At 38.0% G+C, this 140,063-nt stretch overlaps 13 protein-coding genes and 2 non-coding genes across 18 annotated transcripts in view; 11 read left to right on the top strand and 4 right to left on the bottom strand.

The window, feature by feature from the left end:
• The window catches only part of ncapd2 (non-SMC condensin I complex, subunit D2), an 18,889-nt gene extending 3,161 nt beyond the window's left edge, over window positions 1–15,728 (top strand). The window contains exons 9-32 of the mRNA XM_030157774.1: window positions 69–216; window positions 1,812–2,009; window positions 2,085–2,219; window positions 2,301–2,388; window positions 3,513–3,729; window positions 3,958–4,076; window positions 4,703–4,903; window positions 5,048–5,222; window positions 5,481–5,565; window positions 5,742–5,878; window positions 6,827–6,959; window positions 7,985–8,060; window positions 8,148–8,363; window positions 8,500–8,660; window positions 9,783–9,894; window positions 10,004–10,127; window positions 10,666–10,821; window positions 12,663–12,840; window positions 12,928–13,022; window positions 13,605–13,685; window positions 14,240–14,423; window positions 14,517–14,682; window positions 14,780–14,905; window positions 15,465–15,728. Of these exons, the coding sequence (XP_030013634.1) occupies window positions 69–216; window positions 1,812–2,009; window positions 2,085–2,219; window positions 2,301–2,388; window positions 3,513–3,729; window positions 3,958–4,076; window positions 4,703–4,903; window positions 5,048–5,222; window positions 5,481–5,565; window positions 5,742–5,878; window positions 6,827–6,959; window positions 7,985–8,060; window positions 8,148–8,363; window positions 8,500–8,660; window positions 9,783–9,894; window positions 10,004–10,127; window positions 10,666–10,821; window positions 12,663–12,840; window positions 12,928–13,022; window positions 13,605–13,685; window positions 14,240–14,423; window positions 14,517–14,682; window positions 14,780–14,905; window positions 15,465–15,547 (3,394 nt within the window). The 3' untranslated portion in view covers window positions 15,548–15,728. The remainder of the gene's footprint in view (window positions 1–68; window positions 217–1,811; window positions 2,010–2,084; window positions 2,220–2,300; window positions 2,389–3,512; window positions 3,730–3,957; window positions 4,077–4,702; window positions 4,904–5,047; window positions 5,223–5,480; window positions 5,566–5,741; window positions 5,879–6,826; window positions 6,960–7,984; window positions 8,061–8,147; window positions 8,364–8,499; window positions 8,661–9,782; window positions 9,895–10,003; window positions 10,128–10,665; window positions 10,822–12,662; window positions 12,841–12,927; window positions 13,023–13,604; window positions 13,686–14,239; window positions 14,424–14,516; window positions 14,683–14,779; window positions 14,906–15,464) is intronic.
• Window positions 1,374–1,663, top strand: LOC115436494 (small nucleolar RNA U85). Its single transcript, XR_003937843.1, has one exon. It is a non-coding gene; the product is annotated as a small nucleolar RNA U85 (small nucleolar RNA).
• On the top strand, window positions 2,615–2,949 carry LOC115436493 (small nucleolar RNA U85). The gene has a single exon (XR_003937842.1). It is a non-coding gene; the product is annotated as a small nucleolar RNA U85 (small nucleolar RNA).
• A 1,406-nt stretch (window positions 15,729–17,134) lies between the features above and the next one.
• nppcl (natriuretic peptide C-like) lies at window positions 17,135–19,098 on the top strand. Of its 2 annotated transcripts, XM_030157778.1 has the most exons (4): window positions 17,135–17,173; window positions 17,348–17,499; window positions 17,957–18,111; window positions 18,364–19,098. In XM_030157778.1, exons 3-4 carry the CDS (start codon window positions 18,013–18,015, stop codon window positions 18,655–18,657), a joined length of 393 nt encoding a protein of 130 aa, XP_030013638.1. In that variant the 5' UTR covers window positions 17,135–17,173; window positions 17,348–17,499; window positions 17,957–18,012; the 3' UTR covers window positions 18,658–19,098. The 2 variants fall into 2 exon arrangements, with proteins under 2 accessions (XP_030013638.1, XP_030013637.1); XM_030157777.1 differs by lacking the exon at window positions 17,135–17,173 and having other exon boundaries at window positions 17,252–17,499.
• Window positions 19,099–21,598: 2,500 nt separating this feature from the next.
• gapdh (glyceraldehyde-3-phosphate dehydrogenase) lies at window positions 21,599–25,948 on the top strand. The gene is made up of 12 exons (XM_030157775.1): window positions 21,599–21,674; window positions 22,124–22,169; window positions 23,310–23,409; window positions 23,874–23,980; window positions 24,089–24,179; window positions 24,275–24,390; window positions 24,536–24,617; window positions 24,773–24,924; window positions 25,028–25,106; window positions 25,214–25,297; window positions 25,388–25,485; window positions 25,575–25,948. Exons 2-12 carry the CDS (start codon window positions 22,147–22,149, stop codon window positions 25,642–25,644), a joined length of 1,002 nt encoding a protein of 333 aa, XP_030013635.1. The 5' UTR covers window positions 21,599–21,674; window positions 22,124–22,146; the 3' UTR covers window positions 25,645–25,948.
• An 11,474-nt stretch (window positions 25,949–37,422) lies between these two features.
• On the top strand, window positions 37,423–54,063 carry iffo1b (intermediate filament family orphan 1b). 2 transcript variants are annotated; one of them, XM_030158502.1, is made up of 9 exons: window positions 37,423–38,393; window positions 42,896–42,956; window positions 43,747–43,842; window positions 46,609–46,749; window positions 46,860–47,044; window positions 47,144–47,270; window positions 50,396–50,485; window positions 51,928–52,058; window positions 52,690–54,063. In XM_030158502.1, exons 1-9 carry the CDS (start codon window positions 37,423–37,425, stop codon window positions 52,790–52,792), a joined length of 1,905 nt encoding a protein of 634 aa, XP_030014362.1. In that variant the 3' UTR covers window positions 52,793–54,063. The 2 variants fall into 2 exon arrangements, with proteins under 2 accessions (XP_030014362.1, XP_030014364.1); XM_030158504.1 differs by having other exon boundaries at window positions 52,674–54,063.
• A 3,232-nt stretch (window positions 54,064–57,295) lies between these two features.
• On the top strand, window positions 57,296–62,087 carry LOC115436439 (tumor necrosis factor receptor superfamily member 14). 2 transcript variants are annotated; one of them, XM_030159318.1, is made up of 11 exons: window positions 57,296–57,507; window positions 57,640–57,709; window positions 57,877–57,925; window positions 59,296–59,406; window positions 59,524–59,670; window positions 60,467–60,539; window positions 60,735–60,787; window positions 60,881–61,000; window positions 61,178–61,200; window positions 61,301–61,406; window positions 61,574–62,087. In XM_030159318.1, exons 2-11 carry the CDS (start codon window positions 57,641–57,643, stop codon window positions 61,846–61,848), a joined length of 1,026 nt encoding a protein of 341 aa, XP_030015178.1. In that variant the 5' UTR covers window positions 57,296–57,507; window position 57,640; the 3' UTR covers window positions 61,849–62,087. The 2 variants fall into 2 exon arrangements, with proteins under 2 accessions (XP_030015178.1, XP_030015177.1); XM_030159317.1 differs by having other exon boundaries at window positions 57,874–57,925.
• A 502-nt stretch (window positions 62,088–62,589) lies between these two features.
• On the bottom strand, window positions 62,590–69,189 carry LOC115436441 (tumor necrosis factor receptor superfamily member 4). The gene is made up of 8 exons (XM_030159319.1): window positions 68,967–69,189; window positions 68,425–68,569; window positions 68,216–68,341; window positions 67,818–67,961; window positions 65,577–65,696; window positions 63,071–63,118; window positions 62,861–62,965; window positions 62,590–62,747 (listed from the first exon to the last, which is right to left on the bottom strand). The coding sequence occupies exons 1-8, from the start codon at window positions 69,024–69,026 to the stop codon at window positions 62,623–62,625; spliced, it is 873 nt and encodes a 290-aa protein (XP_030015179.1). The 5' UTR covers window positions 69,027–69,189; the 3' UTR covers window positions 62,590–62,622.
• Window positions 69,190–73,811: 4,622 nt separating this feature from the next.
• tnfrsf1a (tumor necrosis factor receptor superfamily, member 1a) lies at window positions 73,812–81,225 on the top strand. The gene is made up of 10 exons (XM_030159248.1): window positions 73,812–73,978; window positions 75,889–75,993; window positions 76,144–76,237; window positions 76,386–76,511; window positions 76,615–76,770; window positions 76,863–76,941; window positions 78,102–78,148; window positions 78,259–78,434; window positions 79,774–79,900; window positions 80,040–81,225. Exons 2-10 carry the CDS (start codon window positions 75,925–75,927, stop codon window positions 80,336–80,338), a joined length of 1,173 nt encoding a protein of 390 aa, XP_030015108.1. The 5' UTR covers window positions 73,812–73,978; window positions 75,889–75,924; the 3' UTR covers window positions 80,339–81,225.
• Window positions 81,226–81,779: 554 nt separating this feature from the next.
• Window positions 81,780–97,768, top strand: plekhg6 (pleckstrin homology domain containing, family G (with RhoGef domain) member 6). Its single transcript, XM_030158961.1, has 15 exons — window positions 81,780–81,883; window positions 83,820–84,039; window positions 84,269–84,403; window positions 84,982–85,119; window positions 85,229–85,324; window positions 85,427–85,477; window positions 85,765–85,914; window positions 87,565–87,675; window positions 89,255–89,404; window positions 89,497–89,631; window positions 90,621–90,740; window positions 90,836–90,968; window positions 92,749–92,864; window positions 92,958–94,510; window positions 97,436–97,768. The coding sequence occupies exons 1-15, from the start codon at window positions 81,864–81,866 to the stop codon at window positions 97,614–97,616; spliced, it is 3,309 nt and encodes a 1,102-aa protein (XP_030014821.1). The 5' UTR covers window positions 81,780–81,863; the 3' UTR covers window positions 97,617–97,768.
• A 580-nt stretch (window positions 97,769–98,348) lies between these two features.
• On the bottom strand, window positions 98,349–101,084 carry lag3 (lymphocyte activating 3). The gene is made up of 8 exons (XM_030158962.1): window positions 100,952–101,084; window positions 100,729–100,849; window positions 100,337–100,557; window positions 99,945–100,193; window positions 99,535–99,852; window positions 99,194–99,451; window positions 98,957–99,078; window positions 98,349–98,742 (listed from the first exon to the last, which is right to left on the bottom strand). The coding sequence occupies exons 1-8, from the start codon at window positions 100,995–100,997 to the stop codon at window positions 98,647–98,649; spliced, it is 1,431 nt and encodes a 476-aa protein (XP_030014822.1). The 5' UTR covers window positions 100,998–101,084; the 3' UTR covers window positions 98,349–98,646.
• A 5,174-nt stretch (window positions 101,085–106,258) lies between these two features.
• On the top strand, window positions 106,259–110,575 carry mrpl51 (mitochondrial ribosomal protein L51). Its single transcript, XM_030158963.1, has 4 exons — window positions 106,259–106,425; window positions 106,630–106,732; window positions 109,851–109,958; window positions 110,158–110,575. Exons 2-4 carry the CDS (start codon window positions 106,642–106,644, stop codon window positions 110,352–110,354), a joined length of 396 nt encoding a protein of 131 aa, XP_030014823.1. The 5' UTR covers window positions 106,259–106,425; window positions 106,630–106,641; the 3' UTR covers window positions 110,355–110,575.
• A 2,005-nt stretch (window positions 110,576–112,580) lies between these two features.
• LOC115435759 (synaptobrevin-like) lies at window positions 112,581–117,512 on the top strand. Its single transcript, XM_030158370.1, has 5 exons — window positions 112,581–113,339; window positions 114,201–114,348; window positions 114,611–114,769; window positions 115,187–115,238; window positions 115,658–117,512. Coding segments are annotated over exons 1-5 (378 nt in total). The 5' UTR covers window positions 112,581–113,337; the 3' UTR covers window positions 115,675–117,512.
• Window positions 117,513–120,276: 2,764 nt separating this feature from the next.
• Window positions 120,277–126,347, bottom strand: tapbpl (TAP binding protein like). The gene is made up of 8 exons (XM_030157167.1): window positions 126,055–126,347; window positions 124,692–124,895; window positions 124,036–124,305; window positions 123,723–123,923; window positions 122,955–123,122; window positions 122,723–122,826; window positions 122,233–122,458; window positions 120,277–121,028 (listed from the first exon to the last, which is right to left on the bottom strand). The coding sequence occupies exons 1-8, from the start codon at window positions 126,101–126,103 to the stop codon at window positions 120,961–120,963; spliced, it is 1,290 nt and encodes a 429-aa protein (XP_030013027.1). The 5' UTR covers window positions 126,104–126,347; the 3' UTR covers window positions 120,277–120,960.
• Window positions 126,348–135,298: 8,951 nt separating this feature from the next.
• On the bottom strand, window positions 135,299–139,339 carry LOC115435003 (myelin-associated glycoprotein-like). The gene is made up of 11 exons (XM_030157168.1): window positions 139,264–139,339; window positions 138,658–138,729; window positions 138,152–138,547; window positions 137,773–138,066; window positions 137,401–137,500; window positions 137,258–137,293; window positions 136,668–136,700; window positions 136,524–136,565; window positions 136,065–136,121; window positions 135,936–135,963; window positions 135,299–135,841 (listed from the first exon to the last, which is right to left on the bottom strand). Exons 2-11 carry the CDS (start codon window positions 138,704–138,706, stop codon window positions 135,782–135,784), a joined length of 1,095 nt encoding a protein of 364 aa, XP_030013028.1. The 5' UTR covers window positions 138,707–138,729; window positions 139,264–139,339; the 3' UTR covers window positions 135,299–135,781.
• Between the last annotated feature and the right edge of the window lie 724 nt (window positions 139,340–140,063).

Below are 140,063 nucleotides of genomic sequence, written 5' to 3'. Positions count from 1 at the left end.
AGTTCTGTTATGGCAGTGTACATTTTTGCTAATTTAATTCTGGATATTTCTTCTTCCTCATCCTTTAGGGAGATTGGCCAGAAGTCAAGTGAGGAGCTTGCAAGAGAGGGGTCAGGGGTCAAAGCCTTTGCTACTTTCCTTTCTGAACTTGGTTCCCTGGTGCCTGAATTAATGATCCCCAACATCAGTGTGCTGATCACACACCTGGAAGGAGAGGTACCTGTCGATCCTCATATCAAAGAAATGGCATTTTTGTGGTATAAAATGAAATAAATGGCCAGGTTGTACAAGCCCAAGAGTGAGTTCAAATGGAGAAATAACTCTTTAAAGTGGAAGATTAACGACAGTGGTCTTCTATTATAAACCACATTTGCATGAAATGCAGCAGGGCAGCTCAGTTGTTAAACTGTCTTTAATTCCCTCAATCTCTGCTTCTTGTGTCCAAGTGTTTTAATAGCATGCATCTTTGTTAGGCAGGGATGGACTTGTTACACAGTCCTAAGGTCCATGAAATTAATGTACTGCTGCCAAACCTGTATGGATTATGGGTTGTGATTAGAAAGTTCTATTTCACATCATATTTCACTCTAGGCTTGGTGCTTACACACCTGAATCACTTCCCTCAAGGTGAACAGTTTCGAAGATGACTCCATCATAAACACAGTCTGCTTGTTTACATAACAAACTGAAACATCACTTGGGCCTTCTCAGAAATTTTGTCATTAAGTGCATTGTGGGAATGGGAATTCCAAGCAGCAGCAATTTTGGTGACTCTTTGAGTGCTGAACTCAAATGTTGTCTTTACCTTCATCCACCAACTACACTCATTCTTTAAAACAACCCTTGTGGACTGCATGATTTTATGTTGTAGCGATCTGGCTCGTTTTCTTGCCGAATCTGTGTGAATTCACTCCCACATTGCACTTGGTGACAAAATTTCTGAAAAGGCCCAAGTGACGTTTAGATTTGTTATGTAAACAAGGAGACTGTGTTTATGATGGAGTCTTCTTTGAAGTTGTTCACCGTGAGGGAAGTGATTCAGGTGCGTAAGTACAGAAAGACTAATGGATTAGTGATAATTAAGCTCACTGGGGTTTACGACTTTGAAAAAAAAGTTATGATGGAAGTCACACACTGCTTTAAGCCAAAAAAAAAGTAATGTTTGTGTCCATATACATTTAAGTCCACTATCTAACATATTTCCAGAGACATTTCTATGACGATGCTAAAATATATCACAACCTAAAGAGAATTGTCTTATTTAGTGTATCACCTTCCAAACATAAGAAATTAGAAAGTGAGGAAAGACCCTTCCCTTGATTCTCCAAAAAAATTACTGGTAATTTTTTTTTTGTATGTTTAAGTCACATTCAGTCCAGTGATGAGACCAAGGCGAATATGAGCTTACTGAATGAGAGTTGGGTTCTTCTTGCCTCGATTGGCAGGTAATCTTGGCAGTGTAGGGGAGGATTCCTGCTCTGCTGTAAGGGCCTGCCCACAGTGATTTGGCTCAACCCCAAATTATTCCTTTAAAGTCTCAGGAGCATAATTGGGACCAAGCTAACAGTGTGTGTGAGTGTATGTGTGTACGAGGCATGAGGTTAGCCCAGCTCTCTTCACAGTTCAGTTAGCTGTGAGTTTTGTCTTTGGTAATCTGAGGACAGTCTTTAGAAACTATTTTTGTGCTTTTTTTCATCTTTAATGGATTTTCTAAAAAGCTTTATTCTCATCTAGAAACAAACACAACAAACTATTTTACACATTCAACAACAACTTTATGGTTGATTATACCGTGTTTTTTTTTTTTGTAGAGCCACACAATGCGCGTTGCTGTGTGTGAAGTGCTGGGAGAGATCCTTGTGCGTGTCCTCTGTGGTGATGGACTTGACGAATCTGGGAAAGCTGACCGTGACCGCTTCTTTGACACACTGCAGGAACATCTGCATGACACACACTCACATGTCAGGACACGTGTGTTACAAGTCTACGCACGTATTGTCAACAGCAAAGTATGTTTGTGTGACTTATATATTATATATAATATACAAAGTTCTTTGTGTTCATAGATCTATGTCTGTGTTTAGGCACTGCCCTTGTGTCGGTACAGTGAGGTGATGCAGCTTGCTGTTGGACGATTAATGGACAAATCTGTTAATGTTGTGAAGAGCGCCATCCAACTGCTTGCAGCCTTCATTGCACACAACCCATATAGCTGCAAGGTAACACTTAAACTTTATACAATAATACCAAGTCTTTCCTAAGATTTTATTCTCAGTAGAATTTCTTTTTGTGTCTTTCAGTTGAGCAGTGCAGATCTGAAGAATCCACTGGAGAAGGAGACGGCTAAACTCAAAGAGATGAAAGAAAAACTGGAGGGAAAAACACCCGGTAAATGCTCATGTCCCTCTTACAAAGTTTTCGCTATGTTTGTGCTATCACAGCTTTCGTATTGTTATCTGATATTTTGACAAGCTTAGCAAAGAGGAAAAAGCACCGGCAAAGTGGGAGTTTTTCTGTTTCCTTAGCTTACACGCTGAGCTTCAGCCATATAATACTTGTATCCTCTCCAATCCTAGCACGTGTTTAATTTTCTGAATAACAGAGTTGCCAATGTGCCCAATGATGAGACCAAGGCGAATATGAGCTTACTGAATGAGAGTTAGGTTCTTCTTGCCTTGACTGGCAGGTAATCTTGGCAGTGTAGAGGAGGATTCCTGCTCTGCTGTAAGGGCCTGCCCACAGTGATTTGGCTTAACCCAAATTACTCCTGCAGTAGAAGTTAGTGGAGTAATCACAGGGATAAAGCTAACAGTGTGTATGTGTAGTGTGTGTGTGTGTGTGTGTGTGTGTGTGTGTGTGTGTGTGTGAGTGTGTTGGAGGCATGGAGGACACCCAGCTCTCTTCACTGTTCAGTTGGCAATGACTTTTGTCTTTGGTAATCTGAGGGCCAACTTTAGAAAGTCATTTGAGTTTGTTTTTTCCATGATACAAATATGTTTGAATTTATTATTTCAGCTCTGTCACATAGATACTGTTTTGTTTGTCTAAAAATATTTTAGGCTAAAATATCACTACAAACCTAGTACCATAGAACTATAGTTTTCAGATTAATGGGGGGAAAAAAATCACAGTATTCATTTTATAAAACTGCAATTTTACCTTAGATGTTTATATGTTTGGTAGAAATTTCTGTTGTATGGAGGGAAAAATAATAAAAGTTCTCACACTGGCATTTCAAGTAATCTGTCTGAAATCTTTCATCTTCATTATATTTGTCTTAAGAAACAATAACTTTGCGTATCAACAACACAGAATAGTGGTAGGACACCAAGAACATTTCAAAATGAGATGAAATGTGGCACTTGAGTCCAACATCATAATCTGAATTCTAAAGCATGTTAGTAATTGTCGATGGATGTTGTGAAGCACTTTTATGTTTCCTTTTTTCTCTTCTCTGAGTTTTTGTTTTTGAGTCATCCTTTGAGTTTTACTTTTACTTTCCCTCTTGGCAGTTGCAGTGATACAAGCATCGGAGCTGTGGGCCGCCATGGAGCCTGAGCTGCTTGTCACTGTCAAGGCAGAGCTGGAGCCCACAGATGAGGAGGAGGAGGAGAAGAAGGAGCAGCAGGAGGAGGACGAGGACAAGGCTGTGGAGGAGGAAGAGGAGGCAGAAGACGACAGAGCAACTGCAGTGAAAATTGCTCAGTACCTTCGTGTCAACAAATACAGGTGATGCTAATCAGGGTCTGTGAAGAGTGGAGGACATTGCACATAAAAAGATACAAACCTGAGTAAATCTGAGTCAAAAGTAATAAAATGACTGACTGTGGGCAGTGCAGTCATTACAATAACTAGATGAGAGTGAATAGATCTAGATGTGTCGGATAGTAGCTGAGGTGAATACTAATTGAGCAGCAATTTTATATATGAATTCTATTGCGTTCCTTCCCTCTACAGAAATGCAGTGCGTCTTTGTGTAAGAGCCTACAAATGCTTCCCTGAATCGGAGATGTTCGCTTCTCTGTCCACTCTGACGCCTGAGGCGCTAATGGACACACTGGCTTTCCTTTTCAAAGGTAATGGATGAACCATGTATCGCTCCTTTCTCCTCAGACATACTCACAGGGAGTGCTGTCCAATCAGTCTTAACAGAAGCCACACCGAACAGAATTTAAGTGGCATTTTTCTAAAGAGGGAAATTCTGTTTTTCACTCTCAGTTCATGACACTCTTTATTTGTGAGAGTATAGTGTATCTGTGTGTGTGTATAGATATAGATATATATGGATATATACAAGTACGACACTCATTCACCACAGCATATGACTCATCAGATATGTGACACCTATGTCATGTTATGTGTACTCTGTCACTAACTGATGTAACCTTGAAGAAGCTTTGTCTCTAAAATTAATTTTTTAGATTGCATTTTACGTCCATATCCTCAAAACGTTTAAAAGTAATCAAGAGAAAAAAAATCTTCAGCATCAAATGTGGCTTGTCTCACTGTTAAGAAGATGGCATATTTAGTTATGTTTTTAATATTATTGTCAATGTAATACTTCTGTAACATCCTTACATACAATCAAAGAGAATAGATCAGTTTTGTGCAGCCACTGAAGGAATTGTTGTGTGATTCTTTCACAGCAAAGAATAGTGTATTAGTTGACCTTTTTAATTTTTGCTCTCTGGTTTTTCCTCAGGTTCTGATGAAGACGCATCTGAGATCAGCCAGAACGTGCCTCCTACCCCACAGAAAGAGGGAGGAAAAGAGGGTGAAGATGGCGAGTTAAAGAAGCAGGAGATGCTGGTGCAATACCTGAGAGATACAGAAACCTTTGCCTTACAAGTCGAGAGGGCAATTTCTGTCATCAACACCATGCTCTACTGGAAAACCACTTCAGGTAGAGACACATATTTGTTCACTACTCAAACGTAAACACCATATAATATACGTAATATTGCAACATAAAATGTAAGATAATATTACATTTACTCAGAAATGCACATTTCATTAGAAAAGTTTTTTTTTTCTTCACTATTTTCAGTGGTTCAGGAGGCTGTGCAGTTTTGTGTGACTGTGTGTGAGTTCAGTGTTGCTAACTCTGTCAGTGGGGTGAGGAAGATGCTCCCTTTGGTCTGGTCAACTGATGCAGCTATTAAAGATGCTGTCGTTCAGGCCTACAGGCGCCTTTATTTAAACCCTCATGGCGACACCACCAGGTTGGTATAACTTCTTGACACGTAAGTGTCTGCACTAATGAGACACTTTGACTCTTTGTCCTATTAGAAAGCCTTTGGTTTAACTAAGACACAAGACAGAACATTAGGTGATTTTATAACAGTAAATGATGTCTATTTGGATTGTTGCAACTGTGTAAATTGTAGTAAGTTGGCTTTAATTGTGCCAAACAACATTGTGAGGCAGAATGACAAAGATTTTTTTTTTTTTCTAAAAGCATCTGTCTTAAATTTCATTAGGATGAAAGCCCAGACTCTTGTGGACAGTCTCTCTGAGCTGATGGTAGATGCATCTTTGGGAACGATCCAATGTCTGGAAGAAATTGTGAGATACCATCTGCTATTCATCTCCAGTTGCTTGTTTTTTTACATATGATGGTCTAATGAAGAATACATTTTGTAAAGTGTTGTGTAATGCATATTGATGTTGTAATGTTTATTTTTTAAATGTTGTTTTTGTGCATATTGAAGAGATGTGACCATCTGAACGTTTCTCTGTAGGTGCAGGAATTCTTCAGTAGTGGCAGCAATCTCCAGTCCACGGTAGTGCAGGTCCTGTGGGAGAGGTTTACTGGGAAGCGAGAAACTTCTGGCCTGCACAAGCGAGCTGCCGTGCTACTGTTGGGCATGGCTGCACGGTGAGCCTTGACAAAGAACTGGTGTTTTACTAGTTTAGAAAATGAGTTTCACTTTTCTTGGCATTTCTTGGCTGGTAATTTTTAGTAAAATTTGCTACTCTGTTCTGTAGGGTCACCCCAGTCTGCTGTGGTGTGCATGTACAAAATACATTTGATATTTTGATCTGTCACTAGATACTAATACATTGTTCGTCCACACTTCAATCCTCATATACGTAGTATATAGTGATGCCACTGAAAACAAATAAGGGAGAAATAATTAGATATGATGCTTTCGTTTGTTGATTTGAGCACCAGCATCCTGTAGTTCAAATCAACAGGATGCTGTCATCTATTTGGCAGCAACTGTTGTGCTTAAAGTGTATATTTAAGCAGAGTTAACTTTGTACAAAAAAAAAATCTGTGATTAAACCCCACCGCATACAGGCTCTTCCTTTTACATTTTGTTTTTACCACAGCTACTTGACATTCAGCAAGTCTACTCATTAGTCAGAAAACTGGCTCAGCCTCAGCTCCTCTTCATTGTAATCAAAGTCACGACCATATAACTAGGCTCCTTGCCAGCACATTTTACTGAATATATATATTTGTCTGTTCCCCTTCAACCTACCTCAAAGACTGACACTGCTGTAGGGAAGAGTGAGCGATCGAGAGAGTAAAGAGACTATCTGCAGTCCACCCACACTACTGCCTCTCTTCATCCAGCCAACAGCATTCATAACCTATTAAATCTTATGTGCTTCTCCTCACCCGTCCTCCTACACACATTATGGGCTGCAGCCTAGCACTGGCAAGGCCAACACACAGCGGTTAGGGTGATGAAGGGCAGAGATGTTATTACTCCACTTTGCATAATCACATGATCCCTTACAACCCAAAAGTGTATATTTCATGCCTCTTTGTACAAATGTCTGTTTTGTTGAGTGTGTATATATGTGACTCTAACAGGGCGGAGAGGGAGGTTGTGCTCAGTAATCTGGATACTCTTTGTTCTGTGGCTCTGGGAGAGAAAGTGACTGAAGACTTCCTATTGGCCAGAGACACTGTTATCACCATCTGCAGCATCTCAGACCATGTCAGAGTAAGAAGACATTAACACTGATTGTTCATTTTGTATGTTTTTGTTGACTGGTCCCTTGAGACTGTTGGAAGGAATCAGTGGGCCAAAGACCAGACCCCACTGCCATTTTGTAAGAAGAGAACAATTTAAAGATTGAGTATGAAAGATGCACACATTCTGATGTGCTCATGTGAGGTTTGCGTTGGAGTCTTTGTGGAAGTTGGCTAACTCCATTTCATTTTAAGCCAACGGTAGCTGGTGTTGTACACTGTTCATGGAAAGCGGACCTGAGTCATCTAAATAGAAGTCAGTGAACAGAGTCTGGGTTTTTCTTTGCTCAGAATAAGGAAGAGCTAATGTAATTCTGGTCATTAACTGTACCATCAACTGACTAAAACGTACATCATTATACAAGCAGCATGTTTCAGGAGGTTTAATATTGATATTGGTGAGGAAAAATTACTATTATCTCAATTTTTAAGTATAAGGCAATAATAAGTGGCAAAAAAAAAGTATATAAACTCAAGCAATATGATTAATATATGCCTGCTTAATAGTTTAGACAGACAGTGTTATTTACTAGAAGTGAATTTAAAAATGGATGAAGTGGCTTAGCACTTAGCTAAATGAAGATTAACTGTATTGTTGCAGATGAATAATGTTCTGCTTCAATCAGTTTGTAGGCATCTCGCAAAACTGTGGTAAAAACCCTGAAGCAGTTGTAATAGATGTAAGCAAACTAGACATTCATGAGCTTAGATATGAAGATCAACAAATGACCAGCTTCCACAAAACAGACCGTTCAACAAACTTAACATGGGTATACATAAATGTTACATACCAGACCCTTTTGAATTGTAAAAAGCTTCCCTTTGGGGTGATGTGCAGATTTGAAATGGATTGACATTGATTGCCAGTCTGCTAAGACTACCACGCAGACTGGAGAAAAGTCTGGAGTTTTACATGTTAATGCTGGTATAGTCTGTTAACATTTGTAAAAAGTAAAACACAAATTTACCTGTCATTCACTGTTGTGTGTTAACCAGCAATCCAAAGGCCCTCCCTTCAGACTTCCCCAAGACCATCAGCTCTTCACATGTCTTTCGCAGGCCATCGCTGAAGGTGAATGCAAGCATACTGTATGCATCAAGTTTTTCTTCTGTATTTCTTTTACATTCTACCCCCTGACTGTTTTTGTTCTCTCTTAAGGTGTTGTGATGGAGGACCCTCACTGGCAGTGCTTCATGGAACAGGCTGTTCGTCTCATCTACTTCCTGGCTGAATCCCCTGACCAGCTGTGTTCCCGGCTGCTCCAGCGTAGTTCTCGTCTCTTACTAGACCAGATTGCTGAGGGTGGGGATGTCAACAAGAATGCTGGCCAACTGCAAGATGGATCCCAAGAGTCCATTGAACAAGGTGAACATGGTGAGTCCAATTTTATCTCTTTCTAACAAGTACCATCACAGAGTAAAATGTGTTGACTTTAATGTAACCTGTCCTCACCGCTCCTTGGCTTGTTAACATTTAGCCATGCACTAACACATGTCTTTGTCTTGTGTAGTGAATTGTGTGTGCCTGGCCCAGCTGTTGGCTCTGAGCGGCTGTGTGGCATTCTGGCAGGTGTCTCACCTTGAGCGCAGTGTGAGCACTGAACTGCGGAGGAGGAGAGGAGAAACGGAGGAGAGGGAGGAAAAGGAAAAGGGCCCGTCCAGTAAAACCAAGGTAATGAGATGGCAAACATTGTATACTTTACAGGTTAGTAAGGCAAACACTTAGACTGGCTCAAAAACATTAAAAGTCCCAATTGTACTCTTAGAAATGGGGTGTGTGCTTTTCTGGAAGTAGGTCTGCATATTTTGATTACAAATGAAGCCAAAACAACCCCATGGGAGTCAAAAATAACTCTGACAATCAGACAGCGCCTCAGCAGGATGCAAGTTATTACAGTGGCGCAGTGAGACATTATGAGTGATGAGTAATTGTTCAACCCATCAGGTAACGGAAAGGTAAATGTCTCCTTAATTAGTATTACAGTGTTTTTGTAAGGGAGGGGTTGGAATCACAGGTGGCATGCAAAAAATGATCACACCTTGCATTCCAACACCCATACTGTTACATCCCGATGCAGAGTGTGTTCAGTGCAGTATGCTAAGATACCAGGATGTCATGCTACAGCATTCACATTTTGTTGAATGCGTTGGCTAGCTCTACCCAAAATCCACTACATGTGAGTATGAAGCTATTGCAGTCGAGTTGGTTGTGGTAATGGGATCAAAGTTCAGTTACCATGATGAAATGTGTACCAATGGTATACACACTGTACACAAATAAAGCAGTGATTACTTTTCTTCTTCTTAGACACCAGAAAATATTCACATTTAACTTTTTCTTTCCTTTTTTGACGAAAGCAATTGAGCAAGAAATCGGCAGATTACTTGACAATGAAAATAATTGCTAGTAGCAGGTGTATATGCAACAGTACATACTTTGTAAGGGCAGTTGTAGACATACTAATAAAGAGGATAACCTAAAATAAAAATGTTTATACTCTCTGCAGTGAAAGGCATTACAATTAGGCTAATTGCTATGCAAGTGCATTGTCAACAAGTCATGTTGTGTAATGATACTAGAAATATTATTTTGGATACATTTTACCTGATGAGAAACTTCATATTGAGCTTAAAGTAAGAAATTTCCTAACATGCTGCACTGGAATGTGTTAAGGGTGGATTAATTAATTGTCTTATTTCATTGTACCAATAGTTGTTGTAACTCTAGATATAAAGTCAGAAGTTGTAAGCTTTAATGATTTATTTATTTATTTATTTATTTTTAAACCAACAGCAAGCAGCCAATGAGAGTGCAATGGAAGAGGAGCTTGGCTTGATTGGTGCTTCTGCTGAAGATACAGAGGCTGAACTCATCCGAAAAATCTGCGAGACAGAATTACTGGCTGGTAATTCCAATTCACCTTCGCTGCTTAACGTTAAACGTTGATGCAAAAATTTAGCATCAGACAGTCTTTTCATATGTATCTTCACCTTCATTTTTCTCTCTCTATTTAGAGGAGAACCTGCTGTGTGCATTCCTTCCCCTGCTGGTGAGAGTCTGCAGCTCCCCAGGACGCTATTCCCACCCGCAGCTCACCACCGCTGCTTGTCTGGCACTCTCTCAGTACATGATGATAAGGTAAACACATTCCCTGCTGATTAGTCAATTGATGGAAAATTAATGGTCATTTTTCCCATTCATGCAAAAATTTTAATATTTGCTGGCTCCTTCAGTGTGAATGTAACAATTATTCCTGTCATGGGTAGAAAATAACCTGACACTTATTTTCTTTATTATTGCTTTCATCTATGACATGAAAAGGAATTGCTTAATAGACCTCATAAGTGATTTATTCAAAGTGCCTGTTTTGACCAATCCGCAGTCCAGAGTCCAAAGTGAATTGCTGAAGAAAATCTGCCAATCTTCAAATGTGAGGAGATGAAACAATTAAGCTGAAGTTAAAAGTGCTAAATACAACTTGATTTATTTTGCAGCTATATCTTAATTTTTGGCCTGATATATTTTGCTAGTGAGAAAAAAACATGAGTTGACTTGTAGGAATCAGAGGTTGGTTATTTCAGAGATAAAGCTATGAAATGAATCAAGAAACTAATCAGCAGTTTAAAAATGAAATTATTGTAATGGCTTATAATGATGTGACCTCTTTATCCCTTAGCCCATCTGTTTGTGAGGAAAATATCCGTCTTATGTTTACGGTGCTGGAGCGCTCAGCGCTTCCTGTAGTCAGGGCCAACGCCATCATTGCCCTCGGAGATCTCACCGTCCGTTTCCCAAACATCTTGGAGCCCTGGACGCAGAATCTATATGCCAGGTAATATACTGACACATTCTGTTCATCACTCCAGTAATAGGAATAAATTAGTCATAGGCGTTGCTCATCATCTGCCCCCACACTAACTGACTCCATTCCAATTAGAGGCACATAATGGTGATGTCCGTAGCTTTGTTTTTATTTCTCTGGGATTAAAAGAACAACCTACGCCTGATGGCTCAGCTGAGTGGGTGTTTCGTCTTGGCCAACATCCCCCTATACTTGTACACTCGAGCCATCATCATCTGGATTCTTCCACCGTGTCTTGGTGTGTTGTTCCTCAGCCACTGAAGTGTCGCCTCTGTCACAATGCTCCACTGAGCCACATGATGGAAAAAGTTTACTGTTTCCATCACGACTTTTTAATGGAGGAACAAACTTCGAGATGCTCTGTGTTGGGAAAATGCTTGTATCTGCCTCATATTTTGACCTCTGGCTACCATGGCAACCAGCCAGTGTTTCAAGTCTTGCAGAAAGCCAAACCCCAGTTGTGAACTGGGGTGGGGCCTCGGACCGACGAAGACGAGGGCAGTTTCAGACAAAGGACAGCTTAATTACTAGTTTGTTTCACATTGCAACTAGAGCCAATGGCTTGAGAGTTGTAATTACATAGAATGGTTGGGTGACGAAAGAGGAGTAATTTCGGGTGAAGTCAAAGGTTCTGCGAGGCATTACACTTGTAGGATTTTATTAAAAGCACTCAGTGGTTTTTTGTCAGTTTCTCCTGCAGAAAGTTCCCTATAGCAACTTAAAGCTGAATCAACTAAGTTGCTCTTTTTGATGAAGTGCTGTTTTAATTATAACGGTAGATAATGCTCACATAGAGGTGTTTCAGGATGTGTAAAACATTCTCCTCTTTTATGAAGCTTCATTGCCCTCCTGGTGTTTTCTACCTGATAAGCATTTCATAGGGTTCCCTAATTGTCTCCCACACACCAACACCTCCACTGTTCTCAAGGCTGCTGCCCTGGTGCCTCCTGATAAGCGCATTAAGAATTAATTACCCTGTTCATTGTCGTCGTAAGCCCCTGCACTGGCAAGTAGAAGTGCCATGTACAAGTTTCTGATCCTCTGCCAGGAGTCGTGCTCTCTGGCATAAATGAGAAATGGTTAATGAGTTTCTTTTGTTCCATGTTTTTCGGCATCGGTAAATCTAAATTGGTCTCAGAGAGGACTCCAAACTGTCTTGCCATACACAGTCTGTCCAATTCCATTGTACTCAGCTGAGTCAGTGACATTTGTTTGTTTTTCAGTAATGTTCTGTACAATTCCTGTTTTCACTGAAAATGTAAAATGGCAGATGCACAGGTAGGACTGTCATAATTGACAAAATTGTCTCCATTCCTCCATGTAACAGTTTGGTGAATCCGGCAGAAATAAGCCATTTCGCCATTTATTTCACATTGTTTTCTGCTGTTTAACGTCTTGCACTTTTAATGATGTCATGTTGTTGTCTCATTCATTTTCTGACCAGAGCTCAATAGATAAGTAGTGCCACAGGAGTTTATTTTATTTTTAAGGGTTTTTTTTTTTTGTTTTTTTGACATTTTGGCAATAGGTTTTGTAAATGTAAGTCCTGTCATATCTGCCTTATTCAACTTTTTATAATATATTGAATATGTTAAAAATTGTAGCAATAAATGTATCTTCTCCAAAAGGACATAGGCAACACAAAGTTAACAGAACAATATCATGAATTGTATTTATGACAATCACTTGTCACCTCAGATTTCAATAGTGTGACAGTTCTGTTCACAGGTCACAGGAAATATTTCAGGCAACCACATTTCTATCAGAGGTAGAAAATGAACCTGCCAGTAATTGAACATCCTTCTGTTCAGGCTCAGTGATGAGGTGCCGTCAGTGAGGCAGACGGCTGTCACCGTACTTACTCAGCTGGTGCTTAAGGATGTGCTCAAGGTCAAAGGGCAAGTCAGTGAAGTGGCAGTGCTGCTAATTGACCCTGAGCCACACATCGCCAGCCTGGCCCTAAACTTCTTCAATGAACTTGCCACAAAGGTACAGACACACACTTTAATAGAATCTTGATAAGGGGGCGAAGGGTTTCTGTGACTGACTAGATCTATTAACGGTGTCACCCATCAGGACAACGCCATCTACAACCTGCTCCCAGACATCATCAGTCGATTGTCCGACCCAGAGAGAGGCATGAGTTCAGAGGACTTCAACACCATCATGAAGTGAGTTGCATGGCTCCATAGAATGTGTACGGTTCAGTTATAGCTTAAATTTTCATTACTTTATATTTAGTCGTTTGATTGTTATTGATATTTGGTAATATTTTTGTCTGTTTTTTAAGTACATAGATTTTGTTTATTTTTAGAAATAGACTAGTTTTATGTTTTCTAGGTATTATGAGAGCCCTGAATTTATGGAATCTGAAAAGGGTAGATTGTGGCCTGTATATTAAAACCAAACTAACATTAATTAAAGTTGCCATATTGTGAAAAACCATCTTAATCTTGTGCACTATGTAACAAAACAGTTTTTTTCCTGCAGTTGTATTTCCTTTATTTCATATAGCATGGCTCATTGTAGTTTTTATTTTATTTTCCTCATTGCTCATTTTAGTCTCAGTTTTTCTGAACTATAGTAACCCTGGTTCAGTCCCATTTTCTGCTTTTGGCCACAGAGGATTTGTTCAATCTATGCAAGACTCAGCAGCCTTGAGGCACATTTTTAAGAAGCTTTCAAGGAAAAAGCTGACAGTTTATTTTTGAGAGCTGGTGTAGATCTTGTAATGTGTGTGTGCACGTTTACAGACAACTCTTCTCCTACATCACCAAAGAAAGGCAGACTGAATCTCTGGTGGAGAAACTGTGTCAGCGCTTCAGGACTGCAAAGTGAGTCCCACCTCCTTTTCTTCTTCACACCTCTGACCTGTCTTTTCTTTCTTTCTTTTTTTTTTTTTTCCTTTTGTTCTGTTTACCTGCTCATTTTTGTGTCTGTCTTGTAGTGTTTCAAAAATGCAAAATGCAGGGATGGATGAGTTTGTAATTAGTGGGTATTTTCGATGTGCAGAAAAGGATCCAGTATTGGAGCAGGTTCGTAGTTCAGTTCACCTGTCACCTACTGGCTGGTATCATCTTATTCATATTCCTGTGTAGTAGAGGAACACAGATGGAACGGATGGCCTGAACAGGCTTTGGTCTGCCTGACTCACCCATCTATACTCGTACGCACAAAGGAAGGACGCTTCATACTGCACAATAGCAAAGTGAATTTAGATATAAGAGGTTTCTAGGAAATGAGATTTGGTCTAAATGCCAGGGCAAAGCCATATTTATGAGTAATGAGGTTTTTGTTGAGGATTTTGAATTTCTATGCATTTCACATAGTTTCTAATCAGGTTTTCTTGGTCCCTCATTCCTGTAACTCTTAATTTTGCTTCCTTTAGGACAGAGCGTCAGTGGTGTGATTTGGCCATGTCCCTGTCTCTCCTCTCCATGTGTGAGAGAGGTTTTAAGAGACTACAGGAATGTTGGGAGTGTTACAGCGATAAGTTGACTGAGGCTGGAGTCTACCAGCCTCTGCTCACCATCACTGCCAAGCTCCGCCGAGGTGCCAAAACGCAGTTTAAGGTGCTTTAAACTTTGGTTTGGAGTAGAAAACGTGTGCTGCTTTTATGTCCGGCTGATATTTGTTGTTAACTGAAAGTGAATTGGTTTCCCCAGGATCAAGTAGATGAGTTTGAGAAGAGACTGACTGCAGTTCACACGAGGGGACTTGAGAATGTAGAAAGCCCTGAGATGGAGGAGAACCAAAAAGCAGGAGGATCCAGAGAGAAGACGGTCATGAAGACTCCTCTGCCCACCAGAGGCCGAGCGAGGGCAAAGAGAGGTCAGTACACATGGGCTTTGACTTTCAAGATTAACTGGTAATTTAGCCATTAGAAAAAAAAAAAAAAGACAACCAACACTTTCTGTTTGTGTTACAGGTCAGACAAAGCCATCAGTTTCCGGCAAAGGTGATGACAGTTTCATGACTCCTCAAAAATCCCGCAAATCTAAGAAACCTGTCATCACCTTTAGCAGTGATGAGGAGGAAGATGAGGATGAAGAAGGTGAGTGCAGCTGCTTCATTAATCCACCACTACACTTGAAAAGGAAGTTCCTTTAAGAGGCACTCAGTCTGGAGTTTTCTAAATTACTTTCAATGGTCCATTTAATTTGATTGGTTGCAATGAAACAGAGCGGGTGTTTGAATATTTCAACACAAATGCACTTGGCAAATGTGACAAAGTTTGGAGTGTTTGGTCCACGCATCTCAGCCACACTAAGCAGCTATCTTAAGAAGATTTAAGACTGTTGTACCTCAGCTGCTTGTATGAGTGATCTGTGCAGTACAGCATCACTAATCCACAGTCTAGGAGTATCTGAGCTTTGAGGTGTGTCTATATCTGATATTCTTTTCAGGTTATTTACTGTACTTCTATACTTCTGAGTCACTGCTCCTTGAATATTCTAGTTATTGAAATTACATCTGTTGTTAAAATACTTAAACTGTATTCTTTAGTCATTTGCTGTTCTACTTTTGACAGGGCTTAATGATGACTTGTTTAACAGCAGCTCAGGACTTTCCTTGCTTCCATAAAGTTCTAATCCTGAATTGTTTTTCATCAGATGCTGTAATGGCAGAGAATGAGACCCCTAAAGTGACCACACCCATCGCACGCACTTCTCGACGAGCTCGCCTCAGAAACTAATTTTTATTCTTTTTTTTATCTTTTATATCAGTCATTTTACTTTATTTTTCTTAACTTTTTTTCTTGTACATTTTAAAGATATTGATACCTAGCACCGAGCTAATGTAACATGATGTTTTTAATGACTTAAAATCAATGTGTTTTTAATAAACCTTTTACTGGTTTAACTCTGGCTGTCTGTCTCAGTTGGATCTGCGTCACTCATAGACCTCTGCACACTGAAGAAAAATCCAGGGGCTGACAGAAACAAATGTGTGAAGTCTTGGGTGTCCACTGGGTTTGGTCATGTAAATTTATACTGTCATTACAAGCAGGTTTCAGTGTCCGTTGGTATATTGTATTTAAACAGCAGTGTTTAATGGAGCTGCCACAGCTTGCTCAGACAGTATTACTACCCTACATGCTTTTCCACTCCACTTCTTTCTTATACAGTGTTCTTTCCTATCAAATTTCCATTTTTACTAGACAAAACACTTCACTCTCCCTCTGCACCAACTCCAGCCATGTGTTTATTTACAATCAGATTTTCTTTTTTTTTTTTGTTTCCCCCTCCACTTGTTCTGTCTGACACATTTGCTGTTGCCTAGTTGGCCGCCTCTGTACTCCTGTAATCAATCTCTTTTGTAGGTTTGCCTGGTGCTTTTCTCCCTCCCCGTCCACCTCCTCCTACTCGCCACTGCCTACTTTTCCTCCTACAGTGCTCCTCTGTATACTGACATCACATGCACACTAGTTTAACCCCCCCTCCCTCCTTCCCCGCATCGCTAATCTCTCCTTTTTCGCCTACTCCTTCTCCCACACATTGTCCTCTCCGAAAAGATGAGAGGGGTACATTTCTGCATCTGTGATTTATATGTTATGTAAAGACACTTTCCAACTTGTAACTAACAATACAGTTGAACCAGTGGTTAGGCTTTATGAGGACACACTGGACTTTAAACGGGTTCAATAGACGCTAAGTGTGTGAATGCATACATTTGTCCTGTTTTATTACCTGGACTATTGTTCTTGTTTGTGCAGGGTAAAACTTTGAGCACACACAATTTGCTCACTGTAGACCCCTCAGTGGGTGACATAATATCCTAAGACCTATTCATCATGTGATTGATGGAGACAGACATGTCTGCGTGCCCTTTATCTGTTGTATGTTTGGAACTGTGGGGTTAATTTGCTTGAAATAATCAGACAGTGCTGAACTTTGAGATTGGCGTGTTGTATTGTGTCGTTTCTGCTAGTGTTGTAATTTGGCAGCAGGGGGTCAGAGGAGCAGATGGCACTGACAGACTGTAACTTACTCGACAGAGAGGGGAGGTCAGTGCATGCTGGGAAAACCACTGAGACAAAGGGGAGCAAGTGAGGCTTACAGGTACAAGAGGCATTAATGTGTGGAAAATGTAGAATTCAGGTAAATTTGTGACGGAACAAGACCGTGCATCTTTATAAATCATGCTGTAATTTTTTAGGTTACATTCAGGGTTTGTTGCGTGACCGGCGTTGCCCTTTGACCTTGGTGTGTGTAGCCCTGTGGCATCATTAGTCCACACAGTCACCTTGGCAATGACAATCGCTCTCCTTAAGTCTATGACATCACTCCAAAGAAAAAGAAATGAGGAGGAGGAAGATGGGGTAAGGAGAAGGGAAGGAGTGGGGAGGTGGTGGGGGGGGTCATTTCTGGCTCTACAAAACCTCTGCAGCATCCCAGCTGATGCCCTAACATTCAGCTGCTGCCAAGAGGACAGACGTAAGAAGGGGGGAGAAAAGGAAAAAAAAAGAATCTTCATCTTTTCAATTCCATCACAGACAGAAGCAGGAGCGACGAGGAGGAGGAGCTACGTGGGTGAGATAGTGATGCTCTCAGCAGGTGCCAACAAGTGAGAGGTAGCCGAGACTGAGAGATGGAGAAGAGTCTGTAAGAGCTGAAGACAACCCGAGCTTCTGCAGAAAACAAACAGGTGAGCACTTCTACTTTTCTATTCTCTTTCCTATAGTAATACAGTGGTAAAGGAAAGTGGAGCTGTTTAGTGGGTTTTGACATATATTTATACACTACAAATCTGGGGGAAATCAATCGAAGCACTTCATGCAGCAGTGAAACCCTGAAAATAACCTTTGGTGTGATTTGCAAACTAAAAAATCTGTTTCTCATCTGACTTAATTGTGAGTATGATTATGGTTATTTAAAAAAAAAAAAAACTCCTCTTTTATGCTGCTTTTACTTTTTTGTCTGCCTTAAAAGCAATTTAATGCACCCAAAAGTTCTTATTTTGTAGTAAATACGACAGGCACAAAGTGAGAATGGGTGAAACGCTCTTCAAAAGCTGAGATCTAAAGTCCAGTGTCTAATGAAGTCGTGTTTTTTTTTTTCTTCTGTTGTCCATTCATCGTGTCCCTTGCTGTTGCCTTCTGCAGCCGGTGTGTTTCCAGTCCTGCTGCTCCAGACATTCCTGCCCCTTATCTCCGCTGCCATGCTGTTTCCTGTGCTGCTTTGTGCCACTCTGCTCCTCCTGACGCCCCTGGAGATCACAGAGGCTCGAGCTCTGCACCCTTCTCCTGATGCTGTGCAGGTATGGATGGAGAAAAAAAAGAGAGAGAGAGGCAAGGACGCAGTGGAAGTGGGGATAAAGAGAAGGAAAGCAAAGAGTGGATTCATTATGTAGAATCTCAGAGTGGATGGAAAAATGTTGAGGTTATAAGAGAATAGTCCTGAAGGAGGGAGGGAGAGCAGGAAAGAAGAGTAATGAAATGTATCACTGATTTAATTATTCTCCCTCGTACACTCCCTGACAATTAAATTGAATCTGTTTTCCCCTGTGTAGTTCATGGAGCAGTTTCTGGAACGCTATAATGACCTTCTGACCCTGGACGACCTGGAGAACATGTTGAACAGCCAACCAGAGGAGCAGTCCACCTTCTCCTCAGGGGCTAAAGCCGATTACCCCAAGTGGGGCGACGCACAAACACAAGCCGAGACCCCCTGGCTGCGTCTTCTCAAGGGGGCCCTGGCCAATCAGAAGAGAGCGGAACCGGACCGGTCACGGAGGGGCTGGAACCGGGGATGCTTTGGCCTGAAACTGGACCGGATCGGGTCCATGAGCGGATTGGGCTGTTAGTGGGTGGAGAGGGGGATAACAGAGAGAGAATAAAGACTGATAACATCCTTCCTAGAGTAGAAACATGTGCAAAGGTGTTCACATGCAGTGAGGGGTGTTTACATGTGTGTAGACTACATGTAGTATGGTGTAAACATGCAGTGTTGCTAATGTGGTTTCATCCAGATTAGGTACCATAGATCAGATGCTTCATACTATTGTGGCTGTTTAACGGAGGAGCTGTAGTTTATCCCATGTGTAAGCATTAAACTGGATATTAGACCATGTGAGCTTTGTTTACATCAGACGTCTGTCTTTGATTGTTGGGCTTGTTTTTTTGTGTTTTTTGTTTTTTTTTTTTTTTCACGTAAATTGGCACTTTATGTATTTCTAGCTTCTGTCTACGTATTATCAAGTAAAAGTATGTTTTAGACAGATTCTGTGACTGGGCATTGTGTGTTATACCTGCAAACCCTACTGTTTTTTTTTTTGTTTGTTTGTTTTTTTTCTGTTGACTATGATTTGCATGAATAAATGGATTTGACATGTTTGGTGTTTGTGTCAGGTTTCATATTCGCCTCTTTCTCACATGTCCCTAAAAGTGGAGCATTAAGTTCTCCTGACAGATGTTTCTTTATCCTTGGTGCTTTATTAACTCTGCCAATGCATTGAATAAATGTTGATTTGCATTTCCACTGGGTAGCTGTCGTACGCTGAGCTTCCAAAGCTGATTTCAGTCAGGGATTTCAGCCAGGTTCCGGGGGGCAAAATTATAAAGTACTATTCTAGAGAATGGGAGAAAATAAATATTCTGGCATGCTTGACAGAAAACCCCCATATAACAGCCCTCAGGTGTTTCATAAATAGTGCATGATGCAACAGTACATCCTCGAGAACATTTTTTTTTTTTTTTTTTCATATTTCAGGGACATTCTGGGTTTAATAATGTGTTTATCTGTAGCTGTGAAGTCTTAATGTCTCAGACACAGTTGTAGTCTCAAGGTGGTCTTAAAGGTTTTCTTCTGGTTTGTAGATGAACAATATCATACTGGTGTGATGGTTTCACCTAAATAGAAAAAAAAAAAAACCTGGAAATGGTTTTGCTGATCTTCTGACTACTGGGGTTAGGATGAATTAAAAAACCTGCTAATGTTTTACAGGATCATCAGATAAAATGCAGCAAAAATGAAAGAACTGCTGCCCATAATATGAGCAACAGTCCTACATAAAATAATTACTTCCTGACAAAACTAATGGCTATCTATGTACTCTGTGTAATACTTAGTTGTGTTTGAATTGTTCCTAACACATCAATAGATGGCAGTCTGGGTCTGGTTTTGGTTTATTTGCTCCTCACCCCTCACAGCTGCCCTCTGGACTTTACACCAGACCTCAGATGCAAAGACTGTTACTCTAGTTTTAACACACAGACATGACTGTGCACAGATCACCAACATGCAAGGATACACTTTGTTCCTTTTGTAACTTTACGAACAGTAAAGTAGAATAAAACCAGTCCGATTAAAGGCACAGCTGGTGTTTTATTGCAGACTTACCCGGCTTCACTGAGTTGGAATTTTCTCCAATACCTGGACCCTTCAGTCCCTAAAGGGCAGTCCCCTTACAGTGGGCAGTATTTAGCTGTTATAATAGAAGGAGCATGTGATTTGTAAGAGGCAGCATTTACAGTACCAAGAGTATAACATAACAACCGAGCCAGATTCTAAACTTAGACTGACCTTTACTTCCCCTCTTTGACCTTAAGCTCTGCAAAGCAGAGGCCAAGACTGGCATGCATACACTCAGGGTTGTGGTAGTTCAGCTATGCGCCAACCGTTGGACCCCTGCCATAAAAGACACCAACACTGTCTTGTATTAGAACAACGAATCTGCAAGCACGCCAGAATCACACCCAGAAATGAGCATTTTGTAACATCATCTTTGTTGTGTTTATCTGCATAATGTGCTGCACTTTCATGTTCTGTTGTGGTGACAAGATGCCACACCATGGGAAAGATTTCAACTCATAGTGCAGTGAGGCCCTGGGGGGATATTTCCAACCAGATTCTATGTGAATAGACCTCTGGTTTAAAGTGACACCCCCATTGTTCTGATTAAACACTTTCTAATACCCTCAGGACAGGTTTCTTTTCTAATGCCGACACTAATGAGACAAAACAGTCAAAATACACAAAAAAGCAAGCAGCCTTTGTCATGTCCTGTGTGAAATAAAGAAGCACAAGGACAGAAGAAGAAGTCAATACCCGAAATTTGCTCTATCTAATAAATAGCATTATGCTTTTAATCAGACAAAAAGACCTGTCTTGTGAACAACACTTACACAGTTAATATAATTTTGGAGTGTTATTCTTGTCCAAATAACCTGACAAAGCCACAGCTCAGCTGTCAGACTGTGGAGGACTTCTGTCTCGACTGCACATGCGTAATGGTCATGTGTTCGTGTTGAGTAACCACAGTTCAACCTTAAAGTTTTTGTACTGTTGCTGAGGTGGAGAGACCGGCAGGGAAAAAAAGCCGGTGCAGACCATCTGAAAGTTAAGGGTCATGGTCTTTGGACATTAAATGTCACACTGTAAGACGGAGATCTGATCCCTCATGTGCTCCCTCTGTGTGTCTGTATCTACAGAGAAGGTCAGTGGGGGACCCCTCTCTTTTTTCAGTCCACAGTATGAGGATTATATCACCATATTTATATCTAGGAGGTGGTGGAAGCACAAGAGAGGCTTGAATAAACTCAAAGTCCTGCAAGACTAACATAAATGTGAACAAATATTTATGGTCTACTACGGCCTATATTTAGGCACACTGACAAACCTCTTCTCTGTGGATTACTGTGGGTCCGGCCTGCGTGTCCGTGTGCACGTCTGACGACCTTGACATTAAAAGGGGGCGGGGCGAGGAGCTGTGGCCCGTAAGGGGGCGTGGTCAAACGCTGGTTCATCATAAAAACTCGGTGCTTCTCATTGTTCTTCCCACTCACACCCGGAGTCAAGACAGGCTGAGGTGACTCACAAACGGTAAATACCTGTTCAGTCCTTTCAGGCAGAGGGAGTAGGGGACCTGCAGGGCTTCAGCACCAGGATGCATGGTTCTGCTAGATTCAGACCACCTGGGCACGCAGTGCACGGATGTAGACTGATTTAATTTAGGAGGATTGTCCTCAGGCGGTCACAGAGCTGCAGTCAAACTCCATCCATGCATTGTAATCTGACTGTTGAAACTTTTAATTAGTGGCTCATCAAGATGTAGAGTAAGTTAGTGAGAGTTCTCTTTTAAGACACATTACATTGAAACTTTCTCTGACTGCCCTCATGGATATCTTATCAGTGCACATCCATGTTCTTATCTCAGAACATAATGTGAGCAGTTGTCTGATATTGGCTGTCAGGAAATGTATGGCACTATAAATGAGGCTTGGTTAATATTCAACAGATTAATTATACTTCTACTTCTCATGTCTTTTCAGAGGACTAGACCTACTCAGGCAAAATGGTGAAAGTTGGTATCAATGGGTAAGTGCACACTGACACTCACTCATCAGAAGCAACTTAATCATCTTTACACTGGTGGATTGTTAACAAATGCATGCTTCGTGACTCATTCAGCTCCATGTGGAGTATCTGCACTGCCATTTTGCAGAGCCACACCTCTTGTCTGTGCACAGAGGGAGCATTTAACAGTAATTTACTGCAATGGTTTCCTTGGTTCATTTATCAGAGTGACAGCATGCTTCTTACAGCTAATGGCATTACACTTTAGAGGAATCCCATCACTTAGTTTTCCTGGAATGGAAAAATAAATCTGAAAAGATGTCAACTAAGGCTGGAAAGATAAAGACATTTCTTATTCAGTTGACTTTTCCTTAAACAAGAGCTAAAGAAACGGACTGTGACCTTGTCCTGAATATCAGGAAGAGCTGCACACTAGTAGAATGAACTGCTTTGGCCTAGACATAAACCTGTTGACAGTCTCATGTTTTTCTTGTCCTTTGAACTTTGTAACTTTGCCCCCAGCAGATAAAAATATGGGCCCATACTGTGACAGGGTCTGGTCAGCCAACAGAGAATAGTCTTTGCTGCTGTCTAAAGCAGGTGGAAGAGGAATTTACATGTCTGAGTCTATATTCAGACTTTGCTATTTGTATGCTTTGTGGGGGTGTGTTTAATGCCCTCCTCCCCCAGCATTTTAAGGACGGTGTGTCTATGCCTGTGTACATGAACTGCAGTTAAAAAGTAACTCGGCCACTGATCAAACAGTACTCTGCCGTCATCAGGATTACCACATTAGAGGCTGATTTTCGACTTTAGCCTCCAGAGAGGCCAGCAGAGTAGATACACCTCCCTCAGCCCCGCCTCCTGAACCCTGCCCTTTAACTCCCCTGAGGTGTCCCCTTACATAAAGCCAATAGTTGACCAGCAAAGTAAAGAAGCTGAATTGGAGTGGAAAATGACTGTCACAATCCTATTTCACTTAATGGCATTTGTTTTACAGATTAACCCCCCCATAGGCATTTGAGACACTGCATGGCTTTATTTCATTTTAAGTCCTGAGTCTGTTAAGCATCCCATCACCCAGCAACTGTGATCTGAGTTTGATATTATTACACCCCCACCTAGAGGCTGAAGTGTCAAACAACACTGTTAACTTTTCAGATTCGGCCGTATCGGTCGTCTGGTGACCCGTGCTGCTTTCCACTCCAAGGTGGTGGAGATTGTGGCCATCAATGACCCCTTCATCGACCTGGAGTACATGGTAAGTCTGAGGATATTTTAAAGCTGTTGCAGAAAACTGCTCCAATCCCTGAAGGATATTAGATGTCTTTGATGCGCTTATTTAATCAGTCTAAACAAACACTTGGGGCTCTTGAAGATAATACCCTATATTCTGGTTACAGGATTCTGGTTTTGTTCACATCAACCCAGCAGTGACAGCCAGAAATTATAAAGTTGCAGAAATGCCAGAATGACACTGGAGCAGTTTGGAAATGCATTGAAAACACTCACTCTGTGACATCATGACTAATAAATGTGTAACACTTTTATTATTCTGATTCTCAAATGGTTGGGGCAGTTTTGTCTCAGGTCTGTGCCAGTGTAATCAGTAATGATGGCTTTTCCAGTCAGGGATTTGGTGCTTCTGAAGTTTTTTTTTTTTTTTTTTTATGATCTCCTCTGCTTTTGTCAGATTTCCTTAGTTTGTATTTTTCTTTCTGACAGGTTTACATGTTCCAGTATGACTCTACCCACGGCCGCTTCAAGGGTGAGGTCAAGGTTGAGGGTGACAAGCTGGTCATCGATGGCCATAAAATCACCGTCTTCCACGAGTGAGTTCACATAATGTCTTTAAATACTGACATACTTAATGCATAGAAGAAGTCAGTTTTAAAAGCAGAAACATTTACACTTTCTTTGCGTTCTGTTTCTTTTTGCAGGAGGGACCCTGCCAACATCAAGTGGGGTGATGCTGGTGCCCAGTATGTGGTTGAGTCCACTGGTGTGTTCACCACCATTGAGAAGGCCTCTGTAAGTATTCACTCTCTATATGGAGTTACTTTATGATGTTTTTTAATTTATTTTTTAAGAACACTTGTTAAATGTGGCTCTTAAACACTTCACAGCTTCATCTGAAGGGTGGTGCCAAGAGAGTTATCATCTCTGCCCCCAGTGCTGATGCCCCCATGTTTGTCATGGGTGTCAACCACGAGAAGTACAACAACACCCTTCAGGTTGTCAGGTAAGAGCCAAAATGTTCTTAAGACGATTTTAACTATTGAAATTTAACTATCTCAAAGTGCATAATAAGTTAAAGTTCTAATAAATTCTGAGTCTTACTCTAATAGGCTTCAGTGTACTGATATAGTTTGTTTTTATCTTCATAGCAACGCTTCCTGCACAACCAACTGCCTGGCTCCTCTGGCCAAGGTCATCAATGACAACTTCGGCATCATTGAGGGTTTGATGGTGAGAATTAAAATACTCTGCCCTTGGATAGTCTGACACAGATGCTAAGGAACCATGTTAACCTGTCCAGAATGTCAGCCTTACATGTTGGAGGACAGCTAAGATGTATTGAATCTTCTATTAATCCAATTTGTTATCCTTTCTCTGACCATCAGAGCACAGTTCATGCCATCACCGCCACCCAGAAGACTGTGGACGGTCCCTCTGGCAAGCTGTGGAGGGACGGCCGTGGCGCCAGCCAGAACATCATCCCTGCTTCTACTGGTGCTGCCAAGGCTGTCGGCAAGGTCATCCCTGAGCTCAACGGGTCAGTACACTATTGACACAACGTGCACTTGTAGTTAATCTTGGGCTTTAAATTTTGAATTTCCTCCAAAAAATGTTGACCTGGGCTGATTTGTATTTCACAGCAAACTGACCGGCATGGCCTTCCGTGTCCCCACCCCCAATGTGTCCGTGGTTGACCTGACAGTCCGTCTGGAGAAACCCGTGAGTGCTGCAAAACCTGAAATATCCCATTAGAAAAGAAGGATTAATGTATAAGAATTACCTCTTTTATGCTTAAAATTCACTCTGACATCCTTTCTTCTCCACAGGCCAAATATGATGACATCAAGAAGGTTGTTAAGGATGCAGCTGAAGGTCCCCTGAAGGGCATCCTGGGATACACAGATCACCAGGTATGTTTAGATCTGTTTCTGCACAGGTGAAGTGTTTTTTGTTGATCTGTGCCTTCTTTAATGCATCATCCTCTCCTCGTTCTCCTGCAGGTTGTCTCCACAGACTTCAACGGTGACTGCCACTCCTCCATCTTTGATGCCGGCGCTGGCATCGCCCTGAACGACCACTTTGTCAAGCTGGTCTCATGGTACGCTTGGACACATACAGTGTTGGCACAAATGAATTCTTTAGAAAGATGCATTTCCAAACATCTGCTTTTCTTCTTGGTTTCTACAGGTACGACAATGAGTTCGGATACAGCAACCGTGTCTGTGACCTGATGGCTCACATGGCCTCCAAGGAGTAAATCTTCCAGCTGAGTGATGTCACTGCACTTGGCTTCACCCACATTCTCCTGATTCCAGAGTTACACATTTACAATAAGGCTTTGTATTTGTATGACTCTGCCTGGTTCCATGACCCCCATTCTACGCCTGAGGAATGGTCCCACTCAAAGCAAAGATACAAATTGCTGACCAATATTTTTTTTTGTATTGTTGAATTCCTCCCCTGTTCTTGTGTGAGATGGTGAAGGTGTGAGAGTCTTTGTCTGTCTGTGGTACTGCGCTACTACAGTCAGTGGTGGAATAAAGTCCTCCGTTTGTGAGATTCACAGCCTCTGCTCTCTATTTTTAGTTTGGTCTTATTGTTTAACATGGCTTAAGGTGTCATAAACAGTGTTCAGTTTGGTGCTTTAATGCCTGTAGGTTCTTCACAAATGGCAAAAATTGTTGGCACTTAAAGTGAACAAGTAATTCTAGAAGTTAGTTACTGGTTTAACTGGATCAAAACAAAACTGCAGGGGAAAAATGAGCTGCTAACTGGCTTTAACACTGCAGGGTCTCTTGCTTTACCATACATATGATTATGCAGGAGTCTGACTCTTAATGGTAGTGACCCTCAGTTTTTAAATATCTTAACCACTATGAAGGTATGTGAACTCCACAAATGTAATAACTCCTTCAAATGTAGTAAACTGCAAACATAATAAAAATTTGCAGCTTTTAACGTAATCCACAAATGTGATAACGTTCCCATAAAGGTTATAACAGTCGCCTACCACAAACGTAATACCTCATTTTCCCACAGTGTGCTCCTACCCTCTCCATTATCATATTCAGACATCTTATTTACATGGTTCAAACATAAGTGAATGAGGTATTACATTTGTGGGAAAGTTATTGAATTTGTGTAATTATGTTAAAAGCTGTAAATTTTAATTATGTTTGTGGGGTTAACCAGGTATTTGTTATGTTTAACTGTCCACACATGTAATCTGACATCTACAGCACATTGCCATTTGAAATTTTTGCACATGAAATAACGAACCATGATCTCACTCATGTCTGAAAATGGGAACTTCAGATTAGATATTTGTACTCATTGTTCATTCAATCCTCTTTGATGTCAGCCTTGTTTATACTGGGCCTATGAATACAATCCATGTAAAAACAATGGTGAAATTAGTGAGGGGAAAATATGCAATTTGCATAATTTTACATGAAATGCTGCTTAAAATGAAGACTGAATACAGACTAAATAGGTTATGCATGACTTTACAACAAACTTGTTGATTTGAAAGTAAATGTGATTATTTTCAATAAAACTAAGAACTAAATACACATCATGTGACCTTAACCATAGACCTCAACGTTACACCTTCAGCATCCATAGTTTATCATCTGTCAGCTAATTATGTGCCACTCTTTCGACGATATTTGATGTTTTCATCACCACATTGTTCCCTCTATTTTTATCACAGACTCAGTATGCTTTTTTATAACACATGAAACAATGTTTTTGCAATCCCCTCATCACAGCACTGGGATCACAATATATCTATAATATTCTGATGAGTCCAGTTATCAGGACACGATGCAATGATTAGGCCCAAGCCGAGTAAAGCCGGCGCAGGGCCTATTGAGTCTGCAGTGGGCGCATGGGGACGAAATCGCCAGTGACGCGGTCGCCTTTCTCCACTGTCGCCACTCTCACAAATATTCACATTCATGGCACTGAGACCTTTCCGAAGATGTACATGACATGTGCACAAGTCGCATATTTACACCTGCTCAGAATGAATGGGAGTCAATGGGACACGCCCACTCGGGGTCAGTCATGTAGGTGTAAGTGCACGACACGTGACCTCTGACCCCACAGACATGTGGGGGACCTCGAGAGCTTTCACATAAGGCCAAATATGTGGTTGCCATAGAAACGGCTATATTGTTCTTGCTCAGATTCTTATTATTTTTCTTTAATTATTAGTTTTTTTTTAAATTTATTTTTCTTCTCCTGCTCTTTGAGCTCAAATTTGACCCCCTGAAAATTTACGAAAACTCACCAAAAGTTGCCCAAAATTCAGAAGTGCGAGAAATTTAATTTACATATAGGTTTCGTAGATGTTGGTAAAGAAATGTTGCCGCAGCGCCCCCTTGAAAAGTGGAAATGCATTACGCCAATGGGAGCACGTCCAACGTAAAGTTTTTTGTAGAGCCACGAAAATCAGTACACAGATTCATCATGAGGAGACAAACAAAAAATATTATTATGGCCACGCTCCAAAACCAACCCTTAGTCGGCCATATTGGATTGAAATTTCCAAAATGCTGAGTCAGCGTTTTCGCTGATGTCGTATTTTAACTATCTCCTCCTTGGCCGTTTGGCCAAATGAGCTCAAAATCGGTGTACAGTATCTAGAGAAGTGGGGCATCAAAAGTTAGCCGACTTTTTTTGATTGGTGTCACCGTTTTTGTGTGACGATGTCGCAAACTTTGCAAAGTTTCTTTGTGAATTTACCATTACAAAAATTGCTTCAGCTCAGACATACGAACACCGATTTGGCTCAAATTTGACTCAGACGTCCATCTCCCAGGCCTACACCCATTTATTAAAAGAAATTGAAATTTTGCACTATAGCGCCCCCTACACATGTACATTTACAAAAATGACATCAGTTCGGACATACGAACACCGATTTGGCTCAAATTTGACTCAGACATCTGTCTCCCAGGCCTACACCTATTTGTCAAAAGAAACTGAAATTTTGCACTACAGCGCCCCCTATAAGTTTTTAAAAAATTTTTTTTATTAAAATTGCTTCAGTTCGGACATACGAACACCAATTTGGCTCAAATTTGTCTCAGACGTCTATCTCTCAGGCCTACACCCATTTATCAGAAAAATTTGAAATTTGGAGCTATAGCGCCCCCTACAATTTTACCTTTACGAAAATTACTTCACTTCAGACATACGAACACCAATCTGGCTCAAATTTGAATCAATTTTCAATCTCCCAGGCCTACACCCATTTATCAAAAGAAATTGCCGTTTCGCTGGATAGCGCCCCCTACAAATTTACCGTCATGAAAATTGCATTAATTTGGACATACGAACACTGATTTGGCTCAAATTTGACTCAGTGGTACATCTCGCAGGCCTACACCCATTCAATGGAAGGAATTTGATTTTAGCTGCATAGCGCCCCCTACAGATTTACTTATACAAAAATTTCTTTAGTGTGGACATACGAACAAAGATCTGCCTCAAATTTGAATCAATTGTCAATCTCCCAGGCCTACACCCACTCATCAGAAGTTATTGAAATTTGGTGCTAGAGCGCCACCTGCTGAACGATGGACATACTTCTACTGGACGTGCCAGTGGCGAGGGCCTTTAGATGCTGCTTGTGGCTTTAATTGAATTTGATGTTGTGTACAGTTACACTTTCACACCTTTCAACACGTCATCATATTACAATCTGGAAGATGAAACTATGGCTCCCTCTTGTGTTGGTATTAAATAAGACATTTCTGTGATACAGGAGGCAAAGTTTGGACATTTTGACTTCAGTGACCAAAAGACCAATGCTTGACAACCAAAAATTTTAATCATTTTTATGCCAAATGAAAAGTGATCCCATTACAAGTTTCTATTACTGGGGGAAGAGGTATGCAGACTAATTAAAAACACTTAAATCACAGGGTGAAAATATTCCACTATGAGTAAAAGCTCTACTTTTGATTCATTTTGCAACTGTATTGATGTTCATATTGTATTTTACTGCACTAGATCTTTAATTTTGAGCTCATTTGACTTATTTATTAGATACACGGATAAGTTTTATATACGTTTGTGTAGTTTAATATAAAGGTCAATCACTATAAGGTGCCTTTGGTGTCCCCTGGCAGAATCTAACTGTCACCATGAACACATTGCAAAATAATGAAATTTTGTGGTTTTATTATGAATGGGAAAACATTTACACATATATCAGTACAATTTTAAACCTCTTGAAATGTGATTTTTATTATTCTATACAATTTTCTTTGAGGGAATGTACATGAGTTATACATGTCCCTCACACTGCCCTTCTAACATTAATGAGATTGATAAGTTCAGTCTTCAGTTGATAAGGTCCAACGTGTGGTCATTAACCCATAAAGACGCAAATATCCTCCAGTGACCAAAACCATCTACTGATCTAAAATGTTTAATGACTGTAAAACCACTAATCTTCCACTAACTTTAAATTTGTTGAAATAATTGGTGTAAAATGCAGTTTTTCATCTTTTCATGGTCATCAGATATGACCCATTTGGACATTCAGAGGCTCCGTAGTCAACGTGGAAACACTGTCATCTTCTACAACATTGATTGACCAGAGAAACCCATGGAGTTGGATCAATGACAGTGGGTGGCCACACTTGATTTATGTTCAGTTAATAATAAATTTGGCTGAAAAAGTCACTTTTTTCTTAAGTTTTCTCTGTTTTTGATTTGATGACCCTTAAATATAATCTCAACATGATGATTAATGCACATGATCAGTAAATTAAATATAGGAAAATATGTGATTTTCACTGTAAAAAAATGCAAAATACAAAGGATAATTTTTTGATATATGGTGATGAATAACTTAAGAAAGGTTAAATAGAGAAAAAATAATAATTTGGGAACTGCCACAGAAGTACCACTGTGTCTTTATGGGTTAAATGCTAACTTTAGCCAGAACTGTCCACCCTGTCAGTTATTTTTACATGTATTTGTCGGTGACAAGGTGGACATATTTGTTTCATATTTTGTGGTCTGCTTGTACTTAAAAAAGTGTGAGCTTCTTAACATATGTAAACATAAAGTTAAGTGGGAAATCTCAAATTTTTTTGGACATTTTGAAGTCTGAAAGATACCTTAGAGCGATATTTACTCATATAGCAATATGTCATGAGAGCATGAGTCTGTAGCATCAGTGTCAGTGAGAAACTGATACAGATACAGTCTTTAACTATAGCAGAGTTGAGACCGAAAGTTTCAGGTATGACACAAAAAGATTCCTTGCTTAAATGTGACTGATTCATTTGTCAAAAAACGTCTTTAGAATCTGTATAAATCTTCTAATTTTTCTTTTGTGTACCTCAGAAAAACATGGAAAATAAAACTGATTTTGATGAGATGATCAGACAGGAGACCATTAACTGTGGTGCCACAGGTTTGATGCTCTTATGAGTCTGATGACTATTGCCATGAACCAAACACTGTCTGAAAGCAGTATAACTTTTGTTATTAGGAAAGTTCTGCAGGCTGAGCAGTATAAGAGCACCAAGGAGAGAAGAGTAAGGAGTTATTTAAGCTGTTAGGCCTTAATCAGTTACAAATAATTTCAAAGGAAACAAAAGATCTAAAGACTAGACATGTATAGATGAGATCCAGAACTTGTAATAATTGTGAGCGTATACAGTGTAATTCTGTTTGGTGTCCAGCAGACTGCACTGTTTATCTAAATAGTCCTGGAAAGCATGGATGATGACAGAGAACTTCACATCACCGCTAAGTAAAGAAAAATATGTGTTAGATTAGAAAGCAATGAGAATTTTACATTGTTCACTTATTATGCTGTATTTGAGTTATTGTATTGAAGTATGGGGTAACACATATATGAGTAACACAAAGCCATTGTTTTTATTACAGAAAAGAGCAATAAGAATAATGTATAATGTTTATTTCAGGGAACATACAAATGAATTGGACTGTTTAAGTTTAAAGAATTAGCTGAATTAAGGACATTGGTGGTTGTGTTTAGAGCGAGAAACAGACTTTTGGCTGCAAATTTTAAGAGATTATTTTTTATTTAGTATTACAGGATGAAAAATATACAAGGAGGTTTAATTTTAAACAACAAAGGATTTGAACTAATGTAAAGCAAACATGTATTTCTGTTGTGGGTGTAAGAATGTGGAATTCTTTGGCAATGGAAGAGAAGAGCTGTACAAATGTTTTTCAGTTTAAGAGGTTGTATAAGGAGAGAATAGAGAAGTTTTATAAAAACAGGTAATGAAATAGTTTTACTTATGGAGTTTGCATTTGTTTATTTTCACTGACTGTTGTGTAAACTTTTTTTTTTTTTTTTTTTTTTTTTTTTTTTTTTTTACTGTAATAGCTGTAACAGCAATGTATCTGATGTAAGCAGATGTTTTAAGAAAGGGGCAGGTATTATAAGTTTTCTTCATCCTGCTCCTTTCCAATCATTTAGATTGGAATGAATAAATAAAGGAAATGAAATAAATGATAATTGTTACTTACCGACTTGTGTCTCTCTACATACCTAGATTTGTGTTTTGCAGAATGAGATGCAGCGTCTATGCAAACAGCTCAATGAGCAAAAAGCAAAAGCTGATGCTGTGAAAAAGGGACCTGAAAGACGGCAGGTGGAGAAAAAGAAGCGCATAAAGGAGATTCAGTTCTTTTACAGATTCAACCAGCAGCTCAAGGTGACAGTGTTTCAGTTACACACAGAGGAGAATATCTGCAGTGGTGGGTGTTGTCTTCCACTGTTTTAGATTTTCTGTTGGTCTTCTTCTTCAGATGCCTCTACTAGAGGTGCTTTTTGCTTCTAAACAGAATAGAGCTGCTAAACTGATTTTCATTGCTTGTGTGACAGTGACAATAAAGATCAATTCAATTCAGTTTAGTTATATTGTATTGTATTGTATTCTAGAGCTCATTACATCCATGAACCAATGTTGACAATAAACAGCAGAGCTCACTTATCAGTGTCCAACTCCTGATATTTCTAACTATGTGCATTGTGTGCAATAGATAATAGATATAAATACATGCATCCTTTTTTTCTTCAGTATGACAAATGCAGTTGATAACTTTACATTCTGTTATGTTAAGAGTCACTTTAAGAGAAGTTATGCTTGTAAATGACGAATAAAATATTCCAAAAACCAGTATACAGTATGTTGAAGGAAAAAGATGGTTTAACAGACACATATAGTCGTTGTCATGGGGATCACGCAGTGTTTCCAACTGATCAAGACCATTTTACATCTCTACATTTTGTTTGATTTAATTCATTAGCTGTGTCTTATAACTCCACTCCAGTGTTTTACTCACTTGGCTTTCAAAGGCACTGAAGCCAGGATCTTTAGGTTTTTGAATATGGAGTTTTTTTTTTATTTTTTATCCATATTCCTCCTTCATCAGTACTAGTATTTATACATGTTTGTTCAAAATTTAGAAGAATACATTGTTCTTATAAACCTGCTGCTTATATGCTTAGTGTGCTTGTTTACCCTCAACACCATTTGATTTCATTTGACTTATTTGAAAGGAACAGTGCATATTAATGAATGAACAATACAAGATTGTTGTAAATGCCCCCGGTTTACTCATTTCTAATTGTAGACCCCAGACATAAAAACACACATAAAACCAATATTGTAGACATAAAAACAAAACAACATCATATGTATATTTAAACAACACATTACATACAGTACTAACAGTTAAAATAAGATACAGTGCAAACCCCAAAGCACTAAAAATGCAAAGTGCTAACCAAGCAATGTCCTTGATAAAGTGCTTGTTTTTGAGGTGCCTCTAGTTAAAGTGCATATTTTTAACAACATTCCTAGTGCACAGCCCCGACTCCTACTCAACCATGCTTTGAGTTGTTTTTTTAAAGTTAATAAATGTGAGGTTTTCTTTAATATTCATGCCAGTGAGTGAAACATATTCCATGTTGTGCAGCCATTAATAGACAAGACATTCTGTGCTGAAGTAGTTTTCCTCACATGTACTTCACAGACCCCCCTGAAGGCTGACCCAACCACAGTTTCACCAAGAAGTGATGGAAAAGGCTATGACCGGAAGGGGGAAAATCTAATCCAGGAGTGTCAAATATCCTGCCCGTGGGCCAAAACTGGCCTGCCAGAGGATTAAATCTGGCCCATGGGATGAATGTGTGAAGAGTAAATATTACACTGAGGATATTAACCCATAAAGACCCAAACATCTACCACCGACCAAAACCATCTACTGATCTAAACTGTTTAATATCTTATGATCCACTAATCCTATCAATATATGTAAATAATTTGTGTAAAATACAGTTTGTCATCTTTTCACAGTCATCAGATATGACCCATTTGGACGTTCAGAGGCTCCGTAGCGAACGTGGAAACACTGTTGTCTTCTACAACATTGATTCCCCAGTAAAACCCATGGAGTTGGATCAATGACAGTGGATGAAGATGCTTGGTTTATATTCAGTTATTGATATATTTTACTGAAAAAGTCACTTTTTCTGTTTTTGATATAATAACCCTCAACTTTAATCTGAGCTTTTATGAATGTCTACATGATCAGTAAATTAAATACAGGAAAATACCTGATTTATACTGATAAAATACAAGGATAATATTATAAATAACTGGTGATAAATTATTTAAGTATGGTTAAATATAGAGAAAATTTCATTTGGGACCTGACATAAAAGTAGCACCGGGTCTTCATGGGTTAAACATGAAGAGTAATTAATGACAACTCCAAATTTTCTTCTTGGTGTAATATGAAAAAGTACAATTATACTATGAAACTATTTATATTTACAAACTATCCTTTCACAGTAAAATGTGAATAACCTGATGTCTGTGTAAGTTCTCATTTGCCCAGGTAATCGTTCTTGTAGGTTCAGCTGGACTAGTTTTGCTGTAGTTTAAGAAGAACTACCAAGAAGAATCAATAACCTAAATAAATTTAAACAACCTGAAATGTAAAAAAAAAAAAAAAAAAGTTACATTTTAACAATATAATACCTGTTATTAAATGTTTTGTGCTTTTGTTCAATCACTGTGATCTGTAAGTTGTGATAATAATAAGATGAGACATAATATCGTTGAAATGATACTGATAATTCTTAAGAGATTTCAGGTTGTAAATGGCTGTTCAGATTATTGACATTCTCATAATGTAATTTCAAATTTTCCACACTAATAGAAAATGTAGGGTTATTATTTATAAGTTATTATGCTATTATTTTACTGGCCCTGTATGTGGCCCCTGAACTAAAATGAGTCTGACACCCTTGATCTAATCTATGAAATAAGTAGACATAGGATGATTTTCTTCATCCTGCTCCTTTTCGAGCATGGGTGTGTACATGTTTGTTTACTTGATGATTATTGAATGTTTACTGATGAAATGCACAACCATGAATGAAATAAATGAAATGAAAATGAAAAATGAAAGTAAACCTGTGAAATCTGATCTCCTAAGTGTAAACTCTTGGGCTCTTTCTCCTGCTTCTCATGTCCTCCTGCAGACAGTAAACAGTTAAAGCAGGGGTGTCAAACTCATTTTAGTTCAGGGGCCACATTCAGCTAAATTTGATCTGAAGTGGGCCAAACCTGTAAAATAATAACATAATAATATATAAATAATGTCAACTCCAAACTTTTCTCAGTGTTTTAGAGTGAAAAAAGTTAATTTACATTATGAAAAGGTTTACATCTACAAACTATCCTTTCAAGATGTGAATAACATGAACAAACTGAAAAAATAAGTACAATTTTAACACTATTCTGCCTCACTTTATCATTTCCAAATGTACATTATAACTTACAGATCACAGTGGATCTACAAATACACAAAACATGGAGTAACAGGCAGAATATTGTTAAAATTGTACATACTTCTCTTAACACATTTCAGGTTATTCACATTTTTTGCAAAATTATACTTTGTTTAGTGTAAATACATGAAAATATTTACATTTACAAAGAGGAACATTTGAAGTTGTCATTATTTATATGTTATTATGGTAGTATTTTACTGGTCTGACCCACTTGAGATTGAATTGGTCTGAATGCTGAACCTCAACTAGAAGGATTGTTCATATCTCACACTCTCAAAAACAGAGGTGCCAGCTTGTACTTAAAAGGGTACAAATGCTTGTCGCTTGGGGGGGGGTTACTTTTTTGAGAGACATTTCTGTATCCTTTCGAAATGGTCCATTTTTGTACCTTAAGTACTTTACATAGAAAGAAGACTCTCATGTAGTTGATAATGCCATGATGGTTAAAGTTTGAACTGGTGGCCTAATTGAGAATAAAACAAAACAACAACAACAAAAAAAACAGCATAGGCAAGCTATGACATCAAGACATGGAGGTGTGAATGAAAACTTGATAAAACAGAGATTATGGCAATAATCAGAGGTTCTAATAAACTAAATAAATTATTAGGCTATTATCATTGAGCTAATTGGGCTGTTAAATTAAAACACAAATTATTATTAACCCTTTCATGCATTCTGATCACTACAGTGGACAGTTATTCTCCAGCTGTTCTCTTGTATATTCATGAGTTTTGCTGTTCTAGTTTCATATCAACCAGCACGGTGGACACTTATGCATCATCCCATACACTGTAATTCATACCATTACTGTAGCTTTGCTGTTCTTGATAAACCTGATCTGCAGTAACATGTGTTAAATCAATTGCTAATTGTTATTAGACTGTAATTAACAGTTTTCTTTATCAAAAAGTTTTTTTGTTTTTTTTTGCATATTATTTGCATGAAGTTAGTAATAACTAGTTTTAGAGTATATAAAAATGTGAGAAAACCTCAGATTTGCTGCATGAAAAATGTTTTTATTTCATAGTTTTCACACAGTATATCACTTTCTGATGATGGGTTTCAAATACATGCTTTTTTGCTCCAAAAATTAAACGCGTGGTGTCCAGCTGAGTGGAGATTTTTGTACCTCCATGAAAAATAGGTTCATAAAAAAATTTCAACCGCATTGTTTTATTTATGCCTAAACAGGAATAAAAACACTCAGGAAAAAAAAAAAAAAACCTCAACTAAGGTTCTCATAATTCATGAATGAAAGGGTTAAATATAATATAGAGTAATTACAGTTTGATATATATAATAAATAATGTGCTAAACCTAATGTTTTAACTATAATTAGGCCTATTGTTAAGTTCTCCTAGCCTATAGCCTATTCTCATGGTCTACACACATTTTTTAATGCTGCAGGGTACTTTATAGTACAAATTAGTACTTTACAGAACTTTGGACCCTTTTTCATAGTCTAAAGGTGCAATTCTGGCCTCCTAAAGACCAATATTGTACTTTTGAGAGAACATTCTTTAAAAAATGTGCTTATAGGTACATAAATGTTCTGATCTCGTACCTCTATTTTTGAGAGTGCAGTGTAATTTTTGCATTTCCCAAATTCATCCCAGGGGCCGGACTGGACCCTTTGGTGGGCTGGATTTGGCCCCCGGGCCTCATGTTGGACACCTGTGAGTTAAAGGCTGAGCGCCTCTAGTTGTGCATTTACGGTATGAGCTGTGGGCTCCTCCAACCCGCAGCTCCTGCTCCTTCTGCGGTCACATCTTGTTGCCAGAACTTCAGTGACGCGGCGACACTGAATGTCTGTGTTATTCATTCAATGCTCTGCGTCTTTTGCTTGATTTAATTCCGCTTTTTTGGCCAGATCCTCCACCTTTGCGCACATCCGCCGTTGCAGTGTTCTGTCCCTGCTGGATTTGCTTCTTGGTGTTGTGTTTGCGGACCGTGTGGGAGCGCTGATCCCTGCATCCATCCATCCCTCCATCCTTCTATCCCTCCATCCGCCGTTAAGAGCTTTAAGGATAAGGTTCTTATTTCGGGAGCTTATGTAAGCAGGTAAACGCTGGCGTCTGTTCGCACGGCGTCCTGTCTCTAAGGTGAATATTTCCTATCCGGTCCTTGTATTCTGTTGTAGATAGACTATTTCCGTCCGTGTTCATGCCAGATCTGCAGCGCTTTAGTTTTCCATACCATAGCATGAATCCTTTGTTGGGGGCCAACACGCATCTCCAACAGCATCCGCAGCAGAGCCAGACCCCCGGACACCCGGACTCCCCCTCAGGCCTCCTGCCCGACGTGGTTTTTGGTGGAGCGGACCTGCTGGGTGAACAGCCTGGATCTGGGCCTGAACAACAGGGCCCTGACTTCACCGCACCCTCACAGACCTCACCTTACCTCGGCCACAACCACAGCCCCTACCCGCACCGCTCTGTTCCGCATCCTCCTGCAGCCATGGCTCTGAGAAACGACCTAGGATCCAACATCAGCGTCCTCAAAACCCTCAACCTGAGATTTAGGTGCTTCTTGGCTAAAGTGCATGAATTAGAGAGAAGAAATAAGATTTTGGAGAAGCAGCTGCAACAGGCCCTGGATGCCAACAAAGGATGTCAAGGTGGATGCTGCGAGAACAGGGTGCACACCCAGGAGGCAAGTGTCCAGACCGGGTTTGTGGGGACCATCCCTCTCAGGCCTGGTTCCCTACCTTTTCACAACACCAACAACTCAGCTAGAAGGCCTACGACACTGTTCACCACCATCCCACCTGCAGTAGGAGTCAACACTGACAGCACTAATTCAACCCAAACCAACAGCAGTTGTAACCCAGCTATAACCATCAGCCAGTCCTCCCCCTGTGTGGACTCCCCTGGCTCTGCTCCTGCCCCCAACACCAACACCGGCCTGGGAGGATCCACCAATCCACCTCCACGATTCCTCCCTGGAACCATCTGGTCCTACAACCACACTCGTAGATTTGGATCTGCAGGTGTGGAGCGTCTGACCAGCCCAGGTGTATCCTGGGTGCATCCGGACGGCGTCGGGGTCCAGATCGACACCATCACCCCTGAGATAAGAGCCCTGTATAATGTCCTGGCTAAAGTGAAGAGGGAGAGAGACGAGTATAAACGCAGGTAAATGGACAGAACCCTTTTACTGAATGCACTTTACAGGCCCATAAAGGCATAGGGCTCCTGTAGGGTCCTTAAGTGTGTGTAATGCTGTACTTTGGAGGAGTGAGCAGGCCCTGAAGCAGCTGCAGACCAGCTGTCTCCAATAGAGCACAGTCAGCACAGTCAAAGCCTGCACATCCATCACCTTCAGCCTGACCCTGCATCCATGTCTGACCACAGTGGCAGGTGCTGCTTCTACAAATACACTTAAAAATTAACATGTCACATGCTAAATATAAAGAAGAATGAAGGTCAAAGCTTAGTGGGGGTGTAAAAAGATCAGGCTGACTCACCCATGAATGACACAGTTTACAATAAGAACAGGGAGAATTCATCCTGAATCATGTTTATTTTTAATGTGTGAAACTGAAGAAGCTTCTCCACATAAAACATGGGAATGATGAGGCCAGTTAAACCCAGTCCTGGATGTAGTCCATGTAGGTCAATGGGAATGATGAAATAAACACTAGTATGCACTAACAGCTCCCAGTATGCACATATGGACATGTAGTGCATAGATACATTTGTGTTTTAATGATAGAAACCTTTCAATTCTTCATTCAAAAACTCCAACTTCTAAAATGTAAGATTTCCACTGTTGTTGATTGTTTTCTATCAGTTAAAATATTCCTGTGTTGTTCTGTAATCTTGAAACCTACCTAGACCAGCCAGCGCAATAATCAATAGAGTGTTTCATAGTTGAGCTCACAATCATTACTTACAGTCAGAGTATTTACAACAGTCAGCTGATTACATCACCAGTTCAGACCCGAACGCTGGGATTTGCAGTTTAGAGAGCTGACTGGGATTCTGTAGAAATTGACTTAAAAAGAAGAAATCACAAAGTGGCACCAAGTGGACGCTGTGTAAGAGTCAAATTAGCAGCAGAACACAGTCCACATCTTCACAAGTCAGAGTAAATCTGTGATTGTGTGGATTAGTTGGTCAGATGAGTGAGTCACTGCACAGCGATGATGAATGTCCCAGCACATTCATCACTGAATTCCTTCATATTATGTCCAAATGAGCAGTCATGCATTCTCCACAGAGGAGCTCCTGACTGCTGGATAGTCAGCTCTTTGTGAACATGTAATAGGGCCGACTCTAAACGTCCAAAGTCTGTGATGTCAGACACGTGTTTGATTGTATTCATAGAGCCTCTGATTTTATGGACACATTACATTTGCCTGTCTGTCTTGTGTTATCTAGTGTGTTTATGCTCAGCTGCTCAGACTGTCTGGAAGGGGTCTGGACTGCCCCTTACCTGTAGACGATATCAGTTTACATCGAACAATGGAAACAAAACCAGTTTTTCAAGTGAAACACACTCTAAGATCAGAGGCCTTAACCTATGGCAGCACATATCCAAATTTAATAAAATGTCCCATTTATTAGGTCATTTATTTGTTAATCTGATGACTGTATTAACATCACAGGAAAGGAACAGCCCAAAGTATTTATTTTTAAAACGTTTAGTGAATTTTACATCATTTTTCATATTGTTCTGTGATTGTTTTGTATCTGATTCTTTTTTTTTTTTTTTTTTTTACAAGTCTCTGTATCCTCCATGTACCCTGCCTTTACTCTCACAACACTTAATATCTCATGGTATTTTTGTCACACACACGCACACACACACACACACACACACACACACGCACACACACACACACACACACACACACACACACACACACACACACACACACCATGCACAACAGCACTCACTAAACACTTCCCCTCCACCTCTCTTTATACTTCTCATCCACTGCACACCCCCCTTCTCCTCTCTCCACACTGTATCTGCAATGCAGCATGCACTGCAAGCTGTAACTGCTGGATGGGGGCTTGGCTTGCAGAAGGAAGCACTTCTCGGCTTTCTTTGCGCTCTCACCTTACCGATCAAACAAGCATCCTCTACGACAACAACAACTTTGATTTCATGACTCAGTTCCTTTCAGATTTAGTATTCCCTCAAGGTCTTGATGTACCGCAGCCTTCTCCATTTTATACAGCATTTGTGTAAGGGGCGACAGCCTCTGCACCAAGTGGATTTCCCCAGGGCACATGTGTCATGAAATATGTGAGATCACACCCAGGCTGCATGCTCAGGCTTTTATGTGTATTAAAATTCATATGCAGCAGCTGGTCATAGGCTGAGCTGCATCTTAGTGGTGCACAATTAATCACACAGACTAATTCATTAGTTGGTGAATCAGCAAATCACTCACTTGCAGTAAACGGGGTCATTTACACCTGGTCATTTCATGCACGTTGTATATACAGTGTAGCCTCTTTTAACTTAACATTACATTTACATTTTATTATCACATCCAGCTTTGCCATCTTTGTGTGTGTATAATATAAATCAGTCTTAGGTGTTTCTTTATTTTGTTAGAAATTGTGCATATTCGACATGTGCAACTTCATGCTGTGTCTTCAATTATGTTGTCAAAGCACAAAGCCAACACTTAACAGTTTCGATCAATACTTTTTCACACTTTGACTGTGTCTCCTTAGATGTGCAAGAGTCTGAGTTTCATCGTGTAATCCTTTCAACACCTCACCAACAACTAGTGCTTCTCACTTTACAGTTTTGCTAACACAAGCACAAGTATCTCACCTGTATGTGTGAAACCATAAGTTTTTACAGTTAGGTCAATGTTCCTTCCCACTTTTACTTACTAATTGTTTTAAGCTTGATGTTAAATGACTGAGGTCTATCTATCTATCTATCTATCTATCTATCTATCTATCTATCTATCTATCTATCTATCTATCTATCTATCTATCTATCTATCTATCTATCTATCTATCTATCTATCTATCTATCTATCTATCTATCTATCTATCTATCTATCTATCTATCTATCTATCTATCTATCTATCTATCTAGTGTTCAAGCATCACCTGTTTTTGTTTCACTTAAATTTATATAAAATTTTGACAGAAGTATATAAAGTTACAATTACAACAGCAGAAGATACACCATGCCCATTTGTCTGGAATTCAGACAGTACAGTTTGGTATTGTATATAGTACTAATTAGGAAGTCTCAGTGTCTCATATAAATATTCCATTTTTTTCTTGTTTTTGTGAAAATTTAATCTTTGGTTCGCGACATATAACTCGATTTCTTCATAACACAGATATCTCAAACATGTTGTGGCCACTGATCTGGCCTTGGATGTCAGATCAGAACATGTAGCAGGCGGAACTAATGTTTTGGAAGCGGAGCTCCCTGAACTCCTTTTAGGGATGTACAACAAACTAATCCATTGCCATGGTGATCTTTCACTTGAGTGGACAAAGAGTGTAGGTTTGGAGAATGGACAAGAATTTCATTGGGGTGAAAAGAAAAACATACAATGTTTAGTTTTTCACAGTTCAAACAGTCTCCACCTTATTGTTCTGAGAATGTGTACAATGTAAGATGGGTTCATTGTAGCCACTGATACTGTTAAGATATAATCATCTTTGTTACCAATTATCTGTTTGTTGTTCTAAAAAGATATTTAACTTCATTGTTGTAATTATGACAACATAAGTGCCCATTTCATATTTTTATTTGGAAAAGTAGTTTATTATATTTATTGAATTTATTCTGTATCAAGCAAAAATTGAAGTTGTTTTAGAATTTCCACTATAAATTATTCACAGAAAAGCAAAAATAATGGTTCTAATATTGACACTTCTTTCAATGAAAGTTTTACTTGAACCATCATTACAGTTTTGTTTGGGTTGAGGAGGGGCCTGGAGATGGTTCTTCCTCCAAAGGTGGGCCCGATCAAAAAAGTCTGAGAACCAGTGGATTAGGTATTTAGCATTTCATGGCCCAAAATGACTTTTATTGTTCCATTAATATTTTGCCAACACAGGCTTATTTTTTTGTACACTTCCAGAAAATATGTAAATTTTTAGCGTCTATAATCCCACACACCCTGGCCTGCAGTAGTGCGGTTGTATAGTGAGATGCCTACTTTTCTACAGAAGTGGGTTATATTTGTTCAAAAGAATTCCCTCCATGTTTCAGAATTTGTGTTTTTAATAAAGTAAAAATTCATTTCTGACATGCATAATGTGTTTTCAAAGTCCAAAATGTTTAAAGGTGGGGTTGATATCAGGTTTTTCCTGCTCCAACCTATAGTTATCATGTCAATTTTTAAAAGCACTGCTGGTTTTATATGTTCCCCCATTTTTAAAAATTTTTTTTTTTTTACCATTTCCTTTTATCTCTACGTTAGAATTGCAATTTTGCACAATTGATACACTGTATGCCAATGCAGCAGATATGTAGGTGCACATTTATCTCTTTTGTAAGCAAATCCTTCCTGCTGTAATTGATCAGACTCTGCCAAGTTTAACTGTGACCAAACTGAGACTTTTTTTTTTTTTTACTTTGTCTGTTCTCAGCCTACATTAAAATCTTAACTGTTTACATCTCATATGTATTTGTTCCTTAGATGGGAAGAAGAATACACAATGAGGATGGATTTGCAGCAGAAGATTGCAGATCTACAGGAGGTAACACTACATATGATGTGTATGTTTGTGTATGTAGGCAGACATGATGGCCTCAAGTGTTTTAAAGCTCAGGTGATGAACATATTAGATCCATGATAAGGCTGTTGACATAAAGTGCACTGCGGCTGTGATGAACATGTGGTGAACATTTACTCCTCACCGTCATTATTTCTTTTCTGCAGAATTTTCTCTGTTGTTTTGGTTCAAGTCAGAGTTTTACAAAACTTGCACATTTGATTTATCGACCACTAACCATATACAGGTGGAAGTGTCATGTTCTCACGTACCCTTTTCTCATGGTTTCCTGTATGTGTGTGTGTGTGTGTGTGTGTGTGTGTGTGTGTGTGTGTGTGTGTGTGTGTGCTATTACCGAGAATCTGCTGCTGGGGTTAGGGTTAGTACCAGGTAGCATCACATAAACATGAGACCACATGTGGAAAAAAGCACTCAAGACACAAAAATGCTGGACCAGTATTGTATGAGACCGCATATGAATAAGTAAACAAGGAGAGATAATCACCATGCCTCATACAGTGCTGTATCAGAATGATTATATATTCAAGATTTACAGTGTTTTTTTGTAATCTGCTGTAGTGATAAACATTTTAGCCATTTTTGTGATAAATATTTCTTCTAGATTGTATGTGAAAGGGAAAAAATATTTGGATGGAGTTTGATTTTAGAAGCTGTAAACAAAGAAAATAAGGACACAGCAGTAAAACGACATCTCTGTGGGTGTGTGTTTGCTCCATTCACACGCGTGTGTCTTCATGGTTTCTTTTATGTGCAGGACCTGCAGGAAAGTGAAGGCTGTCAGGACGAGCTGGCTCTCAGAGTTCAGCAGCTTAAAGCCGAACTGGTTCTGTTCAAAGGCCTCATGAGCAATGTGAGTTCAGCCCATATATAACACGCATATGCTTTGTATTCATCAGTAGACCCTTTGTGTCTCAGTGAATGCACTATGGCTTTACTTTTTAAATGGATTTATAAGGCTGGATTTAACATCTGAGCTTTGGCTAGTTTATAGCTTCTTTCAGCAATCCACTTTGTCTTTTAAGTGATTGCAATGCTTTGATTTAAAGGAAAGACTTACTTTCTGAAAAAGAGCTGCAATGCATCCTGACCAGATTCGATTTATTTACAACAGGTTAGCTTTTACAAATGAAAACTTAATTATTATCTAACCCATAAAGACCCAAACTGCAACTGGCGACCAAAATCATCTACTGATGTAAAATGTTTAATGATTCTGATCCACTAATCCTATCAATCCATGTAAATATTTGATGTAAAATGCAGTTTGTCGTCAGTTTGTCATCAGATATGACCCATTTGGACGTTCAGAGGCTCCACAGTTAACGAGGAAGCAGCGTCATCTTCTACAACATTGATTTACCAGTAAAACCCATGGAGTTGGATCAAAGACAGTGGATGGAGACATGTATTTTTGTTTTCAGTTATTGATATATTTGCTTAAAAAGTCACTTTTTGTCAGTTTTCTTTGTTTTTTAACATAATAACCCTCAACTTTAATCTGAGGTTTTTATGAAAATCTACATGATCAGTAAATTAAATACAAGAAAGTACATGATTTTCACTGAAAAAATGAAAAATACAGAGGATAATATTACAATAAATGGTGATAAATAATTTAAGAAAAAATCATTTGTGAACTGACACAAAAGTAGCATTGGGTCTTTACGGGCTAAATTAAAAAAGAAAGTTTTTTTCCATAAATGTGAAGGCCCAGATAAAAATGTTGTTTTTTTGTGTATTACCGATCCATTAGGCATTTGATTGATCAGACCAGTCAGTATTGCAGATCTTTTTGTAAGAATGGAAGCTCTAGACATTTTCCAGCATCATTCTGAGGTTTTGTCAGTGTGAAGATCATGAAGGTGATGAAGACACTGCAAAACCACAGTCTGTAGACATTACTATACAATGCATCACTGAGGAAGAGGAGGGGGTTTGGGACTGTCCTGCCTACAGCTCTAAACTGTCCCTAGTAGAGGATGTGTAGCACAGACCCTGACCCCAGACTAAAACCTGTGCGTCTGCTGTGTCCTATATTATCTCATCTAAAGTGTCAGTTTGAAGTCTACCGATGCGACCTCTCAGTGTTTGTAGTCATTTGTTTTATTCTTATATATAGATAAATGGAGATATTTTGTAAAATGAAGGTAGTGTGGAAAGATTTTTTTGTTAAATGATGGGGAGAAATATCTGTTTAGAAGATATTCATATTAGTGTGAACAGGATTTAACAACCTGTTGAAGAGATTCACACAAGCAGATGCCATGCCTGCCAGTAGTTCATATTTCTAATTCTGCAGGTCACTGGACTTTGGAAGTAAAATTGCATGAAAAAGGTGATGTGATGGTCACAATTGGGGTACAAAAAATGGTTGACTGGTTGTAGAGTTAAATTATCCTGGAGCAACAGCAGTTTTAAAATAGAATTCCTAAGTATTTTCCTGAGCATTTCTCTACTTTAAGCATCTTCAACATTTGGATGGGCAATTAATTCAGTCATAACTAGATTTTTTCACCCATTATTTATACCATTGGTACTTTCAAACAAAATCTAAAGAGTATGCTATGAAAAAAAACAAAACATTTGGCTTTTGTCCTGAGCTTTCACAGCTTTCATGTTTTGTTGTAACGTAGCACTACCAGTAAAGATTTACAGAGTTTTATTGTCAGGTGTACAGTAAAAAAACAGGTTACAGTGTACAATGAAAATCTTACTTTGCCGTCCCCACTAAATGTCAAGAGAATTTAAGATGTATTAAAAAAACAAACAAAAATAAAATAGAATCATTTAACTAGGAAATTAAAAACAAATGAAACAAAGTAGCATTTTTTTTCAAGATGGCTTTGCCCTGCTGGTAACAAAGTAAAAAGACAGTGAAATACATTCTATTTTTTGTTAAATTCATGGGAATAACAAGTTTTATTGCAATATTTTACATTGTATCTTACCTAAGGTACAAATAAAATGATCCACATTCATTGTTTCAGGTCTTCTTTAGTTTAGACAAAGCATTTGAGATGAAATTAGTTAAAGGTAAAGTTAAATGTAATTCAACAAGACCATCTCAGTTTGTCTCAGACAGGCTGATGGTGTCGTCAGTAATTCACTTTGTCAAATAGTCAGAGGCTCGTTTCAGAATATTACAACATGAGGGAAAGCCGGCCCAGTGCAAGATGGAGGTCACAGCTTGATGAAGCTAACATGACCACATCACCTGCAAAAAGCAGAGATCCTGAGGTCACCAAACCTAAAATAAATCATCATCTATGGCCAATAGTGGCATGTGCCCTATCTCCATCGTGACCACAGTGACCTGTCACTGTATGTGTGTCAATATAAGGCGTGGAACACACACAGAGGCAGCTGTCACACAGATGTGACGCAGGCAGCCTCCAAACTATATTTAGTTTATAGTTAGCAATTGCTACAACACAGTGCACTGTTAATTTTAGGACCTTTATGCTGGTTGCATGGATTAAGCCATTATGTTGACTCTCCATTTTCTTGTTGTTTGGTGATGAGCTAATGTTGTATCCTTAGCTGTTAGTTTTAGACGTTTGCCATTTGCCTCCTGCTGCTGCTTCTCCTTATCGAAGTCTTCTCCATCCTTTCACAGAACCTATCAGAGTTGGACAGTAAAATACAGGAAAAAGCCATGAAAGTGGACATGGACATCTGCCGCAGAATTGATATTACTGCTCGGCTCTGTGACGTAGCTCAGCAGAGGAACTGTGAGGATGTTATTCAGATGTACCAGGTATCAGGAGTAAAACTCATCTGTATCATTTATGGGTGACATTGCAGTACAGTCTGGGTTTTTGTTGTTATTTTAATCTCTAAAGCTGAACCCTCACTGTGTCCCTGCAGGTTCCCAACAATCAAACATCTTTAAACTGCCGCCGGAAAACAACACCTCTGTCTTTTAATGGGAGTGAGTGTGATGAACCTGTCAGCACCTCTGAGAGCGATGGGGGCGTGGTCAAAGAGGAGGAGCACTGTGGCTCATCAGCCAATCAGATCAATGAGGAGATGCAGAGGATGCTGAACCAACTGTGAGCTGTCAGGCTCTGACATGTGGTGACTAAGACACTGAAATAGAACTAAAATGGAGGCATCCTGTTAATGACCGCATGTGTTTGTGTTTAATTCAGGCGTGAATGTGAGTTTGAAGATGACTGTGACAGTCTGGCCTGGGAGGAGACTGAGGAGACGCTGCTGCTGTGGGAGGACTTCCCAGGGTGCACTCTGCCTCCTGACCCAACCCATCCACCAGGAGAGGTAAGAAAGTTTAAGGTTAAAGTTAACATTATTATCCCCATAGGGAAATTCAGTTTCTGCATTTACCCTCACTAATACACACAGCACCTAGCATTAGCATTAGCAGTTAGCACAACAGGTGCAGTGAGCTGCCATTGAAGGGACTGACTCCAGATCTGCATCAGTTCCACAGTCCAGGGCTTTGACAAAAGAATCAACCTATATTTACCTGTTTTTAATGGATTTAAATAATCCAGCAGTGTGTGGTGTGGTGTTTTATTGTGACTGTCTATAGCAGAGGAGGGTTTATTTTCAGAACACAGTTGAAACATGAACCACATAGTGCTGAATTATACTATCATACATGACAAACTGCTTTAAAAGCCACTATTTTCCTACTCAGAAGGCCTGTGGTGTTAGAAAAAGTAGACTTTTTTACATCTGTATGTGCCAATCTGCTGGTCTATAAGTCTACTATGTGGTCTGATATGTCAACTTCACCACCCTATTTCATAAATCTTTAAGAGTCTTTCATAAGTCTGTCATGCATTCGCCTTCATAGAAAGGGTTGCTGATTTTTTTTTTTTTTTTTAATAATTTTATTTTTTCATTTGGAAAGACACTTTACAACAGACAACTAAGCACATTTGTATAACATGTCTGAAAAATCAAAACTGGTAAAACTAAACAAAGGCAACTGTTCTTAAAGTAAGTCTTCCCCTTTTTTTGTTATATTTTGTTAAACATACCTTACAACAAAAAGATGTCACATTTTTCTCTTATTTTCATTATTCTTATTCCAAAAACCAAACAAGTGTCAGCTTCAGTACAATAAACCAGTTCAGTTATAATGTGTCGATTCCAGTTATGTTAAATCTGGCCTTAGTGGGGTGATATATACAGTCTATTTTGACCACTTTTCTGTACATTTATCCTGTTGTTCTTTTAATGAAAAGGACAGTTTCTCCATTACATAGATTTCATAGATTGCTTTTAACCAGTCTTTGTGTTGTGGTGCGTCTGGTTGTAGCCACTTCCTTGTCAGAGCTTTTTTCCGCTCCAGTGAGTAGTGCTCTCATTAAATATTTGTCTCTTTTAGTTTGAATGTTCTGCGTCATGGCTCCTGTATACAGGGCTTACTGTGTTTGATAAGCTTGTGTGACATAATGGAGCTGACTATACTGCTGATTTACATTATATTCCTTGATACTTTGGGTATATATCAAACTTACTGCTTTTGATTTGATAAAACAATGCTGCCTTTTTATTATTTTATTTGATTTTTTGAGGTTATTTTCCTTTCTTTTGAGGTGTTGAAGGCTTGAGATACCAGTATTCCTCACTGAAATTAAAACTTGTTTTCCAAGAGTGACTTGGATGTATTTTGTGTAAACTATAGCCTGTAACACCACATATGTGTCTCTGTCAACTAGCCTATATAATTTACTTAAGGTTATCAATATTTCTGGTCTGAATGCATCCAATTTTAAGTGCCATAATAACAATAGATCTACATCTGCTTCTAGCCTATGCACTTAACAGCTTTACATACATAATTAAGCGTTAGAAGTTTGTTTCAGTCCAAATAGAGGATATAGCCCTAATGGTGCATCTAATGTTAGATGTCAATCAGAATGTGACGTGAATGTTTATTACCTCTGCCAAGGAGGTTATGTTTTTGCCGGTGTAGGTTTGTTTGTTTGTTTGTTTGTCTGTCTCTTTGTCTGTCTGTCTGTCTGTGTGCAAGATAACTCAAAAAGTTATGGATGGATTTGGATGAAAGTTTCAGGAAATGTTGATACTGGCACAAGGAACAAATGATTAAATTTTTGTGGTGATCGGGGGGCACTGATCTGCCTTGGCGGAGGTCTGCGCTCTCCGAGTGCTCTTCTAGTTTTCACTATAATTTTCGGGATCTTTACAATTTCGTGCCAGGTTTCTTAAGAACTTTAATAATTGTAATTCAGACAGTCTATTTTATACAGCATGACCATGTGGAAATCCCATTGAGATTAAAATCTGTTTTCCAGTATAGACAGTATAGACATAGTTACAACAAATCATGACATAATAAAACACACACAAAAAAAAAAAAAAAAAAAAAAAAAAAAAAATATATATATATATATATATATATATATATATATATATATATATATATATATATATATATACACAATGTGTAGTTATACAATAAAGACCAACATAAATAAAGAGTTCAAGAACAATTTCAGTGCAAAAGTTAGAGGTAATCACATTGATAGGAGTATTATTTTCCCAGACCTTTAAGAATCTGTAGATTTAAGTAATTTTTAGCATTAGTTCTGACAATTTCAGGTTGTTTTTTAAATTATTCTATGAAGGATGGGCAGTGTATTGAAAAGCTTTTTTTGGTTGTTTTTACTCTATTCTGACTGCCAACCACCATTTCTAGGATGTAGGATATTTTTTGATTATTTGGCATATCCACATATTAATGATAATGATGATTTATCAGGTGAAATATTATATACAAGCCATTTGAAATGTAGCTTAGTGAGAAATTTGCTTCACAAATTGAATGTGAAATAAGAAAGTCTAATTTTGATCAAATGAAGCCAAGTGACTCTGCTGCTCTTTTACACTTGCTGCGAGTGAAGCAGCTGTTTACATGTTGATATTATTGGATCGGATTTCACGGAAACTCTTATGATTCTCAAGGGTGACGTTGACGTGCGGAGCAGTGGGTGCAGTATGGTCATGTGAGGCTTCGTCTCCCTTCAGACAAACCCACTGACCTTCACTGTTCGATTATGGCCGGGCCGTTTCAGGACACACAGACAGATGCAGTGTCCAGTCTGTATCGGTGTACAGTGTGTTTGTTTCTAAGAAATACATGTAGGTATTTGTTTTCATTCATCGGCTGTGTGCTATTGGAACAGTCTGCTGTCCCACTGAAAGGAGGAGCTGCATTAGTCAGTGAAATGTGAGCTGATGGAAGCATAAAGTCTGTGTGTTTGATCAGTAGAGTAAATGTCCTGTGTAACTGTATGATGGTTAGCTCAAACACATGCTCTGTTTACTGTCACGTGTCAGTACATTATTATATTATCATCATATTAGCATCAAAACTCACCAAAGGGTCCTCTGTCTGCTTTCTACTTCAGGAGGACTGTCTGGAAAAGGTGATTAATGATACAGAGTGTCTGTTCAAGTCCAGAGAGAAGGAATACCAGGAGACCATTGACCAGATTGAGGTCAGTTAGTTACTATATACTTCTAAGTGTTATGCAATATTATGAATTGTATTACACGATGTTAAGTAGGTTATCGTTTCTTGTGCATAAGGTTGTGGTTGTTTTACTTTCCTGCAGATTCATAAAAGAAGATTTGTGTTTTGTGTGTTTTGTGTGTATTTTGTTCATAATGCTTCATCCTTCTACTAACCTCTTAAGACCTAGAGCTAGTGTTGTGGCGACTTCCAAATGAATGTTTCTGTGTATTTAACGCTTTCTTGTTGGTTTTCTTATTGATTTATTGTTGTGTTATCCTGTACATGTGTCATTTGTCAGTGAAAATCATTTGTTGACCATGTTGATGTTCATTAAAGGCCAGAGGTAATTTCAGTATTATTACATCATAACAGGAAAAAAACAAAGAAAAAATGAATTCTTCAGGAAAATCTATCATTAACATACATCGGAAAACTGTCATTTTTTATGATGGAGCCTCTTAACGTCTAAATGGGTCATATCTGATGCCAATGAAAAGCTGAGAAACAGCATTTTATCTGTATTATTTAATGTATCTTTAGGATCATTTTAGATCAGTAGAAGCTCTTTAGGTTATTGAGGATTAATACAGAACATAGGTTTTAGAGCATGTTTCACTCATGTTCCAAAGGAGTTTAAACTCATTACTATTTTTATTCTGTTGTTTTGTGATTTCCTCTTGTTTTCTTACATATGTCAGCAAACAATAGCATGACGAAAATCTTCAATGATTTAAGGCTAATAAAGCATATGTTTATTTAGACATAAAGCATGTTCATGATCTTGTACTGTTGTGATACTGAAAATTGGTTTATTTGATTTATATTGATTTATTTCTTTACATCATCACTGAAAAAAAAAAAAAAATTCAAACACTTTTTTTCACTTCAACTGTAAACCTTTAATCACCTCAGGCCTTATTATTCTTTAGGTGTTTTGGTAAGAACTAGTTCAGCCAGACTCTATCCCAGTGATCTCAGGCCTTCAGAGTCTTGGTCTTGTTTCAGTGTTAATACACTCTTGTTTCAGTCAACAAAAAGAAGCAGGTGGAAAGATTTATGATTAGAATTTAACTTGCTGCCTGTGTTGTGGGATCTTCTCCTCAGATGGCAAACAGTCAGTTCACTATCATTCACTTAGGTATATTATATGTGATCAGACCCACAGCCCATAGTTTGATCATGTAGATTTTCCATAAGGTGTGACGTACTGAAAATATGACTGAGTCAACATTTCATAATCTTCTCTTATAGGATCATTTCACACAAACAACCACAACCACTCATGATTTGTTCCATTGAAAACACTCCAGACCTCTCTTACTTGTGCACACGTGACATTTTTACAACAGAATACCAGTGTTTCTTTCGTTGTTCAGTATCTTTTTATTGAGTATTTGTATCTGACTGTATAATGTTTGACTCTAGCTGGAACTGGCCACAGCGAAGAGCGACATGAACCGACATCTTCATGAGTACATGGAAATGTGCTCCATGAAACGAGGCCTGGATGTTCAGATGGAGACCTGCAGGAGACTCATCACGCAAAGCGGAGACAGGTACAAACACATCCTATTCACCTGCATGTCTACGTTATGTATCTTTTATCAAGAAAAAGGTAATGAGACATGAAGGCTCTCTCATCTTCAGAGGCAGAAAGTGATGAAGTGTCAGTGCTCTTTACTGTCCTTTAGTAGAGTTTCCATGGTCTTTATTTTTCTGACAGCATTTTATTTTTACTCCCTATATTTTAACATCAACATCTGTACTTTCTACTCCTTACTTTTTCAGAACAGGCTTATATTTGAAGCGATAATCAGTTATTTTTATTTTGCATCATTACACAGCTCCAATATCAAGACAAACTGAATGAACGGGAGACTGGACTGAAGAAAAAAGATATCGTGATTTTTTTTTTTTTAGTTCTGTTGCTGACATTGAAACCTGTTATAAGGTCATTATTTTCAGTATGTAGCTTTTTATTTTATTTCAAGTTAGACTTAAATTATTCAGTAACTTTGCACATAAAGGGTAGAATTGTCTGTAGAACCTGCACTTTCACTTTTACTTAAGTAAAGAGAGTGCTTCTACTTTTACACCTGTTTTGTTTCGACAAGTATCTGTTCTTCTCGAGTAAAGAATCCGTACTTTGCCATCATCTTGTTGTTCATCAGGGTGTTTCTGTTGCAGTAACTCTGCAGCACCTGCCTCCACTGAGGAGAGCGACCAGCGAGAAAGCGATAAGTCTTCAGCCTCGCCACCCTCTTGTTCCAGCTCGGTGGGAAAATCTTGACAACATCTCAATCCGACGACGCTGACGGCTGTTATGGTCATGTGACTTCCACTTCATCCAGTTACAGCACCACACCAACGCAATAGACACCTTCAGCCATGGCAACACCGTGTTTACATCATATAAACCTCTTCAGTTACTTTTTGTTTTTGTGCTGTCCAAACAAATCAGCTGTAGTTTGATTTTTAGCTCATGAGCTTGGACGCTGTGATCGCATAGCAGACCATAATCATTGTCAGATGTTACTGCTTGGGGAAGAGGTCTTTCTGTTGTCTTATGTTACACGGCAGTAACTAAGAAAATTCATCTTGTGATTGAGAACAATGGATTGTCTACAGTCAGAATACTGTAAGTGTAGAGGCTGTAGTCCTGTGAGGCAGTGCAGTGCTATAGGCCACAGGGATGCAGACTATGACTTATTATCACAAAATAAATGTAAGTGTAACTTCAGCAATCAAATGTTAAAATAACTAATCCTTCCTCCAATTAACTGTCAATAACAGGGTCTAACACAGCTATGTGCACTACCCTGAATGTAAAACAAGCAAAAATCATATACATGAATCTCAAATCTGAGTGATACTCACAGTTTTCTTTTCAGGAAGTTAATAGGAATCCAATAAGATGTCATGTTTCAGCATTTTATGGCCTTAATGATGCAGATTCAGGCTTTTTTTTCTGATGAAGCCATGACCAAAGCAATCACAAAGTCATGAATAAATTATAACACCTGCTTTATTTAGCAAAACATGAACGTGGAGCGGCAGAACTATGTCTCAAAATATCCACATGCCTCTTGATAATATTGCTAGTTTCGGCTCTGAAAAGAAGGTTTGGTCAGTTACCTGTTTTCCCCATCAAAGCATGATCACATTCTAACTGTTTAAGCATCATATACACAAGTGATGTACCTTGGATTTTTGTTTTGCTCACATACTGTATATATTATTTTTAGGGACAAATGGACAAAATGGATCATGATATTGCAATGTTTTCAGTGTAGTTACCATAAATGTTCGTATAACTGCAGCAAAAACAACGCCTAAATCAAGTGTGTTTGATAATATACAGTGAAATCAGTCGTAGGAAAGGGAGCAATGAGGATTTCTCCACCAAAAGGCTGGTCTACAAGGTCTGAGATCACTGAAAAGCAAATTGACCAAATCACTCACTAGAAGCATGAGGGTACTTCAGGAACATTACAACACTTCATCAGTAAAAAAACAAAACAAAAAACAAAACGCTCTGAAACACAATGAGCGACTGTGAAGTTTGTATATTCATAAAATGGTGCTTCATATTAAGAAACCCAAAGTACCGGATGAGAGCTGAGGAGCAGGTGACAGCTGTGAAGAAAGCTGTCGATGTCAGACAGGAGTGAGTGCATTTGCATCTGCATCTGGTGCAGTTAAGATACCGTCTCATGAAGCTGATCTGAAGTCAGCGCTGGATAAATTAAGGTGGATACAGGTACATTATTAGGTGATGCACTGATAGCCACATAGGAGCTGAAGTTTATTTTCAGCAGTAACGCTTAGGTTAGAGTCAGACCCTGTTATGTTTGAGCAGAGCTGCATGGTCGAGCTGAATCTCTATAGTCAGCAGAGAAAGAAAAAAAGACGCTGGTTGGTAATAAAATAATGTAGTTTAGCCATTGAGTGCCAAAATAAAATGTACACAGATAGATTATGAGTCAACAAGGAATGGCCGAAAGAAAGAAAGACTAATTATAGCTGCCGAAGCTATTTCACCAAGGTGCTTGATGTAAATAACTAAACCTATTTTTGAGCCTGTAGGCATTTGCACATAGAAAGGAAGAGCAAACAAAATGTGTATCAAACAATTAGCACTGTAACTTGTTAGGAAAAAAGTTGCCATGCTGCAAATAGCAAACTATTGTACAGTATATTTGTGACTAGAGTAAGAAATTAACATGAACACATACCTCATTTTTACTATTTAGTTGTTTTCTTGACACATTTAACATTTTTCTCAAGCTTTAACCACATCAACCATGAACTTTACTGTTACTCTGACGCTGCTGCAGCAGGAAAACAAAACATTTGTCACAGCTATCATCACTGCTCTATAAGATGCTAAATATAGTCGTGGCTATAGTCCCCTCTTCTGTGAGGTTAAAGCAGGTGAAATGTGTTTCTTCTGCGTCCGCTGCGGATAGGCTTAAATACACTTGTGCATGTGCGGCTCTTGGACTCGGCCGAGCGTCAGTCCAAGTGAATTTAAGAAGGAGAATGTTAGTGAGGTTAAATGTGTGAGGTGTATAACCAATCATTTCTCTTTGTATAGCTTAACTTTCACGCACTGAGTGAGTCCCTATGTAAGCATGTGCCAGTGTGTATGTTAATGGGCGTTCTGTATTGTATATTGTTTGAGTGTTTTTAAAATGACTTTTACTGAGGCAGATGTACAACATGAAAAACAAGTCCAATTTGACTCCACGTTCAACAGTTTAACTCTTCAATTTTACATCAATATGGCTACATTGACACTGCGGATAGAAGCGACAGAAATTTGATGGTTTTGCTCATATATATGAGTCAGATCTATGTTTTTTTATGACGGTGTGAACAGCACAAATCACATGGACTTTGATCTTTTTAGGACTGATCTGGGCCACCTCAGCTTCAGGTTCACCTCAGGCTGATGGCTTGCACAGTGGCCTCAATCAAAACAGTCAGATCAGGATTCATGTGCCTTTCACTTCACGCTTGATTGAGATTTGCACCAACTCTGCACTGCAGGGAGTTACTCAAACACTATGAAATAGCTCAAATGAACTCAATATACATCATATATATACAGATAATAATAATAATATTAGAGATTTCTTCTTAACAGTAAGATTTGGAAGGCACAATTTTGAGTGCTTTCATTACTTAACCCATAAAGACCCAGAGCTACATTTGTGGCAGTGCTCAAATAAATCTTTCTCTCGATTGAACCTTTTTTAAGTGATTTGTCACATTTCTTTTAATATTATGCTGTGTAAGAAATCATATATTTTTCGCTATACTTAATTCACTGATCATGCATATGTTCATTCAAATTCTTAGTAAATTCAAAGGTTATTATTTTATAACAGAGAAAACTGAAGAAAAAGTTACTTTTTCAGCAAATATATCCATAACTGGACGTAAAAACAATCATATCCATCCACTGTCATTGATCCAACTCCATGGGTTTTACTGCTGAATCAATGTTGTAGAAGATGATGGTGTTTTCACGTTCACTACGGAGCCTCTGAACATCCAAATGGGTCATATCTGATGACCGTGAAAAGATGACAGACTGCATTTTACACCAGTTATTTACATGTATTGATAGAATTAGTGGATCAACTGGTATTAAACATTAGAGTTGAGTAAATGCTTTTGGTCACCAGCGGCTGTTTTAATGGGTTAAACTGAAGGAATGATCAGTTTTTCTGCATGTGGCTCAGTTCCGAACCATAACCCATTCACATTTTAAGAAAATATTGTGGCCAGCCAACAAAAAAAAAAAAAAAAAAAAATCTGAGCAATAAATCTGAATAGAGTATAAGGTGATTGTCAGTGTGAATGTAGCCTACAGTATAAGGTGCCCTTTGACATTAGCCACCTCCTAAAAACTGTGATTCAATCCAACGGTATTATCTGTTTTTCCATTGATACTCTTTCTCTATGAGTGTGTGTGGTTGCCAAGTAAAGTCGGTTTAAAAATAACTCGAAAAACTACTGAAATGCAAATGCTTCAGCAAAATGACTGTATGATGGCTTTGATATTATATGTGTCAAAGAATATAGCTTTGAGTATATACTTGTGTTTAAAGACTGCATACGATGAACAGTCACACACACGAAAAGAAACTTACAAAAGCTTTGAATTAAGATAAAATGATATGATTGCTCTGTTTAGCTTTCCAATGGAAACTGTGCCCGTTAAAGACAGAAAAAAGGGTTTTGTCACTTTTTCCTCGTCTTTACAGAGCAAAACGCCTTGCCTCAGAATATGTTATTTAATTCAACAATTTGATCGTAATCAATCCTCTGTAACTCCTCTTGTAACTGATTGAAAAGTTTACTGAAAATGTGACTGTGCAGCTTTAAACTTTAAGACAAAAAGCTTCACTGCAAAGCTACTCTATGTAATGTGTCAGGAGAGATGGGAAGAATAAAAGAAGCAACTGTGCTGAACTGAACTGATCGTGTGATTATTTGTTAAAAGGAAAACAGGAGCATAAAAAAAAGGTCCATCTGTTTTACCCATAATCTCATTCAGAGATTTCTTTTGCGCTGACGGATCCAAGTAAGCGGATAAAAAAGTATTGCTTGGAATCAGAAGTGAGATAAAAACCATCAAATGTTCTTCAACCATGCTGTTTGTGTGTCTGAATTGAACAGAGAGGACATTTCTTTGTCAGATCTTACGGCTTGCATGGAAAATGATGGTGTTTGATGTAGAAACGTTAGTCAGAGCGCTGATAAGTTCAGTGCAAGAGCTGAACATGTAAACAACAGCAGCAGCAGCAGCAGCAGTAGACTGGTAGAGAAGAAGTGGGCGGATTAGACAGGAAGACAGGAAGATGTAATCAGGTGAGGAAACAGTGACACAGAGGATGGGTAGAGTGAGTGAGAAGACAAAGAGAAGGAAGAAATAGACACACCTTGAGGAAATTAACGAAACAACAGAGAACAAAAGGATCATCACACCTGAAGGTAAAAAAGCATTTTTATTATTGTTTTTTTCTCTGTATTACTTCTCAGGAAAGAGCAGTGAATCATAAACATAAACTGAAGCTTTTGTAACAGACCATATAATGTCTGTTATTTTGACATTTTTCTCCGTAGGATGAGGCTAGTGCAATGCTTTTTGACTGTCCTGATGTTACCTGCACAGCTGGTGCTATCTTCTCCAGTGGTATTTCCTTCTTTCTTTACTGATCTACCTCTCGTTATATTGTTCAATTAAAAAAACAAACAAACAAAAAAAATCAACTATAAATGGCTTGAACTGAGCACATAAATTATTACGGACTTTGTTAAATGTTACACAGTTCATGTGTAGTTGTGCTCCTGTTTCAGCAGACAGACACGTACTCTTGGTATGGCAGTGAGTGTAAATTCTGTCCTGCAGGTAAGAAAACCATCTAATGTGAACTTGTGTCAGTTCTGTCTGTTGCTTTCTGTCTATTCACCATGCAGCTTTGACTTACAGTTGTGCAACCCCAAAAACAAAAAATATGGGATGCTTTGCAAACTATAGAACATAGAAAATGTAACATGTAACAGACTTTTCTATGTTGGTGAGATGTCCTCCCCTTTTGGTCCTTACAAAGTTAATGTAGTTCCCGAAAAGGGACCCAAAGGGGAGTACATCTCACCAACGTAGAAGAATCTGTTACAATAGCAAATGTTTAAACTCAGAAATGTAGTATTTTAAGAAAAAAAAAAAAAGGTAATATGGAATTTTCTGGTTGACACATCTCTAAAAAGTTGTGACAGGCCCACGAATATCGCCATAAATTTTTATTTAATATGTACATTGTCCATCAACATCTGAGAACTGAGGAGATGAGTTGATGTTTTGGGGGAGGAATGTTGTCTCATTGTCTGATTCAAGGTTTTAATTGCTCAGAAGTCCTCTGTCTTTGTCGCATTTTTAATTTCTTGATGCACCAAGTGTTTTCATGTTCTCTGCTACTATGAGCCATTCTGTTGTATATAGGTGTAGCTGTTGCATGAGGTTTAGTATTCCATGACCAAGCTTTAACCTGCATCAGAGACCTGTGTTCACAGGCAATGATTCTAGACCTAGTGTTCCTAAGTCTATGCAATAATTTCTACTACAGAATCACACCCTGTTTCATTCTTCACAATTTTATTTTGAAACTGTTCTGACTATCTGAGACTGTTTAACAATTAATGCACACAGTTTTTTTTTTTTTGCAGACTGGTGAACCTCTGCCCATATTTTACCTCTAAAAAACTGTCTAATCCTTTGTCACTAGTTATAAAATGTTCCTTCATCTGGTTCTTTTTTGTACCACTTACTTTTCCAGTCTTGTGTTTCCCCAATCCCAATTTTTGGGAGATGTGATGTTTCCAACAGTTAAAAAAAATACCCTAATTTTTAACATTTGATATTTTCTGTGTTCTATTGTAAATAAAGGGTGGATATATTTGATTTGCAAATGATTGCATTCTGTTTTTATTTAGATTTTGCAACATTTTTGGAATTGGTGTTATACTCCAAATCAGCACTGATTAATATTTGGAAATTACTATAAAACAATGAAGCATATACAGTACAATAGTATCTGTCTATCCTTCTGTCTGTGCTGGGTTTTTTTTTTTTGCTGTTTTTCTGTCTTGATGAAAAATGACGCACTGTGCAGACTGAGGCACTGCTGTAAGACCACATCCTTCATTAACATGCACCCCGGGTGAGCAGCCACTCTCCTTGTCATCCGGTTGTTCTCATTTGTTTCTGCTCTGTTCTATCAGGTGAGTATCAGAAGTCTTGTACAGTGTGTGAGCCCTGTCCTCCTGGAAAATACACAACTGGCTTGAACCGAGAAGAGAGCTGCCATCGCTGCTTCAGCGACTGCAGACCAGGTTGACAGACTATGAATCACTTCTACTTCTGAGAACAGAAGCTGGGTTCTATTATAATTTGAAAATCTATTAATACCAACACTATCTTATTACTCACAAATACAACTTCTATCTCAGACTTTAATTTGAAGGTTGTTCAAAACTGCACCAGAACCTCCAATCTCAAGTGCATCTGTGATGAAGGTTTCATCTGCACTGAGAAAGTACATGGTTCAGACAACTGCAGATCCTGTAAGAAGATCCAGCACGTAACAGCCACAGCTGGTAAATACTCCACATTGTCAACTCTCTACTCTGATGTAACAGGCTTTGACCAGCAGGGGGCGTCACAACAAACAACATACATTGGGTCACTGTCTCTGAGAGAAGATGAGCCTTTATGATACTTTAGTTGACTTATTAGTAATAGTGGCTATAATAAAAAAAATGGGATGATCTCCTCTTAATGATGGACAGCAGAGCAAGCCATGCTACTTAAAATGAATAGATATTAGGGCTACAACAGTACTGGCATTAAAAAGTAATTGAGTATTAGTCATTCTGATAAAAGGTCTCTCAGAGAGCCGACAATGCGACAAGAGAAGAAACGATAAGGTACTGAAAATCCCCCAAACTTGAAATATGAGATATGAAAGATGTTAGGTGGAAATCCATTTAGGGCTTTTATAGTGTGAAAACACTTGTAACCTTTTAAAATCTTTTCTGACTGTCTGATGTGTTTAACTATAATTGGAAAAAATTGTACTTTACAGTTGTGGTTTCTTCCTCGTAACATTTATGTATTGTGAGCTGTATCTCATGTAAAGACAAACATTAAAGATATAGTAGTTATCAGCAACATAGACTACATTTCTACAGAAATATGGAGTGAGTGTAAATTTACAAGTACAGAGTCATGATAAGGAGTGATGTCTTAAAAAAGGTGCAGATTAAGAGTCAAACATTGGGGCATTATTCTACCAGCAGCTTCAGAAGCACACCTTCTCCTTCATTTAAAACATATATTACATTTTTTGATCCTCTGACATAGATGCCCAAGTTCTTTTTTGTTGTTCTCCAGTGCCACCCAGAGTCAAACAGACTCCTTCATCAGAACAGGGCAGCACTTCGACCCAGCCCTGCCGCTTTCCCAAGTGAGTCATGGATTTCCCTTCATACTGTAAATAATTCACTGACAATCAAAGCACGTGTTCCAGAGTTGGACCAGTATCACAACTAAACTGTGGACAGTCAGTTAGTTAATTGGTAAAGTTTTACCAAGTGGCTTTCCAGATAAAGCAGAGGTCACATACTTTAAATATTCAGCATTTCACCTTTATCTCCAACAGGTGTGTCTCTAAGGCAGTCTCACCGCCAGAAAATGGCACGCATCCCAAAACAGGTGAGTGCTCGTGCATGTGTAAACATAAGGTGTGTGTGTGATGAGGGTTTACAGTGTGTTAAACTAAGTGGCTGTTGTTTCTTTCACTCTCAGGCACAGTTAACAGTCAGCTGGCGGCCATCTTGTGTCCGATGGTTGCCATTGGATGTGTAATAGGCCTTGTAATCTTGTTCTGCATTCGTCGCCCAGGAGATGAAACATGTTTCAAACAAAGTAAGAATGTGTTTATTTGCAGGACAGGTCCAACCTCTGAAGTCTGTTTGTTATCACATCATTTCTTGGAAGCCAGTTGACTGAAGGGGTTTAGAAATGACTCTGATCAGAGATTTTTGATGAACTTTGAAGTTGAGATAATGCTGTTTTTACTTTTATTTTTCCACCCTTTTCCAGCTATTGAGAAGCTATGGAACGAGGTAATCAGCTCATTTCATGGTCTCTTACATTTCATAATGAAACTGGGTGTTGTTTGTGTTTTTTTTGGCTCCATACTGACTGAGTGACACTGTTCTTTAGGAGGGTAGAGATGCTGCTCATAAACAGAAGGAGTCATCTCATCAGTTCCCCAGAGACTCATTCAGTGCAAAGCAGCAGCCGTCATCCATGTCAACAGCCAGTCTGGGTACTGATGAGTGAAATGATAACTCTGATGTGAAATTCTTGACTCATTTTGTGTAAAAGATGTAGCGTTGTTACAGTTATGAGTCTGAATTGTAATTACTTATTGCTCTCCACCTCTGTAGGTTAATACAAAATATTAATGTATACTTCTTGCTTTTCCTTTTTTAGGTTCAGTCCATGTCTACAATCCAGGGACAGTCATCTTCAGCTTGCTCAGTCACTTTACAAACCAAGTCAGTCCGACAGTTGAAACGGGGAAGGCAGCTGAGAGAGCAGAGAGCAGTGAAGAGGAGGATGAACGAGACTGTCCTGTGTTCCACCCCACATCCTCTCCCAGCATTCACCTCTCTGAGGAGGAGAGGAGGGGAGAGACCGACAGCATCTTCTTTCCCTCACAGGAGCAGGGGAAGGACTGCCATGTGTCTAAAGAGGAGGGATTATGACACGCCAGTGAAAAACCCAAAGGCTTGATATGTGATTATGACCACGAGAGTCCAGACTGAAAAACACAAACTCTCTAAAAAGAAGAGCGTCAAACTATGGAATGGAGCAGATTTATCTTCCTCTGTCAAACTGTGAAGGTTTTACAGCCGTGGTATCTTTTCTAAATGTTCTTGGAAAACTTGTGATCAGTGCGCTGGGATGCAATCTCCTTTGTAAGGTATTTATTGTCATTAGATCCTCCCACAGGAGCTAACAAAAGTATTTAATGCTTTGAATAAATTCTAGGCATTCTGGCAACAATGACATTTATTATAAATTCAAAGAAAACTGTTTCTACAAATATATTCTAGACATTTAAAACTATACAAACATTCCCATGTGAATGATCTGACTGCTAAAACTGCAGCACTAAGTCTGTGAATATATACACTCATATAAAGGTAAAGATGTGGAATATCTTCAACTATTATGTACAATAGTACATACCACATTTAGGAATACATTGTACAATTTATGACTATTAACATCAGTCACAATCTATTCTTTTAGTTGGTGTTTTATAGACGTTTAGCATTGTAATGTCGTGTTTCCTCTCAGGAAACAGCAGCAGTCTTCAAACATGTCCTCTGTGGTACAGCTCGACAACATGAACTGAAGGGACTTTTCACTTCATTGTGTTAAATGTCCAAAGGAAAAACAGTTCATTTTTGTTTTGCCCTCGTCATGTTCTTGTTAATCCAAGTTTTATTCTCAAGGCTTCTTCAGTCATTAACTCAAACATCAATAGGCTGGTCACATTTCCCACACATCTCCTGGACAGGCTTGGATACTTCATCTTCCTCTGTGCACAGTGGCACTTGTACAGCTACTGGAATTGGTTTATTGGCCAGACAGTAACCTGCAAAACATAGAAGAGTGGAAAAGACACTTACATACAGATTAAAACAAGTGCGGAGTATACATCATAATTTATATGTTGTCATTTTAATTCTAGCATCATAATCTACTAACCGTGCTTTGATCTGATCCAGTGCAGAACAGGGCTAATCTTTGTTGCAATAATCATTATAATTCCAGCACACAGGAGGAAAACTATCACCAGGAACCACACTGTATCTGTAAGAATAAGTGGGAGTAGATGTGTTAAACATTAAATCCACTAGAGCTGGAGTTGAAACATTTCCTTTTTGGTGTTGGCATAGAACTACTAGGTTACTTTACCTTTGATTGGTTTGGCGGGTTTAGTGGAGGTTGTTTGAGGCTGTATGGCTGGAAGGTGGAGATTAAAAAACTTATCAGCTCAGTGCAGACACATTAAAGAAAGTGTTTGGTGATGTGGCTCCCTATTTAACTGTTCAGAAAATTTGGATTTATCATAGCATGATTTACAATAAATTACTGCTGTGTGAGATTCCTCCACTAACAATTACTTACCTGAAGAAATGATCAACTTTGCTGTGAAGTGATTTGTTTGTATGATTTGTAATAATTAGTGTTTTATAAGTGTTTCTTATAAGTGTTTCATTTGAACTATGACAGACTACTTAGGTACGCCTGTGGTATATTTCCTTCAGTAGTGCAAGTTTCAATTGTACTGCAGTGTGATAAACAGTACATTTAATGGAACCACTGTAGGTCAAAATATGCTAACAAATCCAGCTAGTTATTAGCTTCTACAAAAACAAACGTTAGGTTAAAATGTTATTCTGATAGTATGTCAAACAAATTATGAAGTCAAAAGTTCTGCTAGCTAAATATACAAAAGCAAGAGGAATTCTGGATCCAACAATTATTGTTTTTCAACTATATATAAGGATATCAGGATCTATACATACACAAAAAACAAAGTGTATGCTACTGAAAATGTTAAGTATGAAGTTACATCTACACAAAAAGGTGTTCCACATGTTCATTTCTGGGACCAGGTTTGTTCACTGTTTATGTATATCCTCCTGTGACCCAGAAAAGTACAAGTTTTGTACAAGTTGATTCTATTTTAACTAGGCGTCGTATTCATCTTTATGCTGATGACACTATCATGTATTGTACTCCAGATACTGTATGTTTGGCTGTATCATTCATTCAGCTCTGCTTTGCAGATTTTCAAGATATATTCAATAATCATAGCATTGTTCATAATGCAGATGAAACTAAATTCAAGTTCTACTCTAGATCTAAATGTCTTGATTATCATAGTCTTGTTAATACTACTGAAAATATAATTATTGAAAGAATCACAGTATACAACTGCCTTGGAATTTGGATTCATGACAAGCTTTTCACCCCTGGACATTATGGATGTTTATCAGTCTGTACTAAGATGTAAGAAGTGATATTTATGGAATCCGTATTAATATGAGCTAAATGTAAAGGGTGGTGTCCCTTTCTCTGTATATAAAGTGTGACAGTCATTGGATTTTGTTTATCTATTTATTTTTTTCTTCATTATTTCATTGCTATGTTTTAATGTGGGCCTCTTTGGAAAGGGCTCATAATATTGTATTATGTTACAGATGCTGGGTTTTCTATTGATTCTCCTTTATTCATGGTGAACCTGCAACCTGAAACAGCACAGAAAAAAAGCTCAAGATTGCTTATTTTTGTTACCTCAAGGAGAAATTTAATTTTTAATTTCATTATTACATGTTCTTGTTTTACCTAATTCATTGGTTTTAAAGTGTAAGTGCTTCAACTGTTCTGAATAGTTTTATTGATTTATTGGTTTACTTAATTTCCTTTTATTGTTTTTGTCTTGTAGGTTTTGTTTCAATTACTCTTAAGGTTTTATTGTTTTACTGAATTGTTTTATTACTGTTTTTATCACCACTGATGTATACTCAGGTTGAATAAAGAATTAGTATGATCTGAACCTAAATGATATTGTTGATATGCCCATCTGTAATTTTCTGACCTTCTAAAGTTTTACTGAAATCATTTATAAGATTTTATGTGATTTTAACAGTGTCACTGAGGTGTTTCTGGTCATGACATTAATGCTCTGTATGTAAATTATCTCTCAGTTAAAAAACCCTAAACATGTTATAAATTAGAGTTTTACTCTGAGAAATGGGGGATAGTAAATAGTAAACACAATATCATCCAATTCGTTAAATCTAAATGTTCTTATATTTGTGTTTTCCAATAAGGACTGCGTAATATTTGAAGGTGAATCATCTTTAGGTTTAAGTCTTTATTTATTTATTTTTTAAACAGAACAGTAGTCACTTATTTAATATATTTAATGTGACTACATAATGTATGAGAAATTGTAATTTTGCTTTTGCTGACCTCCTGTGGTCTCTGGCTCTCTTTTATAGACTCTTATAGTCATGTCACATTTCATGTGGTTGAGGGCTAAAAGACTGCACGTCTGACCACACCCAAGACTGATTTTGGTTGTGGTGAAACAGATGTTGAACCAAAGTGTTTGGTTGAGCTATTTATGGTAATATGACAACTTTTATGGTGATCTTTCATCTTATATTTAAGATAATTTAAAATACATTCAATGCTTTTATAATCTATATATTTATGAAGAATACATTTAATGAACAGATTATAAAAATAGTTTTCCTAATTACTAATTAGCTGGAAATTAAACTGTCGGATGTGCAACCCACCCAAAACAGAGAAGGTCAGCCTGTGGAAACACTGTTATGCACAAAATGTTAAAAAAAGGGTTAGCTGCTGTTTTGACAGCTGAATGTTCAGAGTGGGGGTATCCTACCTGAAGTAGATGGACGCAAAATGGGTCTGTTCGTGGTTGCTACTGGTGGACAGTCACCAGCTTTACATCGGCATGCGGCATTATGGGTGTTATTACAGGATGGCTTATACTCCACAGTTTCTGTAAAAGAGGTAAAAAGATAAAGTATGTCGATACTGCTGAGCATGTTTTTGCAAACATGCATATGACTTAAAAACACGACATCAATCAGAAAGTAAGAAATGAGTCACAAACTGGGCGCAGCAGATAAAGACTCTAGTTTTAACTAAGAGGACAGTTAGATTATCACTTGTGATGCCACTCCTTTAGTGGCAGACACAGCTGTTATTTCTCAGTGAAAACCATATTTCACTCATGCTTGCACACAGGTTCACAAATTAGCAAACAGAAAACTACTTACATGAGTTTTAACACGACACAGTAATCACAAAACAGCTCACACTAAGTAGAAAACAAAAGAAAGTAATAATTTTACATCATGGAAGGTGACAGTGCAAAGGACACATGTTCCCTCCATTAACTGCTGTAACAACCACACTATACATGAGTCAGTAGCTACACGTGTTGATATAAAATTATATGTTATTATATGACACTCTTTCGGCTATTTGTAGTATGAACTTACAAGCCTCAGTGCTCTGGCTATGTTCAGCATTTTCCTGATGTAACAGCTGCGCAAATGCAATTCATATTTTTCTTTTTTTTTGTCAATTTGTCCTCAGCGTCACATTTCAGTACAGATAGAAATTGCAAGCGGATTCTTCATCAGGAGTCTTTCAGTCATGAATCTTGAAGGTGTTCGGTCTGACTGTTTTCATCCTATTCTTCTGGATACTCATTGGATATGCAATAAGAAGAACATGCCTAGAAGCCACTAGAGAAATCAGATTTCAATTGCTATCCAATCACTGTCTGCTTTTTAATTTTAAGCCATTTGAGACCTAAAACTGATGACATTTGTATGTAAAGTTAAAAATAAGAAAACCTGACATTTATCTGCTGTTTACATTTTGACAAAGACCAGTGTTTATACAGTGAGTAAAAATACTGATGAAGTGCAGGAGCAAAGTGTAGGAGGAACCACTTTTGCCAATATCATTTTCCACAGTCGTTAATTGGTTTGAAGCCCACACATACGCTTAGTTTTTGATCAGCCCCCTGATTCTGCACACAGGTGTACAAACACACTATCAAATAGGTCAAGTACTTTTAGGTTTGCATAAGTACTGAAGTCAAACTCAGAATTCAGACTGAGACAGACACTTTCTCTCCCTTCTGTCTTCGTGTTTTCTGTATTTTTCACTGTGACATTTTCAAAAATGCATAGCAGTCTGTTTTGCTCACCTGTAGCAAGGCATAGACCTGAATCACAACACAGACTTTGACATTTGTATGTACTGCTCTTTCCGATGTTTATCACTGTTCTGTGTTTTTCTATGTTTTCCACTGACATGACTACAATCTACCTTTTTCCTCTGCCTAACCTCAACTGGTGGGCTGTGCTGCTGGTGGTGGTTTTATTACCATGTAAACATGAAGTAGTGCAATAAAGTCCCACCTAACCCCCCCTTTACAGGGTTCACAGAGGTTTGTCATGCCCCCCTCTGTCCCTCTTTGTCTCTCTCTGACTGTATCCCACCATGACACTAAATGGGAAACCCCCTCACATACATGACTGTAGGTCTCTATGGGCAAACTTCTCTGAAATAATGATCATCAGATACAGTCTGACTAACAGTCTGTCTTTTTTGAGGTTCTGTGTTATAACATGAAGTTAATGGTCACAGCTGCGTAGAAATGATGAATCACTCACACATCTTCAAAAATACAGTTGAATTTTCATTTGCTGGTTGAGAAATAAAAAGGAATTTACTTTTAACCGTATAATTTCATGAATATTTATAATTCTCTTTGAAATCTAGAAAATTATAACCGGGAAACTGCATCAAAATATTCAAGTTAGTAGCATTATTACCAGTATCAGCAGTAAAGATAACATTATTATCAGAGTTATCATTATTAGAGGTCAGAGATTACATTGCCATTTGTTTGTTTAATCACTTTTTTTCAGTGTCTTCTTCATGTCAAGCCATCTTCTAGACTATGTTTGTATTCTACATCTAGCCCCTGTCAGATAATATATAAAGGCTTTAAGCATCTGTTTTCAGTGTTCTATAGTGATAAAGTAAGAAAATGAGAGCTAGCAATGAGTGGACAGGTGAATGTACAGGTGTGTCCTACCTGTAGTGGATGAAGTGGGTTGTTGGCTGGTTATTGGTGTACAGGATGTGCGGGATATGTCTTTGTATGTATAGCCGGCTTTACACCTGCACACAGCATTTTGAGTGGAGCTACAGGGTGTCTCATACTCCATGTTTAAATTGGCTGTAAAATGAAAGGAGGGAAGATTAAACACATTGATTTTCCTAATGTTTTTTTTATTTTTTTTTTTTACACATGCATGACTTAATAAAATTTCAATAATCCATTTATTAAGCTACAATTATCACCATCATCATAGTTTAACACTGAGAAAATGATCATTATAACTAAACGTTGTATATAACTGAACATCTGACTGTGGTTAATTCCTATATCACACTGTAATTTGTCATATAGTTCAGTTCAAAGTTACTCACGTTTGTTGCAATCTATACAAGAGTCACACCTCATTTGGAACGTGTGGGTGTCAGAGTACCGACCATCAGCACAGGGTTTACAATCAATGTGACAAGTGTTTGGGTTCCGCTTATACATATAGTGACCTGGAAAGGACATGAATTAAGGACAGATGTTTGCAGCTGTTTGCACCAAAACTATGACATATATTAATGATAATTCTCTGTACCTGGTGGGCACATGTTGCAGCATAACGTTGGATTGTCCATTGGCCAGAGATATTGTGTTTTATTATCGCATGGTTGGGAAAGCACAGAGCAGAGTAGGCAGTAACTGCACAGGAGAACTAAAGTGATGTAAAAGTTTGGCCACATCTGGGAAGAGAAAGAAACAAGAGGAAGACAATGAAGAATAAGCAAAAGGAAGAGGAGGAAGACTTCAGCAGTCATGTACAATATATTCACATATTGCTACGAGAAAATGTACTTTGTAAAAATGGCACATTTATATAGATAGAGTTTTAACATATTCACAAAAGACAAATGTTCAGATTAATACATTTCCTGTGAAGTAGCAGATGTCTTACTTTTAGAACTCATAACATATAGAGTAGGTACAAAGTAGAAAATCAACCTAGTACCGATTTAAGCACCTTAAAAACCACAATCCACAGCCAGTCAGGCCACAGCACTATCGCTGTAAATCTACTGCTACAACAGGACAAAGCTATGTCTAACAATATAGTCTGTAACATGTTGATATACTACTTACCATGGAGGAGAGAGTGAGTCTAGATGTGACCTGGGACCCTCTGAGTGTGAGACTGAACATTGGATCAGAAATGTGTCAGGGGGTTATTCAAAAGATGTCAAGGATGAGTCATTATGAGAATCTGCTGCTATCTCTGACACCAAAGGGCTGTGCTCTCTCATCCTGTGTGTCTGCGTTTATTGAGACCCCCTGGCTCGGCTGCATGTACGGCTGGCAACGTCTTCACAAACACACACTCCTCCATCCTCCGCGTTTTTCCAGACAGCATCTCTCTCGTTTCATCAAAAACTAATGTTTCTGCTTTTTCCAAAACATCTCAGTTTTCTCCCTCTCTCTCTCTCTCTCTCTCTCTCTCTCTACTTTTTTTCTCTGTTGGATGACGAGTTCAGTTCAAGTAAAAAATATGATACCACTCATTTGTCTCTGAGCCACCAGGTCACCTTTACAGAAAGCTGTGAAGGAGATAAATTTTATTCCAAGAAATGAAATTACACTAATATATGTCTTAATGACACTCAGTAGTGATAAGAAATGTGGTTTCTTTAAGCCACCCTACAACTAAAATTCCTTATAAATAATGAGATTAGTCATCAAAACATGAAGAGATGGCAGATCTGATAAATCTACTGTCAGATAAAGCGTATTACCCCCCTGTACTCTCTTACTTTCTCAAGCACACAAATAAATTTGTATATTTTGTGATGGTTTTGGTTCAGTTTCATACATATCTCCTCATGTGTTGTCTGTTTTAATTTCTGTGTAGCAGAGACATCATTATCTGCCTTTGACTTGAGTCACTGAGAGCAGAGTTAAAGTGCTGCTGGCTTTAGGCAGATTGGTGAACAGTAAATTCCCTCTTTAACCCAGTTGTAATTAATTTTTATGTATGCAGGTCATTAGTATAGCCTGCTAATTTGCATTTATGTGCAGATCTTCTTTCCTCTTAAATACTGACTCAACATCCTCATGTAAAACCGACTTAACAGACTGAGACACTTGTTTTTACACCTATGAGCTGTCATATTGTACTCATTAAAGCATCACGTTTGCTGCTATGTGACCTCAGTTTTCACAGAAACCAGGCCACAACCATGTGATCTCCTGTTAGCTGTACAAAAGGGTCTTAGGTTGAGGAAGTGACATCTTGAAGGGGCTGTCTCTGAGTCTGCCACTGACTGAGCAGCGCCATTCAGGCAGAGTACAGAGATGACTGGAAGAGACATGACTGAGCATCAAATTCACTCTGAACTGACTTAGATCCTGCTTATCATGAGGTTTCAGTATTATGGGGCTTAGTACAAAGACATAGTACGAACTGCTATGTTGGATTAGAACTTCATATGTTTTTGCGACATTTCCCTGATGAAGTAAAATGATAATAAATAAAAGCTGTTTTCTCAGGGTCATGCAGAGTGTAGTTGGTGAGTCCACTCATCACAGTGGCTTCCCAGGCTGCATGGGGACTCACTCCATTCACACACTCACTCCACTGAAATGTGTGCTTGCCAGCTGTTGCTGTGTAGGTGAGAGAGACACCGTCTGATAGAGAGAGGGATGAACACTACAGAGACGAAGACTTTTTTTGTTTGCTCATTGAGAAGGAAGGATGTGGTTTTTCTGAGGAAGTATTTGCCTTGCTCTGCTGAGCAAGCTTTTTCATGTACTTGAAGATCACGTGAGGCTCATCTGCCGTAAAGAAACAGCCCACATCATTAACATCATTGTCCACTGTGTTGTCTGCACTTTATAGAAAAATGGCACAAACCTAAACAAACGTTATCTATCTATCTATCTATCTATCTATCTATCTATCTATCTATCTATCTATCTATCTATCTATCTATCTATCTATCTATCTATCTATCTATCTATCTATCTATCTATCTATCTATCTATCTATCTATCTACCTAGTGTTCAAGCATCACCTGTTTTTGTTTCACTTAAATTTATATAAAATTTTGACAGAAGTATATAAAGTTACAATTACAACAGCAGAAGATACACCATGCCCATTTGTCTGGAATTCATGCAGTACAGTTTGGTATTGTATATAGTACTAATTAGGAAGTCTCAGTGTCTCATATAAATATTCTGTTTTTTTCTTGTTTTTGTGAAAATTTAATCTATCTATCTATCTATCTATCTATCTATCTATCTATCTATCTATCTATCTATCTATCTATCTATCTATCTATCTATCTATCTATCTATCTATCTATCTATCTATCTATCTATCTATCTATCTATCTATCTATCTGTATGTCCGTCCGTCCGTCACACAGATGGAGGATGTCACATACAATAATAATTCAGATAATGTGCAGTTTCTCAACTTCTCATCCTCATCAGACCCATCTGGACACTTAGAGGCTCAGTAATGAACATGGACACACTATCATCTTCGCAAAATTTATTCCCAATAAAACTCACCTAATTTGATAAATGTTTTTTTTTATGTTCAGTTAATTATATATTTTTGCTGAAAAATTTTATTTTTTTGTAGGACAACACATGAAAAATGGAGTTAGGAAATATTAAAAGCAGAGGAAAAATTCCTTTGGAAGTGGATGCACAAATACTTTTAGGTCTTATTTCTGGAACAGCTGGACAGAATTACTTCACATTTGGCAAAATGTGCTCTTAGACACAAGGATGAATTACATTTTGGAGACCAAAGGTGAAAGTCTGTGTGACACAACAAGTCACAGGTTTTTATATGACAGAAGAATGTAAATTGTGACGACGGAATAGTGGAGATAGTGGAAGGAACTTTACTTACTGTATGTTTAGTTTGCATGTTATTGTGTTTTGTGCACATGAAGCTGCTCCATAAATATGACTAGTGTGACTGATCCAGGAGTTTTGTATTGCTTTGTGAAATATATTTTACTTTAGATATTGAAATTTTAGGATGAATTGTTTTAGTATTGAGTAGTTATTGTGTTAACATAGGATTCTTTTGTTTAATCTGTTGTACTTCAATAAAGTTAATAGTGAGTTCTTTGTGACCAGGATTTATGTAGTACTCTGTTGTAGTATGTTATCACCAGGTTAAGCTTGTTAAGATAGGTAACATCTGTCTGCACAAGAGTTAAGTAGGTTCTGTTCTTCTTCTAGATACACATCTGAACACACACATTCACACACATAGTGTTGTCAAATATAGGTGATAAGGGTACACTTATTGTTAGCATGGATTTACTTAGAGTTAGGGCCCCACATCTGTTTGATCTTTTTAGATCACGCTAAGTTAAAGACCAACCCATTTGTACGGGTGAGCCCGCCCATAGGGTCAATAAATGTAGATTTCATGTAATGTTTGGGGCTCATTGTCTTTGAGTCCTCAGCGCTGAGTGTCCACCTTATTTGTGATCTGAATAAATTTTGTCAACTTTGAGAATCCAGACTCATCCTTAGAGCTTCCAATAAAAGAACATGTTAACAACTGTGATAATGTAGACTTTAAAACAGCTCTACTGGTCTATAAGTCTCTCCATGGTCAAGCACCAAAGTACATCTGTGACATGTTGGTCCCATATGAACCATCTCGGACCCTGAGAACCTCAGGGACTGGTCTTTTGCTGGTGCCCAGAGTCAGGACTAAACAGGGTGAAGCTGCGTTTCAGTTCTATGCAGCTAAACTCTGGAACAGTCTTCCTGATGACGTGACACAGGCCTCTACTCTGACAATGTTTAAGTCCGGCTGAAAACAGCTCTGTTCAACTGTGCGTAGAACAAGTGAAAGGGTTCTATCTGCACTCTTCTCTTTTACTTTCTTTTAATTGATTATTATTTATTTTCTATTATAACATAATAATTTTAATATTAATATTAATTTAATATATATTTAAAAAAAAAAAAAATAAATATAATAATAATAATAAAAATAAAAATAAATGTAATTTATAATTTAATAATTTATTAATATTTTCTATAGGGCATGTTCTCCCTGTGTTTGCGTGGGTTCTGTCCGGGTACTCCGGCTCCCTCCCACCATCCAAAGACATGCACTAATTGGTTAATCTAAATTCCCCATAGGCGTGAATGTGAGAGTGATTGTTTGTCTCTATATGTCAGCCCTGTGATGAACTGGCGACTTGTCCAGGGTGTATCCCACCTTCGCCCCTATGTAGCTGGGATAGGCTCCAAGCAACCCCCGTGACCCTAGTGAGGATAAAGCGGGTTCAGAAAATGAGTGAATGAATGAATTATTTTCTATTGATTATGTTTTAATTGTAATTGTGTGTTTTTAATCTGTCTCTTCCATTTTTGTAAAGCACTGTGAATTGCCCTGTGTATGAATTGTGCTATACAAATAAATCTGCCTTGCCTTGCCCAATGTATGGCTTCATGTAGCTCTCTGTATTATAGATCTATGTTTGATTGCATCTAATTGGGCAAAATCTTCACTTGAACCCAAGGACAAACTGATTACATTTTGTTGGCCAAAGATCAAGGGTCATGGTCTGTGTGACATTATAAATCATTTATGACAGAAAAAAAACAGATAATGATCCTGGGACAGTGGGCCCATCTGAGGGAACTTTACTTAGATATTTATGTCTCTATGGCTGTGTTTAGTTTGTATGTTTTTGTGTTTTGTGCACATGAAGCTGCTCCATAAATGTGTGACTGATCCAGGAGTTTTGTTGTGCATTTGTAATAACGCATGGCTTCACTCAGCTTCCTGTATTATATCTCTCGATCTGATTCTGTTGCTGTGAATCACCCTGCCGTTTTACCTGGTCCTGTTAGGCAACTTTAGGCTTACTTTTGGCCCGCAGGTGCCTTCTTGCCAAACTGCCTCCCAATTCCTTGAAACCTCTTGTGACGCAGCTACTTCCCGTCTGAGTCCGCCTCCGCCCGTCCTGTAGCTGAGAGGGCAACGGAGCTAACGCCGAGCCTCCAAACTCTGAAAAATAAAGCCAAATACAATTTAATGTCCACATCCATCGACATACGGCACTGAAGTACAGAGACTGTCTGTTGGCTGTGACAGCTGCTGGTTCAGGTAAGTGACGGTAAAATACCTCTGCGTGTCAGTGTGGGAAGGAAGATTCATATCTGGCTTTAGGCTCAAGTGGGCGTATGTGGTCGAGTTAAACCGAAACCAGTGTAAAGTCAAAAAGTTAGATTAACTTCATATATACGTCAGCGTTATCTGTAAATACACAAACCACCAGCTGTTAAAAGTGTCGAAACTTACCTATAGACAGCAACTTTAACTGAAATCTGTTCGTTTCAGTGCGCGAGGAAATGTGGCGCAGAAGTATGTGGCTGTAACATGGAAGTGGAGATTATAAAAAAAAATAAATCAGATTACATCTCTGATTTATATGTTTCTCAAAAGATTTATTTAAGATTTATTTTTATTTAGTTATTATTATTATTAAAACGATTAATTTTCGAGACAACCCCCCGAGCCACTTTTTGTAGGATGTATTAGAAGGAAAGCAGGAATACTTCTATATCCCTCACATTTCATGTATAGATCATATATGGATCAGCTGTACAATAGATTTAAAGGATAGACCTGATAAAATCAACTAAAAAGCTGTTTCGAATTTTGATTCAGTTTCAGTTTCATGTTGATTGTGTCTTCAAGAGTTACAGAGTAACAGCCCATAATTATCCTAAATACTGTGTTTCCTTAAATTGATGGTGCTGCAAAGTCTCCAAACCTCTGCTCAGTTTGTACATTTGTGTATGTTTGTCACATCAAGGTCAGAGGTCATGTCATAACCAAGTGATTTGATAAACTGTCAAAAACAAAAATCTGCCACTGCAATCTACAAAATATTGGCTATTCTGAATGAGTATCTAATGCAATGTAGTGATGTTTGTGAATATTATGTACATTAATGTGACAAATGACCTTCAGTTAATATGGATCTTCTTAATAATGTGTAAAACCTGTTGATGTGGTTGACTGTTGACTGACTGTATGGAGCTCTGGGTGTCTGGTGACCTCACAATGATAATAGGACCCCTGCAAGTCACCATCTTCAACACAGTTTCTATACTTCAGCTTTTGTGCAGGTTAAACAAATATGAGATAGATTAGATTAGATTTAATTGACCCCACAACAGTGAAATTCACTGGTCAAGCTAGCAACAGAATAAAGCGCAAGAAAAGCATGCATGCATAAAGATAGTGCAGAAGACAAAATACAAAAATAATCTTAAAAGTCTGTAATAAAACTCAACAGGCTTTATGTATATTTACACAAGTTGATAAGTCAGTGAAGTTTAGAGATGCTGGTCGACATATTTTGTGACTGTTCCCCCTGTTTGAAGTCTGAATAAAAAGCCAAATGTCTGATGTAGTTTACTTCCAGCTTTTATCACTATATTGTGCATACTCTCCAAAACACTAAACAGCAGTGAATGTATTTGCATAGAATTAAGATCAGTATTGAAGGCATTTGGGTCATAAAACTATCATTTTATCCCCCACTACACTGACAGTTTGCATGTTTTCAAGCTAAGCAGAAGCCATTGTGCAGCAATTCTTGATGGGAATAATATTTAGCCATATTCTATGTTCAGCCAAAGTGCTAAAGTTGACATGTTGCCATTCATAAAGTTCACTCTGACTTAAAAAAGGTGATATTAATGATGGCAGCTTTTCCAGTGATTGTACAGATATTTTCACAGTCTGACTGAAGGAAATAACATTTCAGCTAGCCAATATACAGTATCCACTATGAAGAAATTCCTTTAAAATGCACAATGCTTATGCCTACTCTCTAGTCTACCATGGAAGTCTAAATGCTTTTTTTCAGTAGTCAAATACTGCACTATGTACTAATGTTTTAACAGTAGAGTGTTGGCTCAGTCATTTAGCAAGCATAACTTGTAGTCCTGTGTATTGTAACACTATTTACTTAGCTAATGGAGTTTTTCCTCTTGTTTTTGCAGGTTGTATCAGATGGATTGAACTAAACTCATAAAATAATGGAGGGCACTGGGCCTAGAAGAAGATGGAATACAAGAGCACCTATGAGCACAGTACTGCTCCTTGTGGTGAGAAACTATTGAAGTGGTTCATATAATATCTAATAAGGTGTTTTATAACACCCTGCAAAATCTCAAATGCAAAAGTATAAATGTGATATGATGAATGTTCTTAAAGGTGTAATATAACCTGCACTGACTGTCCACTCTGTGTTTCAGTGCATGTTCATCCCCGCCGTTGCAGAAGTACAAAAGTGTAAATCTGATGAAGTTGAGACTGAAGATGGAATATGTTGTAACATGTGCCTTCCAGGTGCTGTATGGCTTCTTGCACTTCACAACACAAACTGATAACATATTTTGGCCTTTTTAGAAACATCACATAGGTAGACTTGCTAAAAATAGATCAATTTCCCTAAAAACTATTAACTGTGTTTCCTGGTGATGGTCATATTTTACAGGTTTTAAGCTTTTGAACAAGTGTCAAAGTGAAGACAAGAGGACTAACTGCACCAGATGTCCTGCTGGTCAATACATGAGCCAGCCCAACTACTACCATAACTGCTTCAGCTGCAGGCAGTGCAAATGTACAGTGATATTACCCTTATTTAATACATGCCTATGTTTTGATTTTATGTGTGTATCATCAGTTAATTGTTTGCTTTGTTGCCCTTTTCTCTGTTTTCACAGCTTCAAGATCAGAGATTGTAATAACCCCATGCAAAAGTAACCAAAACACTATCTGTGGCTGTAAGGCTGGTTACTACAAACATATCATTGACTCAAAAACATTTGAATGTGTCCAATGTAAAAAGTGTAAACCTGAGGAAACAGAAATACGGAAATGTAAGTCTTAAAAAATATGATGAAATCAGTCTCAGTTAAGTTGAAGCCTTTTCTTGAATTATAAATGTGTGGTCTGTCATTTTGTTGTACAGGTTTACCAGAGCACAACACAGTGTGTGCGTGTAAGGAGAAGTACTACAGAGTCAAGGACATGTGTCAACCATGCAGGAAGTGAGTTTACAACTGCGTATGAGCTTTTGGCTCATGTTTTGTTCCCATTATGTTGGTTGGATTCAGTTTATTTAAAACTGTTCTTGAGGAAGTTGGATTGTTGAAATGAAACTTAGAGCTCTCTACACACACACACCACATACATTTTTTCCATTTGTTGTCAGCAGAATAGAGAAGTTACAAGACCCTAAAACCAAGTTAATATCATTGCCAAAATTGCTAAATAGTTACTGACTGAGTTTCAGTTTGATCCATAGTAATGTCATAAATACAAAAAACAACCTGGAAAAAAAAAACTAACAAAAAAGATATGTATTCAAATTGTTGTAAATGTTAACCTTAAAAGAATAAGCATCAGCAACTAAGAGCATCTACTGATCTAAAATGCTTGATAACTTCTGAACCACTAATCCTATTAATACATTAAAGTAATTCAGGAAAAACAGTTTCTCTGCTTTTCATTGACATCAGGTATGGCCCATTTGGATGTTCAGAGGCTCCGTAGTGAATATAGGAACACCATAATTTCCTGCAACATTAATTCACCAATGAAACCCATGTAGTAGATAAATTACAATGTTTATAGTTGCTCGTTTTGTGTTGAGTTAATTCTGCTGAAAAAGTCACTTTTTCTTCAGTTTTCTGTTTTGATCTAATAGTCTCCAAATTTACTCTGAGTTTACTGAGTTTTCTAGAACATCTAGATGAACAGTGAATTAAATAGAACCTAAAATTATAGACAAATATGTTAATGTAGATATGATTATACACTTAGACGCAATGCAAGTATGTCAACTTTTAACATTGAACCTGATTTTTTGCAAGAATTATTTGTGAAAATAAAAAATTTCACAGGAATTTTGAGAAAATTGATAAATTGTTTGACATACTGGTCGCTAGGGAGATGTTTGTCATTGTTACAATAGAAAAGACCATACTACTAGTCCTTAACTAGACCCACAACTGAAAATGCATCATTTTATCCATGAATAATAAATGTGGTAGAAACACACTATATTTTTTCAGTAAATTACCAGGCACAAATATGAGAGAAGATGCAGTTTGAAGTTGTTGGTGTTGTCCTTGTTTTAATCACTTCCTCTTAATTGTTACTTCTTCTTCCTCCTAAATGTTGTGAAACTTCCTTCTCTTCTGAACAGTTGTACAGCTGAGTGTGGACACCTTTGTCCTAAGGAAAGCACAACAGGTGAGCAGTTAAATAAGGGGCAACTCTTCGTTTTACATTTTTAAAGCCTGAAATAGTTTTCATGATTTTCTAAGCTCTAGCGTCACATCTTGTTTTTGTTTCGTTTGAAGCTCCTAAAGATGAGAGTCATTTTCTGATCAACATAATTGCTGGAGTTGCGGTTGGAGCTGGGGTTTTAATTGTGCTCATGGCTGTCATAACCCATGTAGTTACAAAACGGCAAATCAAGAAGAAGTTGTTGAATCCATCCTCCCAGTCATCAGATGTATCCTTACACTTCTCCGAGGTTTGTTGATTTATCAGTGAACAGATACTATCTGCACCCAGACATCCATCATAAACCAGGTTACTTTCATTTCTAAACTATGATCTTTTCTGTAAGGGATTATATGTAGTGTTGCTATTACAAACTCCCCACAGCAGGAGGAAGTCATGTACCAGAACACACTTAGGACCAAAACCATCAACGACTCAACGATATGTATCCACAGACTATCACTCACTGACTAAAGTAAAAAGCTCATTCTTTCTGCACGTCTGTATTATGATATCATCAGTTTTCTTCATATAAGAATTTATAGCTGGTTATTTTGCCCGTCAAAATAACGCTGTGTCTTGCAATATTCACACCCTGGGTCAGCTGATAGTTTACATTATAGCTCTTTTAGCTTAGATCTATTTTAGACAGAAACCAGAAACACAGTAAAAAAAACAACTCGCCTCCGTTTTGTGTGCAGTTTGTACTATCAGTAGCTGCACTAAAGATCTGTTTGGAATCATCCAAACAAGGTCAGAACTGTCAGAGGTTAGTCTGAACCATGGATCAACAATCAGTGAACTTAGCAAAGGTATTAACATCACATAATAACATTATATGTTCATAAGCTTCATGATCACCCTCAGCCATGTAGAAGAAACTTTGTGATTACAGCATCAAACTCCATTCTTTTCATTTGGAGCAGTGTCCAGTGATGAAAACAACAACAGTGCTTCTAGCTTTTTTCCCTTTTGTCACTTTCTTTGACTCTAAAACATATTTTATAGCAGTTCTCATTCCATCTTGCCACCTCCTGACATTTTGGACGTTAGGCTAGTTTTCTTCACCCTGGGAGACTGGCAGAGTGGCTTTCTACTCCCTCTAGTGGTCGCATAAATGTGACGGTTTGTCGGGGTGAATACATTCAGCTCAGTTCTCTACAACCCAATATATTGGTGCCTTTGGCATGACTTCAGAACTCTTCATTCTAAACATGTTAATGATAATTTAAGGTAATTCCCTAATATTTAGAGGTATATATACTACATGTACCCCCTTTAAATCTATTCAAGTACTTTTGTTGCTTAAAACTAACCAAACAGCAACTGAAATAGATGGGAACCCCCCATAAAACTCAGTCTCTTTAATATGGAAATCAAATCCTGGTCAACTATATGAAAAGTGTTATTTTGGAGATTTATGTTGTATAACACATCTTGTTTTTTTGTGGATTCTTATGGATGTGACTTGCTGATCAACTGTAATTATTTTCACCTGAATGTAATAAACATTCGGTCTTATTTACTGACTGATTTCCACCCCATTTATATCTTCATTTAGTTGAATTTCATCTATCTGTGTGTTATAGCAAGTTTTGATCCAAAGTGAGGAACCCTCCAGCAGCAGCAGCAGTGTCGAGGTGGTTCCTCCACGTGCTGTCTTTGTCGACAGGGAGCTGTCCAACCTGCCAGACTGTGTCCCCCTGGAAATAAGGAGTGAGTTTATTTGACACTGTCATGGCAGCACAAACTCTTTACTAAGTGTACATTGGTTTAAACATATAAAGCTTTTGTACTAATTTTTATCTCTTCCCTTCAATGCCCCCCTCCAACCTTCTGTCACTTTTCCCTGCAGCCTCTGATCTGATCTACACGGTGCTGGATGTGGTTCCTGTGGCACAGGTGAAGCAGCTGGTGCGCTCCCTCAATGTGACAGACAAAGAAATCGAATGGGCGGAAATGGACCACCGGTCCTGCAAGGAGGCCCACTACCAGATGCTGAGGGTGTGGGCCGAGAGGGGATCACGCACAGGTGGGGGTGGACGAGGAGGAATGCTTCACCAGCCCTTGTTACAGGAATTGTTGGACAAACTGAGACTGATGCACCTGGGACAGGCAGCAGAGGAGCTGGAGACAAAGTATAGCATTCAGTAATACTGCGACGCATGCCAAGTGGAACAAAAGCTCATGAAACCAAGTACTGTTCTCTTTAGAGACTCCCTCAGCGCAGACTCAAAGCAGCCGTTTTATTTCTCAAGCATCACTGAGCACTCTACCTCTCATCCTGCTCTCACTGAGATGACGGGATCAAACTACTGAGAGCGACAGAGCAAATGGCTCAGGGAATGAGAGTCCAACATATAAGATTCACACTGATAAGGCAACTCACTCCTTCTGTGAAGAACTTTAAACATGTAAGATCTTAAGGCTGGAACACCAACTTATTAACAGGTGAACTCATATACTGATGTATTGGAGGGAAACGGTTATAACTATATACTGTACAACTTCTGAGTATCAACCATATTTTGTAGTGCACAGCACGTTATGTATGCACCTTTTTTAATTGAAAAGCAAACCTTTTATATAATGGTCATGTAAGCTACTTCATTTGTCACCTATGAAACCTATCACTAAATTAGCTGTAAAGACACATTGCCAAAGTACAATTATATTACTGCATAGAGTTTTAATTTAATGGGAACAACATGCCAGATGCGTGTTGCTCCTGACCCCTCCACAGGCTCTTCACAGCTTCATTTGCATTCCTTAAAGCCCTATCATACAAGCATTACGCATATGGCAGACAAAAACAGGACACGCCTTGTCTCTGTTTCAGCTAAGGAACTTTTTTTAATACCAGTCTCAGCCTGCAGATTCAGATATGAATCAGTCACACAGACAAGCACTTTGACTCTCAAACTGTATCATACTCTGTTACCACAACTGTTTATTGATCAATCAACATTCAGATTTTTCTTGAACAAAAAGTTAAACACCAGCAGTGTCACCTTCTAATAAATGTGAAGTATGTATATTAATTGTGTCATAAATGTGTCTTCAGTCACTTGCAATAAATGTGAAGGTGTATTTTAAGTGTATTCTATTTACATCTTTAGCATTGATATTGAGGATTTAGTCAACAAGTCTGTGCTGATTTCTGGATCTAACTCCCAACTGTAAATATTTTTTCTTCCCCATAACTGCATACTTCTGCTTCTACCACTTCCCCATAACTCATCTATTGTTTTCCATCCCACTACCCTATCAAACAACATTTTCTGACATTTCACTCATTCATTTCATGCTCTCCTTCAGTTGTGTAATGCACACAATTGTTTCTTTGTGGAATGAAAAATCAGGAGTCCCATGCTGTCTTCCAAAAAAATAATTTTCTCCTGTTTACTCACAGAGATCAATAAAGTTGACTGACATGAAGCAGCAGCACCATAATCTTCAGAGAAATCAGTCACCACCTCCGCTCCTCTATACACTTAAGTGCAGCACATTAAGCAGCTCTGAACACTGATTTGTTGGCAACAGAATCCAGTTGTTCCCGTCGGGCCAGTTGTAGAGGGCAGGGGTGCAGGTGAAAGGAAGAGAGGGAGGGACCGACCAAAAGCAAAAAGAAAGAGGAGGAGAAAACTAACAGAAACCAAAGATGACTGTGTGAAACAAAATGGATCCAACTAAGGCCAGGTAAAGTCTAAAATTTAACTTCTTCTTTAAACTTGAGCTGACTTTAGAGGAAGGTGAGAGAATACAGTGAATCTGAGCGATGTTTAGTTTGATGTGTTCATTACAGCTACTTGCGTTACTAAGTTAAGTATGCTATGTGGATCCACGAGCACTGATTGATTTACTGAGCGTGTGCAATAACCTGAGGCCACTCTTTATAGACCCATTATGTGTTTTTGTGACACTATTTACTCATATTTCAGACACCTTAAGAGTGTTATTGTAAGATTCATTGGTTGTAAATAGGTACTGACAGTGTGATGAAAGCACTTGCGTCAGTCTTTTGATGTGTGTGAATGCAGCAGCTCAGAGTCTGGTGTACCTGTCTGCAGTGTGTTTCTTATGTGAGTCTTGTGTGTAAAGGTTAAAGCCCATATGCTGCACCTACATATCAACAGTGTTCTTTCTAAGCAGCAGAAGAGTTCGGAACAGTGCAGGTATTAGTAAAAGAGAAGAAATTGTTCATTTAGTTACAGTAGCTCCCTGAGAACGGAGGTGCATTCTTTGCTGTAACCCTAATCTACAGCCGGACATGCTGCAAGTTGTCAGGTGATGTCATGTGAAGACTAGTCTGTGGAAACACAGGAGGTACACTAACGGATGACCCACACGACTGGAGGTAACTGGAGCTGCAGTCATGCTTAATTCTCCGAATATCACTGTCAATATATTATGACAGAAGTGATTTGTAGTCACTGGAAGTACACTTTATCATCCTGTGTTAGTCAATGAGACCTTGAATTACCCATATTCATCCTCATAAAGAGGCATTTTGTACACCTGTTTGTCCTGAAAGAGGGATGGTCTCTTCTGTTACTTGAGTGGAAGGTGAAAGGACTGAGTGGAAAGGTTCGTTGAGACAGACTTATGTTTTGTGATATTGGCTTATATCCTCCTGAGACCCAGTTAGTAAAAATTTTGACTTTTTTTACATTAAACAGTTGCCCTGATTGAAAACACCATGATGCCATTTTGAAGCAAAACAGTTTTTCAGTTACATTTATTATATTCTTTTTGTGGAATGTCCTTTGCAGTCCTTTTAAGTAAAGCTATGAAACTCTGGTCCCCTACAGAGGACACAAATGCATTGCTGGGTCCATTCATGAGGTCTGAACTTACACAGGAGGTCCCAAAATGTGTGTGAGTGCTTACAGGACCAGTATTTCTATGACACAAAATCGTGTTTATTTTCTCAAGCTCTACTCTGATCTTTGTTTATATGTAGTGCATGACTGTGTCTGTCTACAACAGTGGGAGGAAACTCACACTCACCCAAACATCAAGCAGCCCACTGTGGTCTGGTCAAAAAAGATAATCATTTCATTTCAAAATCATCTTCGTTACTGTTATATTCCTATAGTCATCCTTACATTATTCAGCTATAAAAATGTGTACCATACACATAAAGTAATAAACATTGTTCAACATTTATCAGCTAAACTATTTATCATTTATTTGTACCTGTATTTAATAGGCTCAAATATTTTTTGTTTCGTCAGGCAAATATTTTTTTTCTTTCAATGCCAAACAGCTCTTTAGAAAGCAAACACATATGTGTGATGTAGGCTAAATGAACAAAGCGCATCCCTTGCCCTGCCGACATGTCATCCCTTTGTTTCTTCAGTGAAGGGCTTACTTATTATCATTATTCATATTGACTTAGATTCCTCTTTTTGTTGTTTATTTTTATACATATCGAGTTTTCTTAAGCTTTGCTCCTGTAAACAAAGATCAGGTGAACTGCTTTAAAGGATAACAAAGAGTACAATGTGTTTCACTCCTCTGCTCTGAATCCTCTCTTTCAAAGTCTTCCTTTGTAACAAACTGTTCTACACTGTGCCCTTATACACGCCTTATTTTGGCAATGAGTAACCCTACATTACATGCTTGTCCACAGCCTTTCCTCCAAAGCACCACATGTAAACAACAGAGGAGGAAATGAATCACCAATGGACGACACAGTGGTGCCTTGGAGGGACAGTGTGGACGGAGAGAGGCAGAGGGACTCTGAGAGCAGAGAGATGGACGGTGTAGATGGGACAACAGCGGCTGCAGATACAAACCTGCACCACAGGGGGTCAGCAGACAAACACAAGTTCAACACTTTGGGCTATCAGGCAAGTGAACTAAGGCAGAAATGCAAATATTACACCTGAAGAACTGTGTAAAGGGGAATGTTTTATAGATAACATGACTTAACATATAAATAACTGCACTTTTACACTCATATATTACCTCTTATGTTATTTGTTTTGACGTGGGCATGGATGCAAGGCTTACAGTATGACTACACTGCACTGAACTTGAAGATAAAATGCCTGACTGTAGGCTATTTTCCATTTCCAGAGGCGAACCAAGCAGAAGGTCGTGACTGACTTTGCATCAGTGAGCAAGGGAACATCTGCAGGAGCCAAACCCAGAGCTGCACTGAGACAGGTCCTGTTTAGTCAGGGAGTGTCTGACAAGAACCTGGCGTCTGAGGTATTATGTTGTCTCCCGCTCATCACAGCACATGCTGACATGCTCAGAAACAGATACAGACTTGCTCCAGCTGAGTCCACCCACTGAAACAGCTCACACAAATGCAGGACTGCTTAGTCTGTTCCATACTTTTTTCAATTGAAGTATGACCACAGAATCTGTCATCTAAGTGCTGTGATGTTAAATTTCCCAATATTTTATGTCATTCTTTTTTCCCACCATGATCAGTATGTCTTGCATATTTTACATTTGAGAAGAAAAAGATGTTTTTTTTTCTTTCTTTTTTTGCTATATTTGGGGGAGAAAACACCTTTCGGTCTATGAAGGTTGTCAATGGAAAATGTACCTTTGCAGTTAAAGAACCACATCCTAAAAAAAAAAAAAGATTCATGAATGATTATTTATTTGTGTGTCTTATTAAGATAAGATATTAAGTAGATCTTTAATCATACATTTGTTTCAGGAGATTTTATTTTTCATTGATAAACAGCATAGGCAGAAAAAACACAATCATTGCTAGTTTTGTCTTGTTTTCTTTTAACTCTAGATTTTTTCCCCCTTGTTCTTAAACTCCTCAGGAGCGGGGTCAGCTGGATATGTTGAAACAGGCCCTGGAGGTTTTCACTGTGGCAGCCAATCTAAAATGGAAATGGGACGAAGAAAATCAAGGAACCACGCTGGAGAAAAACTGGACAGATCTGGTCAACTCCCATTCTGTACGAGACTTCAGATACCGGCTTCATCCTCTTAAAATATCTGCTCAGCGTTTATATTGTGCACCTTTTTTTTAACCATCTGTCCCCCTTGCTCTTCTTTCATAACCAGATGATGTCTAAGGTGCAGAGACACCAACAGGAGGCACTGTGGGAGTTTGTCCATACTGAGCTCACCTACATTAACAAGTTAATAATCATCCGAGACGTAAGATATCACTGTCTACTCACTATCTCTGCTTTTATTTTTATTACATGTATTTTTAAAGGGTTTTTCCACAAACACAGCTTCTCTGTTTGCATGTCACAGCTGGTGATTGCAGCTCTTCTATACCTGCACCAACACAGATTCCTCCTGGAGGTCAGTCTGCTTTCATTTACCATCATCTACTGATAAAATGCATGAACCTGCATGACATATTTAATGTGCACAAGTACTTTCCACTGTTTTGCATACCATTGACACACATCAGCTGACAACATCCGCTCTCGCTGCTACAGAATATAACATCAACAGGGCATGCAGGCGGAAAATGTAACACACCAGCATATTTCCACTAAGAAGATGGAAAATGTCTGTCAAAAGAGAAGAGTTCAGCTTCATCATTATGTATCTGTGTTTGTGTTGCTGACTTTTCCTCGTGATAGGTGACCCCTGAGTTGCTCTTCTCAAACCTCCCCTCCATCATCAGTGCACATCAGTTGTTCTGGCAGGAGGTGATTTATCCAATGTTACAGGAAGTCCGAAACACAGGCAAGCCCTTTGACCCCATGAGGTTAGAGGCTGGTTGTCTGCAGGTAAGAGCTCAATGTCTGGATGTCATAGATGTATGGTGATTGTATCTGTAGCTTTATTGGTTTGGTGAAGTTCTAATGACCACCAATATTATGCCTTTCTCAGTTTCTGCTTGTGATAAAAAGCAGCTTCTATAACCTTAAGTGGTAGTATTTACCACCTTACAGACCCTGTAGACCACATCGAACCTGAGATTGTTGACTCACCGTCCTCACTGGAACTGTTGATGTCACTGTCTTAATATGTTGGCGGAAATTACCAAAAATAGTCACTTGCCCAATAAAGGGTTAAACTGTCTTTAACCGTTTTGGTCAGACCATATGAGATTTATTGCATTAATTTTCTGATGTTTTACATCAGGTTTCATTCAACACATGTCAGCTGTTTCTATTTATGCTCTTCTTGTCATGGGGTCAGGGGTCACACTAAATACTGACTTTAACCTTTAGAACTCAGTTAAGTCATTATTTGCGTGTCTTTTAAGGCTGTGCACATATTCCCTTTATTTCCATGTTATAATAATTTAAAAAAATTGTATACCCAGTTCAGCCCTGCAAAAACACATGATCTAAGACTTTTGTGCTGAACTGCAGTTGAGATTGTGTTTTGAGCATGTGCTGAAGTCAGAAACTCAGAAACTAGATTTGCATTTTGGCCCAATGACTTCTGCTATGTCCCTCATCCTAGACAAAATTACATGAAACTTGATCCTATACATATGGGCATTTAAATGGCTATAGTAAAATCTAAGTTGCTATTCTTATCATTAAATGGATTAACTGGCAGCAATAGAACATAAACAGAAATATTGACTGTTGAAAATAATAGCTTGAAAAATGATAAATATTCCTCCAATCTGAAGGTTTTTATGGCCAGTTTGACGTTCAGTTCAACACATATTGGTTACTGATTATTGTTCGGATTTATTTACGTATTTAATAGTATGACTTCAATGTTAAGTTAGGCAGTTATCTAATTTATTAAAAAAGAGACCTCATTTCAGACATGCCGAAAGTTTTGAGGGAGAAGAGTAGGGTTGATTCCAGCTGATTAATCAGATTTCAGCTTTTTCCTCCTCCTAATCTAACCGCCTTTTAAAATAACCACAATCACTTGAGCTCTTCTCATCATGACTGTAATAATTATCACTATCATAATATTCTTTTTTTTTCTTTTTCCTCTGGGTTTACTTTGTTAACACTGCCAGGTAAAACATAAAATATTTCAACGTTTGGCTGTTTTACTCAATCTGTCATGTTACCGTTACTTTGAATTTCCTTCCTCTTGATTTCTCTGCTTTGAAAGTGATTTTCATGTTCTGGTCACAAAGAATAATTTATAACCACAACTATCCTTCTGGTTTCTTCAGCTTTTACTCATGTCCAAAACACAGAAACAATAATAATGATATTTTTTATTATAGTGATTTATATCATTTGATTAATTTTTTTTTATCATGAGAACATTTTTGACTGTATTGCCAGCCTCATGACATGTATAATGTATAAAACAAAGTAGTGGCAGAAAAAATGTGGTGCATAAGCTCTGCATAAGCCCTCTACAAACTAGTTTGTTTTTGTCCATTCAGTTTTAACTGCAGGATGTTGTCTTTTTACAGTGTCATCATTTATCTTGTTTCTTGTTGCCTACAGTTCCACGAGCGCTTCGCTTCCTATCACCATTACTGTTGGGAAGAGGAGAACAATCTTGAATTCACACGCAGGCAAATGGAGAGCAACCCGCATTTCCTCACTTTTGTTCAGGTACAACAAACAGCAGACGTGCATAAGGTGCACACTCCTGAGGATGAGCGTTTGCACTCTGAAATTCTCTCCCACACTAACCACATTATTATACATGAATGGAATACAATGTCATGACGAACTGTTCTGTTATTAATGTGTAGCTTGTGTTGTTTTTATAACCTTGTGGGCGACCTGTCAGAGCTGCTTCCTGAAGGGCAACCACTTTTAACGCCAACATCTTCTCCAAATGATTCAGCCTTAACTTCTCATTAAAGGATTTCTAGTTCACAAAACTGAAAACAGGACATTTATGGGAAAAACAACCATAACTCAAGTGCATCCTGCAGCGCACAGAATCTTTATCTTTATTTGTAACTCAAATCTTTATTGAGTTTTATGTAGAAAATGGAACAGTAACCAAAAAGAAAAAGACGAAGATAAACAAAACCGAGCCCAAAAAGACATAGAAAAAAAAAGCAACAATAAGAAGAACAGAAAAATGAGAGCACAAATAAGTACAAAAGAAAACAATGTGCCCTGGTAGCAACAGTCAATCTATTGATTTTGTGTAAATATATGCAGTTGTGGTTCTTGCAGCTTTAGTCTGTGTGTTCATTTTTCCATTAGAAATATTTCTTCAACTGTGGATATCCACTGGTCCTTTGATGGAATGATTGCCTTCCCCTAGTTCCTTGTTATAGTTTTTTTTTTTTTTTTTGCAGTTATTAAGAGTATTTTCACCAAATATTTGTCCCTTTTAAGAATGGTAGTGTCCCGAAAGTTACAAAGACGTAGAAGATCTGAAATCAGTGGATTTGAATAACCCCACACATGGTACAGTACGTCTCCAATCATCTTCCAAAACAGAAGTTTCCAAAATATATTTGAATGGTCTACATCAACTTCACCACATCCACGCCAACACCTCTGATGCATCTGCAGCTGTTTGCTTTTTAATTTTCGAATAATAAAAAAAACCTTACAAGATTCTTCCAGTACACAGAATCTTAAAGCAGGGTTTTTATTGCAAAATTTAGACAAAGACATGATCCTGGTAAACATTAACAGAGCTACATACACAGTACATAGTGTATGTAAATGTAAGAAATGCATCTGTTTACTTAGCACATATGTGTTTCCACTTCCGTCATACCCTCACACCTCTCAGCCTTGAGTGGGAGGTGAACCTTTAATAGAAAAAGACATATTCTGACAGGAAATGACACTTGGAGGGCTTGTCCAGATCACCCCAATTAAAAACAACAGATGTAATGTTTTCTTCTGTGGTTTGTGTCAAGGCCTTAGTACTGAGTCAGGTGCAGAAAGTTCTCATAATGTGGGTGTGAATGCAAAAGCAGAAACCTTCCCTTCCAGGAACAGTGAGGATAAGCTGCAGGCAGACCTCCTTATGAAGGATTGTGAATTTATGCATTCAATTCAAAACATTTTACTGTCAGATTTTGAATGCATGTGTGAATTTAAGCATGTCTGACTGACATTTCAGAAAGTCAACAGCATGTTTCTACCTGTTTGATCATTTTTAGACTCTTCAACAAACTAACCTGAGCTGTTATTATTGTGTTTTTGTTGTGTCCAGTGGGTTGAGTCTCACCCTCTGTGTGAGCGGATGCGGGTTGGAGACATGCAGGCCAAACCCCATCAGAGGATCACTAAGTACCCCCTTCTGCTCAAGGCCATGCTCAAAACCACCACAGACTCTGATGTACAGCAGGCACTCCGAGCCATGGTGTGGATCTATTAACCCACTGTTAATTCTATAGATCTTTGTGTCCTTTGACTTAAACCCCACTGACTCATATTCTTCCTGCTCATTACCAGTTATCCAGCGTCATCAGTTTTTTGGAAAGTATCAATGACTACCTGAGGTTCAAAGATGAGGAGCTGGCTCTGTCCATCTCTGCTCAGAGAGTGGAGGGATATGAAGTGGAAGGAATTAATGAAGAAATCGACAGGGTAAGAAAAAGGCTGTTTTTTATCCAGTCGTGTGTTGAGAAGTAGCATCTGCAGTCATAAATGAAAATCAGTGTTGTATAGTAGCAAAGTAATTATACTTCACTACTGTACTCAAGTATGTTTTGGGAGAATTTGTAATTGACTGAGTATTTTTTATTCTGTTTACTTTCACTTGTACTTCACTACATTTCCTAACATACTTCAACTTCGATACATTTTTAATGCACAGTATCGTTACCTGCTACAAAAAATACATTGAAAGAAATCTGGTGTTTTCACCGCTGAGATTACCAGTGACTGCAACAAAGTCAGGAAGATGATTTATCATTGGTCCTAAATTGTTTAGACTTTGGATACCTTGTTTACAAAGTGTAATGTAGGTTCTATGTTTTGAGGTGTCACATAAGCTTCATAGTTTTCTTTTTTCTTTTTTTTTTTTTTAAATTCTGACAGGCAGGAGCCTACTCCTGTTGGGGGTTTTGAAACCTTATTTTTGAAGTGTGTGATGTAGGCATCATTTTTAATGTTTTGACTGCTTGTCTTTTACTTTACCATGTTTTAAAATCCTGGATAAACTTCATAATATTCAAAATTCTGATGGCGTTTGGTTGTTATTAACATGTGCTTACTTGTACTTTTTCTTTCATTACCTGAGGACATTTAATTGTAGATTACTTGATATACTTAAGTAGAGTAAATACTAGATACTGAAAGCCTTTAACTTGAATGGCATCTCAGATGGTGACTTAATCTTCTGCCAGACTAATTTTTTGGTAGGGTACCTGTACTTCTACTCAAGCGGGACTGTCCAGTACTTTACACAACACTGATGAAAATCAATGAAATGCATTTGTGACAAAGCTAGCGTGGTCTACATGGAAGGATATGTACAGTTGTAATGGTGCTAAAAATGTCATTTATTAATATGCAAAATGAACAATATATGAGCAGCATCATATATAGGGATTAATGTGATTTCTTCTTTGCAGCATGTAAGAGAGGTCTGTCAGTTCAACCTCACCTGCCCTATCAGGGGGGTGGGGCCCGGAGTCGTACGTAAGCTTCTGCTGGAGGAAAACTTGAAGATTCGTGGAAGAAAAGACAGTAAGGTGAGTACCCTCTGTACTTTGTGTATGTTTAATAATTGTTTCTTTACCAGGATGTCCCTTTCTTACTTATTCTGTCGTTCTTTGTTGTGATGCAGCTGGAGGTAGTGGCTCTACTGTTCTCAGATGTGCTTCTAATGACTAAAGTCCAGAAGAAAGGAGAGAGACTGAAGGTGATCCGTCCTCCTCTGGCTCTGGACAGAACATACTGCATAACACTCAAAGATGGCTGTGAGTAAGCCTTTAATATGGGTCCAATGCACTAATATACAATACACTTGGCTTATAAAGTGTATTTCAGTCCAGATGACACAAAACATGACCTATTGTGTATTTTGTGACGTATTCTGTCACATACTGTTCAACATTGTCTGACATTGTTATTGAAGGAATGTTGAATTCACACAACACTGCTACCTAAAATAACTGAGCCCAGAAGTCACTCAATGACTCTATAAATATATATTTATACTGTCTGTAGAGATATGACATTTACATGCATTGATCAGCTGTATCTATTGGATTATTTACAGGTGATCATGTTGTTTATCTCACTGTAATGGTATCTGTCAGTGGGTGGGACATACTAAACAGTCAGTGAAGTTGATGTGTTGGAAGCAGTAGTGTGAGCAAGTGTAAAAATCTAAGTGGCAAATGACAATGGTTAAATTGTGGTGACAATGTGTGAGTCAGAGCATCAATCAAAAGTGTTCTACGGAACGACATGCTAATAACAGCTGAGCGTCTGTGGAATGTGGAGGACAAATAAATCCAATCCATGGAGAACCCACTTCGCTATTTACAGCATTTAAGGAATCTGCTGCGAATATTATTGGTGCCAGATACCACAGCACACCTTTAGAGGTCTGGTGTTAAAACTTCAGCTTCAAAAGCAGAACCTGCACAATGTTAAACAGTTAGTATCAATGTTATTTTCCCAAAGATGCTCAATTTAATTGTGATCAAGTTCTCCTTCAGTTGGCCACTTTTGGTAGGTTCTACCCACTGCAGACTGGGAAGACCTGCAATCACAATCGTCCCCTCTCAAAGTCACTAAGGTCCTTTTGATTCCCATTTTGCTACTTCCAACACATTAATGTCAGTAGTGGCTTGTCCACTGGACATCTGCGCAAAACTTTACCGATATTTACTAAATGTCAAAAAAACAGAAGAGTGTAATGTTGGTTTTTTCATTAAATCACAAATGCAATGATTTGTTTATTTATTATCGCGAAATGACATGAGAAGTCATGCCATAAGACTTGGCAACAAACGTAAATATGGTGTTGATTTACAGATATATTCATTATTATTATATATTCCCCCTCTATCCTGTACTAAATTAAAAAATGATTCAGTTTCCTGGTGTGTCCACACAAACCGTGCCATGTTTCTTTTAAAACTCTTCTTCTTCACTTGTTGTAATGTCTGTCAACATCCCTTTGTTTTATTCATTTTACTCTAGTTGCAGAAAAAGGTCTTTCCATTGCAGTTTTGCGTGATATACCATTTACAATATGCCTGAAAAACCACCCCTTGCCAGCGCAAAAACTTTTAATCAAAAATTGAGAGTTTTGGTGAAATTGTCATTTTTCCATTAGTAAATTTTTATGCACAAGTTTTATTCGCGCATTTTGAGGGTCAATGGAAAAGCGTCTAGTGACTAAATGTCCCTTGCTGCCTAATATACCCCACACCACCACAGTTAGCATTCAGGGTTTGACTCTCAGTGGGACTGGCACTGTGTCCTAAATCCAGGTCTTCCAGTTTCACTTTCCAATAAAACATTCTCCTGTCAGTGCCCTTGACCATGATACCACGGAACATCTGTAGGTGGTTCTGTGTGCCTTTAATGGCAGCTCACTGCTCCTGATGCGTATTATGCGCTTATGCTAATGCTAGGTCCTTGGTTTGTATTACGATGGGTAAAATGCAGAGACTAAAATTTTCTATGGGGACAATAATGCCAGTTCACCTTTAATCATGTATTCATCATCCTTCCTTTTTTCAGGTTCTTTTGTTCTTGTGGAGGTTGGAGAACTTGCTAGTGCTATGAACGTCTACATATTTGTAGCCAGCACCTCAAACAGATGCTCCACGTGGGTCTCCACCATCCGCCAAACACAGGTACAAACAGATACAGACAGATGTACCAAACTGACAGTAGTTTAAACCGGTTTGTTGATGAAACATTTAAATAATAACCTTTGTGTTTATTAGAATACACTGAGGAACCTGAGAGAGGCAGAGAAAAACAGACAAATGGAAAAGTGGAAAATCGAGCAACTGGAGGACAAACCAGTGACAGAACTGAAGACAGATGTAGAAGACACAACACAGCAGCCTCTCACACAACAAGAAGAAACCTTTGTGGATAAACTCAGTGATGAACTCATTATTCCCCAGTCAGTGAATGGGATGTTGTCATCTAGAGAAGCAGGAGAGCAGATTCAGCCTTTAGGTGATGACACACCTAATGATATTGATTTATCTTTTTGGCCATCCCGGCCTAGTGTTAGTCAACACAAACCAGGACGTAAGGCCTTTCCTGTTCGGCAAAAAGTGCCCATTTCATATGAATGGATAGAAATGGAAAGAGTTAGAGGAGGCCAAGTGGGCACTCAGAAGGAGGTAGAGGAGAAAATGGTTCAGTCAAGGTCCATGAAAGGACAACCAGCTACCTGGAACCATATGGTGCAGTCGGCCCCGAACCTGAATGAGCATTTCAGTTCTAGTAATACAGAAGATGCATCGAAACAAAGCACAAGATCACATACTCTGTTTCTAGATGGATATCCAGATATTGATTATCCAACAAATGATAGGACTTTACTCAATCCATACCAACCAACAATTTCCAGGGAGGTGTCTGAGCTTCAAAGAGAAGTAGGAAAGGAAGTGATCTCCAGAAGATGGAGCTCAGATGTTCATTCTATGGACCAGGACACCAGAAGACACTCTACCTACAGTCAACCAGGAGACATGGAGATGGCACATGAGGCTTGGGGATTCTCTAAAAATATAAAATCACCTGGTTTGCGGAGGAGGAGGCCAGTCAGCACGCATCAGGGTCCTCCTCAAGCATCTAAACAACTTTTTCAGAGCCCAGGACACAGTCGGTCCGCTTCAAATAATTCTTCCTCCAACTCTGACTCTGACTGTAACCTACCCACCAACAGGAACTCTGTTTCCTCTGGGCAGAGCTCAGATTCACTCCGGGTACTCAAACTGGGATCTTTGAGGCCAAACCAAGGCATGTTTTGGACCATGAATGATGACAGAGTCTCACCTGACCCTCACACACTTTCTGAACCTGAACAATCAAATGTGAATTTCTACAATAAAAGACCGAAAGTGAAAACACAGAGGAGTGCATCCATTCCTAACATCATCATTCCAGAGAGGCAGGGTCTGTATACACCCTCTGTTAGTTTGTCCACATTGCCTCGAGCAAACAATAAACCTTTTCCAGTCACAGGTCGTAATCCCAACGGACACTCCCTACCTCTGGAGGGTCTTTTGGAAAGAGCCAAAGAGAGAGTGAAGGACCAAGATGGACTGAGAAGAGACGGGAACATCAAAAACAACAGTCTGAGGTCAAGGTATCCTCCACCTTCTCCCTTGTTCTCTACCACACCTTCTCCATCACCCAGCGATGGAGACAGAGACACCGAGTGGGAGGAGGTGGAGGTGATGCGACACAGAGCTCTTACTGTGAGTAAAGGATGGAAGGAGCAGCTGGTGGACGGAGACGACGACGACAAGAGGAGCAGGTGAGAATCATCAAGGATCCTTTTATTTTGGCCACTGTGAGAATAATAAACACACTAATTAGGAAATGAGTGGATTTTATATTCTATATTTGATATGTGTAACTACTAAAACATACAGGGATGTGAATTCTTCTATTAAAGCTTCAATACAACTTCACAGACACAAATTCCCAGACTTGTAGTGAAAAATATATGAAGTAAAACAATAATCTAGATGACAAATTCATGACCAATAGCCACAAATTAAATAGCAATAATAAAGTTTTTAAAAAATAGAAAATGTAAATATTTACAGCCCATCTCAATAATTAAAAAAAAAGTTTCTTGTCCTTCCTCTGTCAAGTTTGTTCTTGTACAGACTTTAAGATGGGAAGTGTAAGAGGATGAATTCACCTCTAATTTAGAGCTAAAATTTTGATTTGGAAAATTCCATTCAATACACATTGAAAAGGAACCTGCTTGTTGCTGATGACAGATAACTAGTCTAGTGCACTGCCTGGCCCACACAAAATTTTGCACTACTTTGATTACAGGACATGTTCACTGAGGCACTGTTTATACCACACAATAAGATAAGAGATAAGATAAGAAAAGAATTTACTGAGCCCACCATGCGGAAATTTAACACTTTACAGCAGCAATATGCAACACACCAGTGCAAAAGAAAGGTAGGTAGAAATAAACGCTCTTAAAAGTATAAAAATGTAAGTATGAAGTTTAAAGATGTTTACATATTTACATAGTGATTGCATATATACATGATGTGATATGGGGGTGGTGGAGGATCACTGTGTACTGTTAGACAGTCGGATGGCTGTGGGGAGGAATGCCCTGCAGAAACGCTTGTTCTTGCACAGGGGCTGTAAAAGTCTGGTGCTGAAAGAGCTGCTCAGTCAGTGTCGCCACATCTATTTCTGTCTAGAGTTCTAGAGTTGCATTGACATTTATTTATTTATTTATTAATTTATTTATGTAGTTAGTTAGTTAGTTAAATTTTATTTTATTTTATGTTTAAATTTTTTTGCCAAGATTGTGTATCTCTGATGGGAGAGGGCTACTAGGTAAAGTCTTCTCCATCGCATCCCAGACATTCTCAATGGGGTTCAGGTCTGGACTCTATGGTGGCCAATCCATGTGTGTAAATGGTGTCTCATGCTCCTGAACCACTGTATCAGAGCCGGATGAACCTGTTATTGTCCAGTGTTCATACTCTTTATCAAACTGAATGAAAGCCACCCATTGCATCAGCTACAGTTACATAACTTGTTTTCAGTTGGAAGATATTTATCACTGCAGAATTATGCAATAAAAGGGCCCTATAGACCTATTTGCTAAGTTAAATAAAGGTGGGTATTTTTTTTACTGGGCAGTGTATTTCAGTAGAATTAAAGTTGAAGAATCAAGGGTAAGGAATGAAAGATTTTAACATAATTTTTTGTTAAGTCTAATTATGTTTTTTCAGTCTTTGAAATATTTCTGAAAGCACATTTCAAGTTACTGTAAATTAAAACTCAAAGACCCAAACAGCAACTGGCAACCAAAACTATCTAGTATCTACTGATGTAAAAATGTTTAATACCTGCTGTACCATTAATCAATACATGTAAATAATTGAGATAAAATACAGCTTGTCATCTTTTCTTGGTCATCAGATATGACGTTCAGTGTCTCTGTAGTGAATGTGGAAACCAGTAAAACCCATAGAGTTTGACAAATGACAGTGGATAGAGATGTTTGTTTTATGTTCAGTTAATGACATATTTTGCTGAAAAAGTCACTTTTTCCAATAACCCTCAACTTTACTCCTAGCTTTTATTATCATCTGCAGGATCAGTAGGTTAAATATAGGAAAATACCAGATTTTCACTGAAAAACACAGGGGATAATATTATAATTAATGTGGATAAATCACTTAAGAAAGGTTAAATAGAGAAAAATTCATTTGGGAGCTGCCACAAAAGTAGCACTGGGTCTTTATGGGTAAAAATATGCCCAGTATCAGAGAAATTATGCAGTTAATCTAACTGGCATGAAAAGAGTGACACATTATTTTTTTTCTGACAAATGAATGCACCATATTTCTTTGAAAATATTTTGTCAGCATTTTGCCATGCGTCATAATGAAAGAGGAGACAGAAGACACGATAGACCGTCCTGGGCCACATTCTGTAGGTGAACATTGCGGTTCTGTAGTTGTATAGCTGTTTTTTTTTTTATCAATCTCAATCTCTGTGCCCCAGAATAAGTACGACGAGGGACAAGCAGAGCGGAAAGCCACTGTTTGTGCATATACATACGCACATATATGAAATTTTCCACTGCCCCAAACTGAGCTGCAAAATCTTTGTGGCTTTATGACTGATGGCAGACAATGTGTTTTCTACATACACACTAATGCAACATTGGGTTCAGTGGGTGCACTACTCACACAATAATAACAAACTTTATTTACTGTAAATGTTGACAAAAATGTCCAGTCTAAATTATAGAAAAGTAAAGATTATTGAGTTTGATTAAATGTAATTTCCCCCCATACACATAAAGGAGCTCATACAGTTATGTACATGGATGTTTCATTAGCATAATACACACCTTTCAATAAAAGAACTGCGTGTGTTTTCGTCATCTACTTCAAAATGATAATGACTTTATTGGTAACCCCCTCTATTAGGGAAATTATTTTACTGTCAGATCTGTACCACAGAGAGGAGTGTTCGGCGAGGCGGAGGCAGATGATGGACAGCTTATTGTGTGAGAATGGAAACTTACTTTTGTGTTTTTTCATGTCTGACCTCAAACTTAACTCCTCATTTTATTATATGGTTTTGCTTTGGTTTTGCAATGGAGAAACAATGTTCATTAAACAAACTGTGATAAAAAATGTGATAAAATGCAAGTGGACTTAAACTCTGTCTCTGTCTTTAGTGTCATCTTTTCCGATGGTGTGAATGTGGACTGGTCAGGCTGGTGCTTCGATGACGAGGAAGTCATGGACCATTTACATCCTGGAGACGAAGTTCTTGTAGATGGTGTCAACCAATGCATGGCCTTTTGGGAACTGCATGAACTTTCAGAGCAGGAAGATGGAGAGTGTAGTCAGGTGTAGCTGTGAAACTGAGGGAACCTGACTTGAATACACTAGTCAACATTTGCTAGGGATCAGGACTATAACTTTGCTATATTCGGGGGTGTAATTCTGGAAACTTGACAGTTTATTTTCCCAGTGGAGTACAGCCTGCGGATGCGGATGGTGGCCATACACATTATTGACATCACACCATATGTGTTTCAGAACATTCTGAGTGGTTTTAGTGAAAACAAAATTGGAAGAGTAATTGTTGTGAACTCTAATTTCTAGGGTTGTATCACCCTTTTGCCTGAAAGTGCAATAAAAATTTATGTTTTTTTACCTTTTGGTCCATTTTTCTTTACATGACTAGCCAAAGTACACACATAATATATGAAGTCACCCAAAATATTATACAACATCAATTATTGTGCAAATATAAAACTGATCCCTAGCAAACGTTGACTAGTATATGTTACTAAATAGATTAAAATGATAGAAAGACAAACAACAAAAAAAGAACGGTTTGTAAGAAAATTTGAAGCTAAAACAAAAATTGTAAAGATACTAGATGAAAAAGGTCTAATTTATAGTCACTACATATGTAATATAATATGATAAGTCTGTAAAATAATGTATGATTTATATGTATTTTTATGTCATGCGTATACTGTACATGTGGTCAGTGTTTGTAAATGAATTTATTTTTATTTATATGAATAATTTCAGTTTCCCTCTCAGCCGAGGGTTTCAGATTGTATATAATATGAATAAATCCTCATTTAATTGTGTTAAACTTTATTTATATGGCATTTTATTCTCAACACATATATACAGTGTATCTGCAAGCATTTTTTACACAGCATAAAACAGCAGAAACAACTAATATACAGAGTAATTTATAGCACAACATGTCAACTATGTTTGCTAAAAATAACATACTGCTACAACATCTGCTTTAATTACATGTATGTGCAAACTTAAGTCTCCCAACTTATCACCAGCATGAAGAGATTGTGTCTCACTGCAGTTTTAACATTTTCTGCATTGCTTCAGTCGTTATTTGTTTCTACTTTTCCATTTGGTTTCTTTCTCTCTCTTCACGCTCATTAGCAATGGTGTGAATGATGGTTTCCATCGCATGGCACTGAAATATCTTTTTCCTCTGTGAAAAGAAGACATGAAAATTTTTAAGAAATAGCAGCAAATGGATAAAATCTTTAGACTGAATTATTTTCAATATAATATGACAAATTAGTTGTTGAGATGAAGTAGTTTTTTAATCAACCGAAATACTTGAATAGACAATTTGAAGGTTTTCATCTTGAAAGCACAAATTTAACACTTATTTATTGATTGATTTCTTAATTTTTTTTTACCCTTTGATGGTTCTTGTACATCTGAACCAAAACCAGCAGAAGAACAAGTAAGAGAATACTGAGTCCGACCACTGCAGCGGTGTTTTGTGAAAGACTGGCAGGTTTTTCTCCACTCTGATGACCTGTTGCAAAAAATGCACAAAACACACACGGTCAGATAACAGCATTATATGACTTGATACTTGCACTAAATTAATGCATTAGAATATACTTCAGAATCACAAAGAGGGGACGTACTCATCAGCTGAATGTTGTATGTTACATTTCCTAAAAAGCCTTCCTTGCCATAAAAACGACATGCCCATTCGCCCCGGTTGTCCTCAGACACTTGGCTGAGAGCAAGTGTTTTCCCTTTGTGTATGGATCCAATGGACTGACTTCCGTTAACATCATAGGTCACATGAACCCACACATATTCGGTGACATCACTGGTGTCGGTCAGTTGGCAGGTCAGAGTCATGGGGATGTTTTTCTTTGATGAGACAGTGGTGTCAACTGAGAAGGAAAAATGTATCATTAGACAGGAAAATGGACAGTTTTTCATGTTAAATCTGTATTTACTTGCATTAAAAGTTTACCTTTCGCAACAACGAGCTGCATATTTCGAGTCATCTTTTGTCCTTCAACGGTTCCTGAGCATCTGTATGTGCCGGCATCCTCAAACCCAACTTCTCTCAAATTGGCAGACTTATCCCAGGTGACGTTTATGGAGGGAGACGGTGGAGAAAACGAAGGAGGAAGGTGGTCGATAGCTGGTTTAAACAGATATCCGACTTTCAGTTTGTCCCAGCTGAGATCGGTGGGGATTAAGCCAGGGGAAAACACACAGGGGAGTGTAGTGGCAGATCCCACGGCTGCGTACACCTTTGCATTGTCTTTAGCAGGTTGGCGGATTCCTATGAAAAACAAGGAGACAAAGTTTAAGATCATTTCAAGATAAAGCTTGACCTCTACAATCATTCAGTCTCTGAGGTGTCTTTGCTTTCACCTTTTACAGACAGATGTGCTGAAGCTTGCCCAGTTTTGCTCTTGTAGCCGACGACACAGGTCCACTTTCCCACCAGATTCTCGGATGCTTTTGTTTCAACTGTTCTGAGAGTGTTTATGTTTGTAGTCTGTAGATCATATGGGCTGTCATTCAATGTCCAGCGCAGAGTGGCACTGTAAGGCCAAGGGGTCACACCACAGCTGATGGAAACACTTCGTCCCATTAAGGGAGACGACGGGACGACAGACACTGGAAAGGATACAGACAACGATGTCACGACTCTTTTCTAATGCAGAGAGCCTTTAATACTACTATAACATCTGTTGTTTTATTAATTTATTAATAACTAGAAATTGCCTTTCAGCTAAATTCTTTCTATTAATGATTCGTACCTTTAATGACTCTGAGCATGACCTCAGTTTCAACATGCTTCTTTTCATGTTGCACACTGCAGGAATAAATCCCAGCATCCTCCTCTCTCACATGGTTGATGTGCAGGCTGCAGTCGCCTCTTTCAAACAGGGTGTGGGGGCAGTGAATACGCACAGGCCCATCCTTTGTCCAGCTGTGGCCCCGATACTGCAGACCACTCTTGTCTTTTCTCCAAACAGTTCTGTGTAAGGAAGAGCAGTATCATCAGCATAAAGATTCACCTATTTATAATGAAATTTACTGAAATCAAATAAGTGGTGAGGCTGAAAGGTTATAGAGGAGTTGAAAATGGACAAATCAAGGATCTGCAGGGAAATCAACCAAAAAGTAAAGCCAAAAATTTGGTTCTTACCCCGTCTTGTTGTTACTCCAGATGATAGTGGGAGACGAGGACGACACAGAGCTACATTTACATGGTAGAATAGCTTGAGCACCAGCTTGAACAAACACCTCAGTTCTCTCACACTGAACACCTAGAAAGAAACACAAACTTAATTTCAGCAAATGGATACAGGCAACGTTTTGTGGAAAATAGCAAAAATTTCAATGCAAACATCCAATGATAATAATATTACCTGTTGAGAGAAAGGTCATCACCATTAAAATGGAATATTCCCACATTGTTGCCGTTGCGTTTACTCTTTACTTCAACTTCACCACTTTAACTTTCGCTCTCCTCAAGTGTGTTGTGTTCTGCGGTTCTTTGTAGGATGCTGTTATGCGACGGGCTGATGAGGTTTAAATATGCCCGTGGGTGATGGAGGGGAAGGAGGGGCGGAGCGTTTGGTAGTTTCTCTGCTGATCATGTGACTTCAGCGACTTTGATGCGGTTTGTCTTTCTCAGCTTGGAAAATGTAAGACAGAGATGTAAACAGGGGGAACCACTCATTTCCTCCCACGGATTCTCTCTTTATTCTGTCTCCTTGTTCAAATCTAACACAGTATTTCACATTATTTAGGGTAATTTAATTTAATTCTAAAACACACACGGTAACAAAACTTCATTGTGTATGAAAAGTATCATCGATAAGAAATATTGTTGTATTTCTGAATGAAGCTCCTTTTCAGAGAAGCGTGTACGCCAAATGAGCAGCAAATATAAGTCACTTAATTCTGATGTAATGTGCTCAACTGTTATTTGTTTACCAATCAGATCAGTATCAATAAGGAAGTTGTAGTTATTGCTTTGAAACCGAAATGGCAAAAATGCAACAGCAAACCACTCTGTCCTTCCTTCGTCACTGCCAGTCAGTTGTATTTACAATCTCCCTATTACGCAGTTTCATCATCATCATCATCATCACCAGTATGAGAACCAGGACATGTAGCAGCTATATGATGGATATTCATGAAAAGTGAATCATCCCCTCCACTGTCATATCTGTGTTTCCCTTTTTGTCAGTTCTTAAAGCCACAGAAGAAACAGGCCAACACCGCTAGGGAAAAAGCTCCTACAATAACATATTTATTTACATCACAAACACATGCAATTCTTTGTTAATGAATCTAGAATGTGTGATAAGTCAAAGTCTGAAATTAATAGTGGAATGTACACTTATGTTCATATTTGCATGTGGTTAAAAGTCAGACACTGAATTTAACATCTGGCCAAAACAATTATTATTATTATTATTATTATTTGGGATCTCAGTACAAAGTGAGATTCAATTGACAAAAAAGCTTTGCTACACATTTTGATTTTGGATGATTTTGTATTTTATATTGACTTTAATGCAAACCCTAGAAAAACCTGCAGTTGAAAAAGTCTGTAAATCTTATTGGAGATTAAATAAATAAATAAATAAATAAAAAATCTCCTTTTAATCTAACAAACAGACAATAGAAACAATTTCTTTTTAATTTTGTATCTTTCATAGATGCATGCACATACTGTGTTTAGCATATTTATTAGAACACCTTTCCCTAGTTGTCTCAAACACCATCCAACATCATGAAGCGCTTTATTGGGGCTCTTTCATTTTCAGTGAGTTCTCAGTGTTTTAAAATTTGAACAGTAATGACAAATTTCAATCTGATTTCACCTTTTTATTCACAAATTTGATCAAATCCACTGGGCTTCTCTGAGAAGTCACAAATTAATCGAGCATAACATTAAACCACTAAAACTACTTTTTCTGTTGAGTAATGCAAGTAACTAAGTATAATTTGACATGTTAATCAAGAAGTATTACTATACTTTTGTATGTTTTTCAGTTTTTTGTGAACTGGTAAATTTGACAATTCATGGATAATAATAATTAGATTTTAGCTTAAACAAATGTCAGTCAAACAGCTTCTGCATACTAGTGTATTAACCAGACTTTGGTAATTACCAATGATGTTAATAATTTTGACCAGATGTGACATAAACCTTACACTGGGTGGTGGTCTAATAAACTAGTTAAACGGTGCTGATAGATAGATAGATAGATAGATAGATAGATAGATAGATAGATAGATAGATAGATAGATAGATAGATAGATAGATAGATAGATAGATAGATAGATAGATAGATAGATAGATAGATAGATAGATAGATAGATAGATAGATAGATAGAAAGACAGACAGACGACAGACAGGCAGGCAGGCAGACAGACAGATATGTCGTGTGTGTGTGTGTGTGTGTGTTGTGTGACAAATCTTTTCATCTCGTCTACCCTTTCAGCCTCCAGATGTAGGGCAGTGACAGTTTTGTTTCAACCTCAGATGGTGTTTTCTGTAGAAGACCACAAACTGCACCTGTGAAGCTGTCTCACTGTCAGTGGGATATTTGTGTCACTTACAGTGAGGGGGTCTTTCCTTCAGCTGATTTTTATTCACCCCCTGCATCTGAATATGTGGTGAGGGTTCTGTGAAGGAAAACACCCTTCACATGGAAACAGTTTTGAAGCTTATTGGCATGCAGATGATTCTTATGTTAATCAGGATGTACCTGGAAAATACTCAGATAAGATTTCTTTGGTAGTTCAGCCTGTGAGTAGTTTCTTCCTATGTAACATTCTCACACCATTGTCTGTGCTCTGTACTGACAGATTTTTCTTGCCTAATTTGGCATAAGCACTCAATTAAAGAAGCAAATAAATTGGTGCTTATAACAGTGTGAGTTATTGTAATCACTGGTTAAATGTCAATAACTGCTATGAAAATATCACAATTCCCTGGTCTATGTGTGTAGGTGAAGAAATGCTGTTCCACTGAGTTTTACTGGCAGAGGAAGCAGAGCTCAGATAAAGAAAATACTGCTCTGCTGAGAAAGTTACGGTTGTGTTAAGTCAGCATTATCTGGAGTTACATGAAAACATGATAGTGCATCTGTGATGCTGAACCAAAACCCAGGAAAATGTTTGTGTTAGAGGCACTGGGCTTGTTGCGTCAGCTTTGCTATATACTGAGAAATCCTGAACCCTAATCTATCACCCTAGTCAAAGCTTTTAACATTATTGAGTGAGAAATGTTGGAAAATATTTTGAGATTTTTCATATTGTGGAAAATAAAACTGTACAGACTATATGCTGGAAAGTGCTAAATTAAAGGGAAAAAGTGTGTGAGCTAGAACAGCTCTTTGATCCTACAAGTGTGTGAACTCTACTGGAGGGATGAACACTATTCTAACAAAAGATATTCCTTTATTGGATGTTTCCATTAGGATTGTGTTAAGTACTATCTATCATGTCAATAAAATGACCCATAGGTGTTCATTTGGATACGGATCTGGTGAGTGTGAGGGCCAGAGTTTATGAGTCACCCCCTGTATCCTGTGTTCGGGTACATTGTCATCTTAATTAGGTTTTTCTTTAATTCATCACTTGTCTCTGCTCTGTAGTGAAATCATCCATAATTTATGTTTGAAGATGAAAACACTGACACTCTGCTTTTCCCATCTCTGTGTCCATTGTCTTAACACATCCTTGTGTTCATGTTATTCCATAGATGCAGTGATCACTGTCATGCAGAAGATCAATTGCATGACCAGTAAAATTACATAAATAATTGTATAGATGTAACTAGAAAATGTAAAAGGCTGCCATGGCATGTTGATGAAGTTTTTTTTTTATTGCCTGAATATCTCTCAGTAGCACTAAAGTGGGCCAATAAATGTTTACATATGTTAAAGGACGTTGAAAATATCCTGCAGGACAGTCTTATTTAGTCAAAGGTGAACACACACCCTGCAGGTTTACAGTAATACAACAAGCATTTTCTGTAGCTGCAGCTTAGTTTAGAGCTGATCTGTTAAAGCTGGATGGAATCTAATGTTTATTAATGATTTGTCTGGTTTAAATTTCCACACTCATTGACGTCTTAGTAAGAATGAGATATAGACAAAGAGCAGTTTTGCTGCACTTGTTTCTTTGAAAATGACTGAATATTCCACTTCATCTCAACAACAGTAAAACTGAAACTATCAGTGTGAGTGTGTGAAATACTTGTTATGGGGACAAAGTGTTTATACTGTTCTTAATTAAATAAAACATTAAATATGAGGTTTATTTTTAGGTTTAAGTTGAGGTTAAATAAATAACAGTGTGGATGTTTGCAGGTGCTGCAGTTACTGTATGAGTAGTGTATGTGCATGTGAATGTGCATTACCATACATATTCCTATAGGCCCTGTTGTATATATTTACTACATTTATAATATATAGAGTACACACGCTATAGATTTTTCTCTCTATCATTATCACTTACTTAAATCATCACAATTAATATGCATATAGTTATAGTTCTTTATATATGTTCTATCTTGTCTGTGGGGTCATGCCTTCATTTTTCAAAGTATTATAACATAATGATATTGAATGATGTCATTCACTGACCACTCTATCTTGGTATATCAGCAAAGAAAAACAAAAACTGCACTGCATTTGTGGTTTATCTTGCATTCAATGTGTTCTATGCACAACCCCACTACATCCTGAGCTTCAGGTGGCTCCTTCATTTCCTGTCTTTCATTATTGGACGCTCTGATTAATCCAGGAAATAAAGGAGCCATCTGAAATTCAGGAAGTAGTGGGGCTGTGCATAAAGCCCATTAGACATATTTGATGCATTTTTGAACTATACAGTGGAGGATCTTGAACATTTTACATGTGGTGGCAAGAGGTGTGGTACAGGGAATCCCGATGTACAGTGGTGGCCAAAAATATTACAACACTTGTTCTATTTAAAAATATATATATATTGGCAATTAAAATACTCATAAATTGAATTAAATAGCTACAAAGTCATCATTATGTTCCATAAACCATACACTAGAGGCACCATAAGGAGATTTAGGTCATGTTCCATTCATAAAACAAGCTAAGCCTATTTTATTGTCAATGTCACACATGTTCCTCCACAGAAGAAGCCAAATTCCTGTGTGATCATTGTCAACTGTGATCATTGTTAAAATAATGTTGAATGTACAAGGCCAATCCTGCTCACTAAGTAAATATGAAAGGTAAAAGTGGATAAAGATAGTAGGACTCACTTGATCTGAAAGTGAAGTGAAGGCAAGTAAAGGAGGCAAAAAATGTCAGTATTTTTGGTCCCCACTGAGATTCAACAAAGATCCACAAAAATTTTTTTCTAAAGCATTTATTGTTATACCATGTCTAACACATTACCTTCATCTTCTTAATGGAGTAAAACAAACAAGACCAGTGATCAACTAAAAGTTTTAAAGTAGATCTTAAAAAAGTTATTAATGGTAAAATAATAATATACTCCTGGGAGGTAAAGCTCTACAGTGATGGACCAGCTGCCCCTACAACTTTATTTTCTCCTCCATACAGCTTTTATCATCTCCCTCTACTGGAGAACAAATGCCGTAAAGTCTGACCTCATCAAACCTTGTACGAAAATTCTTCTCCGCTTTTCTGGTCACATTACGGTAATGACGCAATGCATTGTGGGATAGACAATAATATGGAAGCGGCTGCAGCGAGCATGTTGGAAACTCAATAACATTTACTTTAACTGTTACAGATTCACATGAGGATTTAACTGATTGATTGTCACGAAAATAACAAACTGTCACAGGACTGTTAATAGTGGTTGAAACAGGTAATGTTGACATTACTGACTTTGAATTAACATGCTAGCTAAAGCTAATGCTAAGGGTCATTGGTGAGAAGAAAACCAACGAAGCTCGCTTGTTTATGTTAGAAACGGGCATGTAACAGATAATAGTAAACCCAGAAACTGTCCATGCACCACATTATAATGTATACTTCTATGTAGAAGTTAACAGGTTTGGTTTTATCGTAGATATCCTCGGACATGTCAGTGCTGGGAGGTTTACTGAGAGCTGGCTCATCCTTCTGTCAGTCTGCTGGGACTCTGCTCCACACGGCCAGGACCATCTCTACTGGTGAGTACCCCTACTGGATCATCTAATGGACAACATATGTTATTTTATACCATGTGGATAATAGGGGTTGTGTTTTTACATGAATACAGTGCCAGTGTCTTTTGATAACCATGTGTAACAAGAATACACGTGATGTAACTGGCCATTTTTTTCATGTTAATTCTAATCTTTGGTTGTCACTGTGCAAAATCATCTTTGTGCAGAGTTTGACATTGTCAGGATGTTTTTCTCTGCTCATCTAAAATTTCAAGTCAAGTGGCAGACTAGCACACAAGATTTGTAACAAATTTTCTGGAGCTAAGATCTTAGCTCTATTGCACTTTGCAACTATTACTGCATAAAATATGATCTGAAAATCTTGAAGTCATCACTACTTCTGTATATTTAGGAAAACTGGAACATCTCTATGACCATTTAGATTCGAATTTACATGGATTAAAAGGGTGGAGGACATATTAAAGGGCTTCAAAAAGTTTGTGGAAAAAGAACATAGCTTTAACATGGTTTAAATGGCATGACCCTCAGTTGTACACAGATGGATGTAAAGGCTGGTATCAACGCTTGCAGAAGAGTACTGACCTAGATGGAGCATATGTTAAGGAATAAACATCGTAACTCAACCTATTTTTTCCAACTGTCCTTTTCTACAATCTTTTTGAAGCCCCCTTGTATTAACCTTTTTTGATGATATACCACATTAGGCTAAATTTATTACTTAACACAAAGTACATTTATTACATCTTATACCTTTACTGGAAGGGATCTTAATTTAAGATAGCCTATGTTAGAACAGGAAAAGTAAAAAACTAAATCACACCACAAAAACACACCATAAATAAAACATTATTAAACTATATATAAATAGATGAAATGCTAGTAAGCAGGAAAAAACACTACTAGGTAAATTGAAACTAGAAAGGTGACAAAATGTGCCTCATGTAAAGACTGATTTTTTTTTTTTTTTTGTATTATATTTTTTATTCTCTTAATTTATTGTTATAGTTTAGTTTAGTTTATTTCAGACACAATACAAAACATATGGAGAAAAATAACAATAATAATAATAATAATAATAATAATAATAATAAACAATACACAAATAAAAAATCAAATAATAGAAATCAAATAATAGAAAAAAAGAACAACTGTTGTGCCTGAAAGGGAGTAGGAAGAAGCCACTGCTTATCCAGTCCTACCCCCTGATTCCAGTCCTCAGACTGTTAGTGCTTAATCACTTGATATATAACATAAATTGTGATTATCCATAAACACACCCCTACAAACCTATACACCCATACAGTCACATACACATATATATATATATATATATATATATATATACACCAGTTTATCTCAACAGCTTTACACCAACACACGTCTGCACACACACACACACACACACACACATACACACACACACATACACACACACACACACACACACACCATACAATATAACAACCTGACAATCCAAATAATGATCACACCCTTCCTTGAGCCAGATATTGTAAAAATTGCTGTCATGTTATCAGAAGAGCTAAGAAAATTACCATACATTATGCAAAGCTAAATGCATTGCCTGTATATGGTTAGTTTTTTCCTGACCAATACTGATAATGAAACATACTATATTTAATTAACAATAAATAAGAAAAATAGTGTTGAAAAATCTTGTTTATCTGTTGTACTGTATTTCCATCATGATGACAGAAGTGAAGGGCATTTTAACCATGTTTTCACCATTAGACTCAAACTATTACGTGTTTTTATTACATCTCATGCCATGACTGGAAGGATTCTTTAGCTTAAAGTGCTCATATTTTGCTAAGCCCACTTTTATTAGTCTTTGGTACATTTATTTGTGTATTTGGACCCTAATAGTTCAAAAAGTTTAAATTTGAACCCTCCAGGTGCTGCAAAGCTATCTTTATATTAATTTTGGCAAAAATTGAGTGGATTTCTACAACCCGTTTTAATTCCTGCTGAATTTGTTACGTCTATAACTAGTTATGTCATGACATTTGCACATATAAGGTCAAGACTTATGACAAACATTTCTCCGAGTACACCATAATTGTTTGTCGGCAGCAGAGGTTGTAGTCCATACTCAAAATATGTCCAAATTTCGAGCCGATTACCTAAAATGTTCAGTTGTTGGTTTAATGGGACAGAGCAGCAGTCAACAACCTGAAGGGGGTGGGACGTGAAGTGGCTCATGTGCATTTCAAGGGCCAGTGCTCAAAACGACCTTTCTGGTGTCATTACTCAGAAATAGGGTTGAAGATGGACCTGTGGAGTTTAATTAATGAAGAATTCAGACCCAAGCATAACATTTACAGTTTATGTAGATCACAAGGAAATGTTTTAAAATGCATAATTCTATTTTAAAAAAAAAACAGCAAAATATCACTTCTTTAAGGGATGTTAGAGCAGGAAAAGCAAAAGAATGAATAAGGATACAAAAAATACAACACAAATAAAACATTGTAAAACTACTTATAAGTAGATGAAGTGCAAGTAAGCAAGGTTTGTACTCTACTGCCCTGTGTATGAATTGTGCTATACAAATAAATCTGCCTTGCCTTTCCTTACTGGATGTTTTTGCATAGCAGTAAACTAAACATACCTCATGAAAGCTGATATTCGTTGCTATAAATTTTGTCACAATATCTAGAATGTGTAAAGAGAATGGCTATTAACAGTTTTCTAGTGATACATTCATTGCAAGGAAGTGGTTTGTTTTTTATGACAATAGAGGAAAGGTAACAGGAAAATCTTGATAAATTAACAATTGATATTTTGCTGTATTCTGTTAAGAAATGGTAAACTGACCAATCACTGAAATTTTTAGTTAATTTTCTGTCTGGAACCTGCTTGATTTGATTTTTCTCTGCGTGAGTTATAGTATAGTACAGGGGTGTCCAATCCTGGTCCTTGAGAGATACTGTCCTGCATGTTTTAGACGTATCCCTCTTCCAACACACCTGATTCAAATGATCAGCCTATCATCAAGCTCTGCAGAAGACTGATAATGACCAGGATTGGACACCCCTGGTATAGTACCTACAAGAGATGTTCACGTGCTCAGTACTGACTTCAGATAATGTGCTGCCCTCAGGTACCTGCTGCCAGATCAGAATGCATGCAATCCCACAGCCGAAAAAGGTTGACCGGTGGACTGAAAAGAGGAGTATGTTTGGGGTTTATGATAACATCGGCATCTTAGGTAAGTGTCTCCAACCCAAACTCTGAACACTTCAGCTGCACATTCAATAAAGTTTCCCAGTTGTAGATATCCTAGTTGTGTTTTTTTTTCCTGAGTTGCTGAGTTATGGATATACAGTAACACACTTTTCACCAACTAAAGATCCCTACATTTCACAATCCACTTTGAGGAACCCGATCTTCTCACTTTGTGTCTGCAGGTGATTTCAAGGCTCATCCCCGGGACCTCATTGTGGCCCCCTGCTGGCTGAAGGGCTTCAAAGGTAATGAACTGCAGCGACTAATTAGGAAAAAGAAGATGGTGGGAGACAGGATGATGACTCAGGACAGACACAACCTGGAGAAGAGGATCCGCTTTCTGTATCGACGCTTCAACCGTTACGGGAAACACAGATAACGTGGAACTGAAGTAATCTGCCAATGAGGACTGTTGGATCTACTGTGTGGGTTCATCCTGTCAGTGCTGTATGTTATCATGTTTTCTATGTTAAATGCTTACAAAGAGGCGAACTGTGTGTTTAGGAGCAACCGATTTCTTGTATTATTTTTGTTGATTGTATTTACCAACTGACAAACATAATACATGATATAAAAATCCTAAAAATACATTCTGGGAGTTGATGTGAAATTATTCCTTTTTTTTTCTTTTTTTACCAGCACTGCTTATTTTCTCTGTATCCAATGACAAATGGTTTAATGGTTATCAAACATGTTCCAAATCCACATCTTTAGGGAATCCAGACATTCAGATCTGATTAATGCTGAAGATCTGACAGGCCTGTAACAGTACAGTGTCAGGGATCAGTGCAGGTCAGTCACACCAAACTAGAATACAGACCTCCCAAATAATGTTAAAGCGTTTAGGGCCTTTCTGCAAACTGTAGGCACTCAAGTTAAAGGATAATGATGGACCACAAGACAAAGGAAAAACTTTCATTTGTGCTCAACCCTCAAAGACCTCAATAGCAGCATCTACTGATCTAAGATGTCTAATAACTGTTGAAGCACTAATCCTATTAGTACATGTAAATAATTGAGGTAAAGTGCAGTTTCTCATCTTTTCATTGCTGTCAGATTTGTGAATAGTGAATGAGGCACCCTCTGCAACATTGATTCAGTAGTAAAACCCAGGTGATAGTGGTTGGATACACTTGTTTTTATATTTAAATAATATGTTTTGTTGAAAAAGTCACTTTTTCCTCAGTTTTCTCTGTTTTGATAAAATCTTTGAATTTACTCTGAGCTTTTATGAACATGTACATCACAGGTGTCAAATATACGGCCCAGGGGCCAAAACTGGCCCGCCAAAGGGTCCAATCCGGCCCCTAGGATGAACTTGTGAAATGAAAAAATGACACTCAAGATATTAACAGTCAATGGTTTTACTGTAGGGCCCATATAAAGCCCTACTTTAGTCTCAAGTGGGTCAGATCAGTAAAATACTACCATAAAAACATACAAATAATGACAATTCCAACATTTTCCTCTGTTTTAGTGTAAAAAAGTGAAATTAGATGAAAATGTGTAAATTTACAAACTAGCCTTTCACAAAAAAAAAAAAAAAAAAAAACTGGAAATGTCCTAAGAGAAGTAAGTGCAATATTACCAATATTCTGCCAGTTACTAAAATAGTTTGTGTATTTTGCAGATCTATTGTGATCTGTAAGTTGTGATGCACATTTACAAATGATAAGCAGAAGCACAATATATTTAAAATTGCACTTATTTTTCTTAATAAATGTCAGTTTTTTCATGGTTGTTCATGTTATTCACATTTTTAAAAGGACAGTTTATAGATGTAAACGTTTCCATAATGTAATTTGACTTTTTTCACTATAAAACACATTGAAATGTTTGAAGTTGGCATTATTTATATATCATTATGCTATTACTTTACTGGTCCGGCCCACTTCAGATCATACTGGGAGGATATGGCCCCTGAACTAAAATGAGTTTGACACCCCTGATGTACATGATCATTGAATGAAATATCAGAAAATACCTGATTTCTTAAATATACCTATATGCAAAGGGTAACATAATAAATGGTAGGTTCAAAGGAAAAAAATAATTCAGAAGTTGCCACAAAACTAGCTCTTGTTCTTTAAGTGTTAATGCTTGGTTTGTTATTTATTGTGAAACTAGTTAAGGTTTTACTGGTTATTGAAACAACTAAATGGAGACATTTGCAACTTTTGGTAATGAAAACCAAAAAATAAAAACATGAACTTTTATTCTTTCTTTATTCATGTTCTTCATTCTCAGCTCCTTTTTTTTCCAGGACATTTTCCCTCATTAATAGTCTTAGTGCTATAGGCTTCATCTGAAATTTCCACAGTTACACATCAAATGGAAATGAAGTGATGATGGTGGTGGTGGGGGTTCTAAGGCAGAGATAAAACAAGAGCTTTAGCACAGGGAAATGTGATACATAAGGAGTAGGAGGGAGAAACTGGGAGAATCCCAGGCCAGGGAGGAAACAGTCGAGTCAACACTCTGTAGGCTTCTACTGTACCGCAGTGTCGTCCTGCCGCCCTATCCGACACAGAGCTGCAGTACTGCAAAGTGTGGAGGGAGAGAGGGGAGGGGAGGGAGAGGAGAGGAGGGGGGTACCGCACTGTCGTTACGAGTCCAAGTGGAGAAGGCAGGAGGAGAGACGCATTATTGCAGTAGCCTACACTGAGCCATAACACACAACACGGACGAAACTATAGCGCACTTCCCTGAAGACGCACTAGGCGGGGGTGACGGAAACCAGACGAAAAGAGACACAACCGAATTCTCATGACTGGACTTTTTCTGCTTTAATTTTGAAATTGCACGCATTTGCCAGCAGCTTTTAGAAGAGGCAACTCCGGAGCCAGCCAATCAGTGGTGCGTGTGAGCATCCAGAGCGGCTGTAAAAGGACTCAGCATCACTTGGAGGAGCTGCAGGCAGCACCGCACGAAGCTCAGCATCCCCGGATTTCCCAGGAAACGGATTATATTTCAGAAGTACTTTTTTTCTCTTGAGGCCTCATCGCTCCCTTCTCCACTTCTCGCTTCTGTAGTTGTGTCACACAGTGCGTTCTCAGCCGGCCCGTGTCTGGGTATTGCGGTACTTTGACTTGCGGTATAAATGCATCGGTAGAAGATCAGCTCCACTGCGCCAAGACCCTCCGCCTCTTGTTTACTCTTAGCCTGGCACTTTAACACTTTACTAATTGAAATTTGGGACTTTTAACTGGAGCTGTGCCTCGACAAACCTCTTCTCTTTTTGTGTGATCTTGCTGTTTTTTTTGGGTTTTTTTTTCTTGCGTACTCCTACTTCAGACCCTCCCTCCCCAGCCCATCACCCCTCCTCCGCTGCCCGTGAGTCACTTCAAACAGCTGCATAGAAGATGTAAGTATTAATGCGCATTTTCTACCGCGATCTTTTTCACTGATTGGTGTTAAAATATCTGGACAGATTTATGTCTTTGGTTCAGGTTTTTTTCTTTGTATGTGCATGGGGTTTTCTGCAGGACTGGACGATTTTGCTGACGCAAGTAAAAATTTCTGTCACAGCATCACTAAATTATACATTCAGAGGTTGGCTGCTGTCACTCTTCAGCAGAACTAAACTGAACCTCTTGAATTATTTTACATCAGGATTAAAAGAGTCTTAGTTTATTTCAGTCTAATCTTGTAAGTCACAAAAACTGCCTTTGTTTCACCTCATATGAGCTGCTTTAGATTTGTCCTCCAGCTGTGACTCTGAAACTGTCCACAAGGCTGAGTCAGTCACTACCCCCCAACCCCCCATCAGGATGCTTTGTTTGTTCAGTTTTAAGCCTCCTGTACCCATTCCATCTTTCCTTTCCCCTTTCCCTCACATCATCCATCCATTCCTCTTTCACAGGAGTTTCCTTCACATTTTTCCTCAGTCCATCCCAACTCTTCACCTCTATTTTCCTCTCACATCTTCTCTCTCATTATTCTTGGTCTGACAGCTGTGGGCAGAACTTTGTGTCTCGCTTCCCATCTGTGGCCTATTTTCTTCCTTGCTATTGCACCCTCTTTACTTCATTCTATCGGATTACAATCACCTGCTTCCTCTCTTTTTTTATTTACATTACATTTCACATTTCATCCCTCTATTCCTCCTCCTGAAAAGCCTCTCCACACTTCATCTCCCTCTAGATTAAAGTGCACTTTACATACCAGAACGTGCATCAATTATCAAGTGGTCTACGTTACTCTCATCTCATTCCTCCCTCTTCAGGTCTGCCCCAGATGCTGCCCCCCCAGCTGGAGCCCCCGGTGCTCCAGGAGCCCCAGGTGCAGATGGAGCCCCAGCTGGTCCACCTGCAGCACCACCCAATACCTCCAGCAACCGCAGGCTACAGCAGACACAAGCTCAAGTAGAAGAGGTGAGCTACACCAGGCCATGACAGGATGGTTGGCAAGGCTTTGATTTCCATGCAAAGCATCAGTAGTATTAAAGTTAATATAAGGAAACACATCAGAATCAGGAAGAAGAGAATATGTTAAATTCTGGGTTGTTTCTGTATTAAACTATGTACCAGGCTTCTGTTTGTATTACAATTTCTGGCTGATAGACTGTGTCGACCCCCTTTGCTCATCTTCACACCACTGAAAAAATGCTTTCTCATCCTGGCTGCTGTGGGCTAGGTGGTGGATATTATGCGGGTGAATGTGGACAAGGTTTTGGAAAGGGACCAGAAGCTTTCAGAGCTGGATGACAGAGCGGACGCTCTCCAAGCTGGAGCCTCCCAGTTTGAAAGCTGTGCAGCCAAGCTAAAGAACAAGTACTGGTGGAAGAACTGCAAGGTAGGCACATTACTACAGATACATCACTGCCACTGACAGAGACTCACAACCTAATTTGACTTAACAATATACCTTATCATATCCTGGATGGTGCAATGATTGATAGTATGCTTAAAGAAGTAATAGACAGTTCAATGTAAGTGTGACTTGAATTTTCTGCATTTTTATTAGAAATGATTAAACCCTATTTGAGGCTGTGCTGTTTTGGGGAAACACATCCCGTTCTGTTATACACACCAGTTTCTTAATGAGCTGCTGCACAGATTCTTCAAGAAAGATGACAAAAAAGTCTGTTATTGTAGAGTTTTCGCTACAGATTCAGCAACACTAAAGAGATCGCATAACCACCGTAAATATGTGAAATAGTTCTGGGTGCCTTTGTGTGTACTACGCTCAGTGTCAAATGTCTTTTCTCAGATGATGATCATGATGGGGATCATTGGAGTCATTGTGGTTGGAATAATATTCTGTGAGTACATTTCTGAGATACATACAGTTTCTTTTTAACCCTCTAACTGGTTCACATATGTTTTTTTCATGGATATATATCATTATTATGGATCATCTGTATGTTGACTGATGTTTTTTCAGCAGTGACACACAGCAATGTGGAGAAAAAGATCATTTACATCTGTGTTATTAGTGAAAATATGTTAATATTATTGTTATTTCTGCTCAAACAAATCCATTAGTGTTCTTTAACATTAATGACTGCTAATTATACTAAAGTATTTATATAATTTTAACAGTTCAACTCTAGACGTCCCACATAAACTCTAGTACTGTTATATAGGAGAGCTAATGTCACTGTGTTTTGTGTTTTTGGCTGTGATGCAGTGCCAGATCCATTAAACTAATGATGTCCTCTCCTCTCTCCTTCACTCATAGTGTACTTCTTCTACTGATCTCCGCCCATCACTACAGATGGATACGGACTTGAGAATGATAAGAGAGGGAAGAGAAAAAAAAGAAACTCAAGCGCCACTCCTCTTCTATTCGTCTCCTTCTCCTCCTCCCTCTCTTCACGGTCTTCCATCAAACCATCTTGCACTTATACATGACAGTAGTGTTTATAGGTGTCTCTGCTCTCTTTTGTCCCTCTTTCCCTCCCTTCTTGTTGCTTTCTTCCACTGCTCTGAAGTCTCACTCACTCTCTCTGGTCTCTGCACCTCATGTATTATTGAAGGAAGCAGCAGGCCTAGTGTAAGCGGAAGAAAGAAAGGGATGGTGGGAGGGAGAAAATCCTTGTGACACAGGAACACACAGGGCTAGGCCCGTTGAACGGAGCTGAGAGCGTACACTGTACAGACAGTGAATGTGTGCCGGGGGGATTGAACAAGAGTTTGCAGTCCTTTCTATCTCAGATGCGCCAAAGCTTGTTCATATCACCTTTTTTGAGAGTCCTACATTTGTAAATTGATACTGATGTACTGAACTAACAGTCTTTTTGTCCCATCTGCTGCCATCATTGCTAATTACTAACATAATGTCATGGTTCGCTTAAGATTAAGATAATTTTTGTTGAATGTGCGTGTGTATTTGTGATCCCAAGCACTGTAGGCAATAGCTTTTTCCAAGTTTAGCTGATAGGCTTTATTTAGTTATCATTTAGTTATTACTTTCCTCTCTACCTTTCTCTCACTTAGTCTCTGCAAAGTTCAGTAAAGGAAGAGTTAGAAAAAAAAATAGCAAAAGAGAAAGAGATGAGAAGGAAAGGAAGAAGTGATTCGGGGAAAGCCGATGAGAGTAAGTTAAAGTTCATTCTGCTTCGTTTGTACCTGGGGTTTTGTGCCACAGGTGGTGACATAGAGATCGTGTTATTCTTAGTGGGAAATTAAGACAAGCAGCCTCCAACAGACAATCTCCTGTAAACATGAACTGACCGCTCTGGAAGGTCTTTTAACTCTGACTTGGACAGAGTCACAGCCATAGACAGATGAATGTGTAGCGTCGCACTGTATAAAAATGTCCACTTGTTTTGGGTGTTACGATGACAGGATGTTTAAGTTGAACGTTTGTCCAAAAAGCAGGAAAAGGACCTGTTTTAGCAACGTTAGAGCGACCTGGCCCTCCCTGTCACTCACATAAATACAGACTCACCTGTCACCCGCGGTATGGTAAAGACAAATGAAATGTTCGTTTCTAACTTGCATGGCCAACAGTGTCCATAGTTTTGCCTATTTGTGTGACCTGTGTATCTGCCATTTCTGAATCTAACTGCCGATTGTACATTTTTTTGTCAGTGGTTTAAAGGACCTGTGTATAATGTCTTTCTGACTTGATAATTACTGCTTATGCAATGCAATGCTGCTCAGATTTTGTTAAATTCACTTGCTTTTTAGACAGAGATGATTTCAACCACTACTACAGCAACTATAGTGACCTGTTAAAACATGTAGTACAGTAAGAGTAGAACTATAGTACATCTGTCAGATTATGCTCCTGAAATGTGTTTATAAATTCTTTCAGGTTTTTTTTTTTTTCTTTTTGAAGGGGGTTGTTGGATATAAAAAAAAAAAGTAAATTTTCCTCTCACTGGACTGATTTTGAGAGTTGATAAAATTCTGAAAATATGAACAACCTTATGTGCAACATGTAGCGGTTAATCAACACTGGAGATAGGAGAAGCTGTTTTGTGACTTACAACCCGAACATCCAGTATGAAATGCAACTGGACTTGTGAAAACAAATGCATGCTTACCACTTTTGCTGATGCCAATAAAGAAATCATGAACATAACTGTGTGGTGTCCCTGTAAGATCTCATTTGTACAAGTCATCATCATCATTTTTGTTCATATTCAAGAAAACCAGTTCAACTGAACACTGAAAACAAACTCATGTTAACCCCACAAATGTAATAAACCACAAACATAATAAAAATTTGCAGCTTTTAACAAATGTAATAGCAGTCGCCTACCACAAACGTAATACCCCATTTTCCCAGTGTGATCCTACCCACTCTATTGTTTTCATAATCATATCCAGACATTTTATTTACATGGTTCAAACATAGGCTTCTATTATGCTTAATGAGAATAAATAATATCCAGTTCATACTGAAGCTTTTATAACAAAACCTTTATAACATTTTTACCCATTCTCTTTTGTTCCTCCACTTGTATTTATAATTAAACACCTATTTATCTGTAATTAGTACCATGAGGTGTAACTGCAACATTTCCTCATTCTAAAAAGGCAAAGGACAAGAATAAATGGGAACAAAAATAAACATGAATGAATATACAGTACATACATGCCTGACTTAAATGTATGTGATGTACTGATTTATTACATTTGTGGGAAGTTATTACAATTTTGGAAACTGAAGATTTTTACCGTCCCACAAATGTAATAAATCCCCACAAAAGTAATAATTATTACATTTGTGGGAAATGAGGTATTACATTTGTGGTAGGCAACTGTTATTACATTTGTGGGATTATTACGTTAAAAGCTGCAAATTTTCATTATGTTTGTGGGGTTAACAACTTAGGATAACTGTACATTGTTATATTTTATAGATAAAAATGCTTTTCCTCTGTCTATAACATCAGGGTGATAGAGATGATGCCTGTTAACAATACTTTGCAAAACTGTAAATTTACTTTGTTTATAGGAGGAACATCAACAGAGCTTCCATTAGTCAAAATAAAAAATGTATAGTGTTGCCCTTAAAGTTGAAATAATTTTGTTTTTAGACAGATTCCTCTTTCTTTATTCCTATTTATACACATCAGTAATCACCTTTGACCAGCTGCAATGATTACATACAAAGTCCCAGTTACACTTTATCTATCAATAATAAATCACATTATCACAATCATTTCATGAGAAGAGGAGGTAAAAATATTTTATTCCAACTTCATGGGCAACAGTGTATTATTATTCATTATGTCAAATCGATTAAATGTAGCTTTATTGTTTATTGATAAAAGAAAATTACAAAACCCAAGCAGCGGGATCACACAGTCACACAAAGAGACAAGACAGAGAATAAATACACACATTACATTTAAAAAAGTACCAATGAGTACAGTATTGAAAATAAACCCTTTTCAAACATGAACATTTCAGAGACTTACAAATAAAAACACATGAATAGAATGAGAAATCCATGGCTCAGTTTCCCATTTTAAACAGATCAGTGGAAAAATTAATTGCATTTCACACAATGTGGCGTTGTGAAGAGTTGAAACCCTGGATTAGACTGAATCTGAAGTATGCTGCTAATCCTCAATGTGTGTTCAGTTAATGACATAAGGCTACTCACTATCAGTCGCTCTTATTTTTTCATGATTTAATAAACTGTAAAGACTTCTAGGATGGGTGACATCCTAATCAATACATAAAAGTTTTTAGGAACTGACACTTCACATCAAATTTACATAATACAGTACTTAATACACACTATGACAGTACTAATGAACTCTGAGGGTCCACATATTGACTTGTTTTGACTTACTGTCTGGAGCATATGAGATCGCTATCTGTCCCCCACCCCCCAAAAAAGCTGCATATTCATCATGAGCAGATGAATGTGTTTGATGCCAAATAAAGGTGATTTAGTTTGTAGCATCAGCCACAAATATAAGCTCCTCCTCTAAACCCCTAAAAGCAACAATTTTTTAAGGCAATAAATTAAACACAGGTAATAAAATACCATATGCTCCCAAAACTATATTCTTCATATCAACAGAAGGCCATAAAAGTTGAAAGATCCAGTCCATGTTTTAACGAAATTAATAATAATAAACATCTAAAGCCCAATTCACACAAGACTGGTATAACCTGTGGACATCTGGTGATTTGGAAATTAACCCCTTTATCTGTGTTTCATGTTTTATGTTCATGCAAGATAAGCAAAGTCTCTTTTTTACTGCATCATTTACAAAATATTCCTACTCTACACTGTCATGCATGTCATCCATCCCATCATCTTTTGAGACTTCACTGTTTTGAATGATTTAAGTTTGCTCTGCTGAGTCTCAATGTTATATTACATCACAAATCACCAATAAAATACTTCTAAAACTTTTATTTGTCTACTCCAGTGCAGCTACCATAGCCCTCAGGCAGGAAGTAGGCTGAAACAAAAAAAATGTTAAAAAGATGTTGATTTGTATGTGACTAATACATTGATCAGCCATAAAATTATGACCATTGACAGATAAAGTGGTGTTAATTTGTTTATCTCATTTACAATAGGACCTGTCAGTGTAACCCTAACCCTAACCCTAATCCTAACCCATTGGGCCGCAAATGAACATTTAGCTCTAGAAGTCAGTGTTAGAAACAGCAAAATGAGCAAATCAGGATAGAACTTGTTCAGCCAAATCACTGAGATCTTGTTGCTTATTTCCAGTGTAAAATGGTTAGTGCCAACCAAAAGTATCTAAAGAACAACCGGATCTCAACCAATCCAGCATCTATGGAATCAGAACATTATTACCACCTGTCTAATACTGTGTAGGTTCCTGTTTTTCCACAAAAACAGCTCTGACCCCAGGCCTAGACTCCACCAGACCTCTGAAGGTGTGCTGTGGTATGTGGACCAAGACCTTAGCAGCAGAACCCTGAAGTCCTGGAAGTAGAGAGGTGGACCTCCATGGATCAGATTTATTTGTCCAACACTCACAGATGCTCCATTCGTCTGATACTCGGATGTCTTTCCTTAGTCCGTTTTTGGTCGGTACTAATCTCTGCAGACCAGGAACAAACAACAAGACCTGCAGTTGTGGAGATGTTCTCACCCAGTCACTACTGTTACAATATGGACCTGGTCAAAGTCACTCAGTTCCTTACGTTGCCCATTTTGCTGATTCCAACACGTCAGCTTCATAGACCAAATGTTCACTTGCTGCTTCATACATCCAACCCAGTGAAAGGAACCATTGTAATGAAATAATCAATACTAGTACCACTTCCACTTCTACTGTCAGTGACTGTAGTGTTATGACTGATCAGTGTATTATCCCAGGACTGCTGTATTTGCTGAAATAGGGAAGGTCATCTGCAGGAGACTTTTTACTTTATAAATTACAGACATGACAGATTCACACAGGATTACGATCACAGACGACCTCCGCCTTTATGATAAATTTCCAGAGGTCCACAGGTTAATACTAGACCCATGTGAGTTGGGCTTAAGGCTCTTATTTAAGTCACATGATATACTTCTCATCTCTGCACCTACTTCATGACCTGATAGAAGAAAAGAACAGTGACGACCAGGAAACCCACAAACCACCAGTAGGAATCTGTGGAGTCAGAAACACACGAAACAGGTTAGGATTTGTATAAGGACGAGACATAGCCAGTCAGCCAAGGGTACTTTCAACATTGTACTAGGGATGTAACGATGTGAAAATTTCATATCCCGGTTATTGTGACCAAAATTATTACGGTTATCATTATTATCACGGTATTGTTGAAATGTGCTCGAAATGTTCAAAAAGTTCTTGTCTTATACACAACCTGAAATAATTTAACCAAGTTGTATTTTGAAAAAAAAAAAAAAAAAGAAACAAAAAAACCCCTCCAAATAAAATAATAGGCACAATGTACTTTCTGTTGGCAGAAACATTCAAATATTGACATGTAAACATCAAACATACAAATGTGCATTAAAGATGGCACCTTATAGCCACTGTTTGACCATTTTCCATATCAAGTTTGTGTTAAAAGTGCGGTAATCAAACATCGTTATCATGATAATTAGAATTTAAACAGTAATACTAACCGTCGGGAATTTTACCATGGTTTATCGTTATACCGGTAATCGTTACATCCCTACATTGTACTAATACTTTAAATATAAATTAAATACTGTTTCTGCAAAAACATATCTATTTGGGCTCATTATTTTGTATTTTTAATTTAAATGGCCACAAGATTTACACATATCTCAGTCATGGGATATGTGAAATATTAATCTTATTTCTATTTTGGAAATGAATTGAATGAATTTGGTAATGTTCTTTATCCAAATAAAAATTCCAGACTTTTTAAAAACTGCTATTTTTTTTACCCAAGACCTTGACTCTGTACTTTTATACTTGCATGTCTACTTTTTTGGTTGAGATGTCCCTGTTGTGTGTAGTAGAAAAGTTCATTTTAATAAATGTATCAATGCATGAATGCATAATTCACAGTAAATTGTATTTTACTTATAGAAATGTTTTCTAAACATATGAAAATCACAAAAGTGCATTGATATCACACAAAAAAGTTTCACTAGAATCATTCCAGTACCGACCGGTTGGTGAAATCATATCAAGTTTTTATGTTTTCCTCATGTATTTCTTATCTTACAAGATTATGTGCCTTTGAGCATACTCTAAAATTTGACTGAGAGAAATTTTTTTCCATACTTTATTAAGACTTTCACACAAAATTCCAAACTTTTTAAGACTTTCAAGACCTGTGCCAGCACCCTGCACAAAGCACACATACTGCACATACCTGGTTCTGGGCTTTCTACAACCACGCTCACAGAGACATGGGTGTCCAAGGCTGGGTGGGACACCACACAGATGATTTTGGTTCCAGGTGTGATGCTGGGGGGAATGGTGAGGTGAGATGACAGGGAGAACGTCCCATCACCGTGCTGTCGATGGCTAGACAGAGAGCCCTGATGTGGAAAGACTGTCGGCTCTGTGTCCGTAGGCGCCAGGGAAAACCACTCCATCTGAAACAAAGAAAGAACAAGTCTGCATAATTAGCACTTATTGTGATATTTACTGAAATGTCGTTTTTACTGAAATGTAGAATACGAAGCAACAGATTAAATGCATGCAATTTATGAAGTATAACCCCGAATAACACAACATTTTTGCTTTATTTGAGAAATCAACTTAGATGTTGCCTTAGATATTTTGTGGTATTGAATGACTGTTATAAAAAGAAGGCTGTAAAAGTTCACATTAACACATATAAAACTGGAGTTAGGAACCTGAGCATCCAGTGGGTAGTATTTACTGCTGTGGCAGCTCAGTGTCTGGGGTGAATTTGTCTTCAAAACCAGCTTCTCCTCTGACAGAGAAACTTGAGGTGGTTCTGACAGTAGAAGTAAAATGAAAAGAAAGTGACACTGTAAATAAAAAAACAAACAAACAAAAAACTCCCAGAAGACATACTGTGGACTTTCCTGAACTCAGAGGTCCGATTAACAAGGAAAAACTTACGGATTACATGGAGTTGAATCACCTGCTGGCAATGAAAGTTGCCAGTGTTGACAGTACAGATGTAGGACCCCTCGTCTACAACCTTCAGGTGGGTCAGAGACAAAGAGGCGTTACCCTTGTCGACCACCTGGACCACATCCAGGCTTGAGCCCCTCCTCTCAGCATGGACTGAAAAATCAGAGGATTTATTTGACTTTTAAAGAATACCACAGTCTGTATCATCTTCCTTCCGTCTGTATGCATGTTTTACATAGTTTTGCACTGAACAGAGGCAGTGACAGAATCAGTCTATGATATTAAGTGGCATGTAAACATGAAGTTGTAGATTAACCCTCGCCTCACCCTCTTACAGTGACCACAAAAATGGCAAAATTCTTAGTCACTATTTGTGTTTAGTTAATAGGACATTAAGTCTGACATGATGCTAGGATAGGATGAGACTCTACACAATTTTATTTACCTTATTACATCAGTTTATATTTATAAATATGATAAAATTCTAAGTATACCATAAAATTGAAGTTTTTATTGACAGTCAAATGACTTAGTGTCATAAAAAAACTAAGACCACGGTCAGTGTTTGGTGAAATTCACCACACCATCCTTAATCTTACCAGATATCATGATTTAGAGATTTATTTAACTGTAAAATACAGTGTGTCCTAATGTAAGACAATCTGTTCTGTTACTCTGAGAACCACCAGAGGAGAAACATCCTTACAGATTAAAATCACTTTAAAGATGGATCATCATTGACACAAGACTCACCCACTGTGCTTCCTTCTACATCATCCAGCTTTGTCTTCATCTCCAGGACTTTCCGTCCTCTTCCTCTGTGCTGCAGTCGCCACTCGATGCCCATTTCCTGTGCAAGAGGTGTGTCCTTCTGCTTGAAGCCACAGTGGAGTACTGCATCACCTCTCAGCGGTGCAGAAACAGCTTTTACATGGCTGAACACCAGGAATATCACTAAGGGCCAGAGAAACAACACAACGACAGAGGAAATGAACGGAGAAGGATGTTCTTGTGTACATAACAAAACAGTAAAAAGGTTCTTCTGATTTAAAAATCTGAATCTCACCCTCAGTTAATAAAGTTCCTGTCTCACTGAGCGGCAGACCCAGTTTGTTTTGTATCAGAGTCTTTTGGTCTTTCTGTACTGTTAAAGTCTGCAGGATCAATGCAGTATTAAACTCAACTCCCTCCACATTTAGAGACACCATGAAATAGGCTGGATCTGAACCATCCTGAGATCCACGAGGGGTGTACCGGCTCATTTCACACATCACTTCCTGCTCGTTGCAGTCTGCATGGAGCAACACTTCGGAGTTAGGAATCTTAGGTGATGAAACTGCCACAAAGGGATGAGAGGATAAGTTCAGGTTAGTTGTGTACAAGGCTGCAGTGTTACACTGATGTTCATTCATAAATAACAATATCTCATCTGTTAAACTTCACTGTTTGCATGTTTATTGTCTAATTATTGTCTCCTCAACCCCCTGCAGTTTACTGTTATATTCTACATCTATAGTTATATTGTTTAGTGTTTATAGGTTATAGTTCTATTCTATTCTATTTTTTTTATACTTTTTGATATTTTTTTTCTGCCATGTTCACTTTGCACCGTGGGGCCTTAGCCTTAGAGTCTTGCAATTTCAGTTTTCTGTATGCGATGTACATATGGCAAAAACTGACAATAAAACTGACTTTGACTTTGATAAAGAAGTGTGGGTAAACCTTTAGCCTCGAAGATGATGAGATCTGGATCAGGGACAGAAGGTGGAACAAAGGGAGTGAGCGTTTCAAGCGATTCATCAGATGCTACAGCAACGTCCTTAAAGACAAGAGTGGCTGGAGTCCTGGTGAAGAGGCCGCCACCGCCCAGTCCGCCCCCCTCCTCCACCAGGCTGCAGGAAAGCACCACATCTGCAACCCCATCAGCTGACAGACAAAGGCCGGTTAGTACAAAAGAAAAACAAACACATCATCATTCTTACTGACTGTGAAAGTAATGGAGGTTACCTTTAACTTACTGGAAATTCCATATCTTTTATATTAGCTGCTAAAATATACAAAGAATAATATTGATTCCTGATATTTTCCTCTTGTAAAGTTTAACAAAGATAAAGTCCTGAGTTTGTTCATTCATTCATTCAAAGCAAATTGTTGTTCATTTCTTGATGAATAACTTTAGAACTATCCAGTTTAAACCCACTTAGGTACTGAGTCCGTTCAGTTATTTCTTTATTATTGCTGCAATTATTATTTAACTTTATATTTGCCTGTCGTCAAACATTGTTGTACACCTGCTGTAAAAGGATTAACCCATAAAGACCCAAACAGTCACTGGCGACCAAAACCATCTACTGATGGAAACTGTCTAATACCGGTTGATCCACTAATTTTATCAATCCAAGTCAATAATTGGTGTAAAATGTAGTTATTCATCTTTTCATGGTCATCAGATATGACCCATTTGGACGTTCAGAGGCTCCATAGTGAACGTGGAAACACGATCATCTTCTACAACATTGATTCATCAGTAAAACCCATGGAGTTGGATCAATGACAGTAGATGGAGACACTGGACTTATGTTCAATTAATGACAGATTTTAAAGAAAAAGTCAGTTTTTCTTCAGTTTTCTCTGGTTTGATATAATAACCTTTGAGTTTACTCTGAGCTTGTATGAACATCTGCATGATCAGTAAATTAAATATGGGGAAAATACCTGATAATCACTTAAAAAACATAAAATCCAGAGGATAATTTTATAATAAATGGTAATAAATTAATTAAGAAATACAAAATATAGAGAAAAATTCATTTGGGAACTGACAAAGAAGTAGCACTGGGTCATTGTGGGTTAAAAGAATCAAGGACATGAATTAACAGGAAGTGTACAAAAATGTCACTATATTATTTTGCATGAAATGTAAAACACGACTATTTTTTCACCATCCTGGAGAAATGGAATTCACACACAGTAAGAAACCTATCTCAAACAACAGGCTATACTGATCGTAGCAATCCAAGTAAATTATTGACAGCATAAATATGCGTTTATCAATGGACGTTGCAGCACTCACCCTTATACTCACCGTAAACGCACATCATGAAACATCCACATAAAACGACCACAAACATCATCGTAGATTAACACGTAAACGTTTGGGCAACATAAAACTGCACAAAAGTGAAACAGCTGAACTGAGTAAGTTTACTTTCACTTTTGATTTCATTTACAACGGAAAATCATTTTGTACCAACCGAAATAATTTAACATTTTAAGCATTTATTCAAAACCTGGGCAAGACTAAAGCTATTGTTATAATAATCCGTAATATCTGAGAACTAATTACGGATCGTATAAGCAGACGCTGTAGGTCGCTGCTGGGCGCATGCGCAGTGACAGTAAAGGCAGCAGATAAGCGTCCCGTGGAATTGAAGCAAAGAAACACGCACCGAATACACAAAGTTTCAAAAGGAACATTTTTACACAAAATTGCCACTCAGAAACCCAGCTTTGTGGTCTTTAAATCTTACTTCAAATCCTGCCTTGACACACTTGAATTTTAACCCTAAAGCTGTGAAGACTAAAGCCTTAATGACGAATTTAAGTATTAATTAATTAATTAATTAATTTATTTATTTATTATTATTATTATTATTATTATTATTATTATTATTATTATTATTATTATTATCTCTTCTTGTTTGTTCCTTTACTTTTATTTATTTAATTTACTTACCTATATATGTATTTATATTTAATTTCTTCCTGCCTCACCTCGAGCATTATGTTTTCTCCATGCCATGTTCTGTTCTATGTGTATATGATATTATGTAAATAAAGTATGAGAAAAAAAAAAAAAAAAAAAAAAACAACCCAAAAACATTTATACATAATCCTTTTCCTTCAGAGGCTATTTAATAATCCATCGCATTTCCAAACAGACTGTGCCATTTTCACCTTGTAGCGATTTATTTTTATTACTTAAAAATGTTCCCTGTTAAATTATTGTGGGTTACATGAGTCCAAATCGAGTAGAACTGAGGGAATCTGGACTACACATGTCTGCACAGTTTTAAGTCCATGGGAAACTGTGCAGACATGTAGAACAACCTCCATTCTTACTGGCTGAAGTGGTGGGTTACCTGTGCAGAGGTCAGGTCTGGAGTTTTATTAGGAGGACCTGGGTAGAGGGATGACAAGAGATCTCTCCGCCTGGATCCCACCCACCTGATCTGATCTCTGCTTTAGTGAACCCACCACTTCAGTCAGTAAGAATGGAGGTTGTTCTATTCAGAATCAGAATACTTTATTATTAACTCTGTTTCGTATTCTGAGGTGAGAGGAATTCTATTGGAAGGACCTGAGAAGAGGCATTACTTGTGATTCTTCATCTCAGGTTTCAGTAAAATTCCTTTCAGCAGTCATTCCTCTCTACAGGTGTTTGCTGTCAACAACACACATGAGCCACCCCTGTACAGGTGGTAGCATTTGTTTGTATTTAAATTGTTAATATGCAGTGACTGTTGGTAGAAAATGTAACGTCTCTATGATTTGGGCTCATTTGCAATTTTAATTTGCAGCTGAAATGATTTGAAAGGCATCATTTGTAATGAGGAGTGCAGCCTCCATAATGCTGTTTGCAAAGTAATAGAAGAAAAAGTAATATTTTAATTCCTTCTTAGAAATATTTATCCTATATTTCTCACAATCTACATCTGAAATACTGGATAGATTTTCCTTTTTTATCAGGGTCATGGTCAGATTAGGCAAATAGTCATGCTGGAATTAATTTGGAATTTTACTTTATCACGGACCATTTTGGGTTTTCATCTCAAACTTTTACAAACTGATCAAACTTGCCTGATTTTGCATGTTTTATACAGCATCGCCCTCTGCTCAGTGGTACTGAATCTAAAATGTCACCATACTTGACCACATTGCAGTGCTCTGTAAGTATTTAACTGTAAACATTCTCACCACAAGGTCATTATGGGTCACCACATGTTATTTTTAGAAGGTTCAATGCTGAATGTCTAACCTTAATAGAACATGATGTTTTTTTTCCCTCTCTATTAACTTGTATACAATCTTACTTTACCTGTATATATTCAGTGGTTCACCCCAGGACTCCACCACAAAAATAATAATAAGCGGTCCTGGTCTCTCTGTGTTCCACCCACTCACTTCACTGGACACATTCAGAAACTAACTCATGCAGCAAAAAACACAGGATGAGCCCCCGTTATTATCTTATGGCCTCAAGAACTGAACATAATAATGAACAATGGACCAGAAGTAGCAGTGATATAAAACTGAGGTTTATGAATTAATGAGATCGTCAGTTTGAAAAATACAAATAAATAAGTACATAAATTTGTACCATTTCCGTAATGTGTGACACACAAACTCTATTAATTTATATTAATATATTATGTGTATATATGTTTATATCAATCACAATAATTATTATTTTTATTATTAATTATTAACCAATACACAATCTGCTATAATGTCTAATTACAACCAAGTACAACCTTCCTTACAATTTAGAATATATATGATAATCTCAATTGTGTTTTTTTATACAACACATAAACAATAATGGTTTCTATAAATATAATATATAAAATACATACTATATACAGGGGTTGGACAAAATAATGGAAACACCTAACATTGTGGCATCATAGAAGGTGTTTCCATTATTTTGTCCAACCCCTGTATGTATTCCACTACATATCAGCTAAGATTCTACATTTGATCCCACCATTTATTTACCTTTATTTCTTTAAGTTACAAAACATATGGAAAAATGTTGAACACTCAGTTGATAATGGGTTCAGTGCTAAGCATAACAGGATACACTGCAGATTTGATCAGTCCATGGACTTTTAAAGCAGCTCTTCTCCTGAACCACACAGTGGCAGAAAAACACTACTAAACTATGTGTGCTGGCACTGCAGCTACGTACTTGTTTAAGAAACATTAAAGCTGTTGTTTTTTCACTTTATACTGTCACTTGTTTTGATTTATTTCCCTTCCAGTATTCTTTTGATGCATTACCCTCTGAATTAGCCCATGTCTTAGAACACAGTGGGCTATTTCCACTCCAGCACAACAGTAAAAGAGTAGCTGTGCCAAATGCAACAGCAAATGAGTAGACCACATCTAAATCTACAGTAGTTGGACACAGCACATACACCATGTAGTGGTTGCATTGTGAGGGAAAGCCTGGTCTGAGTAAGAGCAGATCTCACACCCACCACATAGGATTGGGGGTACTTTCTGCATTGTACATGGCCACCACTAAACTTCCCTAAGAGCAGAGTGTGTCTGGGTCTAATTAATTCCACTGGTTTGCATGCTGTGGCACACAATTAGCACAAAAACAACTCCAAGTTCAGGATGAGAAAGACCTCCAGCTCCACATCAACCTTACAAAAGGATGCTGAGTGAGTGTTGAGTGTGTAGACCAATGCTGACCGGCTTGATATGAGATTCAAGGCTGAAACATCTCACTGCAGAATGTGCTCCATTACTGAAGCATTGTCAAAGCAGATTAAACTACACATCCACCTCCTCACAGCCAGAGCAGGCAGCTGGTCCTACAACCCAGTCAGATACAGGTTGTGTTGACCTGAAGTTCAATAACACATTGACAGGCTATTCTTAAAATGGCTTTAAAGACCCAGAACTATTCTTATGGGGACTTCCAAATTAGTTTTTTGGGATAATATATAATATATTGAAGGTGTATTAAGTATATTTGATTCACTTTTTTAAAAAAATACTTTCATATTTTAGGTTAAATCTACTCAATAAGATCACATATTACTTTTTTTAAAGACTTAGAACTATTTTTGTGGTGAAGTCCAAATTATTTTTTCTCTACATATAACCTTCCCTATGTGATTCATCACTGTTTATTATTTTATCCTCCACATTTTTCTGTGAAAATCAAATATTTTCCTATATTTATTAAATAAAAAATATGATTTTCATACAAGCTCAGTGAAGTCAAAGGTTATTACCCCACCCCCTGAAGGGGAGGCAAGGGGTGTTGTTTATGGTTCGGTTTGTTTGTTTGATTGTTAACAATCTAGCAGCAAAACTACTGGTTGAATGCATACCAAATTTGGTATATAGATTGCCAGTGACCCAGAATAGATCTGATTAAATTTTGGGAACAGTAGGTCAAAGTTCACATTTTTTATGAATTTCTAAAATCTTTTTTTCCCCATTCACATATAATGGGCAACATTTCAAATGTCTGTAACAGCAAAAATATTGGGTGAATTCATACCAAATTGGGGTTATAGATTGCCAGTGACCCAGAATAGGTGTCATTACATTTTGGGAAAAGTAGGTCAAAGCAGTGTCATGTGTTGACGGTTATGTTGAGTTAGTTTAGGGGTTTTGGTCTTTTCCTGTTTTATTTTGGTGATGGTGGTCGCTTTCCTGTTTTTTGTCTGCACGCTGTCAGTCTTGTCTCTGTCTTGCCTAATCCCATCATTGCCTGCATCTTGGTGTTCCTCATGTAATTGCCCACACCTGTTTGTGATCCCTACCTTCCCTATATATTCTTCCCCTCTCCCTTTGTCTGTTGTCAGTGTGTCGTTTCTGTGATCTTGAGAAGACCTACTAACGTTAAGTATCTAGAATCTTGAATCTCTTGTTATCTATCTCAGGCTTTTTAGTTCGTATAGAGTATGTTGTACTTCTCTTTTAATTATTAGGGTTTTTTAGAGCACGTTGTGCTTTCTTTTTGTTTATCCATTTTTGTACTTTGTGAACTTTTGTTAAATAAATCCCTTTTTTGACCACTGATATTAGCGTCTTGTTGCATTTGGGTCCACACCAAGTGTCGTGCCTTAACAAGCAGGGGCGTAGAATAGTGTAGGGATGCTAGGGACATGTCCCTACCAATATCCAGCCACTACTGTGTAGTCACTATCAATACAACAGCTAATTTTTAATCAATGATTATGGCACACAAAGGGTTAATAGTTGGTCTCTGCTAGAAGTCCCGCCTCTACCCTAATTATCACTCTCCAATTGGCTCTGCGGTTTTGCTATTGTGCATGTGATTGGCTGTCCCTACTGTTACTTCATCTGCTTGTAAAAGCTACAGTTACCTGCTAGTTGGACCGGACAGGAGGCAGTTCATATGTATCTCCAGCTGCTTAGCGTAAGTTGTCAACATGTTTACATTTGTCCTGCCTGGGTCACGTCAGCTAGGCAGATTTTAAAATCAGAGGTGACGTTTACATTTGTACATGTGTCTGTTTGCCTGCATGCGTGCTTGTGTATGCGTGTCCGTGCGTGCAGAGCTGGTTTGTGGCATAGGCTGATAATTGATAACATAATTTCTCATTAATTGACTTAAAATTAAAGAAATGAGAGGAAACCCCCCCCCCCCCCCCCCCTGTAATTTCTCAGGTGAGTTCTCCCAGACCAGTGCTCACTGTGTGTGTGTGACAGAGACAGAGTGGAGCTGAAAGACAGTCAGACAGGTGTAGAACTAAACATCCAGGTAAAGGGTGGAGAGTTTATCACCATGAAAAGGCCTTCCAAGGCCTTAGCTGCACAGTTTAGAGGCAGAGAAAAGAGGCATAAAAATAATCCAATTACAGAGGTATGTAACCATTTATAACGTTCAAAAAACTAGCAACAGCTAGCTGAATTGAAGTGAAGCAAAGTTGGCTAATAATAGAACTGTAGATGATTAAGATATGAGATATCTGCTAAGGTGTGGTTTACTGCTGGTTGGCTGGTTTCTATCTGGTTTATAGATATTTCTATATGGTTTACTGCTAGTTGGCTGTTTGATATGTTTATTTATTTAGAACATGCAAAGAAACAAAACAAAATAAAACATTTAAATGGACAGAATCTATCTTCAAGCACATACAAGTCTGAATTTTGCATGGTCGAAAAGGAGTAGGAAGAAGTATAAACTTACTGTTTCTATGTGGTGTACTGCTGGCTGCTTTGTGCATCTCCTCTCATGCTTCATGTATCTCCTCTTTGTGCCCCCCCCCCCCCCCCCGTTTGTGTGCATGTGTGTTTTTTAAGGGGGAACTGGCCCTGCGTTAGTGTGCTTGGTAAATAGGATTTGAAAAATGTCAAAGAAAAGAAAACTGGACATAAGACACTTCTTTAGGAGTTAATGTGTAAGTTCAAGGGTATGGAACTGTAGAGGCCAAACAATACAGATATTGAATAAAAGACACTATTTAATGCCAAACAGATACACTTTTTAAAAGTTATTTTTATATATTTGTATGGAAGACAACTGTTAAACACAAAGAAAATTTGTGGGGAAAATACAATAAAACCTCAGATTCTAGATGCTCATGTGATTTTTATCCATATTTTGGGGGACTAAAGTACAATAATAAAAATGAAAGTAAAAGCCTTTTTTGCTCAGGCAGTAACTGTACCATCAAACTCTATGATTATTGTATTCATAATCTGTTCATATGTCATACATCAACATATTTGTCAGGTGAAAGTAGAGAGGAGAGACGAGGTAGAGGAGAAGCTGGAGCAGATGAAGAGGAGAGGCTGTAAATTCACAGGTGAGGTTAAATAATGATGGATATGTTAGTCATGAGAATAAAATTGCGGAATGCATTAAATTCTTATATTGTCTTTAGATATTAAGATATGCATTTGAAACATGTCAATTACAGAATTTTTTCCTGACTATGATTGTTTGCTTGTTTAATCAGCTCTACATGACGTGAAATTCTGATAACAAATGCAAAAAAACATCAACTTTCAGGAGTGCTGCCTTGGAGCACTTTTGTGTCCCCACCAATGTCAGAATGAAACCTACTCCCTTAAAATCCGGAACTTTATCGGGAGCCAGTGGAGCTGTTGGAGGACAGGAGTGATATGGTGAGTGGAGGGGGTCCTTGTGATGATGCGAGCAGCAGAGTTCTGAACCAATTGAAGTTTATGGAGGGATTTGTGTGTGAGACCAAAGAGGAGAGAGTTGTAATAATCCAGACGAGAAGTGGCAAGGCTGTGAACGAGGATAGTAGTTTTATAGGGGGTAAGGGAGGGCGGAGGCGATTAACGTTACGTAGGTGGAAGTATGCAGACCGAGTGATGTTACTGATGTGGGATTGAAAAGATAGAGTACTGTTGAGGATGACACCCAAACTATTAACCTGTGGGGAAGGGTAGACAGTGGAGTTGTTGATACTGAGGGAAAAACTGTTGGTTTTAGATAAAGTTGATTTTGAGCCGATGAGGAGAACCTAGGTTTTGTCACAGTTTAGTTTGAGAAAATTGGAAGTGAACCAGGATTTTATATCCTGGATTTTATGTCCTTTTATGAATGACTATGAATTATACAAATAGTTGAAAAGTATCTTCTTCTGCATATCATTCAGTACCACAGAGGTATGAGAAACGCAGGTTATTTCTATTTAACAAAAAATACAGTCCAACTGGTAACACTTTATGATAAGGTGTTGCCATCACTGGTACCAGTTGCCGTCATTGGTAGTGGTGGTTGGTTGGTTTAAAGTTAGCAACTAGGTTGAAAGAGCTGACAGAAGAAAAAAGAGAGCAAGGAAGTTCATCTGGACAGATAGGTAGATGAACACAGAGGCTGCAATTTTCATGCTCTCTCATCATATTGTAATTTTTGTTCCATGTTCTTTACTAAATAAGAGATCAGATATGCATGTTTGCTCAAAATGTTCCTCTCTGCAAGTTGAAATGTTTTGTAAATATCTGTTTAATGTGTTTTACATAAAATGTGTAACATGCTTTATATGTGATTGTTTCAACTACATTTCAACTAATAATGGTTAAGTAATGCTTATTTACCACTGTTATGCATTTCCTAAGGTATACATGTTTACACTTTACAATAAGGGTCCAAATAGCATTCACTAATGGTTACCTGTGGTTAAGTAATGCTTATGAGGCATGCATTTATTAAGGGTTAGGTCAGGTTACTCATGTTAAGCTCCACTCAGCTTCAGAGCCCAAGCTCAAGCCCATTGTTCCTGTTCCTCTCACCCAAACATGAGCTCCCTGTGCTCCCACGACCGACCAGCCCAGCACCAGTACCGGCAACAACAGCGATGGCACCAGTACCAATGACAGCAACTGGTACCAGCAATGGCACTGGGAACGAAGTAGCGGACAGTTGCTCTTCTCAACCCCATTAGTAAATGATTACTAGAGACATTATTAATGGCTTATTAATGTATAAACAATGAGGTAATTAATGCTGAGTAGTGCATATGTAACAGGGTCAATTATTTTGCAGCAATGTGGGCATGTAGAGGATATTGTGTATTGTTTGTTATAATTACACAAAATCTGTTCATTTTATTTTCATTTCTTTTGGTTAATACCTGACATTATGGGCCTCCGAGTTAGTATGTGGAACTTTTAATTTGAGTCTGTTCCCCAGCGAGCAGTTTACAGTGTGACACTGCCCGCTATAACTAGAGTTTTTGCACCTTTACCTCTTCCCTTTTTTTCCATATCTCTATGGGAGAGGTAAGCAGCCGTGCAGTCGGGGGAAATTTTTGCTTTAGCCTCTGCCATTTTAATTTTTAAATGAACTGACTAGTTCAAACTGTATGAGGTGCTTATGATGTGCTGAAACACATTTTCTGTATCATTTGGTTTGTGTTGGAGCTTGTTTTACGGGGGTCGCTGACCGGAGGATTTTGAGTCTTATGCCACTTTTGTCAGGTATGCTGTATTTTGTTTTAATAATTTAATGTATTAGCCCTTTTGTTCGGGATCTCTATGGGAGAGGAGCTTGCTTTACGGGGGTCGCTGACTGGAGGTTTTTGTGTCTTATGCCACTTTTGTCAGGAGCTGAAAAACAATTAACGGAGACTGCCTCCAAAGTCATACGTGTGGGTCTCGTCCTTAAAAAACACAACGCAGAGTCCGACACCACCGGTTACACATACATGATAAAACTATTTACATTATTAAACTTTTATTAATGCTTAATAATTTAATTAACTTTGAGAAGTAAACATTAATTAACAGCTTATTAATACACTAAGTAATATGTTACCTAATGCTAAGTAATACATAATAATGATTGCTAATATATTATTGACCAGTTAATTAATGCTTAATAATGCACTAACGTTGCTGATATAAACTATGTTCAGTACACAATATTTTATTTTCTGTTTTGCAAAACCATAATAACCATAACTATAACAAGATTTTATCTGCTGGTTTTGACCAGAAAAAATGAAAAAAGCTGTTTCATTGTGTACTTTAAAGTGAAAATCAAACCATTGTTCTGTTTTTATTCTTTTTATTGTCATTTATTAAGCTTTTATATATTGCCAACAATATTAGTTGAATATAAACAAGCAAATATTTTTTTATTAAAGTGAAAGAGCAATTAATTAGTCTCTTGCATTAACCATAATATTTAACACACAAGTTAAATGTTACACATACACAGGATACAGAAAAATAGAAATCCATGATAAACATACATAACATAGCATACTGATGCCACAACAAGTGCTTATAAGACAATTTCTTGCTTAAATCCTTACAGCGGTAGTATATGACATGAAAATGGTATTCAGCATACGTAAGGAACACGATATCTTTAAAATGCATTTAATGTACTTTTACAACAGATTTTAATCATCAGCGTTATAAGGATATTTTTAATGATGGAGAAAGTGCTGCCAAAGAGTTGTGCATAACAGAGCTGCAATCATCAAATACGCTTAATCCATCTTTATTCCATATGTGTTAGAATTGTCATAAATTCTTTTAGTTGAAGGTTATTTCTGTCATATGTTTCCGTAGATGTTGCCATCAGCAGTGTTCATGTAGTCATCGTTGTCCATGTCCTGAAGGAGAGTTTAATCATTATTGTTACACATCTTAAATGCTGTCATATGTACAGTATTTTTCAGGAGGGAATCATTTGTATCTTCATAATACCTGTTTGTAACTGTAGGACTTTGGCTGGCTGAAGAGGGAAATAAGAAGGAAAACAAATAATGGGACTGATTTCTAATGTATTGCAGTATAGACATTGTATAACTGGTCTGTTTTAGACAGTTCCTGTACCTTTTGGGAGATGGGAAACGAGGTTTGCTGACGTTCTCCTCGACATAGTTGCTTGACCTGTGGGTTAAAATGATATGATTATACAGTTTATAAAACCAGGCTGTGGTAATTGATTTTTCTTTTACTTTTCTTAATAATTAAATCTTTTACTTCTCCAAATTCCCCAAGTCTTAAAGGTTACAGCTGATTAAACAGTTAACAATAACTAGATATTCTGAGAAAACGGAAACTGTGGCACCTATCAGTTGATGGCAGACACACTGAGAGTTACGTTTTTGCAAATATACAAAAATGAGAAGTGATACCATAGGCAAATAATGAACTACCATCTTCCCAGGGATACAAATAGAAAGCTGTTGAGTCTCTAGAGGGGAAAGTACAGGCGTTATATAAATTGCAGTAATTCGCGGAAACAGCAGCAGACACTTTTATTAAGAACGCATGTAAAATGGGACTTACTTTTGATTGGCATGTCTTGGTGTCGGAGCATTAGAGCGAAACCTGAGGATTTCCAGTAAAATGACGCATTGTTTAAATTTAACTTATTAATAGATGGTAACGTATTTAATAAGTGAAAAGACTTGAAAACATGTTTTTTCTTACCTGCGGGAGATCCTGGACATCCTGTTCCACATGCTAAAAGTGACATTAAAGTTAGTAATTTATAATACTAAAATCTAAACCAGCAGTGTCAAACTTGTGGCCCATGGGCCAGAAGCAGCCCACTGAGGATTCCAATCTGGCAAAATCTGTCAAAGATTACAATGAAGATATAAACAGTCATGGGTGTCAAAATCATTTTAGTTCCCAACTCTGAAATTTTAACAATACTATGCCTGTGATTAAATGTTTTGTGCATTTGTAGATCCACTGTGATCTGTAATGCATATAAATGGTAAGTTGAGGCACAATATTAGTGTTTTCCTTAAGAAATTTCAGGTTTTTCAGGTTATTCACATTTTTTGTGGAAGGATAGTTTATAATTGTACACAATGTAATCATTTAATTTTACTTTTTTGCACTGAAGCAAAGAGGAAAAATTTGGACTTCTCATTATTTATTGGCTATTATGCTTTTATTTTACTGGTCGTACCCACTTCAGATCAAATTGGACTGAATGTGTACCTTAAACTAATATGAAGTTGACACCCCTGCTCTAAACCTACAATACTAGACACCATTTTTATACTTACGTGCCGTCTTGACTTTGCAGCTCGTTAATACGTTTCCTTGAATCATAAAATAATGATTTTATCAAGTTGTGAAAACTTTAATTGTATTTTTTGCTGAGAGATTTTTAATGCTCTGACATGCTTTATGTTTTACAGGAACTCACTTGTATTTTTTCATCATGAAAATACAGAGACCTCCAAAGATCCCAGCAGTGATAATGGCCACGACTGTCGGAATGATGATGTGGTTATAGTTTACTGCACCTGCAAACATACACATTTGGTTACTAATATCCTTTATGTACTATAGAAAAAGACCAAGGAAAGTAAAAGTTTTGGCTTTTTATATTAAATATTTGCCTTGATTGGAAACAACATAATGCAACAGTTTTTTCAGATACATTTTTTATGCAGTCCTTTGTAAAGCTGTGAAATTCTTGTCCTCTACAGAAGACAAAAATGCATTGGTGGATCTCAGGAGGAGAATAGGTGTTTACAGAATACTGCCTGTAGTTGAACCAGTGAATGTCTCGTACGTTTGACAAAGAGTGTCATCGTTTCCTCTGATGTCCTCTGTCCGTTAAACTCAGCAGTGCAGGTGACATCCTTGTGGTCGTCGTCTTCTTTAGGGATGAATGTCAGAATGGACTGGGTCTCCCACATCCCCAGCTGGAGTTTCCTGTGATGCTCAGTGATCTCATTTTCAGAGCCTCGACTCCATGTGAGTTTCGGTATGTGTGAGGGGCAGGTATGTGTCACTGAACAGGTGATGGTAAAAGGATATCCTTCCACAGGGATCTTGTGTGCCAGTGAGGGTTTTGGAGGCTCATCTATTAATTGGAAAAAAGATAATAAGCAAGAGATGAATAATCCTTCAGAAAAATCTGGTGTTAAAAGGAGATGTCGGTGACTTACGTATCATGTTTAACGTAACACAGTTTTTGACGAAGGAGAATTTGTCAGGGGTGGACGTGTCAGTTGGCGTTCGTGCTATTTCAATCCGGAAACAGAAGGGTCCACTGTCATGCTCTTTAACTTCAATCATTTCTAAGGTGCAGTTGCCATCTCCCAATTTCCCCAACAATTTTGTACGACCCCTAAAGTTTTCCAAGACCCTTGTGCTGTCCTCATAGTAGATGAGCTGGTCTCTGTCACTAGTCACATGCCATTTTCCTCTGAGTTTAGATGTGGGCAGGTTTTCATGAGGGTGACTAAAAGTACAGGGCAGCACAACACAGGATGAAACCAGGGCGTCGAGGCTTTCTACCACACTGACCTTCCACCCATCAGTACACACAGCACTGCCAAAAACTAGAAGACAAAAGTGACAGTGATAGATATTAAAAAGACCTCTTGGTATGAATATTATTATATTTATAAAGGAATAAGACTGAAAACAAATGAAGGAATAGTAGTGTTACCTCCCAGAAGCAGGCAGTGTTGTAGGATCTTATTTTTGTCCATATTCATTACTTGCTGCTGGTGACTGGTGACTGCAAAAGTAATGAAATGGAATGTAAAAATGACATCACAAACGACAGCTGCATAAATAGAACTTTATGCACTATTGATCTTGAGCCACCAAGGATGTGAATTGTTACCGTTCTATTTTTTCCGGACAGTTCAGATGTAACGTTTTACTTGAATCCTTGTATTTAACTTTTATCATCTATTAAAAAAATTATATAGACTAAATAGACACCAGTTGTAAACAGATGGCTTCATAAATGCAATTTATCAAGTACTTCAACCTTACCTGCTGAAACCCAGAAATAAAGGAGTGTATGTAACAGGCATACAGTGATAATACAGCAAAACAACAACAATGATATGAATATTTGTATATAAAGTGTTATAAATGATCACACAAACTGTGCATTAACACTTCAAAATGTACACATTCAACAACAGGATATTATAAATCATACTACTGTTAAATAGAGGAATTATGTAAAGGGTACGTATACTTCAACATGATGTGTCACAATAAAATAATAATTGCTATAACAACATTTCCAGAAACCTACCTGATGAGGGTGTTGATTGCGTTGCTAGAATGTGATGAATCTACAGTGATGTTCTGGTGTTAAAGTAACACAAGCTTCAAAGCCAGCAGCAAAATGTCTTCCTGTCTCTTTATTTGGGCAAGGGGGGTGTAAATGTAGAGGGGGCGGTAGAGGGGGGGGTTGTGATTTCAGATTGTTCATTTCAATAGCTCAAATAGTTCTGAAGATTTATGCCACATTTATGCTGATTTTTTTTTTTTTTAGTATTTTCATTTTATTAACTTAATAATATGAGTTATATTGATAAGGAATTCACCAAGTGTGGGCGCAAGAAGGGAAATAACTGGTTCAGGCTCAAACAGTTGTGTTTGTTGGTTTTTTTTTTCTGCAGAAGGAACAGTCACATAGGGCAAAGGTAACTCTATGCGAATGCACAATCAAATACAGATACAAGCCATTTGTATACCTTGCAGTCACACGGCAGCTATGTACAGTCATGTAGCAATGGTGGGCCATCAGGGCCTGCAAGGCCTTTTCTGCTGGTCTAAAAAAATATCTAAATCATAGACTGATGGTAATTACCTCCACCAGGAGGTATTGTGATCACTTTGCTTTGTGTGTTTGTGTGTGTGTTTGTTTGTTTGCGTGTTTGTTTGTTTGTTAGCAAGATAACTCAAAAAGTTATGGAGGGATTTTCACGAAATTTTCAGGAAATGTTGATACTGACACTAGGAAGAAATGATTCAATTTTGGTGGTGATCGGGGGGGATCTGTCTTGGCAGAGGTCTGCACACTCCGAGTGCTTTTGTTATTATATTTTG

Source organism: Sphaeramia orbicularis, chromosome 16 (genome assembly GCF_902148855.1).
Source record: "Sphaeramia orbicularis chromosome 16, fSphaOr1.1, whole genome shotgun sequence".
NCBI classification, from domain to species: Eukaryota; Metazoa; Chordata; class Actinopteri; order Kurtiformes; family Apogonidae; genus Sphaeramia; species Sphaeramia orbicularis.
This window is presented reverse-complemented; position numbering and strand designations above follow the sequence as displayed.

What these genes read in the sequence shown, in the direction of transcription:
- nppcl (XM_030157778.1), top strand. Translation starts at nt 18,013, where the DNA reads ATGCTGTTTCCTGTGCTGCTTTGTGCCACTCTGCTCCTCCTGACGCCC. An exon ending in CTTCTCCTGATGCTGTGCAG is followed by an intron (nt 18,112 to 18,363) that starts GTATGGATGGAG and finishes TCCCCTGTGTAG; the next exon opens with TTCATGGAGCAGTTTCTGGA.
- gapdh (XM_030157775.1), top strand. Translation starts at nt 22,147, where the DNA reads ATGGTGAAAGTTGGTATCAATGG. An exon ending in GTGAAAGTTGGTATCAATGG is followed by an intron (nt 22,170 to 23,309) that starts GTAAGTGCACAC and finishes TTAACTTTTCAG; the next exon opens with ATTCGGCCGTATCGGTCGTC. An exon ending in AACACCCTTCAGGTTGTCAG is followed by an intron (nt 24,391 to 24,535) that starts GTAAGAGCCAAA and finishes TTATCTTCATAG; the next exon opens with CAACGCTTCCTGCACAACCA.
- iffo1b (XM_030158502.1), top strand. Translation starts at nt 37,423, where the DNA reads ATGCCAGATCTGCAGCGCTTTAGTTTTCCATACCATAGCATGAATCCT. An exon ending in AGAGACGAGTATAAACGCAG is followed by an intron (nt 38,394 to 42,895) that starts GTAAATGGACAG and finishes TTTGTTCCTTAG; the next exon opens with ATGGGAAGAAGAATACACAA. An exon ending in ATCACGCAAAGCGGAGACAG is followed by an intron (nt 52,059 to 52,689) that starts GTACAAACACAT and finishes TTTCTGTTGCAG; the next exon opens with TAACTCTGCAGCACCTGCCT.
- LOC115436439 (XM_030159317.1), top strand. Translation starts at nt 57,641, where the DNA reads ATGAGGCTAGTGCAATGCTTTTTGACTGTCCTGATGTTACCTGCACAG. An exon ending in TGGTGCTATCTTCTCCAGTG is followed by an intron (nt 57,710 to 57,873) that starts GTATTTCCTTCT and finishes CTCCTGTTTCAG; the next exon opens with CAGACAGACACGTACTCTTG. An exon ending in CTTCAGCGACTGCAGACCAG is followed by an intron (nt 59,407 to 59,523) that starts GTTGACAGACTA and finishes CTTCTATCTCAG; the next exon opens with ACTTTAATTTGAAGGTTGTT.
- LOC115436441 (XM_030159319.1), bottom strand. Translation starts at nt 69,026, where the DNA reads ATGTTCAGTCTCACACTCAGAGGGTCCCAGGTCACATCTAGACTCACT. An exon ending in CTGCAACATGTGCCCACCAG is followed by an intron (nt 68,342 to 68,424) that starts GTACAGAGAATT and finishes TGTCCTTTCCAG; the next exon opens with GTCACTATATGTATAAGCGG. An exon ending in ACCCGCCAAACCAATCAAAG is followed by an intron (nt 62,966 to 63,070) that starts GTAAAGTAACCT and finishes TTATTCTTACAG; the next exon opens with ATACAGTGTGGTTCCTGGTG.
- tnfrsf1a (XM_030159248.1), top strand. Translation starts at nt 75,925, where the DNA reads ATGGAGGGCACTGGGCCTAGAAGAAGATGGAATACAAGAGCACCTATG. An exon ending in GGAAACAGAAATACGGAAAT is followed by an intron (nt 76,771 to 76,862) that starts GTAAGTCTTAAA and finishes TTTGTTGTACAG; the next exon opens with GTTTACCAGAGCACAACACA. An exon ending in TCCTAAGGAAAGCACAACAG is followed by an intron (nt 78,149 to 78,258) that starts GTGAGCAGTTAA and finishes TTTCGTTTGAAG; the next exon opens with CTCCTAAAGATGAGAGTCAT.
- plekhg6 (XM_030158961.1), top strand. Translation starts at nt 81,864, where the DNA reads ATGGATCCAACTAAGGCCAG. An exon ending in ATGGATCCAACTAAGGCCAG is followed by an intron (nt 81,884 to 83,819) that starts GTAAAGTCTAAA and finishes GCTTGTCCACAG; the next exon opens with CCTTTCCTCCAAAGCACCAC. An exon ending in AGCAGGCACTCCGAGCCATG is followed by an intron (nt 89,405 to 89,496) that starts GTGTGGATCTAT and finishes GCTCATTACCAG; the next exon opens with TTATCCAGCGTCATCAGTTT.
- lag3 (XM_030158962.1), bottom strand. Translation starts at nt 100,997, where the DNA reads ATGTGGGAATATTCCATTTTAATGGTGATGACCTTTCTCTCAACAG. An exon ending in CATGCTCAGAGTCATTAAAG is followed by an intron (nt 100,194 to 100,336) that starts GTACGAATCATT and finishes TATCCTTTCCAG; the next exon opens with TGTCTGTCGTCCCGTCGTCT. An exon ending in AGCACATCTGTCTGTAAAAG is followed by an intron (nt 99,853 to 99,944) that starts GTGAAAGCAAAG and finishes TGTTTTTCATAG; the next exon opens with GAATCCGCCAACCTGCTAAA.
- mrpl51 (XM_030158963.1), top strand. Translation starts at nt 106,642, where the DNA reads ATGTCAGTGCTGGGAGGTTTACTGAGAGCTGGCTCATCCTTCTGTCAG. An exon ending in GGCCAGGACCATCTCTACTG is followed by an intron (nt 106,733 to 109,850) that starts GTGAGTACCCCT and finishes TGCTGCCCTCAG; the next exon opens with GTACCTGCTGCCAGATCAGA. An exon ending in TGATAACATCGGCATCTTAG is followed by an intron (nt 109,959 to 110,157) that starts GTAAGTGTCTCC and finishes TTGTGTCTGCAG; the next exon opens with GTGATTTCAAGGCTCATCCC.
- LOC115435759 (XM_030158370.1), top strand. An exon ending in CACAAGCTCAAGTAGAAGAG is followed by an intron (nt 114,349 to 114,610) that starts GTGAGCTACACC and finishes GCTGTGGGCTAG; the next exon opens with GTGGTGGATATTATGCGGGT. An exon ending in ACTGGTGGAAGAACTGCAAG is followed by an intron (nt 114,770 to 115,186) that starts GTAGGCACATTA and finishes GTCTTTTCTCAG; the next exon opens with ATGATGATCATGATGGGGAT.
- tapbpl (XM_030157167.1), bottom strand. Translation starts at nt 126,103, where the DNA reads ATGATGTTTGTGGTCGTTTTATGTGGATGTTTCATGATGTGCGTTTAC. An exon ending in GATTCAACTCCATGTAATCC is followed by an intron (nt 122,827 to 122,954) that starts GTAAGTTTTTCC and finishes TTCTACTGTCAG; the next exon opens with AACCACCTCAAGTTTCTCTG. An exon ending in TGTAGAAAGCCCAGAACCAG is followed by an intron (nt 121,029 to 122,232) that starts GTATGTGCAGTA and finishes CTGACTCCACAG; the next exon opens with ATTCCTACTGGTGGTTTGTG.
- LOC115435003 (XM_030157168.1), bottom strand. Translation starts at nt 138,706, where the DNA reads ATGAATATGGACAAAAATAAGATCCTACAACACTGCCTGCTTCTGGGA. An exon ending in TGTTACGTTAAACATGATAC is followed by an intron (nt 138,067 to 138,151) that starts GTAAGTCACCGA and finishes TCCAATTAATAG; the next exon opens with ATGAGCCTCCAAAACCCTCA. An exon ending in AGTCCTACAGTTACAAACAG is followed by an intron (nt 135,842 to 135,935) that starts GTATTATGAAGA and finishes ACTCTCCTTCAG; the next exon opens with GACATGGACAACGATGACTA.